The sequence below is a fragment of the Agelaius phoeniceus genome, chromosome 2, assembly GCF_051311805.1.
Source record: "Agelaius phoeniceus isolate bAgePho1 chromosome 2, bAgePho1.hap1, whole genome shotgun sequence".
NCBI lineage: Eukaryota > Metazoa > Chordata > Aves > Passeriformes > Icteridae > Agelaius > Agelaius phoeniceus.
The window spans coordinates 112,816,963-112,957,792 of record NC_135266.1 but is presented as its reverse complement, the minus strand read 5'-3'; the positions used below and the strand labels follow the sequence as shown (position 1 = coordinate 112,957,792).

At 48.8% G+C, this 140,830-nt stretch overlaps 2 protein-coding genes and 1 long non-coding RNA gene across 3 annotated transcripts; 2 read left to right on the top strand and 1 right to left on the bottom strand.

The window, feature by feature from the left end:
- The first annotated feature begins 395 nt into the window (after positions 1-395).
- On the top strand, positions 396-8,298 carry LOC143693415 (uncharacterized). Its single transcript, XR_013181080.1, has 3 exons — positions 396-812; positions 5,132-5,213; positions 7,962-8,298. It is a non-coding gene; the product is annotated as an uncharacterized LOC143693415 (long non-coding RNA).
- Positions 8,299-24,875: 16,577 nt separating this feature from the next.
- IGSF3 (immunoglobulin superfamily member 3) lies at positions 24,876-118,941 on the top strand. The gene is made up of 10 exons (XM_077174555.1): positions 24,876-25,330; positions 51,953-52,330; positions 84,957-85,367; positions 86,199-86,588; positions 88,273-88,674; positions 92,186-92,590; positions 108,586-108,996; positions 110,601-111,008; positions 114,771-115,208; positions 116,036-118,941. Exons 1-10 carry the CDS (start codon positions 25,288-25,290, stop codon positions 116,284-116,286), a joined length of 3,537 nt encoding a protein of 1,178 aa, XP_077030670.1. The 5' UTR covers positions 24,876-25,287; the 3' UTR covers positions 116,287-118,941.
- A 259-nt stretch (positions 118,942-119,200) lies between these two features.
- On the bottom strand, positions 119,201-127,772 carry ADPRH (ADP-ribosylarginine hydrolase). Its single transcript, XM_054627934.2, has 4 exons — positions 127,254-127,772; positions 126,210-126,556; positions 121,111-121,471; positions 119,201-120,425 (listed from the first exon to the last, which is right to left on the bottom strand). The coding sequence occupies exons 1-4, from the start codon at positions 127,568-127,570 to the stop codon at positions 120,038-120,040; spliced, it is 1,413 nt and encodes a 470-aa protein (XP_054483909.2). The 5' UTR covers positions 127,571-127,772; the 3' UTR covers positions 119,201-120,037.
- Between the last annotated feature and the right edge of the window lie 13,058 nt (positions 127,773-140,830).

Genomic DNA, 140,830 nt, shown 5'->3' with positions numbered 1-140,830 from the left:
ATAACCCAATCTCTTTCTGCTGCACCCTTCTGTCTGCTGGTGGCTTCCTGTAATGTGACGTCTTTGGTGTTGATCTCCAAAGTTTGTCTGTGCAAGTGGAGGACAAAGCAAACCCTGCAGGGGCTGAGAGGGCTGGGTAAGATTGCACAGGAGTAATTTGAGTAGCATTTTTTCTGTTGGTGAGGTTTTTTTTATATTTTGAAGCAGAGCTTCCTGCAAATCTTGTAAGGAGTCTGTGGAGTACAGGCAATGTGGAGCTGCAGAGTTGGGGCAATGAAAAAGGAGCTGCACTGGAAGGGCACCAAATCTCCCAACAAGATTGTGCAACGTAATTGATAAATTAAAAATATTGAAATTACCTCTTTTATACTTTCAGATTTTAGGTGTGTGACAAGAAGGGATGCTAAGGTAGCCTTGAGGCCCTGGTTTTGGCAGCACAGTTTTGCAATGTCCCTCTAAGCTGACCAAGAAACCCTGACAAGATCTTGGAGAAGCCTGCAGCAACTGATGACCAGACCCAGAGGTGCTTTGGACTGACCCAGAGGGAGGTGAGATGGTTTGTTTTGGCATCGAGGGAGGCAGAGCTGAACTTTTGGAAGGGATCACAAAAGGAGAGATACACCAAATGGGCTCTCTGCCACCTGAGAGGAAAACTCTTACCTGTGTGCAAAGTGGTGCAGCCCTGGGTAAAACATCACTGGTGTAGGAGCTGAACAGATCAGATGTGTAACAATGAGAAACAGCACTGCTCATTCTGCAGGAACTGCACTGCAGAGACCCTCCTGTGCTCACTCTGTGTCCCCCAAGCAGAGGTGAGTTCATCTCCAGAGCAGCCTTGGGCAGTGCAGGGGAAACAGAGCCTGAAAAGGAGCCAGGAAGTCCCCGAGGGTGGGATGGGAATGGGATTGAAGCAGAGCAAGAGCCCAGCTTTCCTTCTTGCCTGCAGAAGCTGTAACTGTACTGACAGTCTGTGCCACGTGTTGAGTCCTCTGCAGGACTGAAATACCTTGCTTAATTGGTGGCAGCAGGTTATGCTATCTAAGTTTTGCAAGCCTATTGATCGTGCTCTAATCATCTCAAAAAAGGATCAGGTTTAAACGAGGCCTGGCACTGATCCCTGAGGTGCCCCACCAGCCCCTCCTCAGTGCCCTGCCTCTCCAATTACCATCCCCTCCTGCTGCAGCCGTCCTGCTGGCTCTGTCACTGTGCAAAGCACCTGGAAAAGCCTCTCTGAATTCCTTGTGAAGGCTCTGTTTCACCAGAGGGAACATTAGCACAGAGCCTGGGCTCTAATTTGGATATTGCTACTCGTGCGTGCTGTGCAGTGGGGCTGCTGCCTGCCAAGGGTCACTGTTCCTCCATCGCCCTCCCCACATTTTGGCACCATTCCCCAGGTTTGTGCCAGGAGGGCTCTCTCTGTAGGGCAGGGGATGCTGTGGGCAAGCAGCCTGTCCCCAGCACACCAGCTGAGAGGATGCTGTGAGGATGCTGTGGGGAGGTTTTGGGGTGCAGGAGGCCCAGAGGTGCTGTCAGAGAGCTCCAGCTGTGCCTTGCCCATGCACGGTGAGCCTGCTGGAGCAGAGCTGGCTCCGTGCGAGTGCAGAGCCCCTGTTCCCAATTAGCGCCGCTGTTTGGGAAGGGATATCCACTGCTGCCGATGTAACCCATGGCAACCATCTGTGGAACCGGCCTTCCTGCTGGCTGGGGAGGGGGAGATGGGGGCCAGGGCAGTGCGGGGGGATCCTCGCAGGAATTGGGAAGGCAGGGGGCTATGAGCATCCCCTCCCTCCGGGTGCCTCTCCTGCCCTGGCAGCGGCGGGAGGTGTGGGTGAGCCCATGGGCATCCCACGCAGCTGGATAATTTATGGGCAGCGGCAGCAGCTCACCGGCACTTTGTTTGCAATCTGCCTCTAAATATAGCCGTGTTCAGGGAGGGCAGGCGAGCTCCTGCCGCCGTCTGCCCGCCTCTCCTCCTCGCCGTGCCGGGTGGGGAAGGGGCCGGGCAGGCGGGTCACCAGCGTGGCACCTTCTCCATCCCGCATCCCACACACGCCCTGCCTCCCTAGGAAAGGGCACTGGTGAGACACAAACCTCTCGGGCTGGTGGTTAAACACTGGCGGCAGCGTCCTGCCCGGCTGAGACTGGCGGCTTGCCCGGCTGCACCGAGCCCGGCCGCTTCCCAGAGAATGAGCTCCCATGGGAGGCTTTCCCTCCCTGCTTTCCCTCCTTTCAGCAAAAAGTGCAGTAATTGCATTAGTCCTGACAGGGGTGTGACGCCAAGGCTGGAGCAAAGGATATCACCTCAGCTAACTCCCAAATCTGCTCTTGTCCATCCCCCTGCTGCAGGTGCCAGCCTTGTCGCAGGCATGGGGACAGGCTGTGGTGACAGCGCCCCAGTGGGGACACCTCCCAGCCCGGGACAGGGGCCAGGTGAGGAGGCATTCCATGGCCTGGCATTCCTCATCCATGCTCGTGCAGGTAAATGCAAGGCTCTCCATTCCAGGTTGTGAATTCTCCCCAGCCCTGTGCTGCAAACCACGGTTCTGGCCAGGGTGACACACCAGGAGCTGAACCCAGCTCTGAGGCTGGTGGGAAAGGAGAGGCACTGAAGTGCTGACGAGGCATTATAGTAAGTTCCGAGCAGAAATAAGAACCTACTTATGTTTTAAACATAACATTAATTAATAAGGAAAAGGGTATGCTGTAGATACTAAAAGCCCTCAGATAGCGAGGAGAAAAAAAATCTCTTTTGCCCATAATTTAGCAAGTGCCAGAGCACGGTTCCCTAGACCTAGATGACAGCATGGTTCCATCTGGGGAGGGGATCCCTCTGCAGTGGCACACTGGCTCTGCCCCACAGAAGAAGAGCTCTCAGGAAAGGGTGTGAGGGTGAAAGGAAAAGGTCATTTTCAGACCGCACCACTCCATCACATCAACATTAATTCCTGCTGGGCCGTTGCTTTGGATGTAACCGAATGCAGTGAAAAATGACTCTGTCCCAGTCTGGCAGTACACTTCAGCAAACCTATCTAATAGGTTTATTATAGTTTATTGAGCAAGTGTTAGCCCAGAGTAGATCAGAGCAACCGCCGAAATGCTAAATGGTCTCAGGAACGATGGCATTCCGGGAAGAATTATTGTGGCAGGATGGGTAACTCAGTGTCTAGGGCCCCATGCTACCTCCATCACTGTCAGAAGAAATAATGGCCAAATTTCCTCCTGAGCCTCATGGCCCATTGGACTAATCTATAGGGGCCAGCCTGTCCAGCACTTACAGTACCTTCAGCTCCACCAGCCTGGAGGATCCTTTTCAGTCCCTTTCTGTGAACAGATTATTATTCTCAGCATGAGAATCCATGATCCTGCTTCTCCTGCTACACACTGATTGGAAATTCCCTTCTCATGGTGAAGCAGCGAGTGTTACTGGGCCACAACCCCTGTGGGGAAAATGTGAAACTTGTGTCCCAGCTCTTGGTAATGACACAATTAACTCTGGCTGGGAAAGGCTTGAAAAACACTTTACTCTTTCTGAAAATAAAATCTCTCTAAGCCTTGTAAAAAAAAATGGTCTTGAAAATCTTCTTTATAGAGAGACCATATTTTATTACCAGACAGAGTTAACAGCAAGGATAGTTTACTACACCAACATAAAAGTTAAATGTCCAATTACTGTCTCTGGAAACAATGTTAGGGAGAGAGGAAAGAGCAGAAGGCTCCACCAGCATCTGCCTGCAACCTTAACACCATCCTGCCCACCAGATCCAGATTTCTTTCATTCAGTGTCCAAACCGAGGGTTTATTCTAGGAACACTCTCCCTGCAGAGGGAAGTTGCAAGAAGCCACCCCTCCTTTCCCTACAGTCCATTATTTATGTCCCTATCTTTTCAGGAGAGCTGTAGAGTGAAAATAGAGTGCTGAATGGCATCGTGGGGATTTTACAGCAGCTTGTGACGTTCCAGTGCAGGTCTCCAGAATCCCCTTATTTTATGCTAATGCAGAGTCTCTGTAGAGGGCTGTGGCTCCAGCCCCCCAGCATTTGTGAGACTCCTAATGCAGTGCTTGCAGGCTTATCTAAAACAGAGAGCTCTGCTGAGGAGAGGGACTCTGTAATCCTTATTCTCCAGCCTCTGCTTCCATCCCTTCTCAGCCAGTTGATAAACTTTCACTGCACCACTCTCCCAATTACTGAGGAGTGTATGAGTTCTCCAGCATCCCACAGCAGTTTCTCTTTTGGATGCTCTGTTTCTCAGCAGAATGACTTGCAACATGCTCTCCTAAGTGATTTCATAACAACCTGCAGAAAAATCCTGTACTTTTTTTCCTGATTACAACCCCCACCTCCCCATAACTAATGCACTATTTCTGACACCCACAACCTGAATTACCCTAGTGCACTCCCACAGAGACTGCATCAGATGTATTAATGATGCCTCCAACTGATTCAGCCCCTGGCACAGAACCATCTCCCCCACTCTCAGGTTATAAGGAACAGAGGTTTCCCTCACATTGGCCCAGCTGTCAGCATCAGCCTGGTCTGAATTTTAAGCTCACTGCCCCTTTTGGGTGTGCATGTGCTACCCAGGAGTACCTGCCTTGAGAAGTTTCCACTTGAAATACACCAGGATCAGGTATGGTTGCACGCCAGAAGGAGTGCAGAGGGTGGCAGTACCGTGTGCATATTCATATAAAAATCCCAGATAACAAATTGACAGGACAAACTCAGCTGAGCTTTGTGCCTAATGATGTTTCCAAGGAGTGCTGTTGCTGCTGCTTGCAGAACTGGGGGTGCCAATGGGGCGTGTAATTGAGGCCTCTACTTGGTGTGCCTTGGTGAGTTATTCCAGGCAACTGAAGGAGAAGGAAGAAGGCCAGAAGAAATCAAACGTGACCACACTTTTTCCACATGTGACCATAATTGTTAATGTTACTTGAGTGATAGCACAGGGCCTGATGGCTTCTGGTGCTGCTCTGTATTAAGAAGCAAAGAGGAACTTTGAGGCAAGTTATCCTCAAGCCTTGTCTTGTTATCCCTCATATCAGCAGGTAAGGGTATCCTTCCCCTCATCTCCTTTTTTTTGCTTTCTTTGAGTAAGCAGAGAAATTGCCTTTTTCCACCCCGTTTTAATGACAGGAGCCACGTGACCCTTCCTGGAGCAGCTGCCAGAGACCGTACTAGTGCAAGATCACCAGGCCAGCAGACTGACAGAAAATATGTAAGTAGGTTACAGGGGGGTGGGGGAGGCTTTTAAATACAGCAGGATCCACTGAACAGAGCACCTGTGAGGGGAACAGGCAGACACAGCAACACCTGCAGGGCCCTCCTCTTCCCCACACAGCCTGGCCCAACAGCCTGGCTTTAGGCCTGGGCTCCTTTGTAAAGGCTTTGGGGGAGTTCAGGCAGACTTCATCTTTCCTCACAAAATGTGTTTAAATTCAAACTTTTTAAGGGTGGTGTTTTGACATTTCACTAAATAGCTTAAGGACTGCCTTGTCTTTTGGGGAGAGGTTCCTCTGGCCACCTGGAGAGCATCCCTGGCATTTGACTACCTGGGTAATGTTTCCCTTCTCCTTACCAAGGTAAAACTGCTCTTAGCTACATGCAGCATGAGGAATTTTTTTTTTCCTTCAAATCTTGTATTTATATAAGCTGTCTTCTGACAGATATAGCCAAATCAAACATCTAAATAGGATTAATGCAGGCAGCTTATTACTGGCTCTTGAGGAAGGCCAGGAATTATGGTTATCAACCATAACAGTGAAGTTGGGGTGTCTGACCTCAACAACTTACATGTGAAAAATGCTATACAAATATCTTCTGAACTGGTGAAAAGTAATTTCATATTCACTGAATAACAGAGAAGAGTGCAAACTAAAATAGCTAGATCTGAATATCAGAGTATATTTTGGTTTTTTTTCTTGGTGACAGGAGGATGAACATAATTGTAAGTGAAATAAGTTTTGAGCCATATTTAACCCTCTCAACACAGCATCAAGACCAAACATAGCTGTGTCAATCTTTCCAAACATAAAAAATTGCCTGACCACAGAAAACTACAGGCTCTGTTTAGTTTTGGGTCCGCTCTGCTATTGCAAGGGAAATATTCAGCGATGTCTCCTGCCCTTGGATGGGGTTTAGCTGCAAAGCCTGTGGAAAAGCTGCCTAGGAGCCCCCTGGCTGACAGGGAGCCAGGTGGGGTGAGGTGTCCAGGACCCTCCACATCAGGCTTATGGCTGGGTGTGATGGCCCTGCACAGTTTTGTGCTGGGGAAGGGAGTGCACAAGGGCATGGTAACGAAGGTGCATTTTTTCCATTCCAGATGGCTCACTCAAATTAATCCTGCAGTCACTCAGACTGGAAGTACAGTTCTTACCTCCTGATGGTTACCAGCAGCCTGTTTGAGCAGAGCTGATGACTCCCAGTGGTGTTCTTGATGGGCAATGTCTCCATCTTTTAACACCATCCTTACAGACAGGTGATTAGTTCCCTTATTGGCATTTTCACCTGCAGGAATGAGAACTGAATGGGCTGAATGATCATTTTGCACAGTAATTTATGCATGTAGTCCAATCTAGCTCATACTGAGGATCTATTCCTCTTTTATAATTGGGACAAATTCCATCTCTAGAAGCTCTTCTTCCAAGAGAGGATGAAATATCTAAGCCATCACCTGTCTAACACCATTCAGCTGGTATTTATTTCTGACATGTTCGTGTCAGTAGAAGGCTTTCCAAGCTCACAGAGATATTGGGAGGTTTCATTTATACAATACTATGAGATTGCCTGATCAAAGGCATACAAGTGGAAATCATTACTGTTATTTTCAGACACCTCTTTAATCACAGCCTCTCCCTATTCATGGCAATCATTGCAATTGTAAATCAGAAGTGAGTTCCCTCACCACCTGGCCACTTGGTGCTCTTTTAATTTCTGCCTGTTGCCTGTACAGTGAAATTTCTCCTGCATCCTCCTCCACCTCTCCGTGACACAAACATGTGCACTAAAATTTGCTATGATAGCTCCACTTTATGTGGATTTGTTTCTGCAAAGAGAGGTGATATTGAACTTTCTGAATCTCTCCCACTAGGAAATGGGGATAATGCTTGGAGCTGTCAATGCAGGGACCATTCACCAGTGCCTGGCAACCTTGCTGAAGTGACTGAATTATATTCCCATCAGCAGAAAGTAGGAAATGAGTTACAGTGATTTAAACATGGGACTAGAGGAATTTGACCTTCTTACTGCAAAAAGGAATGAGCTTGTTAACACCCTGTTTCCTTGATGATGAATATACTTTTTGTCTGATCATGCACTGAGCCCCAGTGCTGGGGTAGCTTCTGGCCAAGAGAACTGAACTTTCTCCTTTCTGTTGTTTTTATGGGATTTGTGCACCTGATATTGTGGTAGAGCTGGTCTGGAGTCTCCCCCAAAACCAAGGGGCTCCTCACTTCAAGAAAGGCATTGAAGTGTTGGAACAAGTCCAGAGCAAAACAATGGAGCTGGGGGAGGGTCTGGAGCACGATTCTGAGGAGAGATCTGGGGGTGTTCACCTGGAGAGCTCAGCAGAGACATTTTCATCCTCTACTACCTGAAAGAAAGAAGGATGTAGCTGGGTGGGCTTTGGCCTCTTTTCCCAGGCAGCAAGTGACAGGAGAAGAGGAGATGGCCTTAGGCTGTACCAGAGGAGGTTCAGGTTGGACATCAGGAAGGATTTATTGATGGCAAGAGTGGTTAAGCACGGGAATGGGCTGCCCAGGAAGATGGGAAAGTTACCATCCCTAGAAGAGTACAAGGAATGGCTGGATAGGGCACTTGGGGCTGTGGTGCAGTTGAGTTTAGGTGCCTTAGGTGCTGATTGGTCAAGGGCTGGACTTTATGATCTTGGAGGTCTTTTCCAATGTTAATGATTCTGTCACTCAATGTACTGCCACTTCTTTTTTACTGCTTTCTCTGTCATCTGTAGAGACTTTGGGAAGTGTGGCAGGTGAGGATGGAGAACCTGCAGAAAGGCCTATGTGAAAGAGCCCATTAGAATAACCTGACAACTGTGCTGGAGATTCACTGGGGCCAAAGAAGACCATCTACTGCACTCCTGAGGCTTTTTTCAGAAGCTGGATCTTTTATTTCCAAAAGGTTACAAGCACACAGAGTGGGGTGGCTTTGCCCAGCAGCTCAGGCCAATCCAGCTGGACAATGGCAGTGGAAATCTGGTTTGGTTTTGAGCCTGGCTTTGATCTGGGGCACTGGAAACCATGAGAGTGCCAAGAAAACGTTGGCTGCCTCAGATGACAGCAAATCTCACACATCCTGACCGGGGAAGTGTCTCCCTCCCAGCAGCTGCAGGTACTGACTGTTTCCATGTGTTTGTCTCATTTGGCTGAAGTCCTCTGTGCCTTTTGTATAAAGGCTAAGGTGTTTCCCAGCTCCCATAAGCAGAGATCAATGTCTCAGGAGGACAGGAACGGGAGGTGGAACTTTCTCCTCTGAAATCACAAATTCTAGTCTGGGCCTAGGTCATCTGAAAGTTGTCATCACTTAGAATTTCGGTCTACTTGTATTTGCCCTGCATGATTAAATATTCATGCTGGGATATTGTGCCATGCACGATGAGAATATTCAATGTAACCTCACTGGAAAAACTATTCTGCAGATGTAGCCAATGTCCTGCTGCTTTCTGAAATGAATTCTACATTTGTCCATTCTCTAGCTTCTCTCTGATGAATGTCAGACTAGTCCCAAATGTCCACATGATCATCCCATTCTGAGACTGACTTTTTTACACAAAAACACCCCTTTTCTTGCCTGATCAGGCAAAGGGGGTAACATGCCAAATATCCTTCTCATTCCCCATGTGAGAATGAGGAGACTGCTGGGGAGCAAACCCTTTGCCCAGGATCACAGCAGAACAGCTTCCAGTGCAAGTAGCTGATGGCTAATTTGCTTGGGGCTGGCAGCCCGGTGCTTTCAACTGCCTGAACTTCGCTTAAAAAAATTATAGTGATTAAGTAAACACAGCTATAATGGAAATCTTTACTCTGCATATTACAAACCAAAATGGCCATGAAGGGAGCAATTATGAAATCTCAGGACTGTGGTGAGGGGAGGAATCGTTTGAGCTGTGCTGTTGTTTGTTTTTGTTCATCATTTATTTCCCCTGGGAAACTTGGCTCTGAAGCAGTCTCTGCTGCATTGAGAGATTCCTCACATTTTTGTTAACCCAAATTCCCATCCAGTCTTAAGCAAGATGGGAGGAAATATAAGGGTTTTGCATGAAATCACAAGACATGATGAACTACCTCGGGGAAGGATTCGTAGATCCAGCCTCCCATTCCTATCCTAAGCCCCCAGCACAAGTTGCAGACCAACTGCCCTCTCTCTTTTTCTGTTAGTCATCACAGTGACATGACTGATTTTACAAAGACTTAAGGGAGTGGTCAGGATAATCCAGGAGGGGCAGTGTTAAAGCTGTACTAGTGGGAAATGCAGTGATGATTCAGATGTGGTGGCCTCCTACCCTTTCTGGAGATGTGTGATTGGTCCTACTGAGTCTTTGTACTTGCCTGATTCAGGACAATTATAGTGTAAAGCTGCACCAGGCTTGCAGCTTCAGCTGAGTTTTGCTGATATTTGTTCAAGACCAGAGAGAAATTAGCTGGTGGACTAGTCAGCTGTTAGTAGAAAATTGACTGAGAAATAGAGAACACAGCAGAGAAATAGTTGGCAAATGATGGGATGAGCGGTAATTCCTAGGTAGCAAAAAGATTGATGCAATCCAAAAGCCCAACATACTTCCCAAATGTATATAATAATAGAAGTTTAAGAGCTGCTTCAAGGGCAGAAACCAACTTGGAGACCTTTTCCTTGACTTAACAGGCTTAAACAAAGACAGAGAGTCCAGCATTTCCGTTCGAGCCCTACTTAAAGCTGCAGATAATCTCAGTGTGGTGTACAAATATGACAGCTAAGCAAAGCTACAGGCTACCAACTGCTAATGGTCCAAGATCTCCATAGGAGGGCAAACATTCCCAGGTAAGGACTGAGTGGGCTTCAGGAATGGAGAGCAACCCACCCAGGCTTGAAAGAAGAGACCAGAAAAGTCTGGCAGTTCCCATCACGTGGCTGTGTGTTAGCTAAGGAAGAACAGTGCCCAGGTCACCATCCAGACTTTCCCCTGGCATCATGGTGAGCACATCCCAGAGATGGTGGTGTGTGAGGTAAGAGAACAAACTTTCCCCTTCTCAGGCAAAACACTCTCACTTCAGGTGCAAGGTTTCAGGGCTGAGCTAGCTGGTTGCCAAGGCAGTCTGGAGAAAGTGGGTGGTGTCTAGGGAGTAAAGGACTGAGTTTGGTGGGAGAGGGACTGAGGGATAAAGGAAAGGACTTAATTTTTAGGGACGGGAGTAAACATGGCAGGATTTTGACAGCAGGCTTCGGCTCTTGCCTCAGCAAACCAAGCAAAGAAAGGTAACCACAGCAAGCACACAGTAAAGGAATTGTTACTATTACTCCTATTGCAGGGTGATAATAAAGCACATACCTGCAGGTTGGTCTGAAACCACCTCCCCTGCTCACCCTCACTTCTTGTGGAAGCCAATTAAGCCCTTCCCGAAGAGATGCTACATGAAACAGAGGTTTTCTGAGATTGGTAGTGGCTGTCACCCCAGCAATAATCATAATGAATCACACTTGGGCTCCTGTTGAGCTCATATTTTCAAAGAGATGCTGGTTCTCCATCCATTCATTAATATTAATTAGCATGAAGTCACGTTTCATTTCCCACTTATGTGCCCAACCTGCAGCATCCTTGTGTGTCCTGTGCTGAGGAGCCAGATGCCATTTATGGCTGGCACAGAATAATTAGCTAATAGTTGAAGAATACGTAAGTTATTTAAATATTTATGCCAGACTTTTTACATTTTGGCTCCCAGCCCTCATCTGGGGGTTGCAATGCAATTTAGGGAGAATATGAGAAAGTTTTCACAGTTGTCTGCAGAAAGCTTTAATTATACATTCTCCATATGGGTGCAAATGTTTGATGTTATACAGATGTTGGCACCAAGCTGACCTCCAGGTACCAGAGTAGAAATAGCAAACTTCAGCAAGCAGATCAAAATCTAACTCCCTTGTTGGGAGTGGATGCTGCATAATGCATCAGTCATTCTTTCACCTTCTGATCCACCCTCTTTTGCTCAGAGACCTCTCCTGCCAAATACTTCCAGTCAAACCCTGCTCCTGGGGGCCTCTGGAGGAGGCTGGGACCACAGAGATGATATCAGTGAGAGCAAGGACACCCAGAACTCAGAGGAGCTGGGATTCCTGGTGTTTTGAGAAACTGAGGAGCGTATCCCTGCTTCTGACTCACCGTGTCACACAGGGATGTTTGTGTGTGTAATTCCTGGTGTGCCTCCCACTGAGGGGGCAGAGAAGGAGGCTGGCAGACAGGAATGACACAGGGCTGTCAGCTGGATTTCTCCTTGAGGATATGCATAGAACATCTACTCTGTTTACTACTTTATATGTGAATGACGTTGATCTATGAGGTCCCACCGAAGGCTGATTTTTGCTTCACTCGCCTACCTCTCCTCTGTTCTGACCTTCCACTCTTAGCAGTGTAGAGATAATTTGCTTTTGTATAGTCAAAAGCTCAGAAACCCCGAATTATCTGTAATGTCTTGAGCACATAATTATATTGAGCTTATCTCTGAGATTCCTCGGCACTTTCACCTTACTGTGCCCTCAGAGAGGCACTGTCCCTGAACCAGCTCTGGTGGAGATCCAGTTCTGCTGAACCTTTAATTTTTTGGAGCAGGTTTGGGCAGGGAAACGGTGGGAGGTGGGAAGGGGAAATGTTGTTTGATGCATATGTTAGATGTGATACCAGGGGAAAGAGCTCTTGTGATCAGTTCTCACATCAGGGGTGTCACACCCTCTGATCAGGTCAGGCGAGATGGCTGCTGTGGGAGCTGCATCTGGGCCCTGAGAAGGAGCAGGGACCCACACCTTTCCTGCTGCACCTGCTGCTCCTGCCTCTGACACTGCCCCTTTCCACAGGTAAGCAGAAATGGGCTTACTCACTAGGTGGATGAAAGGGCTTCTGAGGAACATGTGGGTGCTCCTGCAGGTAGTGTTGCACTTCACTGAACAGAGCCCTTCCCTTTGAATCAGTCTCTGCTTTGGCGATTCAGCCTTTTCAGGCAGCTCCCTTTTTTTTTTTCTTTGGGCTAAGTTATGAAAACCGTGAAGGATTTCTCAAGGTTCCAGTTAAATTGCAGTTTTTGCCATTCCAATCCGCTGTTCCATCTCTGCAGGCAAAAACAACTGCATTTTCCCTGCCACTCCTTCTGTGCTGTGAAATAGCTGTCAAGCTCTACCCCAGAGTTAGCTGCATTGTTGCGGGGGAAGAAATGGGTTTTTTTCTGTCCATGCAGGAAAGTGAATAGATAAATCTCTTTAGATGAAGAGGCAGTTATTTTGTCTCAAAGAGTGGGAAGTGAATGGAGGAAACAGTGAGAAGACTACAGCACGCTACAGCTCAAGAATCAGTTCAACATATTTATTCCTTGCAGAGGCAAAGGAGAGCAGTCCCACAATTTTTCCTCTCCTAGGTCAGGAACACAGGAGTGACACCACAGTAACTCACTTCTTCCCTCTTGAGGGATGGCTGTAAAGGCAGTGGTTTTAACTTATTGTATTTAATAAGGAGCTGAGAGACAATAAAGCAACAAAATGAAACTTCTGCCCGCCATGTAGTGAGAAGGGGAAAGAGGTTAGACAAAAGTCCAAATGCCAGATCTGAAAAGTGGAAAGCAGGGATGTACTGGTTACAAATCACTTACTCCACAGAGCTGGCCCTGAACACGATGGATGCACTCTCTTTTTGGTTCCCTACAGCTAACATCACTCCTGTCAACATTTTCTGCCGTGCCAGAAGATCTGTGCCCTTTGCATTGCAATGCAGAACTGCAGGCACTTGGAAGAAGGAAACCAAAGCAGTCTTGGCTGGGGGGTGAGACAGCCCTGCAGGGCTTAGTTCTTAAGGACTGGTTTGTGTGCTTTAATGTGTCCATGGCTAATTTGTAGCACCTTGCTGGAAAGGATGCTTGTGCTGCAGCACTCACCAGGGCACCAAAGCAATGCACAGGAGAGGCTCCTCAGGCAGGAGAGGCTCCTCAGGCAGGCATTGAGAGCTGCTCTCTGGATAAGGAGGTAGCCAGAGACACCTGGGAATGCTGTAAGGCAGCTTCTTCTTTTCTCATTGCTCTATAAACGTCTGTAAGGGTGCAAAATAGGCATTAGCCTACACTGCCCACGGCATGAGAGGCCATGGTGTCATTTCACTGGAGGCCTGTGCGTGTTTCTGCTATCCACAATCTGCACTCCAGGGCAGAACAGCTGATCTGCACCCCCAGGATGCTAAGCAAGAGCTAGGAGCAGGATTTCAGTTGGGTATGTGCTTTCCTGCCTCTTCTGGAGAGTGCCTCCTCTGCTCTTGGTTGAGTTGGAGAGAAGAAAGCATGGAGGACCAAAAAAAGGGAGTTGACCAAGCAGCTCTGTAGGAGAAGTTCCTAAGTAAAGGAAAAATCCTCTCTCTGAGTCTGGTGAGAATAACACACGGTGCTCTACTTACTGGGGGCACGGGTGAAGGGAGCTAGTGAGGATGCCAGAAAAAGAGTGCAGCAGGCGTCATTGCATGGTGGTGATCTACTTTTAAGTGATACCAGAAAAACCTATTAAATATATAACCTCAGCGCCCAGAAAAATGTGTTAAGAGGTTTATTCGTGTAGGAAAAGCTTCATCTTATAAATATAGATAAGGGCTTCTTTTTTTTCCCCTTCTTCTTCTTCTTTTGGATTTCCTATACAGAAAACATATTTGGGCTGTAATTTCCCTTCTGGGAAGCTCTACCTAGTTATGCTGCTTTCTGTCTGGCAGGACTGTAAGGTCCATGCAAATGGGAGAGCTCAGTGTGGTGAGCTCCTCCTAACATGTATCCCACTGCATCCCATTCCAGCCCCATCCTACAGAGCTGTATGCATGTGCTGCCCTGCAGGAGGGCTGGTAGTTTCACCAACCAGATGTAGGATTGCTGTGTGCTGAGGGTGACAGATAGCTGCTGTTCTTTTCAGGATGTATCTGCTGCAGGGCTGCTCCTGACTCCCCTGAAAGAGAGGGAAAGATCCATAAAATATGAAGCCACAGATCCCACTCTTAGTCTTTCCTTCTCTCTCTCAGCATAGGCCCTTCATCAGGTGGAAGTACTGTTGTGAAGATGAAGTAAACCTGCTATCCTCCAGGTTGCCACTTCCTTCCTCAACAGTTCTCTTTCCTCTTGAGAGGAAACAGGACCTCTCTGAGACCCAACCTCATCTACCAACAAAAGTCCAACCACTATCTTTATGCTGAACACAAATCAATCTGTGTCTCACCTTCAAATCCATGTACTCTAGTCCAAATCACAATTTAATTCTGTTTCTGTGTTGTTTCTATATGGAGGACTCCCAAAAGCTCAAGCTCAGCAATGCTATTGTTCGTGGTGTCCACAGTCCCCACTGCTTGAGGGGCATTGTGGTCTCCCCACGTGGCCTGCACTCTGGGCTACCAGGCAACTGGTCCTTCCACCCTGGCTGCCTTGCAAGCCATCCTACATCCCCATCCTACATCCCCATCCCTACAGCCTTGTCCTGTCCTGCTGATGTGCAGTCTTGTCTCATCCAGACACCTGACATCTCACAATGGCCCATGCCCTTTCCTCTATCCTTCATAGGGGAGTTCTCAAGAAACCCCTCAAAATGATGCTGGACTGGGTCATCCTCCTCATGCTTGATTTTTTGGCTTCCTCTCACTTACCTTGACTTCCCAGCTCTTCAGCTGTTCTGGATTTCCCTGTTCCAAGTGGCCTGGGAGGCATGGAGGCCCGTGCCAGCCTTGCCTTGGCAGCTGCCCACACAAGCATTGTTGGGCTGTACCTGCACGACCGCTCTTGCCAGGGAGGAGCCTTCTGAGGACATCCACACTCATCTGCTGTCACCCCTTTGCACATCTCCTCTAAGCTCCTGAAATGTGTGTCTACAAACAAGTAAACTAAATAACTGCCAGTGTAGACACTCTTGGGGCTTAATCACGATGACTAACGTTGCCTTATGGCTCCTTCATGCTCTTCTATGCACAACCATCTGCTGTTGCTTTGCTTACCAATCCATAACTCTGAATCAGGGCATTTCCTCTTCCCTTTTCAACCCCACCCCAATCTGCCTCTTTCTCCTAGGGGCTATGACAGCTTCCAAAACCACCCCATCACCACAGGCAGGGCAGCTCAGGTCCTGTTGGTACAAGGAAGCTTCCTTTTATGAATGTTAAGGACCATCCCTCCATGTGGGTTGTGAAACAACAAGATGACACCATGCTTGCATTATAATGCCATTGTATTTGGCATTATGTTGGCTGAGGTGAAAGTGGAACTAGCTTATAACCTGGTTGCAAAACTCTTGCCTTGCTCCTTCTCAGGCGCTGTGACACACTTCCAAAAATCCCATTTCTGGTAGATCGCTTTGGATATTTTTTTCTGGTTAGTTCTTTGGGGGGCTGGGGGTTTTTTGTGTGTGGTTTATTGTGTTGCAGTTTTCTGGGGGTTTTTTGTCTTGTGAATATGAAGATATCAAATCTGGTCTTTCATGGCTTTGTCCAGACCTCTGAGGTGAGTCCTGTCTCTGCATCCATGCATCCCAGATCAAGTGCTAGTACAGGTGCTGGCAGCTCTGCCCCTTCTGGCTGGGGTGCTTTCCAGAAAATTCATGAGACACTGCAGAGAGCATTACTTTTTCCTACTGGGGTGGAAACCAAGGCAGAGAGGGGTGCAGTATCCAGCTGATTATCCTAAAGCAAGCCAGGAGAAAAGGTAAGGTTAGAGTACAGGGCTTGAGCTGACTGCTGCCACTTGTGCCATGCCCTTGGGATGGGGGCTGGACCCTCTTTCCTCAGCTCCATTGTGGCATTAGCTCTGCCTGGTGTGTGTGTCTGCAGAGGAATTCAAACAGTACTTGAAAGAAAACAAGGCAGAGCAAAGGGCTCTTCTGGAAAAGCAGCTGGTGAGCTGCACTGGCTGGAGCCAGAAGCCCTTTTAGGGCAAGTGCTGGTCTCCCTTCTCCCCCAGGGAAGGAGGATCTGCTACAACAGAGGCTCCTCTGTAATGGGAGGGTAGCAGAGGAATCTGGCGAACGTTTAACCGGAGTAACGATTCAGATTTTCAGTTTACAGCAGCCCTGCTGTAAATCACATTTCCATGTGGGTGGGATGATCGGGGCAGCCCCAGCACTGCAGAAAACCTGTCCATGCTGGCTGGCCAGGGCAATTTGCCCCATAGCAAGTCAAAGTCAGCATCCCTTGGGTGTTTGTGAGGGGGCCGTGACTGGGTACTGCCTCAGGGGAACCCATGGCCTCAGTTCTCTCCTGCTGTGTCCTCTGATCTGTCTTTTCCATCAAGGTAAAGAGGGAGGAAGATAATATCCCTAGGATTTGGTAACCATCTGTGTCAGGGCCAGCTTTAGTCACAGCAGTTGCTTTCAGGCAGGAAATTGCTGAGGACAGCAAATCATCCTGACAATAACCATCCTGCAAACCTGTTGCCTCTTCCCCCAGCTTTGCCCTGTGCCTGTACCATCTCCATCTATGCAGCTGATGCAGAGAGGGCAGCAGCAGAGGGCTTCCCTGGACTCCCTCCTCCGTGAAGGGGTGACAGGGTGCAGAGAGGGGGATCACACCACAGAAGCTTCCAGACTCAGGAAGTTATTTTTTTCCTCATTTTTGAGAAGCAAATATCACATGACCTGTGTGATGGAAGAGCTCCTCTCAGCACGCGTGGAACAGCACTGAGAAGTGAAGAGTTGGCACAAAACCGTGTTGGCAGCTGACATTTCATGGGCACGTTGCCATCAGCTCAGCTGAGAGAGCTGAGGAAACCCTGGAGCAGGGTGGCCCCTGTGCCTCCCCCAGCCTGGTGCCTCTGGGGGTGCAAGATTTTATCATGTGGGCAAGACACAAAGCTGCGAACCAAGGTCACCCCTGCTCCACGCTGAAACTGGTGCCTTGTCCCCAACACGGTTTCTGTTTGTACAGAATTTAAGGAGGTGACACTTAAGGTAGGGGGTAAAAGGTATTCCTGGTCCTCTGGAGAGGGTTTTTGTCGTGGAGGTGTAATTGTGCTTTTCTATCCACAGCCTGCCCTGCTCTAACTTTGTAAGGGTGACACAGGGATGCCTGGACAAGCCCCTACCATAGCTCACTACAAGAAGGGGCAATGCTTACCCTAATTTAAATTACCTGGCTGCAGCACTAATGCACAAAACCTGTTGCCTTCTTTGGGAGACTCTGGGAGCTCAGAAGTTGGAGGTGATGAGTCATTTGCAGTGTAGTAGAGAAGCCATTCATTGCCTGCCTGCATTGCCAGATATCTGGCTGCCTGTGTTGTGTGCTTTCAGTTCAGGTTGGAAGGGAAACAGCAAAGCCTGCTGTGTTTGGGGATGGCAACCTCTTGGAGTGGGAGATGAAATGCTAAGGGAGGAAAAGAAGAAGGTGGCGGAGGGATAAACAGGGGACCAAGTCTCGTAATGTAACATTCAGGAGCCTCAGTAGAAAGTGAGACTCCTGGGCTTTCATTCCTGCTGTCATGAATATTTCAAGGTTTCTATAATGATTCTTGAATGTAAAATGCAAAACAGTCGTGGGAGTAAGGGCATGGTGTCCTGGACTTCTCCCTCTTAGATGAATCCCCAGACCATTTCTTTATTACATAAAGGTGACCACCACCCACAGCAAAATGCGAGCAGAATTGCTGCTATCTTCCACTATCAGCTGCTACCTTGCTGTCAGGCCAATATTGAGAGAGGTATGAATTGGCTGTAGTCACAGAAATGAAGGTGTGGAGTCTGAAACCTAATGATAACATATTTCTTCCAGAGTAACAATGAAAGTGCTTATCATAGCTAACTGGATGAAAGAAATGTTTTAAGATAAATGACAGCAGCTGAGAGACTGCTTTTTTTTTTCTCCTTTTTTTTTTTATTGTACAGTTGCCCAGAACTGTTTAGAAATAATTCAGACACACCCAAAGAATCTCACATTGTTAGATTGGGCCAAGAAATTTAGATTTTCTTTTCCTAAAAATGATTCTATGGAAAAATGGGAAGGGCAACCAGGAGCTGAAAGTCTTGTGAGATGAGAGGCTGAAAGCGTACTTGGCAAAGGTGATTACTTTTTTTCAATTTGTACTGCTGAAACGCCCTTTTTTTTTTTTTTTTTTTGCTGGTTGCCAATGAAGAAATTGACAATGGAAATGTCCATTTGCCCCGTTTTCTATGTCACTTTTCTGGATGGATAGAAGACAAAGATAAACCCTGCTCCGTCAGTGATCGTGAGGTTTGGAGTCAACCTTTTACTCACACACCTTATTCTGGCACTCACTCTAAGCATGGGAAGGTCTGAATTAACTGGCAAAACAGCACAAAACTGGGACCTGGCCTTGATTTCGGTAGGTAGGATTAGAAAGCAGCAAAGCCGTGTGTTCATTCCTGCGTGTACTCCAGGCAGAGCCCTTGGAAGGTCCCAGCAGCAGCTGCAGGTCTGGCTGGCCATGGAGCAGAGCACACAGCAGCTTGCCAAGGAGTACCTGGGGCCTTGCCTCTGTCATCTCTGCCTAATGAGCCCAGTCCTCTTGGCCCTGAAGGGCTCTGCCCCTGTAATTTGTGCATGGCCCACGTCAGGACCAAGACATTTTAGCACTGCAGCACAGAGGAACAGCCTTATGGGCTGCTTTCTGCCTGTCCTCAGAGATGAAGGATGCAACAGCTGAACACTGCAGAGCACAGCATCTGAGAGTTAAATCAGGAACAAGCAAAGCTTTGCCTTATTGTAGCTTTTTGCTCTTGCAGAGTGCTCGCCAAGCTGCACTGATGCTCCAGTCTCGGGGCTTTAGCTGGTCAGAGTGACCCTGAGATGCATTAGAAAGTCTCTTTTCCCAGCCTAGTGGTTAAAGAAGAAGTCAGAACTCTTCAGTTCCCATTCTCAAGGTTGTTTTTTGTTTCTTATCTATAAAATTCTTTCTCTGGCCTGCCAAGATCCGCTCAGCAGGACACTGAGGCACTCTGCCTGCCCCCAGGGCAGTGTTATCTTTTTATACTAAAAACTATGTGTACAATGTTTACAATTACTTTCCAATACCTATCCCCTATGTCAGACAGTGAGCTTCTACTCTAAACCAATCTAAAAATGCCAACATCACAGCAGAACGTGGAGGCCAAGAAGAAGAAGGAGGAAGGCTGGACACACCCAGATCCCTCCATCTTGCCCCCTGAACCCCCATTCTAAAAACCCAAAAATATCTATTTTTTCACCCCATGACTAATTATTATTCTACTTATACTTTCTTGGCTTGCAGATCCTCATATAAGGTTGGTAATTTGCTCCATGAGTCATAATCAAACTTACAGGTGTTTTGGGCTCTGTGCCAGGGTCTCTGAGCCCCCTGGCAGGGGTCCTGGCAATCCAGGACAGCCAGAGGGATGTCCTGAATTCCAACACTCCAGCTGTGTCTGGAGGGGACGTGTGGGAGGACTCCTGCAGCTGTCCAGCAGGGGCTGGAAACCAGAGCTGACCATCAGCCCAGCTGGGCAGCACCAGCCCTCTGCCCTGCACTGCCTTGGCTCAGCTGGGAGGGAGGCAGCAGCCAGCAGGGGTGCTGGAGAACTGCAGGTATGTGCCAGGTAGCCACCTCGCCTCTGGCCTTCTTCAGCTTCAGGAAACATCTTTCACTCTGCACACACTCCAAAGCTTGAAGCTGCTGTGTGTTTGTGGGAGAGATGTTTCCCTAATGTTATTTCCCAAGGTGGTAGTATAATGTTTTTCCTTGCAGATAGATCATAACCTCAGGCTGAGCGCAACATCAGAAGTGGGTACATTTATGAAAAAAATTGGCATACTCTTCTGTCAAGCAACAGTTAAAAGAAAATCTGCAAAGGGATTAGCTGCCATACACTCTGGGGCTTGCTGACAGATGTCCTGAAAATCTGGAAATGTGTCGATCTATCTTTACACAGGGTTTTTGGGTTTTTTTTCTCATTCTACCTCCTTCTCCCTCTCCTCATCCATCTAACCAGGGCACACAAATGGGAATTCCTTCAAATCCATGGGGCTTCCTGGGAACTGCCTTGATGCCATCAAAGGATTGGCATATGGGCCCTAGGGTGCAATCTGGGCTGAGTTAAACCCAAAACCTCAGTCTCGTTAGATGGCAGCTTCCCTGCAATGGCAGCAGTGCTGCTTTGTGCCAGGGCAGTTAGGGTTTTCTTTCTGTTCCAACTGCAACCTCTCAGCTCATTTTAAAGGAGCTTAAATGTTGGCCATTAAATATAAATATCTTCTTTTTCCTCTGGGTGAAACTGATGTTCAAAACTTCACAGTGTAAATAAGGTCTGGAGAAAATGTTTTAGGCAATGATTCTGTCAAAATTAATGGCTCTGGCCGTTCCTCCCCACTTCAGACCAGAGGTTTAGGTGTGTCTCCTCTCCCTTTCACAATGTGTCTCATGTGGCAGAGGAGCTTTGACCTGGTTGTGATGCTCCCCCAAGCACATCTCCGGACTTAAGACCCTGAGTTCTGTGGATTGTGTTGTGTGATCTTGGGCAAATCACATAGGATGATTTTTTTAAGTGCTTTCTGTTTCTGGATGGTTTGACTCTGAGTGCTCAATCTGAAATGCTCAGGTAGCCTCTGAGAGGAAGGGGATGTGGATACAGCCCCCTGTCTTTGAGCCACACAGTCTTGTCTGCTCTCCAGCTCTGGCCCAAGCCACTGCCCTCAGGGAGAGAGTCACTCCTGGAACTGTGGTTAAATCTCCCCCTCCTCTTCTCCCCCCACGATCTCTTTCCCTCCCCTACAGGAAGGAAATAATTTCTCCTGATTTACAGAAGAGTCAGGAGTCTCCTGCCTTGCTCTGTTGAGTCCAGTCCCTCTTTTTCCTATAGTTTGTTACCATTAGCACCCAGGTTACTGCCTGCTGTAAAATCTAAGGATTGCAAATCTGCTCTGTGCCTTGTTCCCTCTCCCACCTGCTAATCAGGAGCAAGGTAAATCCTCACTGGGTCCAAACTTGAGGGTGTGCAGTGTTTTGTCCTGAAAAAGGGACCAGCATTCCTGTTTCATAACGTACATAAGCTGCATTTCTGCCAAACAAACCTCTTTTCTCTGAGGGCCAGACAAGAGTTTAACTTCCCTGCTCATCTGTGGGCCACGGGCAGGCTGTGCTCATCGGGCAAGCAGCATGTTCAGAGTCTGGATGTTGATGTCACTCTGCTTCCCTCGGGCGAAGGACGCAGCTCCTGTCACAGCTGTTGTACTACAGCAGCCTCTGGCAATCCCGAGTTTGGGATGCATCTACCCTGATGGCCCTCGGCCACACAGCAGCCGCCCAGCCTCGCCTCCCACTCAGGAGCCCCTTGGTTGTGCTTCTGCTAGAGAAGGCAGGAGCATGGGTGCTGGAAAATCCCAGCTTAACAGAGATGGGGCAACTGAGAGGTGTTTTAAAAGATTTTATTCCATTATCAGTCTCGTTGAAGGGTGAGACATAAGAGGTGTAAAACTCAACACCATTCTATCAGAAGCCAACCTATTTCCTGGTTACAATACCTTATAAATGTTTTTCAGCCTATTAGCTTTTGCCACACAATGCTGCTAATACTTCTAACACCAATCACCTATATTTTTCGCCCATGTGGTCTTGCTACAATGCATCTTTCACAGTTCTAATTCTCTAAAGTAGCTGGTCTTTTTGCAAGGCCATAGTTTGTAACTTGTTTCTAGTTCAATCTCTTTCTCAACAATGTCATCTCTATTCCATGGCCTTCCCAAGTCAGCACAACTTATCTCAGTGTTTGCATACAAATGTACAAGACTGTGTGAGCTTTCAGTCAGGTTTTGAGAATCCTTTCCAAATCCATTTCTCACACATGGGAAGTGTCTGTGACTTGGTATGAGCACTGAGCAGCCCAGCAAATGGCACCACACGGGATCATTTCCCCATTTTCCCCGCTGCCCAGTCTCAAGCCCTGCCTGCCAAGGCAAGCCAAGCCATGGGGAAGCAAGTCCCAGCACACTGCTGGCAGTGATGGAGCACTGAGAAAGAAGCTGGAGTGGGTTGTGACCTAATGAGTGTATCATCAGCAAGGCTTGAGTCACGCCTGTCTGCCTCCAGCTCTCACAGCTGCCCCGCTGCCAAAGAGCAACCGCGTGGCCCGACCAAAATGATCCGGCTGCTGCTGAGGACGGCGCTCCTGAATGACTCACTTGTGCTGGGAGAACAAGGCAGCCCAGATCTGTCTTCCTGGAAAGCTGCTTCACGGTACCCTTGTGCTTGAAAGGGTTTTGTCTTTGAGGTGACTGTGCTGCTCATTTCCATTCGGCCGCCTGAGTAAACCACATGGACGGACAGACGTCCACAGGGAGCCAGAGCCCCACCACGTGAGCCTGAAACGCCTGCCTGCCTCCCTGGACTAGAGAAAGCTGTGCTGCCCGAGCCTCAGTTTCTCCACTGATGCAGAAGTGAGGCCAATGTTTTCCCCAAAAGACCAGAAGGTGTTTGTGAAGTCCTCTGCAGAGGGGCTCTCTCGTGAACACCAAGCTATTTTTATTATTGGGGTCAGGGAGGAGAGCACGCGCAAAGGTGATGAAGCTCTTGAAACACAGGTTCCCATTAATAGTCTTCAGCACACACAGTTCTTATTATAATCTAATTTGACTGGAATTGGATTAATCTTATAATGCTATAATGTCATTTCCATGGTCTTTTTATATTTTTATTGTTACTATGCATTAATGCAATACTCTGTGAGAGCTCTGAAAAGAGGATGTGAGTTTAGTGAATCTCTGATAACATTTTTGCAGGGCATTTTTATGCTCCTGTTAGACTTGTATTCTATAACGTCACATAGTGCCTGGGAAATAGCAAGAATTCACATAAAATCATCTTGAATTATCTTCCAACAGGCTCCACTGGCAAAAGCAATGTATTCAGAGCCAAGACACCAGGCTTGTCCCTGCCCTGTCCCTGGAAATCACCTGAATCATGTCAGTGTTTTCATCTCTGTCTCTTCATCTGAAGATGGAAATAATGTGTCCACATAGGAATGTCATGCATCTGAGGTCTATATCCTTTGCCATATGGAAAAACTATCTCGTGTATCATGAACCTTTAATACCTCCTTTTTTATTGAGTTTATCCTGACCATGCCCTGTATTTCTTAATTTGCCTTTTTTTTTTTTTGCTATTATTTATTTCTCTAGTTGCATATCTTTTGAAACAAAATAGTAAATGATCTTTATCCTGCATGAGTAAATGATCTTTATCCTGCAAGAGTAAATGATCTTTCTCCTGCACCAATTTAAAGATGTTGGACATTTACTTCAAAGTAGCTCCATGGTTCTTGCTCCCAATACTCACAGACTTGTCCATGAGGACATACAATAGGACAAATGTGACAAATATTGGGTAAGCTGAGCAATATTACAGGGGATGACACTTCAGTCCTCAAATCACCTAAGAGAAAAGCCAAATAGACTGGTATTTTCTATGAACTCTTATCAACACCTCTGTTCCTTTTCCAAGTCTCACTTGAAGGCAGTCTCGATGCAATTAAAGCTTAAGGGCCAAAGCGTGAGCTTCGTTTTCAGTGCAAGTACAGCACTAACCCCTTCTCTCCCAGATCTCTGGTTATTCTGTTCTTTGGTTCCTCTGCTCAGAGAGCGTGGCAAAGCTTCAAATTAAACCTCCCACTCTGAAAACGGCACGCTTAACATTATTAGCCTGCAGAAACAGAATTTGCTGGGTCACTAGGAGCTGGCTACCAACGCATCTGCCACGACAGCCACGTCGGGAAGCAAGTCCATATGGTAATCCAGACAGCTTCTGACTTCTGCTGGGTACAGCCTCTGAGGACTTGGCATCTTTTATTAGACAGTTTGGGTTTGTGCTGCTTTCTGCCTTTCTGTGGCATAAAAGGGTTGGGTTCGTACATTTGCATCACCAACACTTCACTGGGGACACTCCGAACGTAGGCAGAAGGGTCTCCTGTAGAGGATCCTTGCAGGATGGAAGCACTGGGAGGTTACCTCATTCTGCTATTGCTGTCACTTCTGGCCTCTTTCTTATTTTTGTAAGCAAACAAGCAGCTAGGAGTTTCATTTGGAAGGAAATTTGAATGTCTGCACCCTTGAGAAAGGCTTTCTCATTCTCGGTTTATTTACAAACAACCTCAGCCCCAGCGCCTAGTGTTGCCATATTTATGCATTTCAGTGTTTACTTTCAAAGCGCTTCTGCCATTGACACACTGTGGTGTTGATTGACTGGGCAGCATCCCAAGTGCAGCAGTGCCCGCACATGGGGAGGGCTCACATCTGGCAACCTGGCATTAACGCCAGCCCTGATTTCGGGGCTCGGCAACAGCGCATCGCAGCGGGACGGTCACCACTTGATCGAAACTTGCAAAGCCCGGCTGTTATTTCTTGTTTGCATGGAAACAAAGGGGCGCATTTATACCATGCCCCAAGACGCCGGCTTTCCGAGGAGCGCCCGAGGACTTTCTGGTTTTTTTTTTTTCCCTTTACAACAAAGGAACCCGGTTTATCCCTGCACTCCTTCACCACCCCTGCCCCACGCCACAGGCTCCCCGAAGGCACTCGGCTCGGCAGCGCCGTCCCAGCAGCGCCGCTCTCCGGGGCGGCGGGCGGGCGGGCCGGGGCAGCGGGCGGGCGGGCCGGGGCGGGCCGGGGGCGGGCTCTGCCGGCGGAGGAAGCGCCGGGCACCCGGCGGCGGCAGCGCTGAACGGGCGGGTGGGCGGGCAGGTGAGGGCGGCGGGCCGAGGCGAGCTGGCGGCCGCGGCGCCCCGCTTATTTTTGTAACTTTCCGGGGTGGGGTCTTTTTGTTGTCGCTCGTGCCTACCCCCGCCTCCTCTCCCCCGCACCTTCCCCGTGCTCTTTTTTTTTTTTTTTCCGCCCCTTGGAGGAGAGGTTTTCTTCTCGCTCTCCTCCTGCCTCTCCCGCGGGAGCCGTCGGCGCGGAGGGGAGGCGCGGCGGCCGCCCCGCTGCGGGGGCGATGCCCCCGCCTGCCTTGGCGCCTCCCCGTGCCGGCCCCGCCGCCTTCCCTTTGTGCCGCCGGGCCCGGCGCGACGCCTGCCCCGGGAGCCGGCGCCCCGCGGCGCCCCGCGGCGGGAGGTAAGGGCGGCCGCCGCCCCGCGCCCCGGCAGCCATGCGGACCCTGCGGCCGCAGCTCGCCTCCCTGCTGCTCCTCGGTAAGTGCCGGTGCCCCTGGCGGGGAGGGGCGGGACGGGACAGGACAGCGCGGGGCTGCCCCGGTGGGGCGGGACGGGACGGGACGAGACCCCCGGTGGGCGCAGTCCCTCGCTGGGCGTGCGGGAGGATCGCCCCTTGTCAGTGCCAAGCGCCCGTCCCCAGGAGTTGTCACTGCCCGCGCTGCTCCTGTGGTCGGAGGGAGGAGTGGCTGAAAAAAATGAACAGCCCTGTAAATATGTGTATATGTATATACGTGTGTGTTAAATAAATGAGGGTTTCGTGTCCAGCCGCAGCACCCCGGTGACCGCTCCTCGCCGTGCCCCGGGGTCCGGCCGGGGCGTGGGAGCGGTGGGAGCAGAGGGGACAGGCGGCTCCGGCTCCCGGCGGGCTCCGGCTGCAACTTGGGAAGGGGAGCGGCCGTCCAGGGGCTGCTGCTGGGGTCGGGGCTGTCTCGGAGGGGAACCGTAAGGGTAGGGAGTTACACGGGTCTGTGCTGAGCTTGCACAATGAAAGCGGAGAAAATGCCTGGGGTAAGGTAGGCTGCAGAAACAAAGTGCTCTGCTTGGCTCTGGAAGAGCGCGTTGAAATGTAGAGGGAAGGCAGTCCCTGCTGCTGCCGTGAAATGCAATTTGATTGCTTTGTGCTGCCTCTCAAAGTCCTCCCGTAGTGCCTTCTCTCGGCCGGCGTTTTGTGAACCGTTAAACGTGTGGTTTGTCCCGTCCCACAAGTGCCTGCCCCAGGGATGACTGTGTGCAGTTCTCCAAAGTCCCTAGGGATCCCAGCGCTGGCTGAGAGATGCTGTGGGAACGCGAGATTCCTTCCTCCAAATTCGGCAAAAGCAGAATACGAGACAGTTAAACGCCTCTACGCTTTTTGCTGCAGACCGATGTGCGAGGCTTAAGTACTGATGAGTTGATAGGAACATTTGTGGAAAATACAGCACGGCACCCGCACGCTGCGTTCTGCCTGTGTATGTGCAGAGCAACCTCGGAGCTGTTTTGATTTGCCTTTTCACGGGTATGATTTTCTGCTGGCATTAACGCTATTGAGGGAAGAAGCGGCAGGGCTGGCAATTTTACTGTCTTGAGAATTGTCACATACATACCTGCTCTGCCAATTTGGAAACACGATCTCTACTAGAATTGCAGTCATGCTTCGTGTCTGTAATTTGGGGCGGAGGGGGGGTTTGGTGTGCTCTGCAAAAAGAGAGAGAGCGAACTCTTTGAAATGGTTTTGGAGACGGTTCAAACTTCCCCTAACCACCAGCTTGCTTCCATGGGTTCCCTGCAAAAAAATCCATCTCCGAGCTAAGTTTATGCAGGCTGCCTTTGCTCCGTGAGTGCAGCGAGGCTGTCGTAGCCCGCAAGACGGGTGTAGGCGAAGGGCACAGCGCTTGCTGCCTTGGCTCTTCGCACGCTCCGTCTCTGCTGGTGGAAGAACAATAGCTCCATTCTGGATTAGGGATTCCTAATATGGAGCGCTCGGGTCCGTGGGTCGCTGCGCGCTCCTCCGGAGCACGCCCAGCTGCTGCGGCGGAGGAGCAGCAGAGGGCATCCCTCTCCTCCTGCCCAGGGCATCCCTCTCCTCCTGCCCAGGGCTCCCAGCCGCTGGGACCCGCCAGCCGTGCACTCCGCACCCCGTGCTGCTGCTCCCGCGGAGCCCTGCCCGCTGCCCAGGCCGCCCCGACCCCCTGCTTGCAGGAATTACCTTTCTGCGTTTGACCTAAAAGCGGCCCCAACCTGCCTTGGTCCTCCCCGTGGGACGAGCTGCGCCGTGTCATCTGTCGCTTTGGAGGATAGGTTGCTTTTCAGTGGTCCCCAAATCCCACGGACGTATCTAGTTCGTAAAAACATCCTGCTGGCCTCCCTGTGCTGAATGAGAGGCTGTTTTTTAAGGATAGGATGTGTGCCACGTGTGTGCCTGGAGTTTCTTTTCGTTCTTTTCACCTGGACTTCTTCAGCTGGTTGCTCCCCTTTTGCCCAACTGCCCATTTTAATACAGCTGGGGATGTGTGACAGTGCCTCAAAGCCACAAGTCACACAGAAGTGCTTTAGGTTGCCCCTTGTAAAAGTGAGACATCGTTTGATTTAGTTGAGTAAAAATGCACATTTTGTAACGTAAGTGTAACTGACTAGGAAAGGACTGCTGCTTTCCAAACAAGTGATGTTAATGCTAGAATATGGGGATAAGATACTATGGGTCAAATATGCAGAAAAAGAAATGCAGCTCATTCTTTCCTTCCCTTTCTGCAAACTCATTAAAATCACTGAAGGAGGAATTGTGGTTCTGGAAAGAGATGGTGGGTGATTTAATATAATATATCAAGCATTAACTACATACCAAAATCCAAGTAACTGTGAAACCAGGGTCTGAAAACCCACATCTGGCATGTGGGTGTAACATTTGTAGATCTCTGCTGTTTTTTCCCCCTTCTTGGTGCAGTGTTTGTTACAGGGTTCTTTAAACAAGTGGCACTTCATCACAACAAGTACAAAATGGGAAAATAGAGCAAGTGCTGTAAATAATCCTCATGCAGCAATGAGACCATTAATACTTGTGCCAGCCAGTGCTAATCCTATGTGTATTTGCAAGATTTACCTCCTTTTTTTTTTGCAGGGAGGGATGCAAAGTCTGGTACTCCTCATATTTATAGTGTAATATATAGGAAACACAATAGGCTTCTGGGGAACGCTGAACTCATTCATGTCAGTGACTGGTTTATGAATAGTTCTGCTTCTGAGTCTCTTGCAGTCTCCAGAATACCACCTGTGAATGCAATTTACGGCTCTTTGTGTTCAAACATTGCATATGTATATATGTACATAGACTCATTACCCTCTTCCTCTCTCTATTCATGCATAGTAATTGGTGATTTATTTGCGATTCCTAGAGGGGAGCAGAGCATGCGTAAGGTCCTGAAACTGCAGCTCGCTTGGAAATGGCATGTTGGAGTGAAATACCCATGCCAACACCAAGGGGTGACTCTTGGAGAAAGGAGGGATGATCTTCCAGGCCTGTCTCCAGAGGGGAAGGGCTGCTGGCTGGGAAGCAGCAGCGTGCACTTGGCTGCTGCTCAAGGGTTCACTTCTGCCTTCTCAAGAGTTCTGCTCCGGCACCTTCCTGCTCTTCTGCTCCTGCCCCGGCACACAGGTCTAGGTGTGATCAGCCTGGGCACTGATGGGCTGGAGGGGAGCATATGGAGAAAACAGTGTAGTGGGTGTTTGCACACAGGGGCTTTGGGGGTGTTTTTGTTTTCCACAGCTGGCGGCCCAGGAGCGCTGCTGGCGCCTCATCTGCTGCTCGGTGCATTGTCAGCGGCAGTGGCCAAGATTGTGCTTCCTCCATCTGCGTCTGCCCCGAGTCCTGAGCCAATTCCACTGCCCTCGTGCCTGTGCCTGCTGCCTGGGCATCACTGTGCTGTGCAGTGCTGGAGCTGCACTGATCCTGAGCGTGCTGGGGTGGGCTGTGACTCTGCTTCTTCTGGGGAACGCGCTCTGCAGATGGCTCTGGCCATTGCCTCGTTCACGAGTTGGCTCTCCTAAGGTGGGAGACTGCTGCAGCCATCAGGGCTCGGCTCCTGCCCGTCCCCAAGTGCAATTCTTCATGGGCAGACTCCCTCCCTGCAGTCTTGGCCAGACTGTCTGACATCCTGAGGCTCCAGCAGATCCTGTTTATTTACACAGGAGGTTTTGGTTTATGCGAATTGTTGTCTTCTAGTTGACCTTCCGTCAAGTTAGATGTCTTTATTAAAGCAGTTTTTATTGCAAATCGAATGTGTACTTGGAGCACTTCTACCAGACCCATTATATAAAGTGAAAGGGAAAATAAACAGTGCTGCAGACCACAGGGAAGGGGGTGGGAGAGAGAGGGTCATAGGGAGAGCATCACTTCAGTGTTGGGAGACTTGTTGAGTTATTTTTTCTAACCAGGAAATTGCCTTTTTTGAAAAAAAAAATCTTTTAAAGTTTTTTTCTTTTGGTCCTTCTTGTTTTCTTTCTTAACCATACAAAACTGGTCATGCATTCTGTCATTGATTTAAAGGTTATACAGTCTAGTTTGAAGCCAGAGGTGTTTTCATTGGTTCACCTTGGGTGAATCAGAGTGCTGTAACCTGAAAGAGTTGCTCTTTTGCTGTCTGATAGTTAGCAATCTGCAGGATTCCTCCTGCCCAGGAACTTAAAGCACCAGGAAAATCACCTGAAAGGCAGGGGAAGATTTTCTAGCACTATAGGGTTTTCTTATTGTTGCTAGGGTTCCTCAGCTCATGATTTGACTTGTTATTGGTATCAAGGGCGTTTAGGCCCTCCAGCCAGTGTCTGGAAAACTGCTGTATTGTGATTTGCCTCTGGCTTTGAAGTTCCTAAATACTTCTTAATGATAACCTGCTAAATGGGTTTTGACTCCATTTTCATATTGGTATTTCTTTCCTAGTCATACAAAATCTTCTTAAGGAATAGTTCTCTGTGTTAGAATATTAGGAGACGTTTAGCATCTGTTTCTTATCAGCCATGGAGAGGCTAAAATGGAGCCTTCCCTGACAAAGCTGGGTTTGATCACATTGCAAGGCAAAGAAATGGAGTCTGCAGCTGCCTTTGGTAGCTCTGGGGTGTCTCTGTGCATCTATGGCATGTCCAGCTCTAACCTGTTGCTCACCCTGTCTCCATCAGGAGGAACATGTTTCAGATGATGTAAGTCAGTCAGCTTTTTCTTGTTAGGTTTAATTAGCAAGTGGCAGTGAGACAAGAGGGAATCTTGCCTTTCTGACTGTTGCTAAAGTCACATTTCAGTAAGTAATTGGACACAAGCACAAAAGCAGACCATCTCAGCTAAGTGATGGGAAAGGGAAAGGCTTTGACACTCAGGACTCATACATACCATTGCTGCACAGTGCTTAAACAAATGCCAAAAAACAGGGATGCTCCTGAAAGGAGATGTTCCAGCCTGGTTCTGCCCAGTGTGGCAGGCAGGGGAGGGAAAGGGAGCAGGTCAGGATGCTGACCTGAGGACCAGTTGGAGGGATGTGGTTGATCTAAAAGGTAACTTGGCAAATGCAGTAAATACACAGAGGGGCTCTGTGTGTGTGTGTGTCTGCTGTGAAAGTAAATCTGTTTTTCACATGGTCCTGCAGATGCCTGTGGGATCCCAAGGGAAGGGGCTGCTGTGGAGGCAGGTGGCTGCAGGGCATGGCAGGTTTGGCTGGCTGGGTTTCCCAGTTTGCTGCGGTGGGCATTCTCCATGTCCCAGGGCTTCATTACTGTGGGTCCAAGGATGTGTGACCGGTTACTCAGCCCTCCAGTGAGCCCAGTGTTTGATCCAGCCACTCTCTTAAATGTTACCATCCCCTGACAGAGGCTGCCTGCTCTGTCCTGCTTAGCATTTAGTCTGTAGTTTCTGGCTGAAACAGCTGCCTGAACCCTCCTATGGCTCCTCTTTCCTGATTTTACTCCTGTGCTGGTAGTTCCTTGGTGTTTATAGGTCTGTTTCCGACTCTTACTGGGCAATGATCCACAGGGAGGGAAAAGGAGGTGCCCTGCAAAGTGGAGGAGTGGGAAAAGGATCACAGACTGATGGAATGATTTGGGTTGGAAGGGATCTTAAAGATCATCGTGGACCTTAAAGTTCCACACCCCCTCCCTGCCAGAGGTGGGGATGCACCCACTATACCAGGTTGCTCAGGGCCCATCCAACCTGGTCTTGAGCACTTCCAGGGATGGGGCATCCACAGCTTCTCTAGGCAGCCTGTTCCAGTGCCTCAGCACCCTCTGAGTTAAGAGTTTCCTCCTAACATCTAATCTAAACGTCCCCTTTTTTTCATTTAAAACTGTTCCCCCTTGTCCTATCACTATCTGGCCGTCTATAAAGTTGTTCTCCATCTTTTTTATAAGCCCCCTTTGAGTACTGAAGGGCTGCAGTGATGTTTCCCTGGAGTCTTCTCTTCTCCAGGCTGTAAAAAAACCCAAAAGATAAGCCAAGGGAAAGCATTAGGGGGAGAAGGAAGGTGAAGAACCCAGCTGGTAAGAAAGATAGAGGAGAGCAGGCTCTGAAGGATTGATTTTACCAAATGCCAGGCCTTACAGCATGCCCATAGCATTCCAAGTGTCAAAGACTCCTGAGTACAAAAGAAGCTCAGGTAGTGAGGATCTGTCTGTATTTGTCCTGTTCCTGAGCAGTGTGCTTACCACTCCTCTTAGCTGACTTCTTTCCAAACAAGATATTGATTCCATCTGGGGCTTGGAAAATCATCTAGCACTTCTCCTGTCTCTTCTGATTTTGGCAGACTTGAGACTTTGCCGGTCAGGAGGGGATGAGGTTGCTGCTGAAGTGCAGGAATAAGGAGCTTCCAGTGCAGTTTCTGGTGACAAAGTTGTCCCAGTTGGGATCCAGAGCAGCATCTGGGGCAGCTGCACAGCCATTAGCACTGTCAGGCATTTCACTAATGCCAGTTGTTTGTTCTGCTGTTCTCGATGTTGTTTTTCTGCCCCCTTGCAAAACAGCTCATCAGGCTCTGATGTGTTTGGAGGTGGTTTTTGATAGCTGTTGTGGCACTGCTAAGTTTTGGGGGGTTTTTAACTAGTGGCATGAGTCTGGAATTCCTGTAATTTGCCTGCTTTTCCCTACTCTGCTCACAGAAGCTGGTAATTTTGATTCCCAGCAAATATGTTCCCTTTTAGAGTCATTGTGATTACGGGGGGAATAACAGGGAATGATGGTGGATCTGGGGGATTTTTGGGGTGTTTTTTTTAGTTGTTCCTCCCACATGTCATTCCTGATGTGTCTGCCTGAGGCCTGCTGTCACTTTTATGGCTTTTGGGCTTTGTGTGGAAGTTGATAAGCTTGTCAAAGGGAGATGGGAGCAGGGGGTGAGGTAGATCTATTTTTCAGCAGACTCTGTAGTGCTTTGAGAGGAGCTCAGCACTGACCCAGGCTGCTGTGAAATGGGTGGTTTCTGAAGCTTTTAGAGAAATGGAGGCTTGAAGATGAGATACTGAGCCCCAAAATAGAACTTTTGTTTGTTTCTTTGGGAAGGAAGGGCTCTGATCTCTCATGACAGCAAGGTTATTAAGATTTGGCTGCTAGATAAATTGGGCTTTTTTCATCTTGGATTAATCATTTTGTCTCCATTCAGCATCAGCACCATGAACGTAGGAATTTGCCCAGGTTCCTTCAAGTCTCTGAAAGGGAAGCTGGATCTTGAGAATGAGTATGAGAAGGCAGTTGTTTGTTGCCAGAAGTCATCCAGAAGCTCAATACTCTGGAAAATCATACTGCTGGAATCTGGCACTTATTAACTCAAGTTACCCAGTACCTAGGATCCAGCCAAAGGGCTCTGGCTGGCTGCCAAGCTGAAATTACCAACCTGGGTGTCAGGCCTTGTTGGTTCCTTCTTGATAGCTTGAAATAAGAGCTTCCCAACCAGCATTTGTGTGCCAGCCTCTCTTCTAGTCATATTTCTTACAGCTTTGTAAAGTGTTCGAGGTAATTATAGTACTTACCAATATTTATTCCGTTCTGAGCAATTACCTGAATGCGTTTATCTCCGGTGTGCTTTCAGAGTGCTCTGCCCCTCTCACCATATCACCTCATCTCCTGACTCAGTGCTTTCTGCTCCTTCCCCTCTCATACACTCCTGGCCCCTCAGCTTCTTCCACCCTCCTGAATGTGCTGTCAAGCTTGGCTTTCCCCTCCTGGAGGTTCCTGGATCCTGTTTTCCTGCTCCGCTGTCTAATCCCATGACGGAGGAGGGATGTTTGCTCCGTCTTGTGGGGGATGAGTCCTTAAGCACCCTGCCAGGTGCTAAGGCTCTTTCCAAGGAAGGACATGGATACCAGGGGAAGCTGGGCTGGCATTGTGCCACCTCCCAGCTTTCTGCTGGCTGCTTGTGGCCTGCAGACAATATCTTGAGAGCTCCTGCTGAAGGGTTTGACCTTTATGCCTGCAGCGTTACCCAGCGCCTACAGCAGGAGTCACGGCGTGCAAATTCCAGTGCTTTCTTCTGACTTGTGATATAATGGTAGGCAAGTCATTCTGTCTCTGTTCTTGGCTGCTTGTAGTAGAGAGAATGGCTTAAAAGGTGTCATGGGATTTTTTTGGGGAGGAGATACGCAGTGTGAGGGCTGAGGTCTTGTTTGCTGCTTTTTTTCTTATGCACGGAAGAAAACGTGGCGTGGAAGAGATTGTTACAGCCTGATTGATTTCACTCCTGGTGTTGGAAAACGAAGAAAATTGATTTTTACTTTGAGCTGTTTGGTGTTACTTACCTGCCCAAGCTCTCTTGCTTATCCTAGGAGAAGGAGAGCTCTCCTTGCAGCCCCATTAGGCTGGTGGGGCACAGCCCATGTGACTGTGCTGTGATTCATCCCAGCCATCAGTGTTACAGCAGCACAGTTAATCTAGGGGTCACTGGCACCTCAGGAGCTCTTACATCTAATCAGTCCCATGCCATGAGCTGGCTGGCAGTTAAATCTAATCTAGAGTGTGGAGCTGCCAAATGCTTGAAGTTTGCCAAGCACTTACTCCTGTCTGCTGTGAATGAGTTGGACTTGAGCAGGATCAGCTTCAGGTGGCTTTCGTGTGACTAGGACTCAGAGTCCAGCCTCAGATACCTGTGCTATAGAGGGGCAAAAGTTGTGCAGAGTCCAAAGGGTTACAAGGAGCATGTAAATCTACCTGCTCATCTTCATGTTTTTGTATCAAAACAAGCTTTTCTCATCGATCACGTTGCTTTTTATCCCACCTCTTCCCCTTGCTTGCATGTGAGGAGAGATGTGATCTTTCAGACACTACCATCATCATTAGAGCATAGAGGGACCGGATCTTTGTTCTAAGTTTTGCCTGAGAAGTCTAGTTTTTGTTTTTATTTTCTATTTTCTGCTGCTTTTACACCTCATCCACTCCTCTAGAATTGTCCAGTTGTGCCTGCAGCATCCCTCTGCAGATGCTACCCTGTGGCTGCCAAATGAAGGAAGAGCAGCTCTTACTCAGTGGTTATTCTGATTTGTGCCTGGCTCTGGTGTTTGGGATAATTTTTTGTCTTTCAGTATTTGCAGGGAAGAATGTGGCTGCAAATATGTGATGGGAAGGAGGTTTGTTTCCTCCTGAAGCAGTGGGGAAAGCTATCTGAGACTGCCCTGAGCAGCATGGGGTAGTTTAGGGGAGGCAAAGGGCTCATCTCCAAGAGGTTTGTCACCTCTTCTCACCAGCCTGCCCCTGTTAAGCTGTTGTCACCCTTCTAATCTGCATCCCCTTGTTTTTTTAGGCTGGCTTGTTTTGGGGGAGGGTGTAGGGAGGAGGGAGGTGAATGTGAGGAAGGATTTTGCTGTGTGTCAAATGCCTAATAGCTGCTCTAGCAGATCCACTGGGATGCATTGCTGAAAGCATCCTAATGATCTCAGTGTAATGGATTTGAGCCTTGGAAGGCCGCTTGCTGGGAAGGGGATCTCAGAGCTTTGTGCTTGGCTCCTGGAGGTTGAGGGCTGGGCTCCTGGCAGCAGACGGGGCAGGCAGCAGGAGCTGCCTCAGAATCACAGAATCAATTAGGCTGGAAAAGCCCTCTGAGGTCCTGGAGCCCAGCCTGTGACTGAACACCACCACGTCAACCAGACCATGGCTCTGAGTGCTGTGTCCAGTGGCACTCAGACACCTTCAGGGGTGGTGACTCCATCAGCTCCCTGGGCAGCCCATTCCAGTGTTTCATCACCCTCTTCAGGGTACCCATCCCTCCGTGAGGAAGTGTCAGAGAGGAGCCGTATGCAGGGCTTTGGTGTGGCACAGAAATGACTCAGTGGGAGGCTTGGCCAAGCACCAACTCCTGCTGTTACCTCAGAAATGTAGATTACCAGTGGCTGCAGTTGTGTGGGTGCCAACTAAGTCCCTGAAGAGATGTATTTTGAGGAAAGGGTAATTTTCCTTACAGAGATATCTGGGTGATGGTGGAAGAGGGAGATGCGCAGAGGAGCATGACCATAACTGATACCAGCAGCCTCTAAACCTGGCTGCTGATGGCACATTTTGGAGAGATGTGCTGGGGAATGTGGCTCCCACCCCAGCTGCAGGAGCAGCACCCGCTTCTGCTGCCCCCATTCCTCCAACCACTGCTGGTCCTGAGGTGGCATCAAGCAGCCTTCTCCTCCTGGTGGTGGCCTGGGAAAGAGGGGGCTGTTTCTTACCTGCAAAAATTACAGGATCAAGGGTCACTTGAGAAAGGAAGGTTCCAGTCCTGGAATGTACCAGTGGAGCCACGAAGACCCCCTGCAATATAGGTGGGGATGATGAAGAAGGGGTAGAAATGAGGGTGGGAGACAGCAGGAGTAGAATTTTCCAGTGGATGGACAGATGTAAAAGAAATGCATGTACGTGATCTTAAAAGTGCTGCAGTAGAGATTCTCCATAGTTACTGGGGTGATCAGCATCATTTTCTAAATCATCCTCCGTATGTGGATGCGAATCTTGAGTGTGGGTAGGGTGAAGTGAGGCTTCTGGGGAAGTGTGCTAGTGGGAGGCTAAAAATAAATTATCAAAAGAAAGAATTGAGAAATTAACAAAGCTAAACGGATGTATGCAGCTCTAAGAAAAGGGTGTCATATTTGAAAGCATATTTTTGAAAATCCATTTGCTTAGTCATCTTACAGATAACTTAGCTATTTTTGCCTTCTTTGCTCTGATGACACTTCACTGTCTATATAATAGGTTTAGCATCTGCATTCTTTTCTAGTGTAAAGGGAAAATATATCTGCTAATTTTGAGTTGGCTTTGTAGAATTGCTTTACCTCTTGGCTGTGAAATAAATAAGATACTGGTCCTAAAACTATTTTAAAGATAATAGTTGGCACTATTTTCCTTCTAACTCATCTTTTTAACCCATCTGCCATGTCTGCAATCGAATTTGAATAGAGAATATATACCCTTGTTATTTCATGTGTAATAATAACTGTGCCCTCAACTGCTCCAGACATTAAAGTGATGATGTTTGGGTTCAGCACAGTAATCTACTGGGGAATGAATGCAAGATCAAGGGCATTTGCAGGTTTTTATTTCTTTGTGTTTGCAGGGGCTGTGGCACTGCTAGTGGGTTGCTCACAAATGGTGTCTTAGATTACCTCTTCTGCAGGCAGCAGGATTTGCATCTTGCCATTCCTATTTGATCTGCAAGTGGTGATGAGAGCTGTATACTTGAATTCAGATTTTTTTGAGTAGCAGTCTGCAGTCATTAGGGCAGCACTTAGACCCCAGAGGCTTTTTCCATGTTTTCATCCTGTTTCAGTAACCGTGTCTCTTGTTATCTTGTTCCTGAATATTTTCTCTAGTAAGAGGATGCTGTTTGTTGCAGCTGTTAAACCTCAAATGTCTTGAATCTCCCTTAGGGAAGAGAGGGGAGAGTTCCTGAGGTTTCTGTGTAAGCAGACTATAGAAACACCTACATGTCTTTCCCAAATATACAGCCAGGAGGTATTATTGGTGCTGTCCTAACCAGCTGATGGAATCTGGCTGCTGTGGCCTGTGATTCCTCCCTCTTGCTGGCTCGCTGTGTTGAAGGGGTTTAGTAAGGAAACAGGGATAACAAGGATTCTTTGGGGTTTTTTTCTTTTCTTTTTTTTTTTTTTTTTTCTTTTTTTTTTTTTTTTGGCATGCAGTGGTACTGGATGGCTCCGGTTGCTTTTGTCAGAGCAGTGTAGCTAGGAGGTGTCAAAGGAAATTATGGATGTTTGTTCGGTTTCCTGGCTGGATGTACCATGTGGGTTTTGGAGAAATGTGCATTGAATAAACAGTGGGTAAATCTCCTAGGACTAGCACAGCCTGGGAGTGGTGTTGGGAGCTGTGCTTATCTTCATGGCAGGATTTAAAAAGAAACGTTTGTATGAGAAGGGTTTTGCACCCTGTGTTTGGTTCCCATCGGTTCAGTGATTTGTGATGTTGCTCCGTCTGTTCCCTTTAAGGCCAGCTGGCCAACCTTAGGAGAGGATTAGCTGAGTAAAATTCTCCAAAGCCTATACTGCTGTCAGAATCCTTTCTTTCCCCCTCTTTCACAGTGCCAGAGGCCAACCCCAGCCCAGGTGTGACCACTGCCACATTTAAAACCTTGGGGCCAACCCTTGGGATTGCTGGAGCCCCTTGGGAGACGGCCTGTGCCCCATCACTGGGTGGCTGTGGGTGCGAGGGCATGGCCCAGGCAGAGCCAGGGGGCATGGACACTGCCAGGATGGGTGGGAGCTCTGTCCCAGCTGGTGAAGCTTGGTGCCCAAGCCTTGCCTCAGGAGCTTGTGCAGGACATTTCATTTTGCCTGCAGCTCGGGAGGTGACATTTCACAGCTGTGCTAATGGGTGCAACCCATGCCAACCACCAGTCTGCTGCTGCTGCTGTGAAGTGAGGAGGGGGATGGCCTCAGCAGCTCCTTTGGGGTTGCAGTCCCCGCTTCCTGGCCCTGCAACCCTCCCTTCTCCCTGTCTTTTTGTGGTCTCCTCCAGCTGTGTCAGTCCCCGGCAGATCTGGAGCGTGTGTGGTGTTTTGGTGCAGCTGCTGGATCTGTTCAGCTTGCATCAATCGGTCGCTGTTAAGGCTTATAATCAGTGTAAAAATCTCTGGGGTGCAGCTATTTGCAGGAAAAAAACAACCCACTGCACCCTTCCAGACTTGCATCAAACAAGAGTATTATTCTCATTAATTGAATTCCTCTAGAGTCTGATAACTTGGGCATGTTGAAATCAGATAAATAAAACCCTCCCTCCCTGGTAGCTGTGTAAGCCTTTCCTTAACTCCCTGATCAGAGGGGACTAGGCTTTGCTAAGTAAGTAGCTGAAGATGAAAACTTCTGCATATGTCTGCTCATTGGGGAGTGTAGGCAGCAGGATGCTCAGAGTGGTGTATTTAGGAAAGGTCTACCTCATCCCCCACTCTTCCTTTTCTCAGTTCATTGGGAAAGGTTTTTTTGTTTAGTGACAAATGCTGTTTAGTTAGTCACCCTCAAACACATCATCTGTGTCTAGAAACTGGGATTTTGCTTTCTTTCAGACCTTCAGATAAACCTGCAGCCCTAAGAAGAGGCAAGTCTGCTCTTTCTGAAGTCAGGGTGTATGGCCTTTGAAGCATCTCTGGGGCTGTGCTGCCCCATCCATCTCGTGGATGCTGAGATGGGTTGCTCTGGGAGGCAGAAGGGCGTTTGGACCGGTGCCCGAGGTGTGGTGTGGCTGAGCTGATTCTGTAATCCTGAAAAAATCCAACTTGCAGCTTTTCCCAGACTCCATACATCAAATGAGACTTGCATTAAGTTAAGGTCGTGTCCCTTTCTGTGTTGCATCTCTCGTGTGTAGTTCTTGTCTTGGTGCTGAAGGCTGGGGCCCCTCTTGTTCAGCAGATGCTGTTGGTTAGTCCAGAGTCATTTGTCATTCCTCCCTGTGCCTGGGTCACCCATGCCATAGGGAGGTACCTGCCTTGCCAGCCAGCATGTTGCATTTGATTTTCAGTCAGCACTGCTCCTCCCCTTCAGGGTCTTTCTGTTTCTCTCCTCCTCTGCCACTCCTGCTGCTGCTTTTTTTGTGCACCCTGGATTTGGGTTTCCCCCGTTCTCTTTTTATCAGTATTTCTGCCCCATAGGTGTTTACACCACCAATGCAGTGGCATCTCCCCTCATCCCCAGGGCACTTTTTCTGCCCTCTCTCCCATCTCCAGCCCCACCATTTGCTGCTTCTGTTCCTGCTGTCATGCAGTGGTGTGAGGCTGGCATGAGTCCTCTGACCATGCTGACCTCCCCATCTCAGAGCTTGGCCTCTCCCCTCTCTGCATTGTCTCTTGTCAACTCTTAATTTTTGCTTTACTGAATGCTGATAGTGGTATTGCCCCCCAAGCTTGGATAGGCCCTTCTTCACCTTCAGATTTGCTTTTTGAACTGTAGCAACTTTATGAAGAGAGCTGGCATCCAAACGTTGGTCTGGCTTCACCTGTTGGTTTTCTCTGTCCTGCTTTCCTTCTCCATGCTTTTCACAAAGGTAGAATTTCTAACCTTTCTGCTTGTCTTAAGGGTCCCAACTAATTTTCCCTTGTCTCTGTAATATTTTTCCTGCTCAGAGCATCTCTCCTTCAATGCAAAGCTGCTTTATCCCCTCCTCCTCCAGCAGCTGGTGTGTCCTCTGCAAGCCCCATGGGATGCTGTGTCTGGAGCTTTTGCCTCCCAGCTCTCTGCCAGTTTAGTCTGTCTCTGTGATTTACTTCACAAGGGCTTTCTTAATAGCCCCCACTGCTCTCCATCTTGGTTGTGATCAAATGCTACCTTTCTTGACATTGTAATTGACCTTGCACTGACTAGTTTTGGTCTCTTCCTTGAGTGATTTCCTCTAAGTTCTGTTGTCTTTGTCTTTTCCTGCCTCTGACAGAGCTTTTCTTAGGACCTCATGAATTTACCCTGTATACCAGCTTCAGGGTTTGTTTTTATGTGGCTACAAGGGGTCTATTCTATGACCTCAGAGCCCCTGCTTCTTTGTAATTTTGTCCACTCCTAAAATGTGGAGTGGCCTCTCTCTGCTGGTGTTACAGGCCCGTATTTCTGTTCAATTCAAAATTCTGACCTCTGTCTCTGGTGCTTACTTACATGCATGTGCACGCACCTGGCTCTTTCTGCTTAAGGAATGTAAGCTGCAGCATTTCCTAGCTATCTCTGCCTCTGAAATTCGTTCAAGTTTGTTTTTTTTTTTTTGTCTGCTGGTTCCCCTGAACTCTCAAATTAGTTCCTCCTCCTCCTCTGCTGTGCCAAATGCAAGATGCGTGTCTTCTCTTTTAAAGCCCTTCTATCTTTTCTTTCTAGTGCTCCTTCCCTCTGTGGTTTTTTGATTCCCAGCCTCTGCCTCTCATTGTGTTTCCTCAGGCTGGGTTCTCAGAGAACGAGGCCTTATCTGATCATGCTGCCTCTGCCACCCCTTTCCAGATAACCTGGAAGCCCTTTGGCCAATTTTACGCAAATTTGACAGGAGCAGAGAGCTCAGCTATAAACAAGTTCCTGCAAGCCTTGTGAAGAGTAGGTGGCTGAGTCAGGGCAGTGGCAGGGCACTGAAGGAGACCCTTTTCTTCAAGGGCCTCAGCAGTGCCTCCAAATGACTGTGCCAGCTGTAGGAGAAGCTCCAGCTGGAGCTTGCAGTCAAGTCATTAGTCTCAGAGACAGCCTCCCTCCTAAAGGCACGGGAAGCTAGGCTTCATTAAATCTGCTGCTCTTAGGGTTGCTTGCTGAAAGTGGTGGCTTGGAACCCTTTTATTTTACTCTGTGTGATGAGGAGTGACCTGCAGTGAGCACTTCTTCACTTGCTGTCTTTGCTTAAGGCCTGCTAGAGAGCTGCCATCAGGGTCTCCCAGCAGACAGAGACCTTGGCACTTGCTCCCACTCTGCTCTCCTTCCCTGCCTTCTCTTGACCCATCTGCTGGCTGGCTGAAGGTGCCTGAGCTGGTGCAATATCCCCACCCATTAAAAGGGTTGTTTGCCCCTGTCCCCCAAAGAAAAAGGTGTTCCTGCTCTCTTGGTGAAAACTCTTTTCCTTGGGTCATTCTTTTTTCAGCTCATGTAGAGGTCAAGCATGGGGAGAGGAGTGTGTGTATTTTGCTAGGAATAAAATGAGTGGGAAGGCAAGACTGCTTTTTTGCTGTGGCAGCTGCTACCTAGATCAGCTTAACTGCATTGTGAAACCACATTTTTAAACTGAATCTCCTGGGATGAGGGTGTTTTTACCACCTTTTCTCTGTAGCTGGTGCAGTGAGGTTGCTCTGCGTAGGTGCTTGGTGCTGAGCTAAGGTAACTGAGTCTACAGCAGTGGTGAAAATGCAGTTTTGGAGAGTCTTTCACAGAAAAGTTGAGGTTGGAAGGGACCTTTGGAGATCATCTGGTCCGAGCCCCTTGCAGGTTGCTTAGGATCATGTCCAGATAACTTTGAATGTCTCCAGGGCAGAGACTCCACAAACTCTTGGAGCAGCCTGTGCCAGTGTGCAGTTACCCCTCACTGTTGTGTGTTGGTTTTGTTTGTTTGTTTAATATAAAAAGTGTTTTCCTGTGCTTTCCAGCTGGTCAGTTTCCCCTGGTGCATGGGCTTGTTCCTCCTCAGGGAGGAGAATTGCATGATTGTCCTTCTTACTCACTGATAGTAGTATTGTGCTTAAAAGGAATGACTGTACCTTTCTCCCTGCAAGAAATAGTAACATAAATGCTTCTGCATCCCTTTGTTTTGTTTTGTTTTCTTCTGTTTTCCTTTCCAAATGCCAGAAAGCTCCCGTCCTCCCATTTGAAATGAGAACCTTGGTAGTTTGGTGACAACTGCTGATAGTCTGTGTAGCATGTCAAACTAATAAATTATAGTGTATGCAGACAAGGAGTTCTAACATCTTAATTAGCAATAAAAGGGAGCAGGTAGCTGAAGAATCTCCCTGGATCTTTGTCTGTCTTTCAGGGATGCTGTCTGACTGAAGCACAGAAGTTTTGAGAGGCAGCATCTTGCTGCTGCTTAGTGAACAGGGAAGAATCCAGATGAATTTGTGGGGAGAAAATGGAAACTGTATGGCTGTACTTCATATTCCTGTGATCCTTTATGGTGGGGTGGGAAAACTATCTTGGAGAAATGCCTGATTTTAGCCAGTACACTTGACTTTGGGGATAAGTCAGTTTGCTGTTTACCTGAAAGCCCTTTCTACTGAAGGAGTACAGGATGGCAGCTTTGCCTTGCAAATTGAATGTTCTCTCCTGCCAATGCTCGTGGCTGAGGGGCACAAATGTTTCTTCAGCATGGTGGAAGGAAGAGGGAGAGATTGCCCTGGCTGCATTCTTTTCTAGATAGTACATTTTAGATATTTTTTTAGTGTTATTTCTGCAGAGCTCCCCACCAAGGAGGTGGGGAGCAGGTGCAGACCCATGCCTAGGGATGCAGCAGGAGTGCTGGAGGAATGGTGTGCCCTGGCAGGTAGGAAGGAATGTGCAGCAGGGCACTTTGTCATCAGCTCTTCCAGCCTGTCGATATTTAACAGATTGCTGTTCAGTTTCTCTCTCTAGAAGGTAATCAATTCAGGGTTAAGCAATTAATAAATGGCTGCCCGAGGTTTCCAGTTTAGAGGTTGGAAAGGAGATGCTCCAGCCCTGCCCAGAAGGACAAAGATGCAAGTAAAGGTTGTAGAGAAAAATAAGGGTGCTGAACTCCTAAGTGTCACCCTTACCAAAGCAAGGGAAAATCTGCAGTCACTTGGAGAAAGGGGAAGGGCAAGAAACCAAATAAGCAACTTCAAGGAGTATGGAAAGATGGGCCAAACCACTGGTGTTTCTCTTTGGAGATGGAGGGAGGCACTTGCATGTCTGTCCTTCCTCCCTGTGTTTTAATGAAAGAGAACGAGAAGGTTTGTTTTTCTTTAGGAAAAATAAATTTGAGGGAAGGTAAGAAAGCAGGCTCTCCATGCATCAGATGTATTTTAAGAGAGGGAATTCCTTTAATGAAAGCATGGGTAATAAATGCTGTTTCCTTTTGACAAGGATAATGTGAAGGTGAGATTTGGGACTCCACACTCTTTTCTCCTGGGAGAGTATTTAAGCATCTGGGATGTTATGAGGTGAATTACAGCAATAATAGGGACGTTCTGTTTTTTAATATTGGAAGGGATCGCAGAGCACACAGGAAAACGAAAAAAGAAGTGACATTAAAACGTTATTGACTGTGAAACAAAATGAAGTTTCTTATTGTCTGAGAGTGAGTGATAGCACAGGGAATAATGTTTGACAATTCTTCGAGTGACCCTAGACATTGAACATGTAGGACTTGAAGACTAAAGAAGGATAATAAAAAGAAATACAGGGGCTGGAGGGCATAATGAACTATGCCAGAAATTTCCTGCCTAGCTTTGATGCTCAAAACAATTTCATTTCACCCCCTCCTCTTGATAGGCTGGGAGCACATACCAGCCAAGGATTCAGCAGTCTACAATGCTTCATAGTGTTGGTGCTTCATAGCTTTGGTACTAAAATGGCAGTGCTGAGTCTTTTAGAGGTCTGGGAGCAGTACTAGAGACACCAGGGTAAATGGTGTGTCCTTACATGTATTTTAAGAGCTAGCTACGAGAACAGAAGGAAAAGCACACATAGGAATCTTCAGAGACTTCAATTTTTGTACAGGTCTGCACTATATCTTACAGGGAGTACATGTGGTGACAGCTTCAGTACTCAGGCTGGGGTTGCCCTAATGAAGCCATCACCGCTTTTCATTGGAAAATATAAAAGTAGGCATTGCCTTGGGCATTCCAGCAGGCTGCTGTAAATGCTGCTTTGTATTGTACTGCTTCACCAGACCTGGAACCAGCAGCAGTGATACAAGTCACTAGGGCACGGATTCAGTGGGCTGTGAGGAAGGAGAAACTCCTGAGGATAAGGCACGAGGAGCGGTGCAAGTCAGAAGTACTGCGTGGGCAATCCAACACTTCCTGCCTGCATGCTCCCAATATAAGCATAATCTGCCAGGGAGCTTCTGCTCCGTTCTTCCCTTAGTGATAAGAGTAGCAGTGGTACTGGATGGGAAGAACATGCTGATCTGGGAGATGGGAAAGAGCTGCTAAAGGTCGTGTGCTGACCTTGGAGGAAGAGAAACAGTTGATTAGATGTTTCACAGGACAAACTCTACCTTAGGTACAGAAAAGAGCCAGCATTCTGTGGGGTTGGTCAAAACTTTGGTGAATACAGGGATTGCGGGTTATAAGGGATTCTTTTTTCCCATCATCTTGGCAGGAGGTTAATACAACTGCAGTAAGCAGTAGGTGTGTTGCACAAAGATATTTGAGTTCCCAACCTTATGCCTCTGAAGCAGCAGGGCAGCAGCTCAGTCTGTCCCTCGTGCACCAGCATGTGTTGTTACCTTTTACATCCAGGTACATCCTGTGCCACCAAGCGCTTCAAAGCCCTTGTGAAGTGAGGAGGCTGAGCACCACGAGCTCCATCCAGAGCTCAGGGGTGTGTGTGCAGAAGGACTGCCCAGCCATTCCCCTGCCTTTGGTTATTATGGGTATTGCTTTTTTTTCTGACCACAGGCGTGTCTGGCTGGCTTCTGGATGCTGAGTACTTCGACTTCTCAAAGTAAAGCTGTACTAGATGAAAGAGTAGTTTCAGGCTTCTGTGCAGCAAAGTAACTTTAAATATACTTTCTGGTGGGATGATTGAGAATGATAGAACTGTAAGAGCAGGGAGATCTTGTGTCATGCATCCCCTGGGGCAGGTTCATCTCTGCCTTATGGTATCCTTGAAGAAAGTAAGTGTCTATTAGAGGAAGCAGTAGTGTAAGATGCCTCAGTCTCTCACAGAGCAGTCTCTGTGGTGCCTCACTTTCCTAGCTTCTGGGAAATGGAGCATTTAGCTAGCTCCCATGACCAGTCTGAAGTCCAAGCCTATTGTTTCTTGTCTTCGCAGTGTCCAGGGTAGATAATGAATTATTATTTCATCCTTTCAGCATTTTTAGAAGTTTAAAGGTTGTAGTAATACAGCAACCTTGATCTGTGGCTCAAGAAATATGCTGTTCTAAGGTGGTGTTTAAACTAGCATATTTTAATATGCCTAATTGTAGAACAGGGAAGGAGCAGTTAGAGGAATGTGACATCCATATAGGATGTAGTTTGCTTAAAAAAGAGGGGGGGAAGAAATCACAAGGGCAGATCACATTGCACACTGTGCATCTGCAGAATACCAATGCCACACTGGGGGAAATAAGGAAGTCTTCTGTCAATATAAGGGCCAGATCTGAGAAGAACCAAAGGATGTAAAATGGCTCTGATCTTGGCGAGGGGGGTCGGATGCCTGACTGGATGCATATTTATAGCAGAGGTACAAGACCTCTTTTACAGTCAGAACTTGGGAAGCTAGTCACAGGCCACAGCAATCTATGGTGATTAAAAGAAATGCCATCTCTTTCATATTTATTGAAAACATTTTCCTTAAAAGACAGTAAACATCTGCTGTGGAAGTGAGCGGCTGTGAGACGGAGCAGCGAGCAGAGACGGGGGAAGGCAGTGGTGTTGGAAGAACAAAGAGCTTCACTGGCAGCTCCTGTCTACTTTGCCCATGCTTTGATATTTCCCCACTGATTCTGATATTTCCATACCAATTATTGTATAAATTGCTCCTGGCTGACCTCACCACTTAGCCATCCTTAGTTGTCTCAGTAGTGGGAAGAATTCAAATGAGGAGTGAATATGAGTTGGTTTAGGAAAGATGCTCCATGTGCTGGGAGTGGTGGGATGGTGGCAGGAGTGGAGGAAGGGGAGGATAGGGGATCAGGCATCCTTTTGCTTGCACCATTTAAACATTAAAGCAAAAGGGTGGAGGATGGGGACAGAGTTGTTCTGCAGGTGGCTCCAGCCAGCCTTTCAGTACACTGAGCTCTCTTGGCATGAGAAAAAACACTCCAAGAAAACACTGGATTTTCCCAGGATGAGGCTTTACTGTATTGGGGGAATGGTGGGGGCTTACCACATGTTTTCTTCTGATAGCATTGTTTTTATCCATCTGGCAGCAGGTTGCAGTGTATGGAGATTGTTCCTGCTGTGACTCATTTATGCAAAAATTAAGCTCAAACCTAATTTTTGGTTGTGTACCTTAACAGGAGACTTCACAGAATAGCAGGTGTGTGTTGCTAAAAGGTTTTCTCTGCTTTGGTGTTGCCTGGTGGGGCAGAGTGTCTCCCTCAGAGATTTTATTAGTCTTCAGCCCATGGCAAAAAAAAATGATGGCTGCTTGGGAAGTGGCTGGACAATGGTGAGCTTGGAAGAGCCTTCCTGAATTAGTGTTTTGTGGGTGTCAGCCCTGCTGTGGAGTCCAGAGGAAAAGCAGGGACTAAGTGATGGGCTGGGTTTGGCAAGAGGTGTCTACAAGCTCTCTGGGTGACAGAAGGGAGAGAGGAAGGGCCATCCCCTGGGAAGCCTTGTGCATAAGTGAGCCTGAAAAATTAATCTGATTTAAGAGGGAATATGAGCTTGGAGGATGCTAACTGTCCCTGAGTAATTCACTGGCAGCAGAGGCCTGTGCAGGGCTCAGAGCTGCTGCTTTGGGGCAGGGCAGTCTGAGCACTGAGAAGAGGTGACGCCACAGCCTGCAGGACATGGGGAGCAGCAGGAGGAAGGCTGCTGGCACCTGCCTCACCTTAGATGACACCAGGCCATGCACGGGAGTGCAGTGGCCAGCTGGTGGGTGGTCAGCCTGAGCTCCTGCAGCTCCCCTCAGACCTGCAGGAGGGCAGCAGTGGCCACAGCCTGTGGTGCACTTGCACCTGCTCTTGGGTTGAGCTTGCCCAGAGCATCTCTGCAGCTCAGAATTAGACTCTTTAGCATAACTGCCCTTTAGCACTTATGTCTGAATTGTCTTCATTACTGGGGACTTTCTGCCAGGTCCTGTGGTCTGCTGCAGATGCTGATTTGTCATAGCCAAGTAGGATTTATGCACGCTCTCCTTCCCTGAATAGGGGCACAAGCTCCCATGGCAGTTCTGAGGATGTTTTGAGGGAACCAGTTCAGATGTTCAGAGCAGAAATAGTCATGCTCTTAGAGAAGAAGCTGAAATGGTACCTTTTTTAGCTTCTGTTGTAGTATAACCAAGGCAGAGTCTGCAAACCCACGTTGTTGAAGAGTACAGTCTGCAATGGCATGGATTGTGAAGGGGCGTGAGGACAGCTGTACCAGTTCAGAGCAAATCCTGCACCTTGCTCAGCATCATGCCTCAAAAAGCTGTAGGCAGGTAGCTGTGCAATTGTAGCTTGTTTTGGGAGCCTTAGGAACATGATGTGATTTACCTGTTTAGTAGCCCTCTTTCATGGGCTTGTCCCACTCATAGTTTGACCCATGTAAATTTTTCCATACCCACAGTATCCTTTGGCAAGGGCATCCACAGGTCTGCTGTGTTCAGCTGCATAAACTGCCTCCCTTGTTATAAATCTGGATCTGACCAGTCTCAGTTGATGGCCCTTGGTATTTAAACTAGAAGAGATGGTCAAGGGTCAAATTCTTGACCATCTTTGCCATGGCATATATATTTGTGAAAAAACCTTTACCAGATCCCCTTCAAGTCACCTTTGTTTCCCTGCAGACTCCATTATTTCTGACAGAGAAGCCATTCCCTAGTGTTTATCATCATTGTTGTTCCTCTCTTGACACTTTTTCAGGAGTGCCTGTAAGTTGAACAAACAATAGCAGCAGCAACAAAGCCCAGATGTGTGCTGCGTATTTGTGAAAGGGAGAGGGATCTCCTTGGAAATGTTCTTTGCCTAATAACTGTAGTCAAAGGCACAAAGTAATTTTTAAAGGAAATTTAGGATTACTATTGTCAGTTATTGACAAATAGTACTTTAGAGATTCTCAGTGAAGGAAAAGTTCTGTAAAGCTGCAGGGGTAGAAATATCCCCTCAAACCATGTAATCCTTTTGGTGTTCATCACTGTTAGCCCTGGTGCTTATAGAAGATATCTATAGCAAGAAGATATGTATCTCATGACTTTTTTAGTTGCTGCCTAGTGATTAAAGACCCAGGATAATACTCATAAGAGCTCAAGTTCCTCCTTCACATTAAATGACTACTGGCAGTGATTATTGATATCGAAGATAACTTGGTGCAACTGCTGCAGTGCTTTTGGATGTGGTACAGACATATGGTCTGAGATGGAGAGAATATTTGTGCAAGAGGCTCTTCATCATTCTGTCATGAGTTTTTATTTGTTCTTTTGAGCTGTCAATGCTGTGGCAGAGTTTTTGTGTGCTCAGGCATCCTTTTATTACACCCACCTGTCCCTTGCAATACGCCTTGAGTCAATGTTCTCAGCTAAAATTTTGCACACATGTTCTTGTGAAAGGGACCTGTAGGTCCACCTCTTTCCCAGAAGGTAAATGTTTGGCACTTTCTGAAATGGGGCCTCTTCAAAGTACTTCAAATCAGGCATCTGAAATGACCAGTTGTGTGTGGAAAGCCTGAGCTCTGCATGTGTCTCTGTGGAAAGGTCAGATGTTGCCAAAATCATGAGATTGCTGTGAGGGTACAGATTCTGCAAAGACACCATGTACTCAGAAGCTGAGCTGCAGCACTGCTGGGGGAGATGCCTGGCTGGTAGGGATGCTTGATGCTCCTTTTTTGCTCCTTTCTTTCTTGGAGAGGCATTGAAATCCTGGCTGTGATGTGACAAGGGAGACTTGAATGACTGTGTGACTCTGACATTGCACTTTTCTCTTGCCTTTCCTGTGCTTTTCAGAGCTGTTTCCCGTGACATTTGCAGTGGCCCTGCTGGGAGAGCTGGCACAGGGCAAGTGCAGGGACTGGGCATCTGAGGTTCGTGGGTCTTGTGCTGTCCCTTGCTGCTTCAGTCTCATCACCTGGCTGCACTGCCCCCTCTTGCCACTGCTCTTGTCCCCTGTGCACCTCCAGGGCTTGGGAGATGGGTTAGCTGAGAGCTGCCTGGCTGTTGTTTGGCTTGCCCCTGGCTCAGAAGGCTGGCAACAATAGCCCTGATCTAAAGGGGATAAGGGTCAGGGGATTGCTCCCTCCTTATCACATGGTATTTGCTGTCTTTTGGAAAAAAACAGATGCAAAAACCTGCAATTTCTTATTAATTTTTAAGTAGCACTTGGCTCACTACCTCCTCCCTATCAGCCCTTGTGCTGTCAGTAAATTATATTGGATTTGCAATTAAAAGCCAGCTGTGCCGGTGCAGTACCAGCCAAATGCCACCATCACTGTCTCCTGGGTGTCCTAGGGAAGGTGTGGAGCACACAGCTCCTCCTGTAGTGAGCTCTTCTCTCACTTCAAGAGGCCATGATAAGAGTTTAAATGGGATCTCAGACACGTTATTTTTGTTAATCAGAGCACTTGCTCCCTAAGAAATGAAGTTCTCTTCTTAATACTGTGTATCATGGATATAGCAATTCCCAGAGCTTGCAAAATGCCAAACATCATGCAAAAGGTTTGAGCACAACATGTACTGCTGGATGTCTGCCTCAGGCTGATTGTTTTTCTTTTTTCCTTTCTTGATTAAAATAGTTTTGGAGAAGTACTTCTGCTGTTTGGGATTTTTTTGAAGTGTTGAAAAGCATTTGTGCCCACCCGTGTTGGAGCAGGAATTTGCAGCCAGGCACAGGGAACAGCACTGAGGATGTGCTGCTCCTTGCTCCTCTGGAGATGCAGCCTGTTCATCCAACTTCTGAGCCTTTGTGTCTCACCTCTGGGACAGCAACCTGGTGCAAGTTGTAGCAAAAGCCTGACTGTTTTGCCTTCTGTCCATACTGGAGCTGGGCAGGACTTTTTCTGCACTGTTTTCTTCTGTCCCTCAGCTTCTGGAGCCAGAATGGGAAGCAAGGAGCTCTTTGGCTCTCAACTCTCTCGCTTTTGGCTGCTTTAGGAAGGTGCAGCAACCCAGTGCAAGGGAAGATAGAAGAGGAGGAATGTATAAAGTGAGTCTCTTCAGAACCTGAAGGAGGACTCCAGGTTAGAGTTACAGTGAAGGTCCTAAAAACCACTGGGAAGGGAAGAAGGAAGCCCATGTCAGTGCTGGCTGTGAGGATGGTGAGATTTGACATCTACCAAAAATTTGTGCTGTGGGTCCCCAGGGTTGTGGTCTTCCAGTGAGCTTTGGAAAGTCAGATACCTATCTCTGATAAAATACTATTTTTTAACTAGATAGCTGGAAAACTCTTATGTAAAAAAATCCAGCACCGTGTTAAAAGCCTGATAAACAAAGTGGTGCGCTTAGCTGAGAAATAACTGATGGAGTGTTGTGTGTGGAGCTTTTAATTCCTACCACTGCATATTTGCCTTGTGGTGCAATTTTAATTGTCATTGCAGGTGGGATATGTGTGTGCTGTAGCAAGGCTAAATGTGCATACAGAAATTGGATTATGAGCTGTCTTTAGGTGTGTAATAAAGATCTTGTCCTTCCTGCTGCTTTGAAAACAGTTCACTTCAAAGGGTGTAATATTTGCTTTGTCCTTTGGCCTTTGTGGGGTGAGAGAAGAGGCTGCCTGCACCGTAGATGTGTTAGTTGTCTCTAGCAGTATCTTTCCCCAGGATGAAGAGGTTGGTACAGCAAACAGTGGGGGAGCACTTGCCTCTGTTGTTCCTCTCCCTGTTTGTTTCAAATGTGCTAGCTTTCCCCGTCCTCCCCTTAAATCACATTATTTCATAAAGAGTAAAAAGAAACATAATTTGGAGCAGCAGCAAGCTGAGCCCAAGTTAATAGTTTGAATTGCACTCCATCTGTTCAGCTGCATGCCCTGATGGATGTGCTGAACCCATTTTTCACAATTTGTTTTAAGCTGCTAAGAACCATCTCTCCTGGCTCCAGTCCAGGCTGGCTGTGGTGAAAAACTTCGTTTCTGGACATCGATGTTCAGAGGGCAGGATTGAATCAATAAACCCCAGATTCAAGGCTACCTCTTCACCTGCAGGATGCCACTTTTTGAAAGCTTAAATTCTTCTCTGGACTTGAGCATTGTTATTGAAAATTAGAGAGCGGGGGGGAACCCCCAACATACAGACGCACAGAGAGGATGAAATTTGCAAACGTGATTATGCAGGACCTGCTTTAAATCGGCTTATTGCTGTTTTATGATGGCAAGCAAGCAGTCACAGAAGCCAGGGTGATTGGCCTTGCCATGTGTGCATGCTGCTGGTAACTCAATAACCGATGAACACCCACCGTGGTCTCCAGACCTCGAGCCTTTGATGTAGCAACAAACAAGATAGATTGCTGTAATTTATCTGGCCCCTGGAGGGCTGTGCTGGTAATGTGCCATGAGCCCAAGGGCCAGCCATCCATAATCTGTGTAAAAATCCGGCGGATCGCAGTCGCCGTGCTGCGGGGCTGGCTTTGTTTGGTGCCTTTGCGCGTGTACAGCGCAGGGCACTGGGCCCTGACTCCAGAGCCAGGGGCACTGAGCTTTACTGGAAAGTGCCCACTCCTTCCATTAACTTTAATTGGGTTTGTTATGTGCTAAATGCACACCTTTCAAATTGGCTTGGGAAGGCAGTGCTGGAAATCTGATATTTCTCTGTGGGCCTTTACAAGTGTAAGAGCGAATGGAGAAGGTGTGCTGGGTTTGGGGAAAAAGAAGGGGGTTTTGTACTAGCTGAAGCCTCTGGCTGGTTTGCTGATGGAGGATGAGTGCCTGGGGAAAAAGAAGGGGGTTTTGTACTAGCTGAAGCCTCTGGCCGTTTTGCTGATGGAGGATGAGTGCCTGGGGCATTGGAGTTGAGTGGCCCAGGTGCCAAAGGAGAGGGAGTGTAGCCCCCTGGCTTCTCTCCATGGGGTGATGAGAGTTGGAAAGTAAAAGTACTGAAAACAAAGGCCTGTCACCTTGAGTTGCTGATTTGTTACTGCGTGGTGCATTGCCCTTTCACGCCTGGCTTCTTACCGCTTCCAAACAAGGGGTTCATGTTACCTCAGAGCTGCTTCTTTCGTGGGGTGTTTTTTAAAACACTTCCATTGAGTCAGCGAGAATTCTGCAGTGTGACCCGGGCAGTGCTGTGCCAGAGCCTGATGTGCCGGATGTAAAACAGGGTGTGAGGGCTTGCTTCGTCCAGCATGGAAGGGCAGGGACATATCTGGGTGCAGGTGTGGGGATTGCCTGCTGGTCAGTAACGCTGGGCTCCTCTCCTCCCACAGGCATGGCACTGGCCCAGCGGCAAGTGACAGTGCAGGAGGGCCCCCTGTACCGCACGGAGGGCTCCCACGTCACCCTGTGGTGCAAGGTGAGCGGCTACCAGGGCCCGGCGGAGCAGAACTTCCAGTGGTCCATCTACCTGCCCTCGGCCCCCGAGCGGGAGGTGCAGATCGTCAGCACCGTGGACCCCTCGTTCCCCTACGCCATCTACACGCAGCGCGTGCGCGGCCGCGGCATCTTCGTGGAGCGGCTGCAGGGGGACGCCGTGCTGCTGCACATCACCGAGCTGCAGGAGCGTGACGCCGGCCAGTACGAGTGCCACACGCCCAACACCGACGAGAGGTACTTCGGCAGCTACAGCGCCAAGATGAACCTCGTGGGTAAGCTGTGCTGCTTGCAGTGTGGCTGGGCCCCTGGGGTGCTGCAGTTCGTTTTAGGGGTCCCCGGGGGGCCCCCTAAGCTGTATGTTCGCTGGTAGCAGCAGGCAGGCAAGGAGACTCCACACGGCTTCAGGGGGTGCTAATGAGATGAGGATTTATTGGGGGTCCCACCCCCAGGAGCAGCATGGTTTCTGAGGGAGAAGGAGGGAGGAGGAGAGAGAGAGAGCCTAGGGAGAAAAGGGCCAAGCTGGTCTCCCTCACACAGCCTAACAGGGAGATTCAAAGTGGGCACGGAGTAAGACTTGGCCCATTGGGATTACAGATCCGTGATACTTCAGGGGAGGATCACAGGCTTGGAATAAACCCTACATTTTGGAGGGCTGAGACAGAGCATGCCATTTAACTAAAATGTAACTCTACAATGGGGTGTGAGACCCTTCCACCCAGCATGTGCAGTGTGGTCTGCATAGGCTGTAAGATAAAAATCCTGTGAGGGAGAACTGGAGCAGGGAGAGCACGTGGCACAGTGGTGGGAATTGCAGAAAATCACGGTATAGAGGCACAGGAAATAGTGAGCTTTCTTCACTAATAAGGCCTTTATGAAAATGAGACTCCAGGCAGCACGGCTGGGCAGAGGAATGTTTGAAGCCATGGCTGAAAGCAAAACTGAGACTGATTTACAGAGAGGGAAAGGGCCAGGGAGTCTGTGTAGATGGCACAAGTCACAGACCAGAGAGCTGCCTGCCAAAGGTGGTGAAATAACTGAGCAGGGAAGAGAGGAGTAGTAATGAGCAGCACATAAAAGGGAACAGGAGAGATGGTCATCTTCAGGCTCTTCCAGCAGTGCTGAGTACATCCTGAAAACACTGAGCCGATTGAGCTGTCTGTAGATGAGTGTGGAGAAGCTGGTTTGGGATTTTTTTTTTGGTTTGCGTTAGAAAAATCGAAAACAGGTACTTTTAAAATCTGGAGTATTTCCATGGCACCTCTTTGACTAGAAGATTTGACCTTTTCAAGCTTCAGCTTGCTTTCTGTATCTCAAAGCTCAAAGCAGTATTTGAAGTGTCTAACTCAGCTAACAGCAGTCAAATTTAGCTTCCATCCAACTCTTTGGCTGAAAGACCTCTAAAAGAGCTCCTCTACAACACAAAACCCCTCTAGCAAATTCAAGCCCACAGACAGCAAGCAGGCTTGCTTTGCTTAGGAGGTGTCTGTGAGGCTGCAGCTTGAAAACCACTTTGACATTATCCAGCCCGTGGTGGTGTTGCTAGTTCAGGCTGTGTTGACACAAGAAATCCAGGGTGAAAGGAGCCAGGATATGATTTCAATCACAATAGCCTTCCTTGAGGTTGAGCTTGTTGCCTCCAGCTTTCATGGCCTTGGCTTTTTTCCTTCAGAGGTGCAAGCTCAGCCACTGATCCAGGTGAAGCTCCACAGCATGGGTGTAGGTGCTTATTTAGGTGCCTTTTTTGCCATCTGATGTCCATGAGTGGTTGGGGGTAGATGCCTGAGTATTCTATTTTTCATCTGTAGGTCTGTAATTTGCTTTAGGTCTCCAGATTTGCAGTTCCCACTGCAGTTCAAACAAGGCTGAGTCAGCGCTGCTTTTGTTAAGTCACCTTGGGGAGTGAAACCCATTGAAACCAACACCCACTGAAAAAACGTGCCTGGGGGCAGGGTGGGGATGGATGGATTCTGGTGGCCCTGCCAAAGAGCTGGAGCTGAGCACAGTCAGCATATCCAGTGGCTGGGCAGTGGGAAGCTCTCCCAAGAGTCTGGGGAGCCAAAGCTGGGTTGATCTGTTTTTGCTCTGTCCTTCCCTTTCCACAGCTACAAACCAGTAAGATCTGGGAGTCTGTAGACACCCATGAACTGTGCTTGGAGGACATTGGCTTTGGGGCTTACATGTGTCAGAGATACTCAAGAAAATTGATCTAGAGTAACTTCTAGTGGATTTGTTAAATCACATTATGCCCCTTCATGGATGCTTGCGGTCAGGATTTTGGGCCCTAATTTGGTTTAGCTTAATTCATTTCTGAAAATTCACTTTGGAAATGGCTTAGGGTCACTTGCATTTTGAACATGAGCATCTGTGTACATTTCCTTCTGTGGGTTAGCCAAACTCTTGACAGAAACTGAATTTTTCAGAGTGCTCCCAGCAATGACCTGTAGACAGAATGCCCTTACAGAGAGCCTTCCTTCTGCCTCTCATTCATGGGAAGTGGTGCTGACTTCAACTTTGTTGAAGGACCCTGAAATCCTTTTGGGGAGATGAGCTCCTCTCTGCAGACCTGGGCAGATCACAGATCTATTTTCCTGTCTCAACTCTAGGTTGGGGGGTTTCAGGCTGGTTTTGTTTCTGCAGACAGTATGCAAGAAGAGGTGCAGAAGAGAGTTACTGTTCTCATTTTCTCAGAAAAAGAACCAAACTTTTTTTGTTCATCCAGTTATGAATTTTTAATTGACTCATTAGATTGAGTGGCTCTTTTCTGGCAGCAGCAAAGCCTGAAGGGAGACAGGTTTGTTAGCATCTCTATTCTCTCCACTTATGTGTGAAGTGGATGGCTTTGAAGCAGTGTTGATTTTAGGCTTGCTGCGCTGGGACCTTGGAATTGTTGTGTCCCATGGTTTGAGGAAAGAGCTGAAGGACGAGTTTCTCCTCTTTTCCACCTTGATGATACAGCCCTGTGGCCAGGGAGCTGCATGGGACACTGGTGCAGCAGGACATGGGGCTGCTGTCTGCACTGGGGCATTTCAGCTTGCAGCAGAGCAGCTGGGATGTGTTCTGCTCCTGCCATCTGAGCATTGTTGAAGGCTGTGTCTCCAGGGCTCTGAGCCTGCTAAAAAATAATCTTGTCAGCTTCAGAGACATGCCAGTTTGGCTTGAAAGTACACTTCTCTCCACCTCATGAACAGCAAGCATGGTTAGTTGTCCCTCTGCCATTATTAATGTCACTGCTCCAGATTCCTTTTCCCTCACTGAGACTTTGGCCACAGTCTAGTACTGCTTTGAGGACCTGATGTCTGTGATGGCCTGGAGTAAGAAGTGCTCCCCAGGCACTCAGTGGGACTCTTATCTGAATTTTAGGCATGCAACACAAGTGCTAATCTCACTGAAGCTAGGAATGAGGCCAGTCATGTGGTTCAAAGGCCTTCTGCCATGCAGCATGTGTATTGAGGCTTAATCTTCTTCAACCAGTCTTCAATTGCTTCAAAAACAAGCCTTTCTGTATCCTACTGCTCCTCTTCTCATCCCCTTCTGAGCTGCATGTTTGGGATGATGGAGTTATGCCTGGGCTGTGAGATGTGTTAGGAGAAGAATTTAGGACATCTCAGGTGCTTGAGGAGGTGGGGTAAAAAAAAAAAGAAGGGGTGCAGCTCTTCAGGATGTTGTGGAGCCATGCCCTTGTGACTGATTTATGAGAAAGGATTAGCCCATGTACAAAGTCCACAACTCTGTTGTTTACCTTCAGATTTTAGTTCCCTGAGACTGACACAAAATTGCTGAGGCTAGCAAGTTCACGCTCCTTTACTCAGGGTGGCGGGAAAATATTTTGGAAGATCTCATGAGTTGTCTGCCACCCATTTAACACCAGACTCACTGCCTAAGGTAGATATCCAGGTAATATCTGCCATCAGAAGACAGAAAAAGACAAATCTAGAAAGCGGTCCATCTTTGTTAAAATTAAGTGCATAGTTCTCTGTGTTTATTAGAGAGAGATCCTACATGTTAGACTCAAGCTAGGCACTAGTGGCTGTAAACTTGGCTGCTTTTGGAGTCTTGCCCTATCAGACTTCTGAGCAACTGGTGGGAATTTTGACTTTGTGGTTGAATTGGGAAGACACTTGAGTGTGCAGCAGAGTGTGCTGTACAAAATTTAAATTAGGATGATTAAATCGTGGATCTGGGGACAATGCACACAGTTGTGTTGGGGCCCTGCTTGTTGCTGGCTGTATGTACTTTTTTAAGAAGTTAAGAGACAGCAAAGAATTTGCAGGTGAAGGAAAGCAGCATCTCAGGAGCACAGCATCACCACTGACAAGACAGCAGTATTTTCCAGGTTGCCATTGGAGTTATCCCTTTTCTTAACTCTTGAAATATGGGCAGAAGAGGAGGTTTCTGTGCAGTAATTTAGCTGGTGAAGCTGCAGGAGTGCTATGCAAATTGAGGTGGTGGTTTCTGCTTCTCCTGTTGATGGGTAAACTTGTGTTTTGCTGCAGGGTAGAATTGAGCACATGGCAGTTCCTTCAAAGAGCGTGAGTCACTGCAAATTTGTACTCCACTGTATCTCTGCGATGAATTGTTTGTGTGCCTGTACCCTCACTTAGATAACAGTGAAGAGGCCCAGGTCTAACCTCTTCAGAAGTTTCAGACTTTTATCTCAGTGTTTTTTCATCTGTGCTCCCAAAAACGTTGAGATCTTTTTCAGAGTAAGTGATTTGAGGGAAGAAATCAAGCTTTGAGGTTTTTCTTAAACAGGTAGCGATAGAGCGGGAGGAAAGGTTTCAAAGCACTTGAGGAGGTGGCAGGTCTTTTAGTCTTTATTTTGAGGGAAACAGCTGTACAGCATCAATCCTAAACAAGTTAAAGCAAAAAAATGAAAGGGGATTGGATGGGAGGAGACCACAGTCCCCATGGTACCACAGACTGGGAAGAAGCAATGTCAGTGCAGACTTGAGAAGCAAGGAGCACTCAAACACAGCTGCCTCTGCAGTGGGCAGGGGCTGCTGTGGAGCTGGTGGTAGTGCCTACAGGGATGGTGACCAGGACCTTCTCCCAGCCAGGCTTAGGTCACAGAGGGCAGAGGGGTTTCGTGCTGGTTAGGTGCTATTCAGTGGCTGCCCTGTCAGCCTGGTCACTCTTCTGCTCTCTGCTGTTTCTCACTGGTCTCTTCCTGCCTGGCTGGGTTGTTGCCTTGGCCTCTGCCCTGTTCTCCTGCGTCCTGCATTACCTGTGATGGCTCCCTGGGGCTCTGTTGTGGTTTTTTGGCTGGTAGCCCCATTGTGGTGGAGTTTCTACACCGTGCCAAGCTTGGGAGTGGTGGAGGGCAAGGGCATTGATGGGTGAAGAGCCATCTGCATCTCTGCCTGAGGTCAGGGCTGGCTGTGGCTCTGTGTGGTGGGGTCTTGTCTCCTAATGCTGAGCTGCCCAGGGCACTTGCAGCTCTCTGCAGAGCAGGACTCAGTCCGTGGGCACTCAGACCATGCCTTTAGGAGTTTATCTTTAGGATGCTCTGTGCCCTGCAGCTGTGGCATGTAACTGTGTGGCCGCTTGCAAGCCTGTGGGACAGGGAGGACACACGTAGGGTGTGTCTGAGAGGCTTTGGTGGCATGGGAAGTGGGGGAGAAAAGCGTCTGGCCTGCATAAACCTAGCACTGGAAAGAAGGGAGCTGTGTGTGTCTCCTACAAGCCTTCAAGAGAAGCAAGCAGGTCTCTTTTGTTGAACTTGCCACCAAAAACCTCCAGGATCTCTCTGCTGAGAGCGAAATAGTGTGTAGCAGACAAGAAAAAAAAAAAAAAAAGAACTTTTATTATCCCATACCAGCTGCTGCTGCTTGTTGCCAGCAGCTTCCCTTCTTCTTCGTCAAGTGCTGCCATACGTGATGTGTCTCAACACAGAGCAGAGGGAGAAAGTCACGTCACAGTTTGGATTTGGGAGAGCACAGTCTGCTCCTGGCAGCCTGGATGAGAGCAGTCACTTCTCTCCCTGTGGGGCACATGGACCTGGGTGGCTGCTGGTTTATTCCTGCTGTCAGCAGGGCTGAAGGTGGCTTTGCTTGAGGCAGGTGTCGAGGAGAGAAATGGCAGTCTCAGAGACAAGGACCTACCAGTTTTGATAGAAGTCTTTGGGGGCTCTTCTTTCTGTGCTGCATTTTTCTTCTTTCTCTTCACCTGAGAGACAGGGAAAAGTGTTTGTCACTGTACTTGAGTGAGCAGCTTGTGTCCTGGGGAGACCAGGCTTTTTGCAGATGAGCAATAGCAGGGCAAAAATCGAAATAAGCAGTTCAGCCTGTCCTGGAAGGTTGCAAAGGCTTCATCTCCGGAGGCTTTCAAGACCTGACAGGATCAAGCTCTGAGTGGCCTTGTCTGACCTTACAGCTGACCCTGCTTGACCCTGTAGCTGCACTACAGACCCCCAAGGTCCCTTCCATCCTGAATTGTCCTGTGATGAGGTACTTGGCTGCACTGCAGGAAGGAACCACAGTTAGGCAGCGTTTTGGAGGGCTGGTGCTAAATAAAGGAGTTTGGAGGGTCAGAGCTAAATAATGCCATAACATTGATGATCTCAACCAGGTGAGAACGCCACGGACTGATTTTACATCCCCAGGTTCCTTTTTTTTTTCTGGCATATTTTTTATATTTCATATTGTTCTTATTTCTCTCATGAGGTTGCAGGAGTTGGTCTCTATTGCTCTGCTCTGGTGTTTGAAGGTGGAACTTGGAAATCCTAAGCACAGATGTCCTAATCTCCCTTAGTCTGTCTCGGCAGCTTGGCTACCTCCATAAAACATGTGTGTGCCTTATCTGGCCAAGCTGTGTGAGTTAACCAAAGTGAGCTGCAGGATTGGTGTTGTGTGTGTGAATTGCATTCATCTTTGCCTGTTTGGGCTGTGCTTGTTGCAGTAATTAGCTCCCCAGAGGAGCAAAATGTCCTTCACTTTCAAATTACCCTTTAGCTGGCATTAAAAAGGGATTTAAAAAAAAATCAAATGCCTTCTTATAGTGGCCCTTTGCATCTAGACACAGGGTATTTTGTTCTTACTGTCCTCCTTTATATGCCTAATTCTCTCTGTAGTAACCTTCACAAAATAATTGACCTATGCTCCTCTGCTTTTTCTTTCTGTTCCTGCTATGGATGGAAAAGAAGTATTTGTCTGTTAATGGGGAAGGAGTGGGGAGGGGTAAACATATTTACCTCTGGCAGTTCCTGTGGCCAGGGCCTGGGGAATTGCACCTGGTTTGAGATGCTACAGGCATTCAGCCCTGTGATGCTGCCAACTTGCTGCATGTCCCTGGATATGGCGCAATCCATCTCCCTCCCCATTTTCCAGCTGGTAAAATTAGGGATAATAGCACACAAGCCTTTCACAAAGTCTATGCTAAATAATTGTGATGGGCTTTGAGCTCCTCAGATAGCGGGAGTTAAAAACAAAGGCTTATATTTCAGCTCTGCCTGGCAATAATGCTGAATAGGATTCATCTCCTGTCCTGCTTAGTCATTTCTGCTATCTTGGAAGTGTGAGCTGCCTGAGCTCACCCAGTTTTCCCCTGGCAGAAGCTGTGAGGCTGATAGGCACTGCCAGACTGGGGGGCCGCTGATCCGCAGCGCCGTGGGCAGGTACGTGGGAGCCCGGCACAGGCAACCCTGTGCTCTAGTCATCTACAATCTGGCAGTGAATTCCATGGGCTGGTTATTCCTTGTGCTTCCTAAACCACTCTTTTGTAGACAGCAGTCGGGTTAGAGCTGATGGCTTATGACAGAAATCTCTGTGTGTGCCCTCGCATAGTGGGACAGGGCTCACTCCTTTTGTGCGTCTTTATCTCATCCCATGTTACTGTGTGCTAAACACTTCCAATTATTCCTGTTTCGTTGCAGTATGCCATCTCCTATTCTTTCCTGTTGGAATTGCTTGCCTGGTTTTTTCTTTCTTACTGTTGTATTACATTGCATCACTTCTGTACGTCTGAATGTGCAGGAGGAATGGAACAAATGGTGGGCAGTCTATGCCTAAAAAATGGGCAATCCATTGTATCCACTCCTTGGTTTCTTTCTTCAGTTTATTCTTCCCCTCCCTCGCCTCTCTGCCCTGTCCCTCAAAACCTCAAGCAGCTTGGTGGCATGACATGCTTTGTGGGAAGGGCTCTCAGTTGGGGATCTGATACTTTTTTATTTTTATGCCATCCACCTACCCATTTCTCAAAAACCTGGCATTAGACGCTTTTGGAACACATCACTGTATTCCATATGTTTTTCCTATATTGTCCCCTTTGAGGCAGAGGTACTTTTTTTAAATTTAGCGAGCATGTGGAGAACAATTACAGTGAGAATATGTGTCCTTTTTTGGACATACCTGTACGCTTGTGCCGATGCATTCATTGTAAGAAAAAAAATGTATTCTTAAAAGCCATTTCTAAAAATGTAAATTAATTCAGCCTCAGGCAATTGCACGGCCCTCTGCTCACAGATCTAGGCTTGTCTCTAAAATGAGCCCTCTTGTTTCCAGACTTTCTACATCCCTTCCTTGTCAGGAAGGCAGGTGTGGAACCCTGAATGCTGACTTGCCTTCAGACTGTAAAGAGCTGCAGTGTTTTGCTTGGGTGGCTTTCTGTGCAGCGCTGAGCCTGAATTGTAACATCAGGACAGTCAGCTAAAATGATCTTTGAAAACTAAGCAGCCTTTCCTGAAAAAGCCTCTTTTCTGAGGGCTCTGAGTCGTGCCCTCCAGTCTGCTCTCGAGCCGTGTCTGGCTCCTCTCAGGCATCCCTCAGGGTGATGGGAATGTGGCACTTGCTTTTTGCTGAGCCCTGTGCCTCCTCAGTGTCAGTGAGGCTGCAGGGCTTGGGGTCCTCTGCTGCCCTGAAAGGAATTGCTGAAAACACAACCCCGCTCAGGCTCTCTCTTCTTTTTGCTTCTCCTGCTGACTCTTCCCATGTGCTTTGCCCAGTTCCTGGTAAAATGAGGTATTTGGTAATCATAATTGTTGTGTTTTATAGGATGCCTTTCAGTATGTCCCCCAGAGTAGAGGGATTGGTGACATAAGTTGTGTGTATTGGCATAATGTGCTGAGAGAGGTAAAGGATGCAAAGGTTTTTAAGTAGGAAAAAAGAATCATTAGTCAGAGAACTTGGTGCATTTGAAGACCAGCTCTACCACAAGTGGGTTACTCAGCATCTTGGGTTCAAGCCTGGGCCAAAAGGTTGTCTAATGTTGGAAACAGTTTAGTGCTATCTCCCATCCTGAATTCAACATTTCCTCCTGATGTTGTCTAGGCAGTCCCAAACCCTTTTTTCTCCCCCCACAAATTACTACTTTTTTCACTACATGCAAAACTAAGAGAAGCTCTGAAATATAGGAAAAAAAATTGCTGCACACAAAAGGAGAGCCAGAAGGAGCTGGGCTGGGTTTCATGAGCAGGTGGTGGAGCCAGCAGGCTGCAAAGTGGGATGGACAGAGCCTGGTACCTGCCTCCTACCTCCTGTGCACTCGGCAGCTTTCCAGGGGCTGGAGGGGAGCTCAGGGACACCCATCTCTTCTTCCACCTGCACCTCCCCACCAGTGCTGGGTACTGAGCAGCCAGCACGGCCTGGTGGCTCCCTGGCACGGGGACCATCGCCCCGTGGCACTGGCAGAGCCTGTTGGCATTTCTGGCAGCCTTTTTGGAGAGGCTCACAGTGTGCAGGGTTCTGTGCTCACGTGCCTCCCAAGCGTCTCTTGGCGTTAAACGGGGAGCGCTGCGGCTGCGAGCGCAGCTGGTAACATATGGCACCCGTCCCCTGCCTTAGCAATTGCTCACTGAACTCTGACAGGGAATACGGCCCCCGTGGCTCCAGCCAGCTGCAGCACTGAGAAATCCTGCAATGGAGCGGCCCCTTATTCCATTACCAGCTAAAACTTCGCCTTCCACGTTGCCTATTTTGCCTGCTGTGCTTCCCTGGGGTGGTTTTTGCTGTGTTTACTCTTCCTCCCACTCTTCTTTCTTCTTTTTTTTTTCCTTAATTTGTTTTCCCTGGAGGATTGTTTTATTTGTTCTTTAATTCCAGCCCCTCAGACTTGGTTGCTGTGCACTTCTGTGGCTCTGCTGCCCTGTCTCTGCTGTTGATGTGATGCTTTCCTTGAGTTCTCTTGAACAAGTAGGTCTGGTGATGAACAGTGGAGTCCCCACGTAGCAGAGGATGAGTGCAGTGCCCATTGCTCAGCTCCATGCCACAAAATGCTCCCTGTGGTGTGGATCTTGTTGAAAAATTGCAAAACCAACAAAGTCAAACTGGTGGCTGGCGCTCAAGCAAACTGCAGAGCAGCGCAAGTTTCTCCTAGGAGCATTACCAATCTACATCAGATCTTTCCTGTCATCTCAGATAAGATAGCACTAAACTTGAAATCCTGCTGCTTCTGTCCCACCCCTAGCTCTGATGATTTGGAATCCTTCTCTCTAATTAGAGATGTTGCTATTGAAAATCAGGGGGAGAAGGGTTGGGGGAAGGGGGAGGTGGGGAGAATCCTTTAGATTTAAAGCTCCAGAGGGTTTCTGCCCTGCTTTTGCTACCCACAGGAGAGGTGGGAAAGGGAAGGCAGTTCTTTGGTGCTTTAGAGTCCCACAGCAGCCCATTCCTCCTTCAGCCCAAAGCCCTGGCAGGACTGGCCTTTCTCCCCTCTCCCTTCAGCTCCAGGTGGTGCAGGGCTTTGCTTTGTGTGCTGAGAAGGAAACCTGACCTGCACTGGGACAGAGCTGCCCCTTGGTAAGGAGGAGTTGGGGAGAGAAATTTTCCATCTTGATTCTGTGTCTGCCCTGTCAGTTTAGCCCCCTAACAGTTTTACAATCTTTATCTGATACAGGTTTAAGAGGATTTCCCTGGGTGCAGTGGGATTATTATAAGTCAGAGAGCAGTCTCCAGCTGATATTCCTTCAGCAAGTATTTATTTTAAGTGGGTTTAACAGTATTTAATTTTAAAAAAACCAAAACTTTCTGGGTTGTTTTTTTTTTTTTTTCATGGGTTGCAAGTAAATTGTTTGTGCTATCAGAAAAGTAGAGCCTGACTAAAATGAAGAAATGTATTATTGCTTTCCAGGCTGGGGGTGGTGGAAGGAAAGCAGCAGCTGGAGGTGGGGAGGATAGAAGATAAAATAGTAATGTGGTGGGAAAAGTAACATTATTCCATGCAGCACTGATTAGTAATACTGCCAAACAGCTGTTTATAAATGGGAAATGTAATGGGAAGGGGGGCTGCAGGCACTGCTGGGTCATCATATGAGGAGGGGATGGCTTCTGTCAGCCTTTTATCTGCCCCTGGGGATCAGGGGCTGTGCTGTGCAGCCCCCAGGAGCATGGGGGGCTGGGGATGTCCCCTTCGCCCTCCCTGGCCCTTGTGGGAGGATGCTCAGTTGTTTTTGTGCATAACATGCTCCCCCCGATTTAGGAGTTTTGTGTCACCTTCAGAAAGGACTGGCGACCTTTGGCTCTGGGAAAGCTGTGCCTGTAGGAGAAAAATCTCCTTTCGAGCCACATGTGGGCTGTTTCTTTATCCTCTTCCCCCCTCTGGCAGGCTTTATTGATGGCAGACGGCTCTGGGGCTGGATGTGTGTGCACGCATCCAGAAGTCAGTGCTGTCTTACCGAGAGCCGCCTTCTGGCCACCTGCACCCAGGCAGCATCCCAGTCCTTGGAGCATTTCAGAGGATGCTAATGGAATGGGATTAGCCGCCCCACTTGCCCTTGCCATCGACAAGAGATGCTTCTGGAGAGCCTACAAAGAAAAGCCGGAGCTAACAGGGCAAACCCGAACAAAGGCGCTTTAGAATGCAGAGAGAAGCGTGATTTTTACCCTGAGGAGGCGAGAGGTGGGGCTGCTCTGCTCCCCATTTGAAGTCTGAATGAGCCTCTGCCTTAAGGGATCGTGGATGATGAGTTGGTGCTAATGGGCTGGATGCCCTTCAGTGTCCGGCTCTGCCCTGCTCCGGTTCCTTGACATTGTGGTTCAACATATTGCACCCTTCAGGGCTTTATTCCTTGCTGCTTGAGAGTTAAAATGATAACTTAGAGCTCTCCAAAGAAATGTAGAGCTGGGGATGCCTGCCCTGGGGAAGTGTGTCATGGCAGGCAGGGTTTTCTGGACAGGAATGCCTCTGTGCTAGGCACAATGTGCTCTGAGCACTTAACTTTCTCAGACCCTGTCATCCTTCATTTTTAGCTGCCTATTCAAGAGAGCAAGATTTTTATGAAGCCATTTCTTACCAAAAGCGTTTCCTGATTGTAACTTGTAATGCCAAACATACTGAGGGGTGAGAAGGTTTAGAGAGATCAGTTTTCTTTATGGCATTGTGCTGCTGCATGGAAGTGAAGAGATTCAAAAGCAGTAAGTTGCTTATCAGAGGGTTAATGTTGGGCTCCGTGTCCGCTGAAAAATTGCAAAAAAATTGTATCAGCGTGCCACAGATGACCACAGGTGCTCTGGCAGTCTGTTGTCACCTTTTGAGCTCTCTCAGGTGTACTGATGCCACCTGTCCACAGACAGGAGTCCTTGCAGAGCTGCAGGTGATGGTTGTGCCTGATGGGTGGCCCACCTGGCACTGGGGCTGGAAGGGGGAGCACTGGCACAGCAGAGTTTACCTGTGGGGAAGGGAAAGTGGCTGGAGAGGGGGTGTTAGCAGGGGCATGAGTCCATATTTTGGAGAGATTCTGTGCTTTGAAGGAGCTCCTTTGTTATGGGTGCAGGCCAGAAGGGCTGCCCTGAGAGGGGCAGGTGCTCTGGGACAGAGTGAAAGGTGTGCTGTGGTCACAGGGGTGCTTCCAGAATCTTCCATTCTGCAGATCTTAGGAGCACTGCCTATCATCCAAACAGTCCCTGAGTGTATAACCATATCCAGAGGAGTGCTGCAGGGAAAAGCATCCCTTTGCATGAGAGGTTCCTGCCTCCAGGCAGAGTCCTGGGATGCAGGGTAAGCTGAGCCAAAGATGGAGCCCTTTGTGGGATAGGAGATTATGGCACCCCTGCCCTTACTGAGGAAGGGGAAGGTTGTGGTCATCCCCGTGCTGGGCAGTGTGAAGGAGAGCAAATGAAGGCATGCAAGGCAGAGAGTGAGTGGGCTGAGGGAGATGGAGGGGTTAAAAACCAGGCAGAAGGTGATAGGAGGGAAGAAAGGGATCAGGAAGAAGAGCAGGAGCAGCAGCACTGGGAAAGCAAGAGGGAGAAGGGAGTGTAGCAGTGGCAGGTGGAAGACCTTGGATGGGAGTTTTTGTGCTGTTAAGAGCAGTGGGGTGTGTAGTTTGGCATCTTGGAGGTACTGAAGCAGGGAGAGCTGAAATGGGGATGACCAGAGAGGGGCTGTGGTTGGGGTGAAAGGAGTGTCCCTGCTCCCTCCTGCAATGGGAGGAGGCCCCTGAACTGCCAGAGACATGGGTCCCTCTCCACCTGGCCTCCTTCTGCAGGACTTTGTGGGGGCTCTTCCCCTACCCTTTCCATGTGTCCTTCGAGTGCCCTAGGTGCTGTTTCAGGCTTTTGACTCTGGAGCAGACAATGGGGGTTTCAGTGCTGTCTTCCATCAGGGCTGTCAGGATGCAGTAATTACCTTTGCACTGCTGCCTCCTACCCTTTATTCCTGTCCCTTTGTGACTGGGATGTCAGAGGCAGTGATGGTGCTTTGAGGAGCTGCTTTTGAAGTGACTTTGTGAGTCACAGGACTGGTGAGCAGTGGGGAGTGAGGCGCTGGTGCCCGGCACTCTCAGATCCTCTCAGCTCCCTCGTGTCTGTGGCCAGAGCAGCGTGTCCTGCGTGCCCACCCTCAGAGACACTGGGCTCCTCAGATCTCATCTGCTTAGAGAGCCCCTTGGTGAGGCTTTGATGTGGATGGAGGGAAGGAGCAGGACCCCAGAGGTGTGCTGGGTTGGGCAGCAGTGCTGTGGTTTTGGGGTGTGCCCGTGGGGCCGGGCTGAGCCGGAGCCTGTTGCTGTGAACAGCGCAGCGCTGGCTCAGGGTGCTGCACGGGTGCTGAGCTGCCCCTGGCAGAATTGGGATGAGTTTCTGCAGGCAGCCCTGTCACAGACCATCAGAGCAGCAAGATGGACTTGCTCTCTCCTGTGGCCACAGGATGCTCTGGTAGGACTAAGTTCAGCCGGATAACTGTGGGCAGTTTGCACTAATGAGATGTTTTAGATGACACAGGTGCCCCCAGGAGCCACTGTAGAACCTTCCCCTCCTCAAATCTCTCACTGAAAGGCTAGAAGGTGCTTTCCATCACTGCTGAAGTGTCATGAGTTGGAGCCAGGCACCACAGTCCCAGCCCTATTACTGGTCCACTGAGCTGATGCCCACGGGGCCACCCCTCCTGTCCCTTACTATCTTCTGGTTGAAGTTGACAAGACTGAAATGTGAGTCCTCTCGTTGACTGCCAGGACTTAGCACTGCTGTTGAGCGTTCAGGGATGCTGTGTGGAGCAGCAGGACAGCCAGCCAGCCTGTCTGTGAACCCCTGTATGCCAGCAGAGCAGAGCCTGATTAAGCTTATGAAACCTGACAAGATCACAGCCCAAGGTGGTATTGCTGGAGGCTGCTTGACTGGGAACCATGTTCCTGTTGCAGCAGCACGAGCATTAGGGATATGTCACTGGAAGCCTGTCATGACACACAGCTAGCCCCTGAGTAAGGAGCACGTCTCTCACAGCTGTTATCCTGCCAGCAGAGTGCAGGAAGAGCCTGCTCCCAAAAGGAGCACTGGCTGCATCTGCTTGCAAATGAGGAGCAGTTCCTCCTTCTCTGCCATCTTGGCTTGGAATGGATGGTCCCCTGAACAAGTAAATGCTGACCAGGGCACTGCTCTTTTGGCTCTGCAGGTACAGCAACCACTCCAGTTTGGCTGTGTGTGTGTCCCCAGAGTAGTGGCTTTGTGACCTGTAAAGGACATCCCCATAGCCCCACTGCTCCATCAATGGCCTGTGTGTCACATTGACCCCAGATGAGGAGCTGTTGCCCACCTGTCACGGCATGGCAGTCAGTGCCCGAGGGTGCTGTGTGCTGTAGGTCTGGGAGCTGGCAGAGCAGGGACTGCTGCAGAGGCTCTGTGCTCTGCTTGCCATCAGCTAAAATAACCTCTGAAGCGCCATGCATCCTGTGGTACAACCTGGGTGGGAGACTACCTGACTCACTGCCTCTGCCTAACAGCTATTGCAGGGATCTTCGTGCCACTTGTTGTGGAGCTGTGTGAAATCAGAGGCTTCTATTTCCTAGCAATCAGTGTTTCTCACGCAGGCACTGCCCTCGGATTCCTCCTGGTTGGATTTGTGCTTGTCTGGGAGAAGCAGCAGCAGCTTCTTAAACAGACCGGCTCTTATGCCTTTGTTTCCTTCAGCCCCACAGGGTTAATCTCCTCCTTGGCACCTGATTATTTGCTGCTGCAGGGTGTGTGTTTGAAATTCTCATTTAGCTGGCTTTAATCCCCATCTGGGAGCTGTGTCCAGGTCCCAGGGGCTGGGGGTGGGTTAATACCTGAGCCCCCCCTGAGCAGCTCAGTCGCCTCTGCCTCTCCCCGCAGCTGGTGGCTCTCGGGTATCCCCAAGGGAGGTCTTGAGGTGAATGGATCACTTCCCAAATGGTTACCAAGCGTTTTGTGTTCCTTTGTGAGCCTGGTGAGCATTGGTGTTGCTGGCTTAGCAGCAGGCCTGCTGAGAGGCAGGGATGGGGGCTTGCAGGGCTGCGTGGTCAGGTGAGAGATGGAGCTCCCCTTCTGCTCTTGCCATGAGCTCCTCTCCTTCACCTCTGAAGCACATCAGGCATTGACACAACTGGCAAAAATCACTATATCCCCACAAGCCACTAACTTCTCTTACCCTTGTGCAGCTCCAGCTTTTTGCCTGCTATTTCTGAAGGTAGTGGCACCCAGTACTTTTCAAGCCATTGCTCCATCTTGCTGCCTTCTCCTTGCACCCCAGAGATGCCCACAATTACCTTTCCAGTGTTCCTCTGCCACCCACTTGCCTTGATGCTTGCTCCAGGCTGTCACCCTTGCCACCTTCCCCTCTTCCAGTGTCCTTGCTCCTTTGGCTGAGACCATTCCCAGTGGAGCTCAGGGTGCTCTCTCTCCCAGCCCATGTGCCCTCCCATGGGAAAGCAGCTCTGGTCTCCCTAACTCCTGCCGTGAGTTCGCGGTGATTTTTTAGGATGCTGGGTTTCCTCTCGCGTTGGCTTTCCCCCCTGCAGGCGTGTAATGAGCTGGCACAGCACACAGGAGTGGCTCCCCGGGGTGCTCTCTGGCTGACACCATGAGCAGCAGACGGTGACTAAAGCAGAGCCAGCCCCGTGCTCGCTTTGTGCCTCCCGTGCTCCTGTGAAGGGATCGCAGATGGGGAATGAGCGGGAGCGCTTGGAACAAGTGGCGCCGTAATCCCTCCCTGCCCCCGCCCCTCTGCCCCCCTTTCTGCAGACATTAGTTTGATTAAAATTGCATGAGCCCACACACGGGTGTGTTTTATTTTATTTATTTATCTCCTCCTAGTGAGAGACTGGTTTGAGGTCTGCTTTGTGGGAAAGCAGCCAGAGGGATGCTGGGGAATTCAGGGTGGTTTTAAAAACTTTCCCTCTGCGGAGCTCACAGCTGGCTGCTGTGGGGCTGGTTGTACTGGTGAGACCTGCTTTTCCTGTGGGATGCTAAACTCAAGCACCTTCCTCCCAGCAGAGCCTGAGGTCCTTGCTGGTAGTGCCTGGGTGTGTGCTGGGCAGGCAGGAGCCCCTTCCAGCACTGCTGGAAGGGTGCAGTAGGATTGCTCCAGCCAAACTTCACCCAAGGCTTGCCACATTACTGAGGGCATCTCCATGACTGAGGGTGGGTGTAAAGAGCCACTGTAAAACATAGGGATTAACTCACAGTATAGGTAAAACAAAAATAGATGCATTCTCTTTAGCCAGGTTTGTGCACCCAGATTGGCCACAAGTAAAGTCTACACGTTACCACTTGAAACAGCTCTCTGTCTCCTCTAGGAATGGGCAGAAGGCATGAAGAGTTAGATGACTTTGTTCTGCAGCCCTGTTCCACTCTGTAAATGCAGTATTTTTGCCAGTGCTGTGGCAGTGCTGTGTCAAAACTCCTTGGTGGGCATTAATAGTATAGGCTGTCTTATTGCTTCACCCAGGGGCATGTGTGGTTCAGCTTTTGTGCGTTTCCTCCCATTTTGCAAAAGAAAGATGCTATTTTCTTCCCTTCAGGAGGGTTTACTTTTAATGAAATGTTGCAAAGTGCAGTATGACTCCTGTGAGGGCTCTTTTACACTCCAGGAGTGGTTTCCTTGTCTGTATCTTTGTTGTGCCCTCTGCATTTTTCCCCAGGCAGAGCAGTGAGTGAAAGGGGCCGCAGCTCCCAAGTATGCTTATCCCAGGGCATTGTGAGCTGCCTGGAGGTTTAATCTTTTCTTCTCAGACACCACTGTGCAGCACAGGGCTCTGGGGAGATGGGCTGGGATAGCTGGTGTCCCAGCTGGCTGCTCAGCTCTGAACTTCTCCAGCTCAGCTGCTCTGTCAGGTCTGCAAGCCCATGCACTTGTAGAAGGTGGAATTGCAGTGGGAGCTGTATGTTCCCAGCAGGAGATGGCTTGGATGAAATGGTTGTGTAGTGTCTAAAGGATAGCAAGGTTTCGTGCAGTAGCAGTGCAGAACCCCGATGGGTGCTCTGTGCAGGGGGTTCAGAACCCCACGAGGTCCTGCCCCTCTAGGGCAAGAGGAGCCCCCCAGAGCCCTTGCCATGATCTGGTGCAAGATGTGGCCGTCACCTGGTGCCCCCTGGCAGTGCCTTCAGTGACACCCCCATGTCTACCCTCCTTTAGGAGGAGTGGCCCTCTGTTGGGCAGTGGGACCCTACAGGAGTCCCTGTCAATGCCACAGGTCTCGCTGCAGGATGCACCAACTCCCAGGTTTGATGGGAGTGTCACCTGCAGGACACAATTCCCTGGGTTTCTTGGGAGTGTGGCTGCTTGCCTTCCCCGTGGACTGGAAATCTTTGCTGGCTGGTAGGGGTTAGCATAACAAAGCGTCAGGTGAGAGGGAGGCATTGAATTTCAATAAACCAGCAACTGGGGAATGAAATCTCCTTGCTTCTAATTCGAGCCCAGGCGTCCCTCTTGCTTACCTTGGAGCAAATCTGCTCTAATGCATAGGAAACAGCTCAGCAACTGCAGCTCTGGCTGTCATCGAGGTGCAGGCTGAGGTTTATTAAAGACCTGCAGAGGTCTGTAAAAAAAATTTATGATCTTCTTGGGCTTAGTCATTGCAAGTTAAATATTTGAATAGGTAGGGGCAAGCATTTTGCTGGAATTGGATGATCCCTTTCATATTTATGTTTGGTTACGCTTGCTCCGCGTGTATTTGGATGCTTGGCCAGGGGCGGAGAGGGAGGTGAGGGATGAAAGGGACTTAGTACAGAGAGGGGAAAACAGGAGCAGGGAGTGATTAGAATGGAGAAGAAAGCAAAGGAAACTACTGAAGGTTAAAAATAATAACAATTAGGCTGGGGGGAAACCAAGAAGAGGCAGCAAAATAAATCGGGGCCTTTGAAGAAAAAAGGGGATAGACAGTGAAGCCTTTTATTAAAATCTAAATGGCTGACTCTGAAGATAAATGAGGTTGTGAAGAAACAATGGAAATAATAAAAAGTGGAAGACAGGAAGGAGGGAAATATTTAAAAGGAAAATGAGAGGTTTTCACAGGTGCGTGCGATTGAGCATGTCAGCAGAGATGCTCTGTAATCTGCTCTGATAATGTGACAGCCACTGGGAGCTTTGGAAAAACAAACACAGCCCAAACCTTGCAATTATTTTCCCAGTGAGGTGAAGTTTCCTAAGTATGTAAAGCTGATGGTGTCCTCCTTTTGTGTATCTCTGGGCTGCAGGTTACAGTCCAGCCTTTCCTTTCTGGGATGTGTCAGAAGCTGCTGCACGGGCAGTAAGCAAAGCCTCTCCCAGGGCACTGCTGGCTGAAGAGGCAGCGATTCAATGCTTGCCTGGGGTTGCACAGCCATTTGATCACACCTTGGGAAAATCCTGCCATTTTCCACCCAGAAGTGTTGTGCTGCAGGGGGCTGTCTGCCCTGTTTTGGTCTGTTTTGCTGTGTCAGTGGAAATGGTTGGTGATTTTGGGAAAGACGGAAAGAAAGGTTGTGTAGTGTCTAAAAGGATAGCAAGGCTTCATTCAGTAGCAGTGCAGGACCCTGATGGGTGCTCCTCCACTTGCTAAGGAGGAGCCAACCTCCTGTTGGGCTGCTGGCAGGATTTGTAAGGCGGCCACCCGGTTTTGTGTAGGTCCTTGGCCCTGTGGGAGGTTTCTTGGCTTGGTAGGACATGGCTCTGATGGATGAAGATGTCAGACTCTGCTGTGGGGAGGTGTGATGTTGTTTGCATTTCTGGGAGGTCAGGTCTGACTCATGGACAGGCAGGTGCAGGAATGTGGTGCTCCAAACCATCCTGGGGTTTCCAGTGCTGCCCATCTCCATGAGTAGCTGTGCACTGCAAAATGGGGAAGGACTGAGTTCATTGACCTTGCTTTTCCTCCTTTCCCAGCGGAGCAATTTCTGAAGCTGTGCCTAACTCCCAGCAGGAACAGTCCTGCTGCCATCCACCAGCCATGCATGCATCAGTCCTCCTGTGGAAATAACATTTCCAGGAGGGAGCCAGTTCATAGTTCAATGGAAAGCCCTGTCTCAAAATCTCTCTGAACAGTGTATTGGTCTGCACCTAGGGCAAAACCACAGCAGTCACCACAAACTGTAGAGGTGGAAAACAGATACATGACTCTTTTCCTTAAAGGAAAAATGTTGAATCACAGGGACCTAATTGCTTAAAATAAATGCAAGGGAAAAAAAGGTAGGAGGAGACTGGTGGAGGTGAAACTCAGCAAGCCAGTGCTGGTAGCCCCTGTTAGGCTGCACATCCACCCACCCTGTCTCTGCTGCCGTGTTCAGGGTGAACATGACACATTTCTCAGAGATGTGGCTGCCTCTTACCCACTCTGCCTCTTACCCACTCTTTACCTTCCACAGGTAAAGATCTCATGGGCCATAGGAAAGAGTTCCCAAGCCAGGCTTATCCAAAGCCAGTGGAAGGCTGTGCTCTCAGTGTTCTCAGTGTGGTGGTGTGCACCTCAGCAGCTCTGTGGATAAAGGAGGAGCTTTATTTGCCAGCCTCCTAGGAATTTAATCTTCACATTTTTCTCATATTGTTTCTGGGTACTCTTGGGGGGCTGAATTTGCATTGGTGGCATGATAGGAATTGGCTTTTCACTTGCAGTGTGTGAGGTAGTGAGTTTTGCACTTTGCCTGGGTATCTTTTCCACAGTCTTATTGCCCTGACCTCTTTGTGGATACCCTTGAATTCCTGAAATTATCAAGGTGAACTGCATGGATTAAAGTCTGCTACAAATATCTGTTTTAACAGCAAGGATAAGAGGCTGCATTAGTTTAACTGAAATCACTTTGTGTGGAATTCTCTGGCATAAACCAGACCTTAATAGATCCAGAATGTTTGAGGATGATCGAGTACTCAAATATACTTGCAATGAATTTTATGGGAAAATAGCTTTCTGTCTCTTTTATGTTGTGGTTTTTGTTTGAGTTTTTTTTTCAGTGATGGCTAGAATAATGAACATTTTTCTTAAACATGGTTTGGTTTTTTTGAAATCCCTTCCCTGCTTATTTTGGGGCAGCAGTGTACAATGTTGCTATATCGTTTGTTTTGCTGTGGAGAGGTGGCATTTCAAAGAGCCCGGCTAAAGGAGCTGTTTGGAGTCTCAGGTGTGGCCATCTCTGCTAACAGGCCACAGGTAAGAGAGTGTTTCCCAAGGAATTTCTTTCCCAAGTGTGCCTGTTAATGGGAGCTGTAAGAGTCCAACTGGAGCTCCCTTCCCCTATGCATTGATTTCCCCACTCTCCCATCTGTGCTGTCATGGTTCCACTAGTTCTTCAGTCACCCTTGAGTTTGCCAGGGCACAGGAGACTTGAATACCTAATGTGCTCAAGCAAAGGTTTTACAACACAAAAAAAAACCCCACCAGAATAATTATTTGGAAAAAGAAAAAAAAAACCTTCATACTATTTTAATGTAACAGAAGAAAAGGAACAGTCTAAAGCTCTTCCCTTCCTTTTTGAAGGCTGTGTTTATAGGAATTTAGCTGTGATCTGAAATATGATGGCCTTTAAAATTCTCCTGCTTTGTTACAGGGAACAAAACAGTGATGAGCAAGAAGGGAGGATGTGTCCTAGCTATGCCACAAAACAAGGCTCTTGAGTCTACCTTCAGTGGGTTTTTTTTGTTTGAGTGGGTCCCTTGTTTTAGACAGGATAGAATGCTGATACCAGTGCTAACTTTGGAGATTTTTATAAAAGGAAGAAGAATAAATGTGGGCAGAAGAACTACTGAAGTTTGGTTTCCTGTGGGTTTTGCTTCCTGGTTGAATTGCTCAGTATCTAAAAAAGTGCAATCACTGCTTTTCCCTGATTGCCATATTGGCATGGTTATTTTCCAGGTGACTTCTTTGGTGTCTAAAGGTTGACCAAACATTTCATTGTTTTCCACAGAGAAATATTAGTATGTGGTGGGTATCTCTTCTACTTCAGCTATTTAATGAGATCTGCAAAACTTATTCTTGAACTGCTGTCTTCCCTCTCATTTTGGGAACTTCAGCCATTCTCAAAGCAGTGGCCACTTGCTGAAGTTAGGTGGGAGACAGGTGCAAACACTGCACTGCCAGGTGGGTGCTGTCTCCTCTGGAAGCCTAAATATCTGTAGGAAGAGGTCAATTTGAGAACATTTACCAGCCAGAGGCTGGTACAAAAAGGTGAAGATGGAAAAAGATACTGTCCAAGAGTCTTGCAGTGCTGAGAAGCCCCTCCTCAAGATTCTTATCAAAAGGATTACCTTAGGATTGCTCCCTCAATTTTCTTTCATAGCAGCCCAGCACATTTAGAGATCCCTCTTTCTGTAACTGCTCAGAGCTTCCCTCACCCTCCTTCTGCTCCAGAGTCATGTCAGGCTGATGTGAGTTGGTGGTGTTTCCATTATGCTGTGCTTTCCTCCATCTGCTGAGCTGACAGCCACCAGCAGAGTGCCTGCTGCTGCTCCCAGGCTTTTCTCCCTGGGTGTCTCAGCCAGTTAAACTCCAGAGCCTGCCTCTGCCCAGGGCATTCCTGGGGAGCAGCCTGAGGGAAATGCTTCATGCTGGCCATTTTGCCATTTACCTGCAGGCTGGGGAGCAGCAGCTGGGAAGCTGGCAGCTTGCAGAGCCTTTTGCACTCGGGTGCAATGGTGAGACAAGCACAGAGTGGGAAAACTGTGGGAGCTGTCTGTGGATCTGAGGACAGGAGTGTGTCAACTGTGCTTGGCTCTCATTCAGAGGCTTTACCAGTAGAAGGGCTGGAGGCCCTATAAATAAAATGCTGAATTCTGCTGGAGTCGGTGCTATTGATCCTGCCCTGTAGACATCATGGAAACTTCCTATTTACTAGTTTATTTTGTGACTTACTTTCTTTACTGTTTTGAGTGGGTTTCTTAATGCATGGCTTTGATGCACTGTGTGCCTTTGGGTTAATGGTAGGTGTGCCAAAAGCATCTTCTCCTTATTTTAATGAGAGATTTATTTCCTGAACAGTTATTTTTAAATGCCCACAGTCTCCTGCAAAGGATTTGGGGTGCCCTGGAAAACTTGGAGCACTGTGCTGTAGAAAACCTATCTGCATTTTGGAAGACTGAGCTTTCCCTTCTGTCTGTAACCATCCCTGGCCTGTCTGTGCTGCTGAGATCAATGCATATAAAAATAAACTCATTTATTAAAAGGTATTAATACAGAGATGCCAGACACTCATACAGGAAGTCAGCTGGTTGTACATGCCACATTAGCTTTTCCAGACTAGCTCATTGCTACACAATTACACTTTTTTGCAGTCTGGAAAGCCCAAAGATTTCAAGCAGAGACATTTCACCTCCCTTTTACTTGTCCTCTGTCCCTCAAATCACCACCACCTGAACTAGACAAAGCTTGGAGAGGAGAGATGACCATAGCCATGTGAGTAAGAGGCCAAACTGCAGAAGTACAGTAGAAAATAAACTCCCCGAGGAAGCAGATTTGCAGAAGTGGATGTTGCCTTGTTTTATCTCTGCTACCTTGACCAGATGGCAGAAGGCTGTCAACTGTTTGGCTGAATTAGCTTTTTTCATCTTAATTCTGCTTTCCTCAGTTTCTAGTAAAGGAGAAGAGCAGGTGGTCTTTCTTTGTGGCTGGGGAACTTGGACTCCATCCTGCAAGAGCCAGACTGTGCCTTTCATTCATTATGAGGGTGCCAGCTTCAGAGTAACAGTTCTGACCTGCCAAAACCTTGTTGGAAGAAAGTAGCTTGGAAATATGCAAAAGAGCCACCACCCTTCCTTCCAGCTTCCAGAAATCCTTCCAGCTCATGCTGACTTTGTGGCTCCTAGATGGTTATTGTCTGGTGAAGGTGTATGTTTGTATAATAGGTCACAAATAATTTCCATGCTTTAAACAGGATTGATAGATGAGGAAAGGATTTCCACTGTCTTACTTTGTATGGGTTTGGTTTTTTCAAAACTTCTTCTCATCTACCTATTAACTATCCTATGTTTCTCAGTAATCTGCATGTGAAGGATTGTGATTCTGTCCTTCCCTGTCTGTGCATCAGGATGCCAGTGTTCTCTCCTTGTCTTTCCATGGGAACTTGAGACTCAGACCTGGGCTGAACAAGAATTTTAGCTGGAATAATAGAGAGTAAAACCTAATTCTGTGCTTTCTTTGCTGCTTGTGGGGGTTGAAATGCTCCATTCTTGTGTGTTCAGCAGAAGAGTAGGTTTTGGAGGGAATGGACTCAGATTCTGCTTGCGAAAACCATCTGCCGGGGGTGCCTTGGTCTGTGTTGTCTTGTCCTGGAGGCAAAAATAAAGCACTGCTGAGCCTAAGGAGTAGGACAGAAGGGGATACTGGAAGTTGTGATAGTGGGCTTTGCACCTCTAGGGACAGGTTAGGTGCCCAAAGTCAGAGGGGAGAAAGGTGCTTGCTGGTCTCAAAACCTTCATTATTGAATAAGTGAAGGAAAACCAGCTCTCACGTGCACACCTTGACCTCCTGTGTGATCTCTGCCGAGCTCTTGAAGTGGGGGCACTAATCTCTGAAAGCAGCTCTTGCACTCTTATCTCCTGGTGTTGCTTGTATAGCCGAGGTAGAGGAGAATGAATCCTCCTTGAAAATTGATTTTTGAGAAGGGTGACTTACCTGACTATAAAGCACCACAAACATCATTATAGTCCGGGGGGAATGTGGCCTGGGATGTGTTTTGAAATGATACTACACGACTCTCCTTGTTCAGCTGGTCCTATTGCCTGCCTGAGTGCACTAGGTGGAATGAAAGCAGGCTTCTCAAAAAATTGGAGAAAAGAGGATTTTCTAAGCTTCCTGTTTCTGTCATTTCTTAACTTCAGCTTCAGAGGTGTAAAACATTAAGACAGTGTTGCCTGCATAGCTTCAGAGGAGCCCGGGCTGCATCAGCTCTGTGTTTGCTCCTTTTCTGCTATCCCTGCCTGTCCTGCAGGCTCCAGGAGGCTGTGGCTTAGCAGGTTGCCCTGTGCTGCTTTAAGCCACAGCAAATTCCCACATCCCTGCTCTTAGCTCACAAGTGCTGTTAAGTAAAACACATCAGCTTAACCCTGGGTGGAAGAGTTGCGTGCTGATGCGCTCTGCTCTCGTGTTCGCAGTGGCTTAGGCTTGCCTTAAGCTGCAGTAGCTGCTGGTGCTCAGGATCAGTGGGAGAGCTAAACCCTCACAGAGGTGGCATTGTGGAGCAGGGAGGGAGGCAGAGGAGGGATTTGTGGTCTGTCTCACCTTGGCTTGCTGCTGGAGGTTGTTGCCTCCACAGGTGAGAGGTTGGTGTGGCACATGGTGGTCTGCAGCCCCCACTGCTGCCCTCCCTGGCTCTGTTTTGGAGGGGTCTGTGAGGTGCTTGGTGGGGCTGGGCTGGGCTGGCAGGCTGGCCAGGTGTCACTGAGCACAGCAGCTGGGGCAGGGACAAGTCCCAGGGCCAGTGTCACCCAGAGCAGAGCCAGGGTGTGAGTGTTACCTTTGGGAGAGCTGTAGTGTGCTTGGATCATGTCTGGGGGTTCTGTGACCACAGACCACAGGAACCACCTCCTGCCAAGTGCTGGGTAATCAAGGAGGGGCATCCAGCCTTTTACTGAGTACAAGTTCCCTTGTTGCAGAGAAGCAAACATCCATGTCCTTTAGGGTGTCATCTCTGCCACCTCCTCAAGGCTATTTTTTACTTGCAGGCTGATTTGCACAGTCCCTGCAGAGCGCATCTACCTCTCAAAGCAGGATTGAAAAAAAAAAGCCTGCATGTGTGAGGGAATAAAGGTTTATAAAGGTTTTCCTCCCTGAGCTGGCTGGGAGATGGCAGCAGGGATGAATCCTGTGTTCTGTGCCCACACCCAGCTCATGGCACTCCTTGGCTGCCTCTCTGTCCTCAATGTCTTTGCCCTTTGGGCTGCTGTCATCAGGGTTCACTCCACTGATGCTCCAGATAATTTTTGCTTAATGAACAAATGATGACTCTCACTGCTGGGTGCCGCCTTGTCCTTTTACCACCCCTTTCTGGTTTCTCCTCTTTTCTTTTCTTTTCTTTTTAATTTTAATGAGGTTGCTTGAACTTTTCCACCTAAATTAGCTGTCCTAATAACCAGATACTCCTTGGGATGCTTTGGGACAGGGGTTGATAGAGGAGAAGGAGCTTGTTAGCAGGAGCCTGGCTTCTGCTGTTCCCAAGAGCAGCTTTGGCTGAGGGCAGGGGCTGTGGGTGTGCTCCCAGCACCTGCCACACTGCACCCAAAGCAGTCGGGGAAGGGGGCATTTTTGGAGGAACATCATTCCTCCAAAGGAGGAAACAACATTCCACTCAAAGAAATGATCTGAACAGTTCTGTGCTGGTGGAGCTGGAGCCCCAGAGTAAAGCCCAAGGGAAAAGGGGTGGGCAGGTGTCCTTTTTCCTGCAGCTGAAGCACTTGTGGGAAGTTCAGAAAGCTTCAACTCTCCCAGGTCCATCAAGGACAAGCCAGAACTGGGGCTGAGCACGTCTGGTCCCCTTGCACGTGTGCCCTGGGTGCACAGGGAGGGGGTTTCTGAGGGGGTCCTGGAGTACCTGCTGCCAGCCCCTGTGGGTTTGTGTGGGGCTGGGGAAGCTGCAGGAGAGCACTGCTGTCCCATGGGCCTGCGGTGGGTGTGATGCTTCTGTCCATGACGTCTGAGGGGTCTCACAGAGCTCAGATGTGCAGGAAGCACCTCTTGCAAGGGGCATTGTGGAGAGATGGAGCAGGTTGGGCAGTGGGACCCTCTGCCACTGCCTGGGAGGGAGCACAGCCTCAGATGGGTATGCTGGACACGTGACAAGCGGAGCCCTCGACAGGCAAGGAGAAGTTCAGGCCCTGAGTCGGAAAGCTGACCTAATTTCCACTTTTTGCATCTTCTGTCGGATTCTCTTCTCCCCTTTCTCCTACATTAGTTACTTCTGTTTGGTTTTTTTCACTCTGCCCTTTCTCACTTGCTGCTTGAACTCACCCAGTCGCATTGGGAGATGCATTTTCTATTGGCACAATCATTCCAGGCAGTCGTTAATGTACCAACAAGGATACCATTGTAATCGGAGGATTTATTACTGCTGCTGTGAAACAACTGCCATGCTGTCTCACTTAACTCTTCAGCCCCCTCCTGTCTTCTGCCAGCAGCTCAATCAGTAGCAAACTGCCCTTTTAAAAGAGCTGCAGGCATGCAACCTGGGGATGGGTTATTTTATTCTGTTTTTTCCTGCTCTTACCATATGAGGCTGCAGTGATATGAGTGAGAGCGAGTTCAGTGCTTCACTATCCATTTCTGGATTGAGTTGCAACTGAAAGTGACTTTGTTAAACTTCTCATTTAAAATAAGGTCTAAATACTTCCATAAAGATGAAAAGTATATTTTGACTGCTTTTCTTTAGGCCACAGCAGTAGTGCAGCCTAAAGAATCTTGCAGGACCTTGAAAGGAATTTGATATTTTAGAGAAGTATATGACTTCTTTTTTAGTTTAGTTAAACAATTGCCAGTATTTTATCTGCCTTTAACTGTCCTTATTCTTCAGTGCAGAAGGGGCTTTGCTGAAGGAAAGTAATCCCCAACCAACCAGACTATTAATACTTATTTTTCCCTGTGGTAGCCAGAGCCTGTGGCTATATGTTGGTAGGCAAGGAAGAGAAGAGTGAAGGTTCTGCACAGAGACCCTGCACCCTCAGTCACAGTGAAAATACCTCTTGGGGTGGTAGGTTTTACTTCTCAAATTCTGATCCTCAGGTAGGACCTTGGGCAGTGGAGGGAACTTAGAAGCAGCAACAACAGAAACGCAGCTTTCCTCTGCCTGCAGCCATCTGAGAGTTTCTAGCTGGTACTTAAAAATAAAACAAGCTGAAGAGATGCTACCAGTGGCATGATCAGCTCAGATTTTTTTTTCCCCCCTTGCAAAGGTGACATTGAGGGTCTTCATCAGTTCTGCAGCGTGCCAGGGTGTGTGTTTGCTCCCTGCTGAAGGCACTGCACGTGCCCCTGACTGACAGAGAGGAGTGCCTGCTGCTGCAGCAGGTATGGATCAGCATGTACAGCTAATTGCCAGGCAGGAGGGCTCCAGAGGATCACACTGCTAATCTAGACACTGCTCCTGCCTTAGCAGCACCCCCTCCCTCCCACTGCACGCCTGCACACGTACCTGGATCCTGGATGGAATAGGAATCAATAGTGCTGTGGGGGAGGGAGGTGAGGAATGTGGATCCCTGAGAGCTGCCAGGGAGGAGAAAACAGGGCCCTTCAGCTGCTCCTGTGTCTCTGGTGGCAGACCCTCCCTCCTTCCCTGGGGTGGCATGGCTGGTCACAGAAGGGTTAGCACATTTTGCAGAGTCTAATAACAAAGTGCTGCGTTCCTGTTCCTCATGTTCTCACCCTCATTGCCATTCAGGTGCCCCCAGTGCTCACCTCTGGCTTCACCAGGGTAGCTCTGGATTGCTTGAGCATCTTGTTTCTGTCTTGCACACACAGCTGGAGGGCTGTGGAAGGTTTGTTGGTGCTGAGCTGTGATCCCTATGGGGCAACAAGATGTTGTGGGGCAGATGGAAACATCTTTTGCACTAATTCCCTGCAAAATCCAGGTTGTATTTCTTTGCCAGAAACAGCTTCTTAGGGGTGGGGAATACATGCATTTGTTCTTCCTAAATAGTTGACACCTGATACTTGGTAAGTTTAGCTCTGTCCAGGTGGCATGAAGCAGGCAGCTGGGGGCACAGGGTGGCACCTAGAGTGTCTCTAAAGTTTATCAGTGGGTAAAAACTATAAGGAAATCCAAGGGAAGAAGAGGTTGCTGGGTTTTGCTTGTTCTGCAGTGGCCCTGAGATGGTCCAGCTGTACTGGGTAGGCCATCTAAGTTGTTTTACCCCTGAAGTGCCTGAAGTGTAAGGCTGCTGTGGTGCTAAGTGATTTTCACAGCATTGTATCCCCAGCCTGATGCTCCTCCTGCATCTCTTAGCAAGGAAAGGGAGTCTCAGCCAGGTTTGCTGCCTTGCCTGGGAGTAGAGAAAACATTGGTAGATCTCTGCTTTGTGTTGGCTCATAAAAGCTTTCACAACCTATCCTTTGGAGATGTTTGGGGTTTTGGAGACCCAAGGATGAACCAGAGCCAGCCTGGGGAAAATTGAGACACCTGGATCATCCTTGTGTTCGTGGGCGGAGTTCAGCATGGCACTGGGAGCTGCTGGAAGCCTGGAGCCTGTCCTGGGGCTTGGAGAAAAGTGTGTTGAGGTGTGCACACCTGGGAACTCCAGTCTCTGCTCCCTACCTGTTTTCTGGGAGACTGTAAGCCAGCTCGTTGTCCTGAAATTAGCCATAATTAGCTGACTGAGTTCTCGTTGATGGTGTGTTACTGAGGTGTGTGCATTTGAGGTGGGTTTGACTGGAGCTGGGTGTGCAGGCTGCCTGAGGAGGGCTGCCCTGGCCAGTGGGGAGCAGTTCTGAGCTCCTCCTCCTGGGACTCTCCCTGCCTGAGTCCCTGACACCCTCTAGTGGAAATATTTATATTTAGTATTTCAGGAGCTTTCAAAAGGTGGTGGTGGTTGTGAGCACCCTGTGCTCAGCAGCCCATCCAGCACCCTCTGCAGTGACCTGTGGCCTGGCGACTCATAGGAAATGCTGTATTCCCTGCTCTTAAGTGTTGTAAGTACAAGCTCAAAGCTGTCAGCTGTGACTGGCTCAGGGATGGTAGCACAGTAGATTTGCTGCCAGGAATGGCTTTTCAGTCACTCCTCTCCTTGTCCAGCTGCTTGCTGCCAAACCTAACCTTGATGCTGGAGAGAAGGGAGTTCTACTGACATTTGCAGAGAGTCATGACAGCTGCAGGGATGGACTTGTGTTTGGGAACAAGGAGGAAGCAAGGCTGGATGCTGGGGGAAGTGCAGGGAAGGCTGCCTGGATGGCACATTGAGAGGAGAAGAGAGGAGAAACAGGCAGGAGCTGGGTGAGAAAGAAAGAGCAAAAGGATGTGTCCTGCAGCATCCCACTTGGCTCTGATTCAGGTGTGGCTCTGCTCCCTTTGATACAGGAGGTGACTCTCATCTAAGCTTGTCCTTGCTTTCTAGCGGAGCTCAGCTTGCAGAGTGTCCCCAGAAGCCCTGGTGCTTCCTGTGGCAGGTGGCTGCAGGATGAGTGTGGGTGGCTGGCAGCTCCCAGGTGAGCTCTGTGCTGAGACTCACTCGTGTCCTGATTTGCAAAATGATGGCTGTGCCACCTGAGCAGGGTGACTGGCTTGGGAGGAGCTTCTCTTCCAAGAATGTACATCCTGCATGCTCTGTCCTGCCCTGGTGAGCACCTTCCTGGTGTTCCCTTTTTTCTCTGTGACTTGCTGCCCTAGTCTGCTCCAGCCTGATGGGCTAAGCCATGCCTGTAGCTCTCTAGTCACATGGAGGCACAGAATGGGTGAGATTGGTAGGGACCACTGAAGGTTACCTAGTACAATCTCCCTGCCTGAGCATCGTGCCCCAAAGCACATTACTCAGGATTGTGTTCAGAAGGCTTTTGAGTGTCTTCAGAGAAGGAGCCTGCACAGCCTCTCTGGGCAGCCTGTTTCAGTGCTCTTGTCATCCTCACAGAAATGAAGTGTTTCCTCATGTTTCTCTCCTCCTACTGCTCAGCACCACCTTGACCCTTGCCCTTCAGACACTTGCATCCATTGATGAGGTCCCCTCTCAGTTACCCCTTGTTGGTGCAGGCCAGTGGGGTCTGTCCCTTGGGAATTGCATTTTCTCTTCTCCTGCCAACTTCCCCCCTCACTGAACGCAGCACCAAGGCACATCTTACAGTGTAAATAAAACAGCTGTTTGTGCATCACTGGCCAAGAATGAGAGTGATGGTGTGAAGCACAGAGCCTCTCCCCTGTCCCAGCCACCTCAGGGCTCTGGCTTGTTCCTCCCTGATCATCTGATCCTTGGAAAACTGGGCTTTCATTTATCAAACAAGTGTCAAGTCCTCCTGGTTAGGAAGGTGGCAGTGACTGAATATCTGTCCCTGCCATGCTGACATAAGACAACAGCCTAAAGGCTGTGTGTGACCCAAAAGGTCTTACCAGTTCCTCTAACCAGGAGGATCTTGGTTGGCTTTTTTAAGTAAAGTAGCAGGAGGAATGCAGCACAATGTGTCAGGTGTTACCACAGTTAAATTACAGCGTTAACCACACGCTGACACCTCCTGACTTTTCTCCAGGAGTGCACTTTGCAAAAACTTGCCTATGTGGGATAAAGGATGCTAACCCTCCAGCTGGGTTATGACCTGGAAATATGAAGTCATGGTTCCAGCTGGAAAAATTATGTCTGTGCTAGCCTCCAAGCTGCTCAGGGAATGGTGTGGCAAGTGCTTAGCTGAGACCCAGCCTTCAGACAGGCTTCCCATTGTATTACTGCTGGGAAGTAGGCAGCTCCACGTCTGGCAGGCCAAGTGCCTGTCCCCTCTTGGAGCATGACCTGGCTTGTCCTGCAAAGCCAGACAGGCTCCTGGGGTCAGCAGCTCCCTGTGCTTACCCAGAGAGCAGCTGTGCTGCTGAGCAGGGCTGGGGGGCACACAGGGAACTGGTGGGGTACGCAGGGCTCTCAGACCAGGGGAGAGAGGACAGGCACATTTCCTTCACAGGTACCTGCTTTCACCCCTTGAGCTGTTGCACAGAGGCTCTGCGTTCAAAGCATCTCCTCAGGAAAGCCACTCCAGCAAGATGATGATGAGGCTTAATTTATTTAAATAACATAGGAGAAGTTGTAAGAGCCCATGGCTGGAGGGCAAAGAGAAAGGAGCTGTGCATGTGTGAAAATTATTCAGTAAGGTTTGAAATGAGAAGTTTAAAGCTTGTGCAGTGAACTGGCAAGGTTAGTTGTTGCTGTCACCACTGTTTGGGAGGCAGGGATAAGGGGAAAGGTGAAGGAAGAAGGGTCCTGGCCAGAAAGTATTGCCAGTGAGCAGGGAATGGGGGTTCCAGTGAGAGAGATGAGGGGAAGGGAGGGAGTCGAAGACGTGGTGGTGACAGGGACAGAGCAATGACCTGCCATGTGAGCAGCCTACAAGGTACTGTTCATGGCAGGCAGTGACTTGGGTGGTGAACGTGTAGTAAAAGGAAATGTTCCCATCAGGACTGGATGTGGGAAGATTTCCCTCTCATTTACTCCCAGCTTGTTCCTTTTTTTCTTTGCCCTCTTCTGATTTTGACTTTTCTGCCATAAATAATCCCAGTGGTTGTCTTCACTGCAGCTCATTGCTCTCTGTAACAGTGCCTGAATGAAACAGATGCAGCTTCTGGCAGCTCAGCTAATTTTGTCAAACCATCCAGAGCTGTCAATGAAACCAAACTGAGATATGTTAATTATATTCCACTGGTATGTGGCAAAACCGTGGGCATTAGCAGGCTCACTAACACTGCCTTGCCTGCAGAGCTGGGGAGAAGGTTTACATTCTTCTTTCCACATGATGTTCCTTGAGACAGCAAAGTCTAGAAAGGCTTCTTTATTAAAAAGTCTCATCTTCTGGTGGTAAAGCCTCTCTCTAAATCTAAGCAAGGTCGGAGGGCTGCAGTTTTTGGTTTTCATCCTGATTTTAGCAGCTATACTTCCTTTCCTCTAGTTAATCAAGTGGAAAAGTAGCCAGCAGTTTTACTACCGAGTGCCTTGAGGTGGCTGTGTCCTGGGAGTGAGCTCTGGTCAGGATGCAATTGTATTGCTGCCCTTAGAGGAGCCAGTTTCCTCTGAATGCAGAAGCCACTTCCTTCGGCCTGAGGGGGTCATTAAAAGAGGAAACAATATAAACTATGGAGAAGGGAATTGGATCTCCTGACTTTTTTATAAGGGAAGATTAAAGGAACTGAGTATGTTTGGCTTGGTCCCACCAGTGACTGAGGAGGGGTGAAGACCATGCCAGGGCTGAGGAGTGGCTGAAGGATGTGGGCAAGAGGGGGGTCACAGAACGTGCTGGGGGGGCATATGATGGAGGAGAGGCTCCTTGTGACAAAAAGCCTTGATGGGAAATGGATGCAATAAACTGTGCTGCTCTGCAGTGTGGTGGAAAACCTTGTTCAGTTGCTGGGGCCCACTGAGCAGGAATTTAAGCACTGCACTTGGAGTTTGTGCTGCAGGTCATGGTCTTTCCCAGCCAAGGACTTTGGGGACAATTCTCTTCTTCCTAGGGGCTAAATGTGAGTTAACACAGCCTAGCTAATTCTTAATGTTTAATTGCAACTGTGAAAAGAAACTTCTCCCCCAGCTCTCCTAAGGTGTTTGGCCTTTGCCCTGAGCATTTTGGTGTTGCTAACTCTGGGCTGTTTGTGTCCTGCTCTGCTGCAGTGATCCCGGACTCGCTGCGGGTGACAGCGATCCCGCAGACGCTGAACAAGGTGGAGCACGACTCCCTGGAGCTGAAGTGCGAGGTGTCCAAGAGCACAGCCCAGCACAGCCACGTCTCCATCGCGTGGTACCGGCAGCGTGGCAGCGAGGCGCCCGTCGAGATCATCTCCCTCAGCCGCGACTTCGTGCTGCGGGCCGGCAGCGCCTACGCCCAGCGACAGGCCACGGGGGACGTGCGCTTGGACAAAGTTGGGGAGACCACCTCCAAGCTCACCATCTACAACCTGCACCCCTCAGACCAGGGCGAGTTTTACTGTGAGGCAGCGGAGTGGATCCAGGACCCGGACGATTCTTGGTACGCCATGACCCGCAAGCGCTCCCAGGGCGCCATCGTCAACGTGCAAGCCACCGGTCAGTGTCTCCTCTGCCTCTTCTCCCTGGGCTGGGCCGTGGGAGGAGATGGAAAATGGGGCTGTGCTGTGTTAGGTGGCTGGGGTTTGGCTCCCTGCTTTGCCACGTGCCCCACGTGGGGGGCTGCTGGCAGGGTGAGACAGGGCAAAGGAGGGCCCAGGCACTGCCTGCAGCCAAGGGAAGTGCCAGCAAAGGGCAGCAAGGGAGCTTGGGTGACACCTGTCTCCTGATGTGGTCAAGGATCTGGGGCTGGCACAGAAGCTAAAACATACTTCTTAAGCACTTGGTGCTAGCACAGACAGTGAGGATTTTGGTAAGTTAGGAGGTAAGAGTGATACAGCAGGGAATAAAACTAAACATTTCAGCAAGTGCTTTTGTATCTCACAAGGTCCATTTACAAGTCAAAATTCTTCTCCTAGCCCCCAGCACAGGTTCCTGCTAAGGATCTAAAGACCCTGGCTGAGCTCTTTGTTCCTCTGGGATATCCCCAAAAGTTCTGCCTTTTGACTCTGGCTGAGCAGGATGGGAGTATGACTCCAGGTCATATTCCACAGTGGTACTGGATGCTCCAGAGCTGCTACGTGGAGGACAGGGATGTGACTGAGGAAGCCTTTGCTTGCTCTTTGCTTGATGGGCAAGAAGATGCCTCTCTGGCAGCACAGCCCATCTGGTCTCCCACAGCAAAAACAAGTCCTTAACCTTTTTACCTCTGAATGTGCTTGTCTGAGGGTTATTGGCTATGCAGGGAGTAGCAAGTTGTGAGCACCTGACATGAGGTGTGCTGGCTGTCCTGGTGGGCTTTGCCATCCTGACACGAGTCTCTCTCCCCAGACAAGGAGTTCAGCGTGCGGCTGGAGACGGAGAAGCGGATGTACATCGTGGGCGAGCCAGTGGAGTTCCGCTGCATCCTGGAGGCACAGAACATCCCCGACCGCTACTTCTCCATCTCCTGGGCCTTCAACAGCTCCCTCATCGCCAGCCTGGGGCCCAACGCCGTGCCGGTGCTCAACAACGAGTTTGCTCAGCGCGAGGCCCTGGGCCAGCTCAAGGTGGCCAAAGAAAGTGACAATGTTTTCGTGCTGAAGATCTACCGGCTGCGCCTGGAGGACAGCGGCAAGTACAACTGCCGCGTGACCGAGCGGGAGAAGACCGTGACGGGAGACTTCATCGACAAGGAGAGCAAGAGGCCAAAGAACATCCCCATCACTGTCATGCCACTCAGTAAGTAGGGGCGTGCCCATCCCCTCCTGAGGGCATTGCTGTACTGGGCAGGTAGCTGGGAAAGATGTGATGTGCCCAGACCACAGCAGTACAGGAGAGGGAGGATGAGAGTTCACATGCTGTTCGGGCTTGGAATCCCTACTGGCAAGATGTATTTCTGTTGTTGGGAAGGGGATGAAAAGGAGGGGTGTGTGTCAGGTTCATAGGTGGGGAGTCATGTTCCCACCTTGTAATGACACCAAGCTGGCAGTTCCGTTCTTGAGCTGAAGGTACACGTGACAGCCTCTGACTTGCTCCTCACGTCCGCTCCTGGCCTTGCTCTGCGGGGAGCTGGGTGCTCTGTAAAGTACTCAGCAGGCATAGTGGGGAGACCAGCTTGGCCTTGCTTTATCCTAGGAGCCGCCGGGTTCCTGCAGGCTGTTATGTGATGGTGATTCAGCTGTCTTGCAAGACAGCTGTACTGGAAGAAACCAGGTGTGCTCCTTGAGCCACAGTGCTCTTCAGCATGGAGCTCCATCCTGGTCACTGTGTGTCAGCCAGCTCTGGTGAAAACAACTGGAGGCTTGCCTTGAATGTCTTTTATATGTGTGAGATAAACATGGTGAATACAGAAATAACAGGTTGAGAGGAGAGATTCCACTGACTCATTCCTTGTTTTGCTCTCTGAAACTCTGGTGGCCATGGCATGGTGAACCTTGCGTGGGTTTCCCAGGCTACCAGTGAAGTGGCAGTGGGCTTGGAACAAGCAGAGGGTAGCTGCAAGAGGATTTTGTGCTTTACTGGCCTCCTGTCTCTGAGATTTGTAGGGAAATGCAGCCCTTTCCTCTAGCTTTTTTTTTCCCCTCCTCATTTCTCAAAAAAAAATTCTATTTCTTTTCTGTCCTACCAATATTTGGTCTCATTTGTTTGGCTTTTAAAATCAGTCTAGCTAGAAATCTTGCACTGGACAAATTTCCAAAATGTATTGTTTCTAGACCCAGCCGCCTTTCAGATTTGATTCTTGCCTTTGATAAATCACCAGCTGTAGGAACAAACGTGATGATTTTTTTAAGGGTGCTAAGTGTCCATAACTGTGATGGAAGGCAGCAGGAGTAACCAGCACTCAGTATCTCTGAAAAACCCAGCCACAAAGCCTTACACCTCTGGGAAGCTCAAGATACCAGATTTTTTTGTTGAACATGACCAAACAGTGATAGCTACCTCTAAGTGGGAGTTTTGGGAGAGCTTCTCCCAAAAGTTGTTGGTAGGAATGGATGTGGCAAGATGGTGGTCAGGATGACGTGAATTGAAAAAGCCACAGGGCACTGGAAGCTTTTTTTTTTTGGCAGAGCCAGTTGGCACGCAGTGCATATTGTAGCAACAGAAATTCCCTCAAGTTTTGCCGAGATCCCATCCCGGACCTGTGACCAGAAGACACGGCAATGTCTCCTGAGCCCTAGGCAGAGATTTCTCCCAGCTTTGGCCTACACCTGCCTTGAGTGTGCAAGTCACCAGGAGCAGCTCGCTGCCCACCAGCTGTTTTTGGATGTGGTCACGCGTGAGGTTAAGACGTGCCTGGACCCAAACGCGTGGGCAGTCTCCTGCACCTGGTGGAAAGCGTCTCTGGCCAGCAGCGTCCTTCTTGCAGCCCGAGCAGTGGCGAGTGTGTATCATCTCCCCTGTGTGTGTGCGTTTCTCTCCTTAGAGACCAGCATCTCCTTGGAGATAATCAACAACGCCACCAATGTCTTGGAGGGAGAGAGCCTGCGCTTTGGCTGCAACGTGCGCTCGGGCTTGGGGCCCCAGAGCCGCCTGTCGGTCGCCTGGCAGCTGGTGGACAAGCTGAACCGGCGCAGCGAAATCGTGCGTCTGGACCGGGAGGGCACCCTGCACCCCGGCCCCGCCTACGCGGAGCGCAGCAGCTACGGGGGCATCCAGGTGGAGCAGGTGCGGCCCGGCTCCTTCACCCTGGAGATCTTCAACAGCGTCAAGGCGGACGAGGGCCACTATGAGTGCCGGGTGGCCGAGTGGACGCGGACGCTGGATGGGGAGTGGCAGATGGTTGGGGAGCGGCACACGAGCACCCCGGTGTCCATCACTGCTCTGGGTGAGTACTTGAGGCGTGGGGGGCCCTGGGGCCACGGTCCCCCATGCGCCTGGCCATCCCCCAGGAGGTCACCTGCAGATCACTGAGCGTTCTCAGCGCTCCCGCCTGTGCTTGCCAGCAAAATGGAGGCACCCAGCAGCCTGCCCACAGCTCCTCGTAGGTTGGTGCAAAAGGCCTGCATGCGCCCTTGCGTGTGGGGGCAAAGTCTGAGGGGTGGCTGTGGCAGGAGCAGAGCAGGGAATGGCTGAGGAGATGGATAGGGCTTCCAGTGTCCTTCAGAGGAGAGAGGCTGCCAGTGCCACGATGTGTCCTGCCAGTACTGGAGCTGAGTCTTGGTCAGTGCAGTGGTGGTGCTCCAATGGCAGCCCATGGACATTGAAGCCTCCTTGCCTGCCCTGGGTAAAACTTACCACACCAGATCAGGAGTGCAGAATGCTGGGCATCTGTTGGCCCAAAAAGCAGAAATGATGAGCATCTCTTGGCAGAAAGTGTGAGTCAGGAATGGACCTTGCTGTCTCTGCAGGGAGGCACTGAGCTGCTGGCCCAGAACCACCATGTTGTCATGACCAAAGTAAACCAGTACCTGGGATCACTGCAGCTGGTACTCTGCTCTGCCAAGGGGCTCCTCTGTTCCAACACAGTGAAACCACATCAGTTTAGGAGAGGGCAGGTAGGGAGTTTGACAGTGTGCATGGATTGTGAGTTACTTTGGTCCCCTTGGGCTGGTTCCAAAAGGGATCTGCAGAAGGCTGAAGAAGGGATGACTGCTTCTGTGAGGCCACTGATTTTCAGAATGCCAAGGCTAGGACAGTCAGGGAGCTCTATTGAAAGGTTGAGATGGGAATTTTGGCAGGAGGGTGGGGATTGTGTGGCTCTTACTGGTACTCTGAAGTATTAATCTTAAGCTTTGACAAGATGTGTGTGAGACCAGACTTCAAAGTCATATTGTATTCTGATGAAAATCTTGCTTTTTTCCTCCTTTCCTCTCCTTTACTCTTGACCTCCTTTCAGAGGCTGTTTTGTCTGGAGTTAGAAATCTTTTCTGTATAGCTTCCAAAAGCAGGTAGGGATGTTCTTTTGAAAAGAACTAAAGCAAGATTCTCATCTAATTTCAATGGTGTCTTCCTCATGAGGTCAGCAGCATTTGTCCTGCTACAAGTCCCAAGTGTCAGCCCTTCCCTTTACTCTGCCATTTGTAAAAGTCTTGAGATTGAGCACTAAGATTTTAAAATGTGTCACTTCTACTCTTGTTAAAATTTAAGATGCTCAGAAGTGCACAGCAGTTCCAGAAGATGTGATGGAAAGGTTGTTTCACCTCCTCTGCTCCTCAGTCACTGGCTGTTGAGCATATTCTGCCTAGGCTTAAGAAATTCCTAGGTCTCTTTAACTAGCAAAGCTGAAGTACCTCATAAAAATATAGTAGAGAAACTATTGAGTATTGTTTTGCTGCTGAATCTGGTTGTTTTGGTTTTTTTCTTCAGCTTCATGTTTTTGAAATGTCCTGAGAAACTCAAATTCAGGGTACTAAGAAAAAAGCAAAAGAGGTTTATGGCTTCAGAAACTGCTGTTCTAAAAACAATGCAGTAAATTTAGTGACACTCACATTTCAAGTTAAGGTCTCATTTTTTGCCAGCCTGCTGGGGTAGGAAACTCTTTAACTGATGATGTTCAAGCCCACAAATCTAACCACAGGGTGGCTCAGAAGCAGCAGCCAGAAGAGAGAGATGTGCTGGCAGAAGAGACCAGATGTTCCTGAACTTCTGAGGCTCTTGAGTGCGTGGCACAGACTTAAGTCCCAGTCTGGCCACAGAAGGAGGGGTTGAGGGAGTGGTGTATTTTTGTAGGGCGGTTTTACAGAAAATCAATCCACTTTTATGCTGTTTGTACCAAGTCCCAAAAGAAGAAGGGCTTTTGTTTGTTAATTTAAGTGCCATGACCACGTTGATGGAGTTGAAGACCTGAGAAACACGCCTGGCTTCTGCATGACTTCATGAAGCTTCCTTGCCCAGGCCAACTGGAGAGTAAACTTGATGAAGTCACCTGGTGTTGGTGAAATTAAGTTGGCTTTCCAGGGCCTTCTCTGGCTCAGGGTTTCTCTGAGCTGGGCCTGCTAACACACTTACTGGGGCCGGAGGGCTGCTGTGGGGTCTGAAGGTGAGGGCTTGTGTGGGGCTGAGACGCAACAGCTCTGTAGGGGAGGCAGCCTGGGTCTCACACTGCCCTCCTGGGTAATCACTGAACATGCTGTGAGAGGCTTTAATCCCGAAGATTGACCTGTTTTCTCAGTATTTACACGTCCTGGAGCTCTGGCACGGTGACGCCGTGGGGTTGCAGAGGCATTTGCTGGAAGTGAGCAGATTTGGTGGGCTCCATGCTGTGCCTGGTCTGCCTGCAGCAGCAGGGAGCTCCTGGCTCATCTTTTCGAGCCAGTGGCACGCTGAAGCTCCGTGCTGATCCAGAAGATGTTCCTTTTTTGACTGTGCACTGTCTGGGGTCTCCTCAAGCAGTGGCAGCTCTGCTGAGAGCTGGGGTGGTCAGCACTGCAGGGAGAGGGGGAACTGTCAGCCCATGCAGGACGCCCCATGGAGCCTCTGAGGAGGGGAGCGCTTCTTGGGGACATTGGCAGAAGAAAACGAGGTCCCTGCTGAGTCTGCTGGCCACACTGAAGTGATTGGAAGAGGAGAAAATGTTTCTCTCTGCAGCTTGGTTCAAATGAGCAGTGGAAATACTTTGCCTGAATATGTATGCCTGACTGGCTAACTGGAAAATGTTACTTTTTAATTACTAATAGACTGCTAATTTCAACTCCTCTAAACAAACAGAGTGCTGGGGGTAAACAAGTCAAAGTGTATTGACCAGCTTGCAGAGTGGCAGACACGTGAGAATAACTGCATAAAGCTGTCCTGGAGTTGTGATCTGGAAGAGAGCAAAAGCTGTGCTGTGTGAAGAACAGGAGCAACCAGCTTTTCTTTCAGTTTGCCTCCATCCTGGGGTTTTGTAACCATTGCCGCCTCTACAATGCATGTTTTGAAGGCTGCTACATCTTGCTTTCCTCATTCTTCCTCCAGCTGCAGCAGCCAGATGCAGACCTGGGTTGGGGGACAGGGTGGGACCCCCTGCCCAAGAGGTGGATGTGAATCACAGGGGGCTACTGCTGAGTTGCTGTTCTGACAGGTGCTCTCCCTTGCCATTGTGCTGCTGCATTTCCATACAGGGTTTTGGCAGCCTGCAGAGGCTGTGTCTCAGGGGATCTCACTCCTCTGGGCAGAAATCGAGGGCAATCCTGCTGTGGCTGCAGCCCATGCTCACTCAGGCCGTCACTGCTACTCAGGCCATCACCACTTATGTGTTTTTGCCTCTGCTTTTCACCTCACTTGGCCATAGCAAATGAGAAGCTGACACAGCTCGAGTGGCTGATCACACCACTGGATGACCACGCTGGCTTTTGCATGCTGACAGCAGGGCCCCCTCGGGCAGGTGTGTCTCAAAGCCCTCTCCTCTCTTCCCACAGAGGCCGGATTTGCTGTCACCGCCATCTCCCGCACCCCAGGCGTGACCTACAACGAGTCCTTCGACCTGCAGTGCATCATCAAGCCCCACTACCCGTCCTGGGTGCCGGTGTCGGTGACGTGGCGCTTCCAGCCGGCGGGCAGCACCGAGTTCCACGACCTGGTCACCTTCACGCGCGACGGCGGGGTCCAGTGGGGCGACAGGGCCGCGGCCTTCCGCACGCGCACCGCCATCGAGAAGGCCGAGTCCAGCAACAACGTGCGCCTGAGCATCAGCAGGGCCAGCGACACCGAGGCCGGCAAGTACCAGTGTGTGGCCGAGCTCTGGAGGAAGAACTACAACAGCAGCTGGACCCGGCTGGCGGACAGGACCTCCAACCTGCTGGAAATCAGGGTCCTGCGGCCAGGTGAGCGCCAAGGGGGCGTGGAGGGGGCTGGGGGCATGAGGTATTCTCTGAGTCTCTGTGGTCAGGATGACCCCAAGATGTGTTAGAGAGTCTCTTTTCCCAGCCCAGCAGCTGGAGAAATCAGGATTCTTCTGTTCTGGTTTTCAAGGTTGTTTATTTGCTGTTATCTCTAACATTCTTTCTCTGACCCGCCGAGGTCTGTCTGGCAGGTCGGGTTGAGGCACACTGGCTGCTCTCAGAGGTGGTATTAACTTTTTATACTAAAAACTACATGTGCATTATTTACAATAATTTTCCAATACCTATCACCTATGTTAGACAGTGTGTTTCTACTCTAAACCAATCCAAAATTGCCACCATCACCCTGTAGATGGAACCTAAGAAGAAGAAGGACGAGGCAAGCCCAAATCCCTCCATTTTGGCTTCTGAACCCCCATTCTAAAAACTCAAAATTCTACTTTTTCTATCTTGTAACAAACTATCATTCTACTTAAACTTTCATGGATTGTGAATCCTCATATAAGCTTGGTAATTGTTTTCTCCAATGGCTAAAATCGAAGGCACAGGTGGTTTTGACTTCATGCCAAGGTCTCTGAGCCCCCTCACAGGGGCTCAAGTCCTCCAGGGCAGCCAGAGGAATTTCCTGGGTTCTGACAGGGTATGTGCTGGTGCTGCAGGGATCTCCTGTTGTATTTGTGGGATGCCCCGTGGCAGGAAGGAATGATGAATCTGCCTCCATGTTCTTAGAAGGCTAATTTATTATTTTTTGATACTCATTATATTAAAGAATAGTATACTAAACTGTACTAAAGAATACAGAAAGGATACTTACAGAAGGCTAACAAGATAATAATGAAAAAGTCGTGACTCTTTCCAGAGCCCTGACACAGCTTGACCCTGACTGGGCATTGAGTCAAAACAATTCACATGAAACCAATGAAACAACCACCTGTTGATAATCAATCTCCAAACACATTCCACATGTGAGCACAACACAGGAGAAGCAAATGAGATAAGAATTTGTTTTCCTTTTTCTCTGAGGCTTCTCAGCTTCCCAGGAGCAAATCCTGGGCCAAGGGATTTTTCAGAAAACAAATAGGACTGCCACAGTCTCCCCTGAGTTAGACCTGCTCTTCTGGCAGTGAGTGATGTTTCTCACTTGTAGCTGGCTCAGCTCTTCAGCTGTGATTATGTTGGAGCTCCTTTATCCATCTCTGGGGAAGTGGGTCCTCTCTTTGCCTCTTGTATGCTGTTCCTGGGGTTTTCTTCTGGGAAGTGAGGTGGCTGAGCTCAGTCCAGTGTCTGGAGTGTTCCTGTGAGGCAGAGGTGGTTTTCAGATTGCCAACTCCATTTATCAGGGCAGACTTGGAAAAGAGAGGAGAAGAATGGGGCAAACAGGATCAAAGAGCGAGATGTGTTCCCATAGGTGGGGTGCTGCAGCTCTGCTCTAATAACTCAGTGCATCTCTCATTCTGCTGGAGGCACCTTCAAAAACAGATGGTGATCAAAGAGCCTAATATTCATCCTCACCAGAAACTGACCCCCTTTTGGCTGAAAGTCTCTACAGCCATGGGTGCCCACACAAGAGTGTGCAGCAGATAAGCAACAGGCACTGATGTGGCAGGGGCAGTCAGAAAACCTAAAAGGTGCTGTCCCTGTACAGCCACTGGAGTGAGTGAGGGGCCTTCTGTAGGCCTTGTCACTGATATTTTGGTGGTGTCCCTATTGTGCATGAAAGGTGCAAACATATGTGGGTGGCCATGATAGCTGTGGGTTGTTACTGAGCTGAATGCTGTATTGCTGTCTTGGCCTTAGGGATGGAACTGGTGTTTGGAGTGAGGCTTTTAACACCTTCAAGACTGTTGGCTCAGGTCCTTGCTGCCTGTGAGTTCTCCTTTTGTGTTCCTATGCAGAAGGACTCCTTCCTAGGGTCTCTGCTGGTTGGGCTTTATGTTTTTCCCATCAGTATCCCTCTTCATACTTCCTCCACCTTCCCCAACCCTGTCTTTAGACAACTCAGGGGATGCTGTGAGCTCGAGCCACCTCATGAGCCCTCCATCATTTTTCTTCCCTCTCTCTCCCTTGCCCTCATCTCCAGGTTAATCTTCTCCATTTATCTTGATTATGCTGCCTTGTAATACATGTTTTACTGCTTGCAAGGTCGAGTTGGCGATGTTCATCATTTTAGCTTACTTCCTTAGGAAGCACTGTTGAATGGATGTGGTCCCTGGAGTAACATGCTTCTTCACAGCCCCATGCATGCATATCTGTGTGTGAGACAGAGAGGGGAAGAGAAATCCTTGATAACAGCTTCAGGAAGAGCCTGTGTGTCACAGCTCAGGGTGGCAGGCGGCTCAGTTAAACCATGCTCTGGCTGCCTGTTGTTCTTTACTGGAGCAGTAACACTCAAGTGATGCCTTAACAGAAGAAGTTGTCCAGGTCTCCATGGTTTTCACCTCTCCCTGTCTCCCAGCTGATCAGCAAATGACTGCAAAATAAATCTTAGCTGTCAGTTCAGTGAGCCTTGCATACTGTTTGAGGCTTTGTGGCTCACAAGTGGGGATGGAAGAGAAGAGGGACTCTTTAGAGCTCTCCCAGCACCATGGCTGCACCCTCTGTGTGTTTTGTTACCGTGTCCCAGGCAGCCTCTGGGAATGAATGAAATGACTGAATGAAATGTTGGCAGTCAGACCAGGGACTGCTCTGGTTCTCTCTGGTTTTGCAGGTGGCAGAAGGTTGTACTGTGTCTTTCCTGGGTCTTTGGCTTGCTGATCTCCAGAGAGGATCCAGGATGACATGGGAGACACCTTCCCCAGACACTTCTGAATGAATGTCCTAGAGCCCTCCCAGTCAAACCTGTGCTGATGAAGTGGGTGCTGGTTTTTAGATAAATATCCAAGGCTTCTCCAAAAAGGGTCATTCAGCACCCCAGAATTATTAAACAGCTGAGAGCGCTGTCTACTTCTGTTCCACTACAGTCACCTTAATCTGAAATAACTTCAGGCTGCTCATTGGTGTCTCAGTCCTAGCCTTTCCTTTGCCATTAGCCATGGCTGCCTGCCTTGACCCATATGCTTGGGGTGACCTATCTCCACTAAGGGACACCATAAGAAAGGCTTGTCTGGAGGTCTTTTGGCAAATGGAGCTGGCATGTGTTTCTAGACTGTAAGTTAATGTGGGGATTCTAGTTCCCTCTCAAACCCCTGCTCCCTGTTTGAGTGACCTTTCTATTTGATAGGTTCCAGGTGCAGACATGGAAATCAGTATACATCAGCCTTTGAAGTGTGTTGAGGAGAGAAAGGTAAATTAGTGGTGGCCTTCTTGCTTTGTGAAATCCAAGAAGAAATGAGCAGTATTTTGAGAGATAAAACATGTAGGTGCTGAAGGAGGGAGCAAGGAAGGCAGGCAATGGCAGCATTAACCCAACTCTTGAGTACAAAGTCTGTGGGCACAATTGCACAAATCTCCTGTGTGGCATCTGAGCCAGAGTTGGCTTTTGAGAGTGATGTTCCTGATCCCTTGGGATCTTTTTGTTCTAAAGACTGGCAGTGTGAGGAAATCCCCTATAAAGGGTGCTGGCTGTGTGTGTGAAAGGTTATAGAGAATTTAGTTATCATGTGAGTTGACCAGCAGTAGCCCTGGGATCCAAAGCTCCCTTTCCTGGCCTGCTGCTCGGTGTCATGCAAGCCTGCACACCTTGGGTTGGGAGCTCATGTGTGCTTTACAGGGACAGAGACCTGCACTGCTTTAGGGCCACTGCTGAGTTTTAACTTCTGTAAGCTGGGGCAGAATTCCAGGCTGGTGTGGGGGGCTGTTAGACATGGAGACCACACTGGCTAGATACCCTGTGGCTGTTTCATTTCCCTACAATGCAGTGCTCTCCTTTTTACTTCCATCTCTCAAGATGCCTGTTGTTTCTTTCTTGGTGAGCTCTTCTTGCAGCAGAAGGGGAAGAATAATAAAAGTACATCTCAGTTCACACCAGCTGCTTTCCTGAAACCAAAGCTGGCAGGAGACCATGCACAGTAGTGCAGTGTGAACTAGAAGTGAGCCCTGAGTGCAGGAGTAGAGATTTCTTTTGTGATTGGGGCTCCCTTTCTGCTGTGGTATCTGGTCTGCCTCTGAAAACCTGAGTCTCATCCCTAAGGCCCTCATCCCTTTCCCCTGAGGGTTCACCACCATTTTCCCATCTAGAGACATTGCTTTGCCCTTTGCCTTGTCCCTTTCCAGGTTGAGAAGAGCATCCAGCATGCAAGGCTTAGTGGACTGATATTTGAGAGATCCATCAGGATTAGCTGTGTCCTGTCCTTGGAGAGGACATGTGTGGTGGCTCCCTGGCACTTACAGTTTCCTTGGGTTTTAGGGGAAGCAGGGGGTTCCTGTTGAATCCAAGTGGCCCTGGAAACATTTGGATTCAGGCTGAGCTCTCAGTGCTCACTGAGATGCCAGCTGACCTCACTGTTCCCTGCCCCTGTTCTTGCACAGCACAGAGGACACACAGCACTTGGGCTCTGGGTCCTGCCTGAGGGAGGAAGGTGGTAGATAGCTTCAGACAGGACAAGGGGAAGACCCAAGGGCTGTCAGGCAGGCTCTGTTCCCATCTCCTCCTTGGATCTTGCTTCTCCCTGCCAGATGTCCGGGGATGAGACAGCAGGCACTGTCTGGGAGCAGTGCATGTCCATGTGGTCTGCAGGACTCAGACAAGGGCAGCAGACAGTGCACAACAGGGGCTGTGCTGCAATCTGGGCAGGCTTGGGTGTCTGCAGAGTGCTCTCTCTTTTGGCAAGGAGGCTTGGGGCAGATTTGTGCTGGTGTTCCAAATTGCTATTGTCATTTTGTGTGTTACTGCACTTATCATTCCCCTGCAGCACAAATGAGGGGGTGATTCAGCAAAGTCCTGGGGTCTGAGTGCTGGAGACTGTGTCTGGCAACAGCAGAATAAGAAAGCAGGGCTTTCACACAACACCCCCACCCTGAGAGCACCTTCTCACCCCTTTCATAGTCATGCAGCTCCCCACCCCTCCATCCTTGTGTTGTCCCTTGTCCTGTTCCTTCGTGACTAAATCTGGATCGGGCGCTCAGGGAGAAGCTGCAATCGCCTCTATAAATCTGTCCTCTTGCTGCTGGGATTTTGACAGTAATGAACATGGGAGGAGGGATGGCAGGGGATGATAACTGAGCAGACTCCAGGGGTGCTGGGCTCCTCACTGCTTTTTTGCAAGCCAGTCTACAGCAGATTGATTGACCTGGGAGCCGTCGAGCAAGCAAGGCAGTCATGCTCTTCATTAGAGCATTAATTATCTTCCAGAGGCTCTCCAGGGACTGCTTCTTAAAGTTTGGTTTATTAGGAGCTGTCAAGTTGAAACCATCATGGAGTGGGGGGTGGAGGCTTGTCAGGCTGGCCTTGGAAGAGCTGGAGGTGGCTTCTTCTGAACCTCACCTTTAGGAGTGGGGTGAGCCAGAGCTGTGCTCTCCTTGAAGCCCTGCATTCAGGTGGGTGCAGAGCCCTGTGCTACTTTTCTGATCTCCACAGGAAACCAGAGAGTGGCTGTGCTGGGCTAGCAATGGCCAGAGAAACCTAATGAGGGGAGAATGAAGGACTCTTAGTTCTTTGTCCAAGCCCATCCATGGCAGCCACAGGGAAACTATTCAGTGTCATGCTCCTCCTTCTCTCTGAAGGCTCAGTGAGCAGCCAAGCAGTGGATGGTTGTGACTGTGCAGGCTTAGGATGCTGGGAAGATGAAGAGAACTGGAAAAGGAGGCTGCTTTATAGCACACTTAATGCTGGGAGAAGAGGACTGATTTTCAAATAATTAGCTACCAAGACATTTGTGGAGTATAGTGAGAAACTTTCTTAATTCAGGAAATTTCTGTTAATTTCTGTCATATTTCTGTAAATGCCTTTATTTCATCTCATTTTAGTAATTCTTAATAATTTCAGTGTTTAAGGAATCCTCTCAGGGATGGATGTGAAAGATGCCTTTTTTACTACAGGTGGCCAGTGGAATGACCAGACTCTTGAGTGGAGGCTCAAACAAGTGTTTTCAAAGGCCACAAAGTCTGTGCTTTAACCTGACACTTTTTGCTTCTGGCAGCATCCAGCAATAAAGTTAAGCAAGCAGAGTTAATGAGCTGGAAACTTCCTTACAGAAGTGAAGTCTGGAAACTGAAGTTTGCTGCTTGCTTGATCCCAGAGTGGTTTTGCTCTGTGGAACAGCACTGCTTCCCTGCTTTACAGTTGCCTGCTCCATCTGGCAGATGGTTGTACTCCTGCTTGAGTGCTGAAGGAGTTCAGGAAGAGCTCAGAAGAGAGGAGCTCATTCCTCAGCAGCAGTGGCTGTGGCACAGAGCAGCTTCCTCTTCCCTGGGTGCTCAGGACTTGCTCCTTTCCCTTCACTGCCAGTGGGGTAAGACCTGCTGTTCCTCCTCAGAGCTGCTGCTCCTTCATTCCAGCACACTGAACGCATGAAATGAAGGGGCTCAGTGTTGCATGACCCAGAGCTGTCCCCTTGCATGGACCTGCATTAGTGACCCAGCCTGGAGCCCTTTTTCTTCTGCAGATAGCAGAGCTAGGGTTAATTCTCCTACCTTGTACCCCAGGTAATCTCCTACTCCTGCCCACTTGCCTTGGGGAGCTCTGTTGCCACACTTGCCAGGTCCTCTGGGACAGATTCTCCACTGTCACTTCCTTGGCACAGTTACTGATCCCAGGCCAGCACCCCAGGGTGCTTTTTCTCTACATTTAGCCATCACTCCTTCCTCCAAACATGCCTGTCCTCCTGGGTGTAAGCAGCAGGGGAGGGAGCTCGTGCTGGATGTGCTGCTGCGTTCCTGGTGCTGTACTGGGGGTGATGACACTGGCCTTGTGGGGTCAGAGCTGTGATTCACCTCTCCCTGCATTTGTTTTCCTTCTGGGAGTGGTGCTGCTTGGCTTCTCTGCTGCTTACCTCCTTCTGTGAGAGCCAGGTGTGTTGAGCTGATTGCAGCCAGTTATGTTCACAGTTTCTCTTGGGACTCCAGCCTGGAAAATGCACCCAGGAGCATGACCTGAGAAGTTGAACTTTAAATGGATGAAGCATCTTAGATGCATTACACAAGGGTGAGGAGTGTGGGAATGCATCCTTGCACCTAGTGGGACCTTAACCTGACTCAGCCTGCTCTGTGTGTGCCCACTGATCTTAGTGCAGGCAGTCTTTCTTTTCAGCCTCCTGACAAGGCTGACAGTGCCAGGAGACTTGGGCCATATCCAGGATATGTTGCTCTCTTCAAATTAGCTCTCTCCATGGTTACTTTTTGGATCCAAATTTTTCACTTCCATTTCAGAGTACTCTCTGTTTTCTCTCTTTGATATCTCCTGAGCAGTTTTCCACTCCTGTTTGCAGCGTGGATGTACAAAACCATGGTGTCAGCCTGTTTGCAGTCTGTGCACATGCACCTCCTTTGATGTTGTCTTGAACAGTTTCTCTCTCTCCACACCCTTTAGCTTCTCATTGATTCCCTGTTTGCTTTCCTTGGACTAAAACACTCTGCTGTGAGCAGTACTTAGACGGTGTCCAGCTCTAAAGCTTTGTACTCCTCCTGCCCTTGAAGATCTCAAAAGCAGAGTCAGCAGGGGCAGCCCTTGAGGGAGAGGGGGGCTGGTGATGAGCAGCTTTGCAGCCAGGTGCTGACCACTCTTGTCCTGTCCCTGTCTCTGCATGGAGCCCCAGCTCTCTGTGAGGTGAGTGGCCTTGGGGCCAGCAGGCTCAGTGCTGCAGCAGCACAGTGTTGCTCTTGTGCATTCTCAGCCCTCCAGTCAGAGCAGAATCCCTCCTCATATGCCCAAGCAGCACCTTTGGCAGTCCATTCCTGTGCATGGCACCTACACCATTTTTTTGTGTTCTGTATCCTGAGGAATGCTGCTCCTGGCATGAGAAACTGCATGTTCTGACATTGGTCAAAGACTGATTCCTGGGTTCACTGAACCTGAGATCTGCTTCCTTACAGCAAAATGGCTGCAAACATGCTGAACCTGTGGCTCAGGTTCTTTTATTTCAACATATGTATGTATACATAAAAGTTTTCTCTTAAGGCCATCTTACTTTCTTAAATAGGCATTTGGGATGCTGCTAAAGAAAATTACTGTGGTTTTCCTTGTCCCAATTAACAGAGAAGCAGGGAGTTCAGATGATGATGGATCTATAGCCCATTATGCTGAAATATGTCCTCACTCCTTAAGAAGTTCAAAAATACAATTCCTTCAGAAATGACAGATGGCTCATTTCACTTGGTTGTTCTTCCAGCAGTAGTTGTACTCACTAGTTGTGGAAGCAGCAGCATCCATGAGTGTTCAGTTTTGGGGAAATGGTATCTTCAGCTGCAATTAAATGTTGCCATTCCCAGGACTTGGTAATAGTGGCTCCCAGGTAGGAAATAAACTCCTGCAGGTGGAGCTGGCCTGGCACTTTGCTGCACAGAAGGAGGTGATCCTCATGGTGATCCTCATCCCCAGTGTGGGCTGCCAGCTGCATGGTCCTGTCCCATTCCTTGTGCTGGCACAGGTCCTGCTGTGCCACACAGTTCAGTTTAGTACACCTGCAGAAAGCTAGCCCAGTGGAAGGGAACAGTTAAAGGTGAGTGGAGTGAGCTAATGCTTGGATGAATTCAGCTGGGTCCTTCTCAGGGGGCTTCTCTTTGCATGGAGAGCAGTACCTGACACTGGCGGGGCTGGTGTGGCAGTATCCCAAAGATCTCCTGATCCTGCCTGAGGTCTGTCTGGAGGGCTTGCTCTCTGGGTGGCAAGAAAATGACATATCACACCACCCTAGGAGCTCATCTCTGTCTGCCCAGCACTCAGATTTTCAGCAGGAGCTGCTGAAAATGGCCCAAGTCAAAGGCAGCGTGTGTGAAAGTCAGCCCTGCACTACAGGGTGCACTTGTGCTCTGAGCGTGCAACTGCACAAAACTGCCACGTTGTTTTGTGAGGGAAGAAATATCTCAGGAAATCCAGCCTCCAGCATGGCATGGGAGCTGGTGTGTGGTGCTGCTGTGTGTGTTACAACTTGCTCTTCAGGTGCATTTAATTACTTTTTTTTCCTAATTGACAGAGCACTCCTTTGTTTGAAATCTTTCTGACGAGGAGTTGATTAAATATCTCTGTATGTTATTTTTTTATTTCTTTATCTTCAGTGTAGCTTGGTAGTGAATTTATCTTCCAGTGATCCTATCTCCATATTTTAATTTACAAGTGATCAGTGAGCTGTATATTGTTTTCTGACAGCAGGCACAACTCATGCTGGGAATCTTTTATTCCTCCCTCCCCTCTTCTCTCTCATGTAGAACTTTTATCTGCATTTCAGGGTTTTGCAGGAAAGTTTCTGATTTTAGGTTTATGAGGCCTTTTGCTTTGGGGTACATTTGTTTCTTGCTATTCTTTACACTGACTTGGTTTCTGTTTCTTGGGGAAAGCCTTGTTTCTTCCAGGCCAGTGGTACATCCCAGCTGGTGGTCTCTGCCTTAGCCTTGGCTGGACCTGGGAGGCTGTGAGCTCCCCAGCTTTTTCCATCCTTGCCTTTTCTGTATGTGCTGGCAGATGTATGGCTTCTGGGCTTTAAAAAGCCTTTCTGGGTCACACATGATTCCTCCCCAAGGCCCCACTTGGTTACCTGCTGGTTTGATTGCTGCTCCACAGGCTCCAGCACGGCTGGTAATGCCAGGCTGCTCCCTGGCCAAGCACATGTCCTTGTCACTGCCTGCAGTCTTCACATGCAGAGATGCTCCCAGAGTGTTTGGTGGGTCTGCAGTCTGACTGTGCTGCTTTTGGGGAGGGGCAGGGCATGGGGCCACTTGTAGGAGCTTTGGGATGATCAGACTTGGGGCTGGAGCTGGTGGGGGTGCGGATGAGCAAGCAGATCCACCCTAAGATTTGAGGAGAGGTGCCTGTTCTGCTTTGCCACAGCACCCTCTGGCACCATTTTGAGAGCATCAAACTCCACTCCCCAGGCTGCAGTAGCACAGTGTCCTTCAGTCCTGTGCCTGTGCTGGAGGCTGAGTGCTGGGCAGGGCTGTTGGACAGGTGATGGTCAGCACGGACGTGCACAGCTACTTAAATACCCAGCTGGTCTTGCTGCAGCAGCAGCTGCTGTGAGGCTGGGGAGTGTCTGGGCTGCCTGCTGGGCTGTGGACTTCACAGCAACTTGCTGAACATGTTGAAATGCAGGTCACTTGGTAGTGAGAGTCACAGCCTCAGCTCTTTTGTCTGACCTCATGGGAGGGGGCTGAAGCTGAGCCTTCCTCAGGAAAGGGTTAACGCTGTCTTTCCTTCCCACAGAGCTGCTCTCCCAGTAATTCAATCATGTCAGCCTGTTTGCAGGCAATAATTCATTGTTATAGGAACACTACAGTAAAGTGACAAGTTAATAATGGCAGTAATAATGGCAGGCAAAGTCTAATGCTATTTCCCTTTCTGCTGCTCCTGTTGCACCAGCAGCCGCCCATGTTGGCTAATGCAATTTGCAACCTCACTAATCCAGTTTCAGGAGGAATTGTGTTCAGTTAAAAGAGAATAGCCGGAGTCGGGAGCTGTGCTGCCATGTTCCTGCCTTCTCTGGGGAGGTTGCCCCAGTGCTGGAAGCCTTTGTCTTTGCTTTGCTGTGATTTCTGTGCTGTGGTTAGGCTTAATGAGCACAGTCCTCCTAGGAGCATCTTGTTTTCTTCCTTTCTGTAAATGCCTTTCTTCTGATGCCTCCTCTCCAAGAGGACTTGCACATCTTTCCCTTTTGAATGTTGGTTTGATTTCAGCTAACCTAATGAACGTGAGTCACCCAGCTCTCAGCATGCTGAATCAGTAGGCTGGGCGTGTACTTGCTTGACTCTGTTCAGTCATTAAAGCAGGAGTCCTTGCAGTGTCTGGGGAGGTGGAGGAGACTCCTCAGCCCTGCTTTGTGGAAAGGAGAAGAGCTGGCAAGGGTCTGAATGTCAGTACATGTCTAAGGCTGTGACAGTAACCTGCACACCGGTCTCTTAAATCCCAGGCAAACATCCTCCTGGAGGAATTCAGGAATTGAGTGTTTTTCAGGCCTAGTGAGGGAAATGATGAAGCACCTCTGCGATGTGACCACAGGCTGAGGGCATGGCTGAGTTTGTGCCAAAGGCCTGGCCAGTGCCCTTCAGGGCTATACACTGAGTGTGCTGGGGAGAGAGGGGTTCCTTGTAGGAGTCACCGTGGGGCTGTGCTGCTGGAAAAGAATCTCTCCTGACTGGCCTGCTAAACCCACTGTACGGTGTTAAACCAGGGCTGGGCTCAGGTTGGGCTGGCCTCATTTCTGCTCCCCCTGCACACACACCTCAGCACAGTGAAATCTCGGTGGAGGCTTTTAAAATTAGGACATTTCCCCAGAAAACTTTTTGCAACATTTCATCAGTTCTTTCCAAGCAAAAGTGTTCTCGGGAGGAGCTCTCCCCAGCGAGCAGCAGCCTCCAAAGTGGGACACTGCCTCCCTGCTGTGGTGACAGGACTTTTGGGGACTCTCTGGGATGGTGGTGGCCATCCTCCTGCCCTCCTTCTGGCCATCCTCCTTCTGTGCCACAGCTGCTGGTTCATGCAGAGCTGGCTCCTTCCCCAGCGGATGGCCCCCTCCTCCTTTGCTGCAGGGGCAACATTCTGGGGTTTTGTGTGGGGCTGTTTTGAGGAAATGGTATCTTCAGCTGCAATTAAACATTGCCATTCCCAGGACTTGGTAATTGTGGCTCCCAGGTGGGAAGTAAACTGCTGTTGTGTTTTCTTGCTGCCTACAAGGCATAATGATGTGTTTGAGATGGAGCATCTTCTTATTACAGCATTTTTAGGTACAGGTTGCAAAGTGCTTTGCTAAAGGTAAGTGTTGTAACCCCAGCTTGATGATTAGGAAACAGAGGAGAGGGAGCCAAGAGGCAGCAAGTCAGCAGAAAAACCATGAATCACATCACTGTCTCTGTCCTCCTCCTCTGATGACTGCTCTCCCTTCCCCCAAATATTTGTGTAACTGTGCTTACCACATGCTCAGCTTGAGGAATGGATTCTGTGGAGAAAACATCTACTACATATCAGCTTGTAGAGGATCTGGCTGTGTCATAGCTTGCTGTGGTGTCTGACCTGAGGTCCCAGCCAGAGGTGCAGGCTCTGAGGACCAGAAGCTGCCACAGGCATCTTGAGATAATCAATGATAAAAAAAAACTAAGAGGTTTCTAACCATGACTTGTTGCCAGTGTAAATTGAAAGCCTTAATAGCATATGTAGGGCCAATTACAGTACATTAAGGTACAATATCCTCTTTACTGGCACTCTCCAGGGAGCCAGGAGACATTGTGGCAACAAGGATTATGGTTTGCAGATGATATGCACGATAACTTCACCTAGACGCAGGCACCTGTTCCTCTCACAGAGCAGATGTTTGGGAGGCTGTTAAGAGAACATCAGCCCCTTGACAGCCAGCAGAAAATGCTGGGTAACTGTGTCTGTTCACACTGCTCTGCCCACCACCTCTGCTGCCTGACATAGGGCTGGAGCAGCCCTGCTTCACCTAAACCCCAGCCCCTAGGGCCCAGCAGATCAACTCAGCATTGGAAGGCAAAGCCCTTTCCTGGCTCTCTGCCTAGGCAAATCCTCAAGCCAGGAAAGGGAGTTTCCCCCTTGTCAGTAGGGTGAGGTTTCTCTGGCTGGGTGCCTGGGGTGTCAGACTTCTTGCAACCTCACTGGTGCACCAGCAGCTACAACCATTTCCATGTCATGGCAGCATCTTTGAACGTGACCTAGCAGGCTGCACGTGGCAAGGAGAGACTCAGTTTGCACTGGAATAGGTTTACCACCAGAATGGGAAGAGATGGATGGACTCCCTGGTGTTGTATTGTGCCATTCCCATTACCCTGGACCACCTGCTTCAGTATTATCTGTTTTCTCCTTTTTAAATAATTTTTCCCAAATGCAGTATGAGCTTTGTGGATTTGTTTGTGTATCTGTGAACAGTGGCTGGTGGTAAGCCCCATGGCAGAGCAGAAGTGTGAGTTACCCCACAGAGCTTCCCATGTCTTAACCAGGATCTTTCCCCTGAGGGTGAGGCTGCCCCAACCTGTGTGCCACAGGATTTCCAGCTTAGCTGTTATCAGCCTGTGGTCCATAAAAGCCTTGAATCACTACTGTGGGATCTGTAAAAGGTAATGAAGAAGAGATGGGTGCCTATGTACTGTGCAGGAACCAGCCCTGGGATGTGGAAGCATTTGGCATTCACAGAATTGGAAAAGACTGAGAATGTCCTCTCTAATTCTGTGGGAGGGAAACAGAACCTGCGCTTGCATCTTCTGCGGTGTGCCTCCCTTAGGAAAATAATTCATGTCTGATGAAAAGTGCATTTGCAGGGATGTCATTACGTATCACTGATACCTCTAATCTAGAGGAAACTTCGTGCACAGTGTTATATGAACCTCTGCAAGAGTATAGTCTGGCAAGGAGAAGACCTGTGATTCCCTGCCAGGGCTTGCTGCTCCAGCTGGGAGCAGCTGTAGAAGCACTACCTCATCAATATCTTAGGGGCTCAGTGCAAATGTGGGCAAATTCCTGACTGCTGGCTGCAGTGGCTGCCAGGGATGGCTGGGAAGGATGGGGGGGGTGTGTGTGTGTGAAATTCAAGATCTCATTTTTGCCAGAGTTAATAAGATTGCTTCCCCATTACTCTCAAAAAGATTTCTTCCCAAAGGTTGCATGGGAGCAGGGAAAGCCGCTGAGGGGCCATCTGAGAGTCCTTGGATGACCTCAGGGGCCCATGCTGTTTGTACACAGTGACAATTACTGTGATTATGGTCTGGGAACAAGCCCTCACTGCTTCATTGGAATACATCTGTCATGTACAAGGTGGGTCTGTTGCCCCAAACACTAAGATTAGAATTACTCAGTGTCAGCCATCCTCATTTCATCTCCTGGAGGTGCTGCAGTGTGGGAAGAGCACTGTGAGGGAGGGTCGCTTGCCTCTCAGCAGCTCTGGTCTGTGTGTACCCTGGCTTTGTGTGTGTGTGTGTGTGTGTTGATATTGAGCAACCCACCACACACAGCGTGTGTGTATATACTGCATTTTAATAGATATAGGGCTACTGACTTAACATACACAGTTGCTATAGTAACAAAGGTTTCCGTAGTAACGGTTGCAGAAAATAATCCAGTACCAATTAAAAATAAACTGTTTGGAAAGGGGGCTGGGGGAGAAAGGAAACTGCTGAGAACCACCTCCTCCTTTATTGGTTCATCTCCTAGGGACTTGGAAGATTGATTAATGCTCGAAATAGCCGTTCTTAACCAATGGTGAGCCAAAAAGGTGGGATGTGGGTGGGTGTGGTGGCTAATGCTGTTGTCCTGGAGTGAAACAAAGGGGAAAGAATGTGTCTGGGGTATGGCAGAAATACAATAGGGTGATACTGACTCTTTCCATTAGGTTGAAGTCCCTGGGGAGGAAAAACAAGGACAGTTTCCCTCCTTTCCTTCCTCCAGTGTCTGCATGCCATACCACAGGCACCAGGCACGGAGTCTTTATTAGCATACTGATTAAAGCCACGGGCAATCCAGGCTCCAGGGGAATGTCTGATGCGATACCAGGATGCCTATCTCAGATGTGATAGCGCAGAAAGCGTCGCTGTGGTGGGAGTTCCTCCCATTTGAAGTTGTTTGTGCCCATCCTCTCCCTGGGCACTGTCACTCATCACTTGTGCCGACAGGCATCCGAGGCCCTGGTGCCCAAGGGAAGCTGGAAGCACAGCGTGATGCAGAGCAAGGAGCCCGTGCCTTGGTGAGAGAGAGAAGACAACGTTGCTTCCTCACAAACACAGGATGCGTGGGATGTGTTTCCAGGGTGTGGATGGGCACACGTCCCCTGGCAGCCTTCAGCTGTTTGTGCCTGTGGTGCCACACTTTCGTCGTGCCACTTGTACCCGTGCGCCCTTCAAGTTTTATTTAAGAGATTTGCAGCTTGTCAGCAGCAAGGCAGCATTCCCCCTTTCAGAGGGGAACAGGGGTGTGAGGAGAGGTGAAGGAGGGGAGGCCCATGGTGGCAGAGCTGCTGGGAGCAGGGGTGTGTCTGGCTGGGTGGGAACTGCCCCTCTCCCCATCTGTGGCTGGCAGGGACTCCAGGGCACACTGAGCACAAGTGTCACAGGAGGGCGCCTTGTGTCTTCCCCTGCCAACAGGAGTGCCCTGCCTCAGGGCTGGGGTGACAAGCACAGTGTGAGCACACACTGCAACAGAGGCTCTTGTGTTTGTACAGGGAGAGAGGAATTGGGAATCTGTGTGTCTCTCCTTACAGGAACTAGAGCTGATGATTCTGCTGTATCATCCTCAACACCATGGGACTACTTAGCTACAGCGTGGGAACTGCACTTGTACTTGGCAAGCCAAGAGAGGTGATGGGCCTGTGGCTTGTCCTAGGCTGTGCAGTTTGTGATGGACTTGGAGCCAGATCTCCTGGCTGTGGGAGCAGAGCTTGCTCCCTGCTGATCCCTTCCAGTCTGGTGCTCTTTCTCCTTTTCCAGCTGTGCCTGCACTTCCTCCCCTAGCTATTGCATGTCTGTGGGATACATCTCACTGAAATGGCTGGCATGTGACAGCAGTGGGGTCTCATTTAATTTGCTTTCTCAGAAGTGGTTTTCTCTGGAACTGGTGAACAGCTCATTGCCCTGAGGTACAAGTGGTATGATTTCACCATGAGAAAAACCACTAAGTTTGGGTGTAGTCATCTTACTAAGTCTGGTGCCTTAGACCACTATGAATTAAAAAGAGTCTTTTAAAGGTCAGACTGTGAAAAAGCAACCTCTCTTGCTGAAGGACACAGTGGGAGGATCCAGGAGTGGATAGGGCTTGAAAGAAGAGATTTGAGTAATGTCTTAAAGGTATGTGGGATCCACGCAAGACAGCACTTTCTGGTCCACCCCAAATCTGGCGAATTTCTTTCCTGTGTTAATGACCCACCTCTCTCCATCCTTCTCCATTCCCCTCGCAGTGACCAAGCTGCAGGTGAGCAAGTCGAAGCGCAGCATCACACTGGTGGAGAACCGGCCCATCCCCCTGAACTGCTCGGTGAAATCCCAGACCAGCCCCGACTCCCACTTCGCCGTGCTGTGGTACGTGCACAAGCCCTCGGACGCCGACGGGAAGCTCATCCTGAAGACCACGCACAGCTCTGCCTTCGAGTACGGCACCTACGCGGAGGAGGAGGGGCTGCGGGGCCGGCTGCAGTTCGAGCGCTCCGCCTCGGGCGGGCTCTTCAGCCTGACCGTGCAGCGGGCCGAGGTGCGCGACAGCGGCAGCTACTACTGCCACGTGGAGGAGTGGCTGCTCAGCCCCAACCACGCCTGGTACAAGCTGGCAGAGGAGGTGTCGGGCCGCACCGAGGTCACCGTCAAGCAGCCAGGTGGGGTCCTCTTGGCACGGCCCGTGAGATTGCCACCCTGTCCTTGCATCCTCGTGCCTGCACATCCCTGTGTGGAAGGAGGGTTTTCCCTCCTTTAATGTGACTCCTGTCCCTCCAGACTGAGCTTGTGTGCCTTTCACTGTCCCCATATTAAGGTTGGCCATCCCCCACTGTCTGTAGGGCCACTGCATCCAGCCCAGGTTTCATTATCCTTGAGAGCATCATGTAGCAAGAGTGTCAGCTAGTGATTTACTGAGAGAGAACCCCTGTGTGTGTGCCTGTCTGGGAAAGCATTTTTGTGTCTTGCACGCAGTTTAATTTTACTCTGTGCCTGTGTGCTGGCAGGCACAGGGAGCCTTGTGTCTTTTCCCTTTGCACATGAGATGGGAATAACGTTTAATGAGGTGGGAAGCTGGCTGCCAGGAAAGGAGAAATATGCTCTGTGGGTGGTTTCTGAGCAGTGGATGACACTGATAAAGGTGAGCTGGTGGAGGAGCTAAATATAGCCCCCACAAGCTGGGACAGAGGGGAGAGGCAGAGAGGCAAGTACTGTCCAGAGCATTGGTACTTCATGAGGAAGCCTGCCTTGTCCTTGCTTGCTCCAGCTGCCTGTGTCCAGAAGATAAAATCCCTCAGGCCAGATGGGTACCAGGGCTGGAGTAGGGTATTTAGTGCATTTTCTCTGTCTGGATTTGGCTGGCTAGACACAAGCTCTGTGGACAAGGGTGCCTGAGGGATGTTGGACATAGGCCCCAGTGCAGCTTTGCCTGGTCACACACACTAGAAGCACAGCAGGGCATGGCTTGCTGCCAGTGCCAGCTCCTCATTTCTGTCTGCAGAGTCCCAAGATGGCTGAGGGGTGGTCAGGGACAGGGGGCTGTGACTGTCCCTCATTTGCATCACCCAGCTCTCTCTGGGAAGTACAGTGCTTCTTGCTTGCTGCAGCAGCAGTACCAGGGAAGTCCAGGCTGGCCCTGGAAAGAATTGTGAGGGATTTGGGAGAGTTGGACACGTCATTTCGCATAAAAGCGATTCCAGTCACCCTCCCGTGTATCAATGAAGTTGTGGAGCACAAACCAGGGACATTCCCAAGGCAGCAAAACACTGCGTGTGACTGTGCCCTCATGCCACTTCTTGTTTTGCAGCGGGGCTTCCCTGTAATCGACTGTCTGTTCTCTACCTTGCTGGTTTTTTTCCTTTTTCCATAACAGGGGGCTTACTGGTTGGAGTGTGATGAGGCTACTGCCTCATCCTAGGAGGAGAACAAGAAAAGAGTGAGGTGTGATCTCCCTTCATTAGGTCTCTGTGCACTTAGGACCTCCCAGGTCCTGGTGGGAGATTGTGGGTTTTCAGTTCTCTCCACTGAATGGGTTATTGTTGGTGACTAGCCTGAGATTTTCAGAAGACCCTAAAAAACACAAGCCTTATTTTCTTCTCCTCCTCTATTTTTTTTTGTCCTTTCTTTTCTCCGTCATTTTTTCCTCTACTTCCATATTTCTTCCACCACACCCCAGGATCGTGGCCATGCAGGAAAGGCTTGTGGGGTGACAAAGCACCCTTGCAGCCCTTGGTCACGTTGCATTTCTAACGGGCTTTTCCCACAGATAACCGCCTGCAGGTCAGCCAGACGCACAAGAACATGACGGTGCTGGAGAACGAGTGGGTGACCCTGGAGTGCCTGGTGAAGAACCGCAGCAGCCCCTCATCCCAGCTCTCGGTGGAGTGGTCCGTGTGGCGGCCGGGCCGCGCCGACAGGGAGGTGCTGGCCTGGCTGAGCCGGCAGAGCACGCTGCACTACGGGGAGCCGGCGGCGCTGGGCGACCTGCGGGGCCGGCTGCACCTGGAGAGCCCGGCCCCCGGCCTCTTCCTGCTCTCCATCCACAACTGCACCGTGCGCGACAGCGGCGCCTACGGCTGCCGCGTGGAGGAGTGGCTGCTCGACCCCAGCGAGCGCTGGTACAAGCGCGCCGAGCAGCTCTCCGGGCTCAGCACCCTCACCGTCAGGCAGCCAGGTCAGTGGCATCTGGGGCCACCTGCCCTGAGCAGCCTTGTGTCCTCTGGGGCACACACGAATTGCCGTCTGTCTGTCAGTGACACTGGGTCCAGGCACAGGGCAGGACCGCGGGACAGACCACGCCGATTCCCTTTTCCATGTCCTCTTGATTGCACTCCTGCTTTTCTGGAAAGGGTGTAGAGCAAGTTCTGCAACTGCAACTAGATGGGCTTGGCATTTTGTCACTGCATTTACTTTTTTTTTTCTTCAGTACTTTTGGCAGGTTAAATAGGGTAGGCTCCTGGTTTTACTCACATTTTGATTGAGAATAGGATGGAAGAAGCTACCTGTGCTTCCCAGGTGTGTGCCCCAGGGGCAAGGTCCTTTTATGAGAAGAGGCCAGTGGAGGCACACTGCTGAGTCTTACTGAGCTTGCTGTCAACCAGCAACCCCAGATCCCTTTCTGCAGGGCTGCTCTCTAGCAACTCCTCTCCTAGTTCTACTTGTGCATGGTGCTACTTGGACCTAGGTGTAAAATCCAGTCAGTTCAACTTGTTAAATTCCATTCCATTAGTTAAAGTCCAGAGCTCCAATCTATCTAGATCACTTTGTAAGGCCTCTTGTCCTTCAAGAGAATCAGCAGCACCTCCCAGTTTGGTATTGTCAACAAATTTGCTAATGGTGCATTCAACTCCTGTATCCAGATCTTTGATAAATATATTGAACAGCACTGGCCCTAAAATTGAACCCTGAGGAACACCACTGGTGACCAGTTACAAGCCAGAAGTAGCCCCATTCACTGTATCCCTTTGAACTCTGCCCTTCAGCCAGTTCTTTAGGCAATGCACCATGAACTCCCCCATCCCACAGCTGGAAGGGTGCTGTGAGGGACAATATGAAAAGCCTTCTGAAATTGAAAAACTGCATCCGCTGCCTTCCCTTCATCCACTGACACAGCAGGTGACACAAGGATATGAAATTATTTAACCGGACTTCCCCTCTGTGAAGCCATGTTGGCTGTGTCTGATGACTGCATGCTTCTGTAAATGCCTTTCAGTAGTACCCAGAATAATCTTCTCCATAGTTTTTCCAGGAACTCAGGTTAGACTGACACGTCTGTAGTTGCCTGTGTCTTCTCTCGTGTCCTTCTTGTAAATTGGAGTATATACTGGCCAGCTTCCAGCCAAAAAGCACTTCCCCAGACTCCCAAGGCCCTTGGGTATTTTCAGGAGGAGTTCTGCCATAACACCTGATGAGTCCCATCAGGCCCCATGGACTTGTGGACACTTGGCTGACATAGCTGATCCCTCACAATTTCAGAGTCTGTGGATGGAAAAGTTCCTGCACTCAGGGCCCTCTGACTCATGGGACTGGGCAGCCCAAGGTCTATCAGTATTATAGAAGACCAAGGCAAAAAAACATTGAATGCCTCTGCCTTTTCTTCATCCCTGTTAAATAGGTAACTGTCTTCAACAGGTATCAGTTCAACATTTTCTTCAGGCATCTTCTTGCCATTAACAGCTTTAAAAAGGTGCTGATACTACACTGACCAATTTCAGCTCTAATTGAGCTTTGACATTTGTCTCTTCTCCCTGCATATGTGAACTACAGCTCTGTAATCTTCCTGCAGAGCCTCATTTCCAGAGATCATTCAATTTCTTTCTCCTCTTGAGCTCCACATGGAGTTGCTGTTCAGCCAACGTTGTTTGACTTAGGACACAGTGGAGCTGTCTGCTCCTGTGCTCCCAAAAGGTGGTTCTTAAAACTGACCAGCACTGGTGGACTCCTGAACCCTTAAAAGCAGATTCCCAGAGTACTCTGCTAAGTTTTGCCTGTTTTAACCACAGATAAGATGCAAAGGCATTTTACCTTGGAAAATACAAATTCTCTAGTTTTTGAGGCATATGACTCAAGATTAAATGTCTTTCTCAAAGGCTGTAGGACAACAGTACAGTCCTCCTTCACTGAGTACTTTCCAGGTTCTAAAGCAACCACTCTGCATGTTCTGCAGTGCTTCGTGGCTGCCCATTCCAGCAAGAGATCAGCCTTGTAACTGTGCAGCAGAGCTGGCAAAAGCATGAGGTTCTGGAAAGATTTTAGTGGTCATTCCTGGCAGAGATTTGTACTGTGGAGGAGGAGCTGGGGACAGCAGAGCTCTTATCTGCCACGTCTTTGCTTGGGAAGTTTTGCTGGCCAAAGTGGCTTGAGCAGAGAGACCTCCCCAGGCAATCCCTGTCCCTGCTGGGTTGTCAGTACAGCTCTCCATCCAGTGTGATAATTGCCAGCCCTGATGGAGGGGATAATGAACAGCAGGAAAAATCTCTGAGGCTCCTCTTGAATTGCAGAAGAATGAGGAGTGGGAAGAAGAGAGGGAGTTGGGAGTTCACTAATTGAAGATTTTTTTTTTCTAGAAGTGCTTTGTTGTTGTTTGTTTTTGTTTCATAGCAGTCAGTACTTAACAAAATGACTAACTGTGCTTGTGACTCATGTCTCATTAGTGAGGATCTCCAGCCTCATCTGTCAGGGCTATAATCATCAGCAAGGGGGGGGAAAACCTCTTAGCACCTTCAGACATCAATTCTCCTCTCTCTGTTTAACCCCTAAAGGTGAGGGAGGCTTTGTGTTAGTTTTGATAAGCCATTTCCTCCCCTTCCTCCTTTTTACCTTCCTAGTCCCCAAAATTTCATGACTTAACTCATTCCTGTTTCTGCTCAGGAGTCTTTGGGAAGGTGTGAACTGCAAATACTCATATTGCTTATGGCCTCAAGAGCTCTGGCCTTAATTGAGGTTTTCCTCACAGGACCATTTAAAAAGGTTTGGGTAGGTGCTGTAATGAGAAGCCCACTGGGCACAGCAGCTCTGTGGCTGATGAGAGCTGAGGGACAGCAGCTCCCTCCTGAGAGACACCCAGGGTCTGCACAAGGGAGGGCTTGCCCAGCTCTCCTCACTGGAGAAGAAAGTGCCTCTCTCTTTGGTGAGCTATCGACTTGCCCTTCCTGCTCAGCTCCCACTTTGGAAAGGGCTTTTTAATCTTTAAATGAGAGCTTAGATCCAGACTGATTGTGATCCCTGGAGTATGTGCTCCCTGGCAAGATGACTAAACCAAATGTTAATTGCTCTTGAAGTCAGCCTTTAATCAACTCATCATGGGTTCTGGCCACTGTGTCTCTGTTAGGTAAAAACATCTCTTTAGCCTTGCAGCAAGCACTAGAGGAAAAAAAATGAGGAATACTTCTGGAGCATCCTTGCTGCATCAGTGTTGAGACCACATCTGTGGAGGAACCTCTTAGCTAAATGACTTTCCAAGCTGCTGGAAATGGTCTTCTCTTCTGTCATAATGATTTTCAAATCCTTTGAGCACTCTCAAAGAAATTAAAAGCAGGAAGTGCAATGTTCTATGCAGCAGTAGCTGGGGAGGAATAGCACATGGCTCCTCAGCACATGCACCAGACCTTGGTATCCTGACACATAGCATGTCTGGATGAGCTGCAGCAGCTTTCTCCTTGTTTCCCTTAGCTGGGGTGAGGGTGGGCAGGGGTAGGATGGTGCTTGCAGCCAGCGCCTGTTTGACCCCGTGCCAGATGGTGCGTGGTGAGGTGAGGATGCCGTGCCTGCAGGGTTGGCCTCAGAGGTCTCTGTGAGTCTTGGCAGGCTGCATCAAGATTTGGGTTTTGCTTGGATTGTTCCCAGCACCAGAGTCATGACAACTTGTGTTGAGATAGGGTGGTTTTGATGATATCTCAGCACTCACCTCTTGATTTTTGTCATCTTGTCATCTCAGATCCCACCTTGCAGGTGGACACAGCCACGGCCAACCTCACGGTGCAGGAGAAGGAGTCCTTCCCTCTGGACTGCAGCATCCTGTCCCGCTCCAGCCCCGAGTCCCACTTTGCAGTGACGTGGTACAGCCTGCGGGCCAAGGAGGCGGGCGACCACACGGAGCAGGGGGAGGAGGAGGAGGAGGAGGAAGAGAGGGAAGCAGTGCTGAGTGTGGGCCCTGATGCCATCTTCAGCCCCGAGGCTGGTCGCTGGGAGGGCCGCCTGCGCTTCCAGAGGCTCTCGGCGGTGCTTTTCCGGCTGACGGTGCTGCAGGCCGGCAGTGCCGACACGGGCAACTACTCGTGCCGAGTGGAGGAGTGGCTGGCGGATCCCAACGGCGTCTGGTACCGGCTGGCCCAGGAGGAGTCAGGGATGGTGGCTGTGCACGTGCAGGATGCAGGTGAGAACTGGTGGTGACTGTCTGGGGCCGTGGCCCCGGCATCCCCTGCGTCTTCCATTCAATCGAGATGAAAAGACCAAGGAGTGAGTGGGACTGGGGCAAGTCTGTGGTGCTGGTACTTCTCCAGTCAGCTCAAGAGTTTATAAGATACTATAAAATCTCCACCAGGGAGGACTGTGGTATTTTTGGGGTTTTTAGGACGAAGGAGGGATTGAGAATTTGACTCTATGTTTTCAGAAGGTTACTTTATTATTCTAGTCTACTCTGCTCTATTCTATTCTATTCTATTAAAGAATGTTACACTAAAATTATATTAAAGAATAGAGAAAGGATACCTTCAGAAGGTTATAAAGAATGGCAATGAAAATTCGTGATTGCTTTTAGAGTTTTGTCGCAGTCGGATGGTGATTGGTCATTAAGTTAAAACAATTTACATGAAACTAATTAAACAACTGCTTGTTGGATAAACAATTTTTAGCTACATTTTAAAGTGGTAAAATACAGGGGAAATAGTTAGATAATTATTATTTTCATTTTTTTTCTGAAGCTTCTCAGCTTCCAAAAAAAAATCCTAAACAAACAAACAAAAAAAAAATTCCAAAAAATATAACAATAACAGAGGACTCTATCACTTATTAAAGGGGGATAAAGCTGAAACATGCCCTGTTAGAACTTTCTTCTGTTCTAACACTGTTATTGTTCCCAGAGCTCCACCTCCTGCTTTGACATAGAATAATGAGCATCTGGTTTTCTGTGTTTCTGAGGAAGTTTGCATGCTCTGATTAGAGAGAAACCATGAAATGTGACCACCCTGTGTCTCTTTCCAGGCTCCACGCTGCAGTCTGTCATCTGCTCCAATGACGCCCTCTTCTACTTTGTGTTCTTCTACCCCTTCCCCATCTTTGGCATCTTGATCATCACCATCCTCCTGGTGCGGTTCAAGAGCCGAAACTCCAGCAAGAACTCGGAGGGCAAGAATGGGGTTCCCTTGCTGTGGATCAAAGAGCCTCACCTCAACTACTCTCCCACTTGCCTAGAGCCACCAGTCCTCAGCATCCACCCGGGAACCATGGACTAGAGAGGCAGAGACACCTGTAGGGACGCACAGAGGGAGAGAAGCAGAGATACACCGGGAGCCCTGAGGAGCACAGTGGGGTTTGTTGTTCTTGTTTCATTTGTTTCAGTGTCTGTGCTCCGACACAGTGGCTGAGCTCTGCCCAGCCAGCAGGAGCAGGAAGGTCCAAGGCTTCCTCCAGCACCTGTGGGAACCCTCACCCCAGTGGACAGAGGCACTTGCTGTACATAGCAGATGTTCCTCTTGGACTAATTTGACTCACATCAGTTGCTGTCTTTTGGGCTGTTGCTTTTTTATCATTTATGTTTTGGTCACTCAAAGAACTGTAGACTTTCCCTGCCCTCCACACAATGTGGAGTTCCCAGGGGATATTTGGTCCTAGGATGATCTCTTCAGAAGTAAACATATATGTTTTCCAAACCAGACTGTTTTTCCTTCTCGGACTCAGTGCCACAGTGAAGAAGATCTTTTCCCAAGGAGCACTGAGCTAGCTCCTCTCTCTTCCAAAACAGACAAAGCCAGGTCTGTCCCCAGAGGGGTTAACTGGGCTGTCTGTCAAGAGGTCCATTTCAAAGACTGGCTGTAGCCTCAGCATCTTCTTGCCTCCACCTTACTTGTTTTCTCAGGAGGGAGCAATTCACTTTTTGGGAGTGTTCCCAGGTCTTGGAGAGACTGAATATTGAGCGTGCTTGCGGTCAGGACAAAAGCAGTTTAGTTTGTCTCACGGAACTGAAGGGGGGAAAGGAAGGACACCTGAAAGCCCTGACTGTGTTGTAGCAAAGAGGGTCCTTGTAGGGTCTCACCAGAGTCATGCTCCTCCCTGGTGTCCATGCTGCCATCTCTGATGAGGCAGATCTCCTCTGTGCCCCAGTCATTTGGGAATGGGAGGCTTAATCCAGTCTCTGAAGGCTTCAACATGACCAAAGTAAAGACTCTAGGAAGGAGGAAAGGAGAAGCTCCACGGGTCAGGTTCACAGTCCCTGGATGGTTCAGCCAAGGAGCCCAGTAGCAAACATGCCACGTAGTGGGGACGTGCAGTTAACCACCATGTGTCACGAGTGTTCCTGTGGCTGCACTGCTCCCCAGTGTGAGCCTGGACAAAGCAAGGGGCCTGCAGCCCATCAGCACCCTGGGGATTTCCCTGTCCCCTTGGCCAAGAGAAATCTTCCCCCTGCGTGTATGTGCATCTGCCATTTGTCTCTGAGACTTTAGGAAGAGAATCCATTTCTCCATAAGCTCCCCCTCCTGGCAACGTCACCTGCCTTGTAAGAGTCGCCGTGGCAGGAAATGCTGTTCTTTCTGTGAAAGATATGGCTCTTGTGAACCAAACCGGGGCTCTCGCCACGTGGGGCACCTGACCTCCTGCACCCCTAATGCCAAGAACCCCTGCCCTGTCCTGTGGAGGAACCGCCTCCTCCCCCGTAAGCGTTCCGTCTGGCGGAAGAAAATGTTTGCCAAAAATGGCCTTTTGTTGTCTTCCTTGATGTCTTCCTGGCAAATCCGGCCATTTCTTTTTTTGCAGCATGGCTGAAGCCAAGCAGGGGCGGACGGGTGCAGCCACAAGACCCCCCCTGCCTCACGTGTGAGAGGTGCCATACCCACAGCCGTTGTCCTCTCCGGAGGGTCGGACTGCTCTTTGGGAGCAGAGGGGACCTCAGCAGATGCTCTGTAGCACTAAGTCAGTTAGACCCTGATGCCTTGACGTTTCAGAGGTGGTGAAGCTTCAAGTAGGAGATCTGCACCGTGAAGCCTTGCTCTGGTCTGGGAGAGGACCCACGTGGCTGCAGATCGTCCCGTGCTAAGGTGTTTGAAGTTGGCCACCTCTGCACCTCCACCAGAACAGCACTGGTTTCTTCTTCTGCTGGGAAGCCCCAGTTTCACTCGCCCTCTGTGAAGTCTGCCTCCTGGAGAAGTAACTGCTTCCTGGCCCCAGCATATGCATACAATCACATTCCTATATCTGTATGTATCGCACACCCGCACACTTGTCTTCCCTTTCTGGCTAAGACATCTGCAAAGAGAGGAGTGGGAGGAGAAGTGAATGGAAATGAAGAATGGAGGTGCCAACAGCTGCAGCTGCGAGCCAGTGGGTATTGTTTCCTAACTGTTCTGTCTCCTGTATGTACTGCTCCCGGGCAGGAACCACGACTCGCTTCAGCTTTAAGGAAGGAGAGAGAATGAAGTCGGCGAGAGCCGTTCTTCCCTGGGAGAGCTCTGCTCTGCGCCTGAGCCACGCTCCTCCTTGCCAGCCTGTCTGCCCCAGAGCAGGGCTCTCCTGGAGGCCTGCCACAGAGCCCAGCCTTTCCTGGCAAGTGGCTCCCACAGTGGTCGCTGAATGTACCTTGCTGGTGACATTTCTCCATTGCTCTGGCAGTGTGTTGCCTAGTCTCAAACTTCTCTCAGTTTTTTTAAGGCAGCCTCTTCCTGTAATGAGTTTTAACACAAAGCTTTTCAAAGCACTCTCTCTGCAGTAACTTTCTGTAACAAACCCAAGAAGAAAGAGACCCTATCCATGCATGATGTGGAAAAATGTTTGGAATTTTTAAAAAAAGAAAAAAGTGAAAAAAAAACCCAACAAAAACTTTGTACTATGTTGCACTAAAACATGTTTTATACAACACACCCGAGAGCTGTAGTAAACTGTGTTGAAATTGTGAATCCTATTGCTGCTGGTTTTTGTCAGGTTTGGGCTTTTATTATGCCTTTATATGCACTCACAGCTTAAAGGTGTGCTGAGGCCCTCCTCCTGGGAAGCCTCTCCCTCTGCCCTTACTCCTTGATGCAATAACTTCTCTCCCTACCACTGGTACCACATCCCCTCTCTCTTGCAGCTGGAGCTTGCAGACACCTGGCACCTCTGATTTCATACCCCATCCAACCCTCAACCTATGCCATAATAGAATAGACATTAACAGAGGCCTGTCAGGACTTTTTATTGAACACACTGGTTTTGAAATTGTTCTGGAAACAGTAAAAGTACTTTGCTGTGTCATAGTCTGGATTTCAAGAAAAACCTTATTTTAATAGAATTGCGCATAGCAAATGTTAAGCAAATTACTTTTAGCACCCTTGATGAAAGCAGAATATAGTTCACTACAGAAGCTGATGTACAATGCAACCTGTTTAATTCTCCTTACCCACTTTTGCCTTAAGTAAGGATTTGGTCAGGAGTCTTAAATTCTCCCATATTCACTGAAATAGGCAAGTAGCATGATGCATTCCTACCTGTATTGCAGGAGTGGTGTAGAATTGGGTAAAATGCGCTGCTCACACAGCTTCAAGGTTGGGTTTGGGGTTTTTTTTCCAACTTTATTTGAAACAAAAAACATCCTCTGCAAAAATAATTTTATAAGAAAGCTCTGTTGTCCCCAGACACAATGGACTGCTTGTGCTCCCTGCTCCCCTTGTAGGGTGAGGATGCTGGTTTGGGGGCTTTGAGTGGGGTTTGTTGCTTGTCCTGCTGCTGCAGCAGGACCAGCAGGGCAGCTGTGGGTGCTCCTGTGCTCCTCTTGAGGACCAGATGATGTGCAGCCACGCTGCAGTGCAGGAGGGATGTCTCGGGTGACCACTGTGTGTTCCCATCAAACCACCAGCCCCAAACTGGCACCGATGTGGCCTCCCCACTGAAGCCAGCACACAGAGAAAAGGCAGGCCTGGCTCTGGCTTACATTCTCAAGATTTAATCCAGCGGCTTTGCAAACCAAGCGAGAGAGCACAGATAAGTGTGCCAGTGGGTTGCTTTGCCATCTCCTGCCTAGAGTATGCTGTACAAGTCCTTGGCCACCTTCTCCAGGCGGTCCTTGTACTCCAGGTGGGCGTAGAGGTTGGGGGGAACGCCCTTGAAGGCGTGGATGACGCCCCACCAGCTGGCGGCGATGGCAGCCGTGGAGTCGCTGTCCCCGCCGTGGAAGAAGGCGCGGTGAGCCAGCTCTGTCCACGAGTCCCCCGCGCCCAGCAGGGCGTCGTAGGCGATCATGGGCGCGTCGTGCCCGCTGCTGCCCCCCCAGCCGCTGTAGCTGAGCGAGGTGTAGAACGAGTCTCTCTCTTCCACGCCGTACTTGGCCGGGAATTTGGGCGATGAGACCCCGTCCGAGATGCCTCTCTCCTCCAGGTATTTTTTCCACTTCTCTTCGAAGTAATACCTGCCAAACAGGATGGGATGGAGCGGCTGTAAGTTGTCCCAGGGCAGCAGCACGCAGCTGAGCACCACGCGGGCGCCAGCGGAAAACGCGCCACGTCAAGAGCCCAGAGCGAGGGCTCAGCAAAATGGCAGGCGGCCCCCGTTTGTCAAAACTAGGGGCATGATTTACGGTAAGAGGCACAAGAACAAGTTTCAGTGAGTTAGATTTCCCCTCCCTCCAGTCACACGGGAGAAGGCAGCCCAGCACCTGCAGGATTCAAAGGCTCAGAGTGAGAACTGAGTCATCCTCCCAAATTCAGAGCAGCTCTACCTCTGTGTGTGCCCCTGCACACAGAGGTGCAGTGAATATGCAGATTTGGTTATAACTTTCAAACTGAGCTCAGCCCTAAGCTTGATGCTGTTCCCCAGCCCTGCTTGCCATCTTTCATAAGATCACAGTTGCATGAGATGACAAGTCTCACCTACTTCATACTGGATCCAAAAAATGGTCACAAGCACCTGACCCAAACACAACCTGCCTTTTTTTTTCCCCGAAGGTACTCTGAATTGATTTGATCCTATGGCAGGTGTGTGCTGCCCTAGGAGTTTGCCATAATGTGACTACTGAAACCTAAGTATGAGCAAAGAGCCTTGTACCCTTTGGTACAAGGGCTTTAAGAAATGTCAGTGCAGGGAATGCAGCTCACCATTGCTCCATGTTCTCCTTCACATAGAAGCCAGATTCCTGCACGTAGGCTTTTGCCCGTGGCAGCACCTCCATGAGCCCCTTCCCCCAGGCCACGGGGGGCACGCTGTTCACCGCATAAGCCGTGAAGAGGGCTGAGGCCAGGGCCCCCAGGTAGCCGGTGGGGTGGTGGTGGGTCATGCGGCCGCTCTCGATGCTGACTTGGATCAGGGTGTCCAGCTGGGCGGGCCGGTAGAAGCGCAGTCCGATGCACATGGCGCGCATGGCGGCCCCGCAGCCCCCTGCCCGCGGGCTGAACGGGATCTGCCAGCCGTTGGGCCGCCCTGGAGCCAGCTTCATGGTGCTTTCCACAGACATGGCACCTGGAGACCCGAGCCACAGAGCCCAAGGGAAGGGAGAAACAGAAACATCAGCAGGAGGTAGCCTGGGAACAGGAGCAAGACAGGCAGGGCAGTGGGGAAGAAAGAATCGCTGTGTGTAAGGGATTTGAGCTTCCTGTTAAAACCATAAGTCATCTGCTCACATACATATCCTGCCTTAAACTACTGGAGCAACCTGTATCCTCCCCAGCAGACCTGATAATTTTGGTTTATGAAAATTAAAAGGTCTAGGGGGTAGGAAACACTTCATTGCTCATTTACTGACATTGTTTATATTTACATTTTGTGTTATCCAAAAAAACATATCTACTAATAGATATATACACATATACCTAGATATCTCTCTCTGTAAACAGAAAGGTTTGTATGATCTGTGACACAAGACCAGTCTAGGTAACTGCTTTTTCACAGGACTTCTAAAGGCAGAGGCCCCACAAGCTCCTCCTTTGCCTCACTAGTAGAAAATGTACTGGTAGAAGATGTTTTCCAGCTCTCCCTTGCTGCAGTGCAGCACCTGTCTCACCTCAACACAGTCTGCATGACTGGCTCTACTGTACTCCTCTTTTATAAGGTGAGGAGCAGCTGTACTAGGTGAGACCAAAGCTTTGTCCAGCTCACTAGATCATCTCCAAACACTGCCACTAAAGGGTAACTACAGAAAGACTATAAGAAATGAGGCAAGCCCACCTCCATCTCCTTCATATTTCTATTTACTTTTTAAAGAAATTACTCTACTTCTTCCAGTGCTGCTGCTTCAGACTAACACTTGTTAGTCCAACACATTCATAGGACAAAGAAAACACACCCTGATTTCAGAGCCCAGCCAGCTTCCCCAGCCAAGACAGTGAAATGTTTTGAGAACTAAGCCCAAATGCTTGTGTGTAAAGAAGAAACAGGTTTGGAATATTGAATTATCTTTGATTCTCTTCTACCTTGCTTTTTTTTCTCCTAGTCTTCTCTTCTGGCCCAATTGTAAATACTTCTTTTCCAGCAGGAAGGTAAATCAAGGCGGGTTTTGAGCAGCTGCATTTCAGTTTTAATGTGCTGGACAATGACAAAGGTGGACTCAGCAGACTAACCCCAGTGTGCTGAGTCCTCTCTCAGACACACAGAGTAACAGCAGCAGCTGGCTGTTATCACACCCCCAAAATTAGACTGTTGCTCCTACACTTGGTTCCCTCACTGGGACAGGTAGCTGATGAACTTGCAGGTGCTCTGTTACTCTGGAAGTCAAACTAAATAGAACAGAGTAGCAAGGAAGAAGCCTGGTCAAGCAAATTCACCTCACTTTGGTGCAACTCAGTCAGCATGATCTGTGACCTTGCTCATCACGGCCAGGCACTGCAGAGTCCCCTGCAGGGCTCTTGGCTTCTGCAATTCCATGTACATGTTTGGCAGTAGGGTTTGGTTTATGGCAGCCTGTTTTACCTGTATTTACAGCCCCCTTGTAACTGAAATATCTCCAAATCCATGCACAGCTTTAAGACTGCCTTCTGGACATATGCTAAAAATAACTAAGAGCTGGCCACTGTCAGGAATAATGTCACGTGCTGGGCCAAGTGTCTTTAGCTATACTGGAACCAGTCACAACCAGCCTCTAACTGAAGTGTCTGGGAGTTTGCTTTTAGGATGTCTCAGTGTGGGAACATGTCCAGGCCTCTAAATTTCATGTAGTTTACTAATTCAGTGCTGGCTAGCGTGTATCAAAATTGTTAAGAGGGATAGCAACATAATTTCCAACTTCATGATGACTAACAGAAAATTGAGGCATTTTTCTAAAAATCTCACTATACCAAGCATTGTACCCAGTGACCTGTAACAGGACATTAAAATGAACCTGTCAAACAAAGCCACGTTTTTAAAAAGCTGTTCCAACTACTCTGTTTGTATGTTCTGGTAAAAGAGAACTTCTTCCAGGAAAGCAAAGGGGAAGGGAGAGAGCACAGGGACTAAGGAAGCTTAAAATCAAAATCTGCATAACAAAAGCCAAGATTACTCTTGCTGAAACTTTGAGAAAATTATTTCTTCAAGACCTGTCTGGGCAGGCTGAGACCACACACCTCAGTCCTTGATAAAAAGTGAGATTGTTCTTGCACTAATTGTAGCTAAAATAAAAGGGAAGATGACAAGGCTTTAAATGGAAAGAAAGACTGGTTGTTTTGCAATACAATTTGCTTGCAGCTTTAGGCCTGTGCATATTATTTTAGGAAATGACTTCTGATAACTTGCAAGTGGAAAAAATTGTGTAAACCAGTGTATGATAATGTGTATACTAAACCAGTGTATGACAGCTAAGATTTACAATTTAGGAAGTATTACAAGTAGTATCCCTCACACTTTTAAACAGTTAAAATATTAAAACATTGGAAAGCCAATTTAGGAAGACTAAGATGGAATCACATTAGGTCTTTTTTTATAAATAGATTTTTAAAAAACTGCTATAGGGAGTTTTTGAATTAGCACTTTGTTTTGGAAATCCTTTACGTCCAGGTTAGGAATCCTTTGCACTAACAACAGGAAATTAAAAGTAACCTAAGCACGGTACTAGTCTAAGGAAAGAAGAAATACAAGGAAAAAGTGGCATGTGAATTAGGGCAAGCTGAAAAAGTTTCAAGAACAGCTAGACTCAATTTTTGGGATAGGACCAAGACTCTTCAGGTAACAGTTGTTTGGGATTTATCAGTACACATAAAAAAGGTGTGTGAAACAAACCACACAGTGGTAAATAAATAATTCCAAAGGGAGAGCACTAAGACCCATTTTGAAGCAGAAGGTTTCCTGAAGAAGTGCTTTAGTTGTACCATGAAAAAAGAAGTATGTCTGTGCTTGTGTTGCTTAATTCACTGGCTTTGTCACCTGCAAGGAACAATGAGTTTGTGGCACATCACAAATAGCAATAGTGGGTGGAGGGATTACCTTGTCATTGAATTACTACCCCCAGAGTTCTCTCCTGGGGCTGTGTCTCTGAGGGACCCTGCTGTGGCTGTCCTGTGACTCAGAACGTTGTGGGAATCCCTTTGTCACTGCAGCTTTGGGTTTTCAGGTCTGGACTGCCTCATGTGAGCCATCAATGTGACTTTCCCCCACTGTTCTAAGGAAACCTCTTCTGTGTTGGGCAAAAGTTCCAACAGCAACTTTCCATTCTCAGCCTTCAGGACTGCAATTCCCTGGTCAGTACTAGGCCAGAAGAGCACCACCCTGGGTTATGTTCTCAGTTAAAATCCATTTATTCTGAACTGCCAAAAGAAGTTATTGGCATGCAGCTTTTATCATTAGGACTTACCAATATGCCATGGAGAATCCAGCCAGCTTTTCAGGGTATGGATAGGTATTCCCTTTGGTGGGAAGTAAACTGCTAAGGGTCAGGATTTAAACTCTCAAGAGCTGAATGCCTTTCATACCTGCAGCAGGAGCAATTCTGATTGCAAAATTTTTAATTGTCTTTGGACCCACTAAACAATGTGTATTTCTTTTTTTACCTAGATTATCTGACCTGACCTTGTCACTCCTCTTAATGTCCATAGCAAGTTTGCTTTCAAATTCATCACTTCCAGGAAAAGGAACTTCTTTTGGGCATATTGCAGCTCAGTTCAGTCACAGAAGGAATGCAGTAGGTGTCCTATTATTCTTAGATATTATTTACTAATATTTAAATTTTAGGTTCTTCTCCTTTTCATCTTAAATCCTTCCAGGTGCTGTCTCACTGGCAGCTGTGGTTAGTCCATCTTGGCTTGGGGAACTAAACTATGCTGCTTCATCAAAACTGCCATGAATCTCTTGGAAGTTTGATCTGCCACCTTCAGCTGTCCTGAAGCATCATTACCCCTTCCTAAATATTTTATTAATTAGGCCACTTCAACAACTGGGAATATGGGTGTTAAAAGAAGACTGATAATTTAGTTCTTTACACAAGGACAGGAGCCCACTGTGGAAAGGTAAGCAGAATAAATTCCTGTTCAGGTTTCCAACCTGGTTTATGCATTTGGAAATGCACAGCTCCCATACACTATGCTCAGTGGCAAGATTTGGCCTTTCCCATGTTTAATGTCAAGACAGAACACTCTTGACATACTCTGGCCACTCCAAATAAGCACATCTAAGCATACATACTATTTCAATGTATAAACTTTGCACAGGACTGCTGAATTTGAGTGTTTCCTGGATACTCCATGCCTCCTGTGCTGGTCAAATTAGAGGCCCATCCTAAGCAGCTCCAATGTAAATTTAATCCAAGCAGACTTTGGGTTTAATAAGTGTAATTATTCCAAGCAATGATCTTTATGCCTTTAATATATTTTACATGTAATTTGTTGTGTTTATGATGAGAAGTTCTGTATTAATTCTGTGGGGTGCATCTCAGGGTGTGCATTACAGTAACTGAATGTGAATTTTTTAGCCACTGAATGTAGGAATCCCAAGTTCAAAAGCTATCACCCTTCCCTAGTTGAGGCTAGGCCTCAAACATAAGAATGTTTTGTAAATGTGAACTAAACAGCATCTTTTTCATCTTGTTCAGAGAAGCCCAAAGCACTTCAGCTTGCCTTATTCTGTTCTCTTTAGCTCATCCTGAAACAGGTACTACTGAGTGTGGAACACTTTTCCTTTATGTGAAATACAGTAAACAGCCAAAAGCAGAGCCGGGGCCAGCCCCAGCACCAAGCTGCAGGAGAGACAGGAGCAACAGCAGAGCTCTACCCAGACAGCAGGATGGAGGGGTTACCTGGAGCTCTGCCCTTCATGTCATTCATGCACTCCTTGTAGTTCCTTGCAAGCAGAGTGTAGAGATGTGGTAACGTTGGGTTTTTCCCGGCTGCTACCAAGGCCTCGGCCGTGGCCAAGTGCATCACGGTGTCATCGCTGACTATCCAGCCCTGGAGGCTGATGTTGGCCAGCCCCCCCATGTCTGCCAGCTCCTTGTGGATGACTGGGCCACTCTTCTGGAACTCCCATCTCCCGTTGTAATATGCCACCGTGTCACCAACTGCACTCAGCACCATGGATGCTACATAGTTTTCCACCCCCTTAGGACACATTTTTTGTCCCACAGCTACTCCACTGTAGAAGACACTATGAGAAAGAAAAAAAGAGGAGAATGAGACTTAAATCTTTCCCAGTTCAGTATGGGCTTGTCCTGCTAAGCTCCAGCAGGCTGGATACCGTGCCTGCCACAGGAGTCTCACTCAGAGGATGTATTTCTTCACAGCACATGGACCCCATGCACCTACCATGGGTGGGTGTGTGGCAGCTCCTGGGCAGCCCAGCCCCGGGCCAGGGGCACCTGGAGATGTTCTGCTGGGATGCTGGCAGGATAAAGCTGCATACCCTACCCAGCTCAAAGGCCAAAAACCAAGGGCAAGACTGCAGGATACGTGACGACAGCCACGTTCTCCACCTTTCTGAGTGCATGAGCAAGCTCACATCATCTCCAGCGGCTTTTGTGCCCTGGGGTAAGGCGAGGCTGATCCTCAGGGGTACAAAATTAAGGGGTAAGGTTTGGCTGACCCGCTCAGCTTCGGCAGGGCCAGGCCATGGCAGTGACAGCTGTCCCTGCTCCTCGAGCAGGCTACAACAGCGGCTGTTCACACAGGCATCGCCCCCACCCCGCAGGTACTTCAGCCATGAAATACCAACCACCCCCTCCCCCAGAAACCCTCCGCAGCTCAGGCCTCGCTTCTCCTTTTCTCTGCTGAGAAGCAGAAGCGGCGAAAGCCGGCGGCCCCGCCTCAGCCGGGCCCCGGGCCGCTCCCGACCCGCGGCTACTCACAAAGCGAGCCCGCCGATCGCCGCCAGCCCGGCCAGCATGCCCACCGCTCCCAGCAGACTCCGAGCAGCCCACGGCAACCCGCCCCATTCCATGGGGCGCGGCTCGGACTCCGCAGCTCTGGGCGCGGCCTGTTTAACGCGGCCGGGGCCGCTCCGCTCGGCCAGTCCCTCCGCGGCCTCCCGGGGCGGTGTCACCGGGCACGGCTCCTCCTCGGCAGCCCCGCCGGACCCTCCCTGCCAGCCCCAAGGGCTCTCCTCGCCAGCCCCGCCGGACTCGGACTCGGTTCGGCGCAGGCGGAGGGCCTGGCTGGCTTTCATTTTTGGGGCCGCCCTCAGGGGAGCCGGGCTGAGCCCTCGGACTCGAAAGTGAAACAGGGGCAATGAAATGAACTGTTTCTTTTTTTAAAAAAGCGCAGATAGCATTTCCCGTGGACGAGCAGTCACTCCCCCTTCCTGGCTGAGCAGCCCGTTCCTGATACTAGATCCCCCTCTGTATCTGCGCTGGGGACAGGTTTTGGGAGGGCTTTCTCCACCTTTGGGTTGTGTTTCCCCTCCTTGCTGCAGCCTGAGCAGAGCCTCCAGCCTTTGCCAGCAGTCTCTGCCCCTGTGCCAACCCCCTTATAGAACCACAGAATTGCTGCTGAAACTGCAGGGGAAAACAGGAACTCTCTGACATCTTTTCAGTGTTACAAAATCACAGCATTACTTTATTCTGCCAGGATGTGCAGTAGAAATTATCATCCACATATGTCCGGGTTGTGCAGTGAAAATCATTCCACCATACATGGTTCTTTACTAGACTTTTCAGCTATGTATACATAAAAATAACTCCAAAGACATTCATGTTCATTGGTCCTAAATTACACAGTTCTTAGTATTCAATCTCCTGTTGGTTATTGAGCTCTTTGATGCTGGTTAAATCCTCATTCTTTGGTTCTCTTATCGATCTCTTCTGACCCCACCCTGTGTAATAATCGTTAATGTTCATTTTCCTCCTGTGTGTTTTCTGGCAACTCCCGATCTGTAGACATTAAACTCATCAGACCTCACCCAGCCTCTTTGAACAGAACCTTTTAAAGAGAAACTTCAATTCCCCTCCCCCTGGGCAGAGGCGAACAAACCTAAAGTTACATAAAAAGTTTTTTAAGTTGCATCATTTCCAACAGACTCGTCAGGGTTGGAAGAGACCTTCAAGATCACCAAGTCCAGCCATCCACCCAGCACAACACTTTAACTCCTTAAGCACAAAACCATCATCCAGACACCTCTTGAACACTGCCAGGGATGGTGACTCCACCACCTCCCTGAGAAATCTATTCCATTGCCTAACCATCCTAACAGTGAAAACCCCTTTATAATACATAGTTTGCATCTCCCTTGTCCCAGATTAAGGCCATTTTCTGTAGGCATGGTGGAAGAGACTGTAGAAGAGGTAGTAGAGACCAGTGAGGTCAGCCCTGAGCCTCTTCTTCTCTAGACAACCTCCTTCAGTATTTGGGGGCAATGCTCTCCCCACAACCCCAGCATGGCTTCGTGGTGACCCCAACCCCTCCCAAACCAGGGCTGATCTTTGCTATGTCTAGCAGTGCTGGTTTAATAGTGTCCTGAGGCACCTTGTGATCCCACTGCCTTGTTTTATCCTTTGTTTTTATTTTTGGTAGTGGTTAGGCAGCTGAAGGAGTCTGGTCAGTGGTTGAGGAAAGGATAGGAGCTCAACGCAGGAGCAAGAAACAGGACTGAGCATGGCTGGAATTGCACTTTGTAGAAGCTGAACTTTTTTACCAGCTGACAATCACCTCCACACCAGGTCTCCAGTGTCCTTGTTCACTCCAGAAGGTACCAGCACCTCTCACATGGAGGGAAAATAAAAATTTCCCCCTTGGTGCCTATGGGAGAAAACGGCGGTAGTTTTTGAGCTGCAGCCCTGGGGGATTTCAGGGCAATCACAATTGTAGTGCTGGGTCAGAGCAGAGTCCCTGGGGAATTTGGGGGCAAGTCAGAGTGGAGGGGGCTTGGAGGGGCCCTGGGGGAATTCAGGTAGCTGGGAGCACAGGTCTGCATGGGAACATCAGCCCCAGTGGTCTCAATGCTTCATCATGCCACGTTCATTCCTACATCTACTCCTCCTCTGTGCCCTGCTGCAAATGCAGAGTTTGAGAAGCATCTAGCAGAAGAAATAGTAACAGAAAAGGAAGTGGGAAAAAAAGCTGCCGATGTTCCAACACTGCCAGCAGTACCTGATGACCTTTTTTGTTTCTCTGGTTCATTTTGTTTTCTCTAGAACAGCTCTGAATTTACCCAGGTTGGTGCAGTGCTCAAAAGCAAAGCGGGGTTTTTCGCTCCTAAGGTTTGGGCCTGTGAGAGGGAAAACCCCTTGTGTTTTTGTCTTGTGGAATGGCTGCCAGTGAGGAATGGCTTCTGCTCCAGCCTCAAGGACAGAAGAGTGGAGAGGAAGGTCACAGGGCTCCTCAAACAGAGAAGGAAAATGGGACAACATCTCTACATTGGCAAAAAATTGCCTGCGGCACTGAGATGTTTGGTTTTCATAATTGCTTCCAGCTTCCTGAATTCTCAGCTTCCTAAAAAATGAAAACATGATGTGCAGTGTGGTTAAGTGACATCCAAGAGATGTCAGAGGAAAGTGTTGAGGGCTCCTCACAGACAGATGGAGGATAATGATTCAGCAGCAGGAACCATCAGCAGGAGCCTGCAAACCTAACGTGGGCAGAGCAGCAGTCTTCAGCTCAAAGGGATGCACTGATCCCAAAGGGATCTCTGTGTGTGAGTCCCATGGGATGTCCTCAAGCGGTGAGAAGAGCATTCTCCATCAGGGAGCACCTCCATCTCCAAGATGTTGCAGGGAAGCATCAGACTGTGCTGTGGGGAGCTGGGCACGACTCTCCCCCTTTGCAAAGATGGTCTTCTGATGCTGAGCACTGCAAAGAGGTAGACTCACCATGTTGCACCATTCTGGGGGCTTTGTTTTATCTTTTATTAATGAAAATTTAGGCTTCTGTGCACCAGTGGCCAGGATATGCCTTCTGGAAAATACCATGTTGGAGTATCTTGCTGACCTGCCCCTGCCATGTGTTGGACACTGTGGTTAGCACTCATTTAGATTTAGAATTTTCCGTCACATTCATCTGGAAAAAAAGGGTAATTCTTTCTGACTAAAAAAACGTGCCTTTCTAGATGAGCTAAGGGTTGAGGGCTCCTGTTCGAGGGGGCTGTGAAGGGTAGCACTGCAGCCCAGGAGCTACAAACTGGTTGAGACCCTGTAGGACATTTCCTCAGAACTACAACAGCCCTTCAGGCCAGGAGTTAGGAAAAAAGTTGAACATTAAAAATGCATGGTGCACTTAAACACATCAGTGTTCCTGTTCTAGATCCTACAGCTGTCCCCAAAATGGGACTGCAAAGGCACATCTGGAATTCGCATTTTTCACCTCCCCTATTCATGTTCTCTTTGCTTGCCCAGACTTTCCACAGAATCTGTTTGGGCCCTAAAAATATGTTCATTTTGGACCAGTGCCAAACTCTTACCAGTCTCTCATTCTTTTAATAGCACCTTTTTCTCTGTAACAACAGCAGACCTTTTTTTTTTTTTTTTCCTTTTTGTTTTTGAGTGGGGAATATTTCTGGGCTTACCCCAGTTCTCAGTCCCCTGACAGTGGCCAGTAAATAGCAATGCTCTGCAGCAGGGGCATTCCAAGCAGGGGCAGCAAGTGCCACGTGAGGTCTGGATCTCTGCAGTGAGCCTGGGCAGAGTCCTGGTGGGGCAGCAGTGCCTGACCCTCCCTGCCTGCCTGTGCAAGGGAAGCACTCACCCTTGCAGGATGCCCTTGCAGGACCAGAGGTGCCGCTGGGCAGCTGGGTTACAGGGAATACTGGACTTTGGTTTCCTGCTGAGAAAACAGAGTTATTGTAGAAATATCAGCCTTGTTCTTTGCAGGTTTATCTGCTACCAACTGTGAAGAGTGGGCCCGACTCACTCTCCAGGGCAAAAAGGGAAATGGTGGAAAATTGGTGTGTTCTCCTCTTTGTGGCACCTACTGCTCTCCCTGTGATTATTTAAAAAGCTGTCTTTAACACAGATTTTAAAACAAAAATGTAAAAAATACAACAGAGTCTGACTGTTTCAAATAACTATAATTCTGAAGGGCAGAAGATAAGCAGGGTAATTGCCTTACCACAGAGAGAGGCACTGCAATGCCAGCTTGGGGCAGCCAGGAAGGTCAGGGACACAGGGAACATCTCCTGGAGTGTGATCACCTTTCCCTTGTCCACATCTATAAAATGGAACTGCAAACTCATCTTTACTGCCCTTCATCAGGTTCATAACTGACATGTTGGTAAAGGGAAGAGTGTGGGCAGGGACCTCCCTAGTACACTCCAAATCCTGCTTTTGAGCCTGGGAACATCAATGAAGCTCTTGTGGAGCTGATATCTGGTTCCAGTGGTGGATCTGAAGCTCCAGGGCTGACAGGCTGGTTACTCCTTGCTGTGAATCAAGGGACATTTTCTTTTTGGACTGTGTGTTCCCCGCTTGCATGGTGGCAGAGTCTGAGGGTCGGTGTTGTTGTCCCTTCAGGGGCTTTCTTTGCAGGAGCTGCTGGCCTTGAGTCCCTATCCTTTCAGAGAGTACCAGGGTGGAGGGAGAGCCCATCAGAAGTGGGTCATGCAAGCAGAGGCACCCATCAATCCTGCCTTTCAACCACTCTCAACTCACCCTACAGCACCAGCAGGCTAAACTTGGAGGTCCTTGGCACTTGCCAATGAAAATAAACCCTAATGGAATGTGGTGCTTAGCAATGGGAGGGGTGAAGATTTCATCATGCTGTGGGTTTTGAAACAGTGATGCTCCTCCTGCATTGTGCAAGCAGTGATGTTTGAAGTGTTAGATGTGCTTTCCTCCTTGAGAGCAGGTTTCTCCTTTCTGTGGGAAGAGAGACAGTCTGGGGAACATGATGAGTGCAGCCCACAGTGTAGAAAGGCTGTGCCAGGTGCGAGGAAAATGAAGAACAGCTGTAGGAGAAGGAGCTCAGGTCTTCTGGGACAGAAAACCCCCCAATCCCAGACAAAGCTCTGCTGAGGCTCCTGGTTTTGCAAGGATAGAAGTAGTGTAAAAACAAGGATGAGAAAGGAGCAAGGTTGATAAGTAAGGGCTTCTCTTTCTTCTGCCAGCAAGTTGCCAGTGTGTTGCAAGGTGTCTGAGGAAATCATGGGTTGTGTACGGGCACAAGAGCTAAGCTTGAGGGAGGGAGAGTTGGAGGCAGTAGTTGAAATTTAGGAAAGCAGGTGGATGGGAATGATACTCAGAAATTCCTATTAGCTTATTGGGGAGAGCTTATAGTACCAGGACCTGGCAGGCTGAAGGATGACTTTCCTCAGCTTGAATGACTCAAACTGAGAGTAGGCGAAATTGTAGGTATGATAAGTTAGGAAAAGCCCTGTGGTGGCTTTGAGTTACTTTACTGGGTGGTTATATTCCACCACAGGGATTTCTTTGATGCTGGGTTGTGACCAGGACCTTCTTTCTTGTCTTTCTCTTGTGGCTATTTCTTCACTAGCTTCCTCTGTAATACTGCTATTCTTGGGAATGACTCCTGCTTTTGAACATGTACCAGAAGAACAAAAGGGCATGAGAATTCATGAGAAAGGGCTTAGGAACACCAAAAAGCTCAACATTTGAAAAGTTACTTCTGCATTTGTTTCTTCATGAATTGAATTTCAGAGAATTGGGAAGTGCTGGTTTGTGACGGAAGAGGAACATGTGAGCAACATCACTGAATGCTCTGTTTCATCCATTGGTCTGACAGGGCTTAAAAATATCTGCCTATGTTTCCATTCTCTGTTTACATGCTTTGTGTGATGCAATTCAGTGATGACATTGTTTTGATGCATGGAAAAGTCTTCCTGTAAGAATTGCTCCTCCTTCCAGGAAGACTTTTCCATGCATCAAAACAATGTCATCACTGGATTGCATCACATTGGCAGTGGCATCTGCTCTTCCAGCTTAACCCTCGCCCTGTGCACGTACCCAAACTTGCAGGGCAATGAAGGCTTTAGAGGGGTCACCAAAGACACTGGTGCTGTGGTCAGTCCCCTGGTGTGTTCCCAGGATGAGCCTGCTCCAGCAGAAAGGGCAGGCAGGCTCCTGACAGCAATCACTAGGCAAAGGAAGCTGCTCACTGTGTGTCATGGTTTGGTGCTGGCACAATGCCAGTGCCCCCATGAAAATACATTTTCCCCAGTGTCTGCTCTGAGATGTGACCAGGAATAGAGCAAAGCAGGCTCCAACTTAGGAATAAAGAAAAAAAAAAACAACAAAACTTTATTAAACTACAACTATACTTAAAAAGAAACACACACAGAACTCAGAATGAAAACCTTCCAAAAACATTCCTCCTCCCCCCCACCAAACTTCCAATACATCACAGTAGGACAAAACCTTGGATTCTCAATTCAGTTACCACCCCTCAGATCACCAACTCTCAGTCCATCACCACCCTTCAGGTAATCAATTCTCAGTTGTACCATAGGCTTCCCCAGGAAACACAGTTGAAACCTCTTGTGTCTCAGAGGCGTATCCATGTCCTCAGTGGCCACACCAGGTGCCAATATTCAAATCTGAGCACCTATTGGTTTGACCACAGCATCCCAAAAAACTCACTTCCTTTTCAAACCAGGACACTGTGAAACCTCTTGCTCTTAAAGCTGAGACAGCACTTGAGGTCTAGGAGGACGTGGCCACTGATCTACCAGGTATGTGGCTGCACAAAGCTGGCAGACGGTGTAAGAGAATCTGGTTTGGGGGGAAAAAACTAAACATATTTGATGTGGTGTCAGACCTCATGTTGTTGAAAGTTAAGAAAATAATTCCAAGAGACAGAGAGAAGCACAGGAATAAGGATGCTGCCCTTCTTGTAGGTTTAGAGTTGCCGTGATCCATACCTCTCCAATGACAGTGGCTCTGCACTGCCTCCAAGCACTCACTTCTGCTTGGAGCAGAGAGAAAATCACACTTGTGCTTTCATCCTGTATCAAAGACCCCATCCCTGTGTCTCCCCCAGCCCCACAGCAGCAGGAGCACAGGACAGCTCCTTGTTTGACATGGATGTGACAAGAGCATGAGCCCAGGGCTCGGGCTTTGTGTCAGCACAGGCATTTGCTGGGTGTGGGAAATGTGTTGGTCTCCAGTCTGTCAGTGCAGCCGCCACTCTGGAGTAGCTGGGGAGCTGCAAGAGGCAGAGGAGTGTGAGATCTTTGTGCACGCTCTTCATGCTCTTCAGTCACCTGCTTGCTCTGCACTTGGAAAGTGAAATGTTGCTTATCCTGTCCTCAGTCCCCAGAGCCTTCTCATTTCCTTCTGCTGAGTATCCCTGACATGCCAGCCGCTTTGATGTGACCTGCTCACGCGTGGCTCCAGCTGTTTTGGCTGTGATAGTGAAACCTGCGAGGCCACGCTTGGACTGACATTGCTGTGTCCAGCCGTAAACCAGGCTGGCAACGAGGAACCCCTGCGAGCCTTGGGCTGTGGCCAGGAGGAGGCAAACCAGAAGAGCTGCTCGCACTCCTTGCTGAAAAGGGTGTGGGTGGTGGTAAAGGGAAATGAGGGGCAACATAATTGCCCCGTTCAGGAACTGGCATGTGAAAACACACTCAAGTGGTGAGACTTCCTACCAGTAGCAAAGGTCATTGCTACCATTAAGAAACTAAGGCTGGAGAGCTGTGTAAGCTGGGATCCCCAAGCAACCAACTAGCTTGACCTCAGTAAATGGGAAATGAGATCAAGTGCAAAATGAGTTTACCAAGGCTATCTGAGGCCCAGCTATCTTAGTAGGTTTATTTTGATAAGATAATTGACTATGTAGACAGTGGACTTCAGTAAGGCAGCACTTAGAGTGCTACAGGCAAAGCCATTAAGCTGGAGAACCAGGGGATTAATGTGAGCATTGTAAGGATTTACCTAAAGAAAGGATGTCAAGAGGTTGTGCCTCAAGGGAAGCGAGCTGGGTAGAAAGGGGTTATTAATGATGCTCCTCAAAGGGGTGGTCCTGTTTACCCAGCAGGAAAACAAGCTGTAATCAGATTTGGTCAGATTTGAAGGGCTAAGTCACTGCAAAGATTTCTCAGGCTACAGGAAGAGAAGAACTGATGGCATCAAGGACAGGAATAGGGGAAATAGGGTAAAAAGCAGCAGCACAAAGTGCAAGCTTTCATATGCAGACAGTAGCTATAAGATGTTTTACTCACAGCTTGTCCTCTGCCATTTGAAAAATACAGAGTAAGAGGAGTTTGATTGAGGATGAGTTCTCACCATAGTGTAGCCAAGAAAAAGAGGAAGGTGAGCACATCTGCTGAAGAAGCCAAACACAGCACCTGTGCTATGGCATTGCTTTGTCTCTCCTGGCAGATTTTCATGGGCACGTTTAGATCTCAGGCCTCCCCTCAGTCGTTGCCCCAAGTGGAAGACAAGATACATTGATGGAGGAGCTGTAGTGTCCAGACAGCCTCACCTGAGCCTCACAGATAGGGGCTGTGGCCTCTGAAGAAAGGCAGATCCAAGCCAAAGACGCCCCTGTCCCAACAGCCTGAGGATTTCCATCCAAAATATTGTGATACCCATTTAAAAGGGGAAATCCCACAGGTCACACTTACAGAAATTACTCTCTTTATATTCAAATGGAAAAGAAACAAACCAAAGCTGGACATCACATTTAGGTTTGAGGTTCTGAATGTTTTCAGGTTTGGTTCTTGTTTTAGGTTTTGGGGGCTTTTGCTTTTGTTTGTTTTCTCCTGAACTCCCCCTCCTACCTCCAAATGTCAAGCCGGCAGGTTTCTGGAATTGAGTCCTTCTGAGCTTTGCTTCCTGAAAGCCCTGAATTTGCACTTCCCATGTTGCTGTCTGATCTGTGTGCACACTACAGTGAGCTATGTCTACTGATGCATCAGCAAGGACAGATACATAGCTGTCTCTAAGAAAAGCAAATCTGCCAAAAAATGTTGTGTTTGGCAAGAAAACTGGCCAGTCTGTGGGTTGCCAGTACAACCTTGCTGCAGATGGAGGTTTTGGAGGTTTTCTATACTGATCCCTCTCCTGAGCAGGATTTGCATTTCATGCAAAATGAAACCAGCTAATGTTTCCTTACACACATATGGGCATAATTTTTCAAAGGGTTTCCAGAGGACAAGAGCCACCAGATCTTTCCTATGGGATCACCACTTTGACAAGACCATTTCATCTGGACTGCTACCACCACCCTAACTAGCAGGGTGTTGGGTTGTATTCTGACTCTGTCAGTGGTTTTTCTTTTGTATTATTGCATGTATTTGGGTTTTTTTTTTATCCTTTTCCTAATAAATTGTATTTCTGAGTTGTAGTCTCTCACTGGTTTTGCTTTCGAACCAGAGCAGCTGGGAAAAGCAGGGGCCCTGACAATGCTCTTCTGACCATTGAATTTCTTCTTCCAAGACAGCAACAAGCCAGAGCCCAATAAGGATATAACAATCACAGCTCAGCAAAAGGAAAAAAGCCTTTATTTTCTTACAATTAATGGTTGAAATACATGTTTATTTTCTTCTTTTTTTGGTGGATTTCTTAATAGATCTGTCTAAACCATATCTGATGTAAAAAAAAAAGAAGAAAAAAAATTCATCCCAGCAGGTTACATTTTTTAAATGAAGCCTAACCACAGCCAAAGCAGAGAACAACAATGCCTAGCAGCACTGATTACAGGTAGTGCTTTCAGCTCAGCTTTTAACAGAGCGTATAATTCTGCTTTTTTGGGCATGATTTCCACTGAAAACAGTGTTGCGTTTTTATATATAAATCTGTGTCAGAATGACATTCACACTTACAAATATGGTGCTTGTCCATATGGGCAAATTGCAGGTAGGAAGCTGGGCTGCAAGATAGCAGCATGCTCATTGATTCTAATTAATTCCTTGATTACATGCTCTTGTGGGCACCAGGGGTGATTTATTTTGCTTCACTCTTAAAGGCAGGAGAGGTTTGAACACAGCGATTTGGGTGAAAGTATATATAACATTTGGAGCTGATTTAATGCCCATTTTTTGTCAGCAGTCCCTTCTCTCTTTCTCAGTCCCCCATGTCCTGCTGCTGATGCTGGTTCCAGTAAATCAATGCAACTCACAAAGATGGCCAAGAAAAGCAAGTTTGTTTATTTTTTTTTCTTTGCAGGGTTAGCATGTTGAACCAAATTCCAAAGGGACACTGAGGGATAAATGTTCAGGGGTGAGATTTGTCCCTGCCTCTGATCAACCGTATGGAAGTAATTCTTGGGATTTTTGTAAGCCTGCATCTTAGAAACCAAGCATCATGGGAGTCAGCTGTGGATTACAAAAATCAAAAACAACTTTCTGATGGGCAAAACACACTTACAGTCTGTCAGTCCTTAATCATATTGACAGATTCCTAAGCTGGCAGGACAAATGCCCAGCAGACCTCACAGAGAAGGCAGATCCAAAGTGCTGCCTCTCCAAAATGGATTGAATCAACATGAATCAACACTTTGATTCATTCCTTTCAAAACCAGAATAGTTGGAAAAAGCAGGGGCCCTGACAATGCTCTTCTGACCATTGAATTCTTCTTCCAAGACAGAAACAAGCCAGAGCCCAATAAGGATATTACGATCATAGACTCAGCAAAAGGAAAAGAAACCCTTTATTTTCTTACTATTAGTGGTAGGAGAAGGCAGATCCAAAGTGCTGCTTCTCCAACACGGATTGAATCAACATGAATCAACACCTTGATTCATTCCTTTTGCAGGTGCATTTTCATATCCACATATCATCATCTTGGCACACAGACTTAAATATTTACTTGCTCATGTTTGCACTGTGCCAGTTTCTCATTGTCACTGTGGTTCCGTGACTAGGACAGTGTGAATTTCCATGGATCTCTGCAAAACCCCCAGGACCAAGGTCCAGATTTTGCCTCTGTGTGACGCGCTCTGAAGCCAGCTCGGAACCTTACACTTTTTTCCCCAGTGAATGCAAGGATAACACAGGGAAACACAGTCCAGGACAGGAAACAGCCCCAAAATCACCTTCCCCTTGCTGCAGTCACTTGTGCCAAATAGCAAACTGCCTGATTAGGCAGGCTTTCCAGGGATCTGCCTGTCCTCAGCTGCACCCTGGCACTGCTGGCTCCCGGAGCAGGGAGCACAGGTGCCCTGCCTGCAGGGAGAGGCAGGGCAGGGAATGTGCTCTGTGCACCCCGTGAAACGCTTGCTCCTGGTTCCATTCACATTTTTCCATGTAATAGCACAAAAAAAAAGAAAGAAAATGGTAGTCAGAATGAGAGGAATAGTGGATTTGTCTTTACAAACAAGCTGTGGCTCTGCTGGTAGATAAAACTAGCACTGGGAGATAAAAGAAACAATGGGAAGGATTCCACTGATTGATGAAATGGAGAAAGATATTTGCTTTTACAAATAAACTTTAGGTTTGCTGATAAACGAAATTAGACATTGAAAGATGAAGGAAACAATGGGGAAGAAAAGCCCCTAAATTCAGTAAGAATTAAAAATTAAAAGTGAGGGTTGTACATTAGAGGGAAATCTTCGGTATCAGGTGTATCAGGAAGTATGTACCTCTCAAGTACCTCAGCCAATGGGGAAAGAGAGAAGGGAAATGCAGCAGGGAAATTGGGATAAAAAGGAGGCTGTGTCCTCCAAAAATTTGAGAGACCCCAGGGGAATGCCCCATGGCCTCTCCCTTTATTCAAATAAAGCCAGAAAGGACTCCTCTGTCTCCTTTTTGGACATAAACCTCTGGCGTTTGTGGATTAATTTTCCTAACAAGGATAAGGCCATCTCAGCCACAGAGCAGCCAGCCTAAACTGCTTCTGAAAACAGGATGAAGGCTCACAGCCCCTTATGAGCCAGCAAAGCCTGCAATGCACCCAGCACAAACAATAATTTAAGTCACAGCACAGCCAGACACGAGGTTTGAGCTGCCCATGTGCTGCAATAGTTGGTGGGAATATTAAAACCAATAAAAAATCAGCCTGTGTCTTCTTCCCAGCCTGGTGCTGCCAAGGACTGTGACTCCCTGGCACAACCATTGCAGGCAGCCCATCCTGCTTTTGTGAGGGAAACCAGTGTGTTTGCAGCTCTGTCATCACTCACAGGGCTGGAAACCACAGGCGAGTGCATCCTCCTTCATGAGCACCTCTGCTACAAGGGAAGAGCTACAGGAGGTGCCCTGGGGAAAGGGTGTGGATGAGGGCAGCTGTGAGTGCCAGCCTGCATGCACAGACCTGTCACTCCTTCCTGCATGGACTGTGGGAGCACGGTGGTTGCACAAGCAGGGGTGCCTCACTGCAGCAAAGAACAGCAATCCACTGGGTTCCTTACAGTACTTTGCTGTGAGGTAATTGAGGAAGGTTAATCCCAGATTATTAAGGAATTTCATCAAGAAGCCCCGGTGCTTTGTGCAGTAAAAATCAAATATCCACCCACACAGTAATCAGGTGTAATCAGAGTTAAACTTGTCAAACAATGTTGGTGCATTTTGCATTTGCATTGCTGGGATTGATTTCCTACATTTTTCCCCTCTCTGTTTCTGAGTTCAGAAGATTTTTTAAGCTTTATCGGTCACTCCTGATTTACCATGGCACACCAGCCATGCTACCTGTACTTTCAAATGTACCATGTCACCAAAGCACATTATCTTTTCTTTCCTTCTTTCCCTCTTTCCTCCTGTCCTCCTTTCCTTCTTTCCTCCTTTCCTCCTTTCCTCCTTTCCTCCTTTCCTTCTTTCCTCCTTTCCTCCTTTCCTTCTTTCCTTCTTTCCCAGCCTCCTCCCTTCCTTTTTTTTTTAATCTGTAAGCACGATGATGCTTGCGCTCCAATCTGTGCCAAGGCAAAGACTTTACTTCTTCAAATCTTGCCAGTTTTAGAGTCTGAAGGTTGGGGACAGCTAGGGGGAAAAACAAGAACAAGAAGTCTCTGAAGCTGTAGGAATTTTGCTATTGTTGTTTTCCTTTGTAAGATAAAAGAGATTTTCTGTAACCTGAAACCGTTGGATTTTCTTCTTACTTCACAAAGTTATTTTATTTTGTTATTGATATTGCATAGGAGACCATCAATCTTTGTGTGAAAGGCCTAACTTCTCAGGATGCTGGGACCACTTTGGTAAGGCTGCTTTCTGCCCTTCTCTTACAGGAAAAGAAAAAAAAAGTTGTCCTATAATTCCACTGAGAAGCAGATGAGTATTACCAGCTGAGTTCAGTTCATTCTCTACATACCCTGTATTCCATGTGCTGGTATGGGAACCATCAAATGCTGACAGGACAAGAGAAAATGGCCTCAAGTGGTACCAAGGGAGGTTTAGATTCAATATCAGAAAAAAATTCTTCACCAAAAGGGTTTTCCAGCCCTGGATCAGGCTGCCCAGGGTATGAATCTCCATCCCTGGAGGTATTTAAAAGACACGTAGACATGGTTTAGTGGTGGACTAAACCAAGCAGTGCTGGGTTAACAGTTGGACTAATTGATCTTAAAGGTCTTTTCCAACTTAATTCTATGATTTTTTGTAAAAAGTATCCC

Coding starts and splice junctions, on each gene's coding strand:
- IGSF3 (XM_077174555.1), top strand. CDS start 25,288: ATGCGGACCCTGCGGCCGCAGCTCGCCTCCCTGCTGCTCCTCG. Junction 108,997..110,600: donor GGTCACCGTCAAGCAGCCAG/GTGGGGTCCTCT, acceptor CTTTTCCCACAG/ATAACCGCCTGCAGGTCAGC. Junction 115,209..116,035: donor TGTGCACGTGCAGGATGCAG/GTGAGAACTGGT, acceptor GTCTCTTTCCAG/GCTCCACGCTGCAGTCTGTC.
- ADPRH (XM_054627934.2), bottom strand. CDS start 127,570: ATGAAAGCCAGCCAGGCCCTCCGCCTGCGCCGAACCGAGTCCGAGTCC. Junction 126,557..127,253: donor GCGATCGGCGGGCTCGCTTT/GTGAGTAGCCGC, acceptor TCTTTCTCATAG/TGTCTTCTACAGTGGAGTAG. Junction 121,472..126,209: donor CATGAAGGGCAGAGCTCCAG/GTAACCCCTCCA, acceptor TCGGGTCTCCAG/GTGCCATGTCTGTGGAAAGC.